This window comes from Lissotriton vulgaris, chromosome 2_1, assembly GCF_964263255.1.
Source record: "Lissotriton vulgaris chromosome 2_1, aLisVul1.2, whole genome shotgun sequence".
Taxonomy (NCBI): Eukaryota; Metazoa; Chordata; class Amphibia; order Caudata; family Salamandridae; genus Lissotriton; species Lissotriton vulgaris.
Genome location: NC_141687.1, coordinates 1,532,790,917 through 1,532,935,095, shown reverse-complemented (window position 1 = coordinate 1,532,935,095; position 144,179 = coordinate 1,532,790,917).

Here is a 144,179-nt window from a genome sequence, read left to right as displayed (position 1 = left end):
AAGCACCTTTTAATACTGCTCCCCCAAATTTTGACTGCCCCCTCCCAACAGAAATCAGAGAGTATAGGGGGGTGCAGTAAAAAAGTATTTGCAGTACCCCACAATAAGTCAGGATCCTCCTCCCCTTCCTCTGCTCTCTGAACCCACCCATTCTGCTCAGGCTCCGCCTATACTCCTCCTCTCTGACCCCTCCCACTCTGACAAGGCTCTACCTACACCCCTCCTCTCTGACCTGGCTCCTCCTATACTCCTCCTCTCTGACCCCTCCCACTCTGACTAGGCTCCTCCTATACCCCTCCTCTCTGACCCAGCTCCTCCTATACTCCTCCTCTCTAACCCCACCCACTCTGACTAGGCTTCACCTATACCCTTCCTCTCTGACCTGGCTCCTCCTCTCTGACCCCACCCACTCTGACTAGGCTCCTCCTCCTCCTGCACACAACACCTGTTACCTTTCTTTCACCTGTCTCTGTTCAGCCCACACCTATTTTACTTACCAACCAATCTGCAGTCCCTCATTCACTAGGCATGATTCCACTCGTACACAACACCCAGACACATTTTACTTACCAATTGGCCATTTAGGCCCACCTCCAACTTACCTCTGCTCTGCCACCATCAGTCACCTGGTGCCGAACCCGGGATTTGAACCCTGGTTGCCTGCATGGAAGGCAGGCACTTACCCACTGGACCACACTGGTTTCCATGTATGTAGCCTATCAAATTGTCCTTATGTCATGGTCATCCTTTTCATGTGCAATGGAAGCCGCCGGGAAGGACACCAAGGCCTGTATGTTGCTTATAGTTACTACTGCAATCCTCTAGACCACTAAGGAGCTATAGCTCAAAGGTAAGTCTTGTACCTTTGGTGCAGACAGCCCTCACAGGCCAGGGTTCGAATCCTGCCAATGCTGTAGAGGTATCCCAAGGTGGAAATTTTCAAAAAGTGAATGTTTTTTTTTTTGCTAAGATTTTTTTTTACTTGGTAACAGAGGAGAAAAGTGGACACTCTTTTTGGCATGTGTGTCCCAAAATTTCAAATGTTTTCCCTCATGACCTTCTACCAACCTCCCTATTTCTCAAGTAGGTGCAATAGGGACAAGGCCATGTCTTCCTTTATCAATGTCTTCATTCCTTTTCCTTTAAGTTTGGTGAATTGCAGAGTGCAATTGTGGTATTGGGGGTTATAACTGAGCACAAGAATGCGAGGAAGGTGCTACACTTATTGTAAAATAGGTTGGATGATGGTGATTTTTCATTTTGGTGTGAGTAACTCGCTCAAATCAGGGGTTTGGTGCCAGTGAGCTTGGATAGAAATAAAGGTCAAGTATGAGCTCTGGCTAATGAAATGATGGGTCAAGTTTGAGGCAAGCTAGAGTCCATTTATCAGGTGCAATAAGAAGCTAGAAAGATTGTTTTCTTTAAGAGACAGACAAGGGCAGAGTCAAGCCTTTGCTCTAGTAGGTCTGCATCATGCCTGCTGCAGGATGTGAAGGAATGGACCTCCACAGCAGTGCGCTGTGCCGGGCTGGGCTGCGCTGGGCTAGGCTGGGCTGGGCTGGGCTGGGCCTGCCCTGGCACTGTGAATTAATCACCCACCTCCTTCCTTTGAGGAACGCTCACGAACGCCCACGAACACCCTTGTTCTGTATACAGGCTGACAGCAGGCAATTTAGGACCCTGCTAAATGAGGGTGATGTCCCCATGTGCTTCCTTCGAGTTGCAAAATCCTTCGTCTAAGGCAGGTGGGCTTTTTTAAAATTTGGTTGAAGACCATTTGTTGGAGGCGGTATCACGGCATAAGCCGCCGACCGTCTCAGAAGAAAGTATGCATGGGAGGATATTATTTGCATAGGACAGCCCTCTTCTCAGTCCCATTCTTATGCTGCAGTTGCCATGAAGTGTTACTAGAGGGCAGCAGTATGAACAAAAGAGCACACTGAGGCTTTTCTTCTGCTTGCTGACATGATTCTTGTTCATGGTGGTCTTGCAGGGCCTAAGGAGCGAAGGACTGCTTTGACTGAGGGGATGAGGAATGGCAGGCCTTTATTTGTGGTTCAGGGGGAATATTTGGAAGGTAAACAGCAAGATGAAAACGTCAAAGCATATATGTTTGCTGAGTGATTGAGTCTGTGTGTCACTTGTCTCTTTGAAGGGACATGTGAGAAAGGAACAGCAGCACCATAGACTTCAGATGGGAGAGAGCAAGCAAGGATGAATATTTCCCTCAAATCCAAATACTTACAGTACCTCAAAGATGACAAGTGCGATATGATGTTCTGCAATTGTAAGGATTTGCCATGTGTGGTAGATAAATATGCATAGTTAGTGAGGTTTTTCCCAGAATGTGAGTATCGTTAGGCTGGCAAATGTCAGGCACTCCTTTGGGAGTATGAGGCCAAGAAAAAATTTGGGAAGTTTGCTACAGTCATCTGTAGGATCGAAAGACACTGGGGAATCGTTACAGAGGGAGCCAGGCTGCACAAAATGTGGTAACAGTTGGACAGAAATCTTTAGCATGGACTTTTGTCTACCCCCAATGTGGGACCAGGACCGCAGTACCTCTGTGTCTCTGAAACATATTTTGACCTCTGGACACCACCATCTCAATACCCCTCAAATGTTTCCCCCTGGTACCCCAGCTTTGGTAGTGCATCAACCAGGTTTCAATCATTTGAGTGACCACAAACACCCTTCCTATGTGCCTTCCATTTACATTCAGTCAGTAACCCAGCTGCTTCGTTCGCTGTTCAATCTCAAGTGACAGTTGGATGCACATTGCAGGGGTATACAGGCATTTACCGTACTGTACAGGCCCTCTCAGTACATCCAGACTACACTTCTTAAAATCATAAATACATGTTTTGCCCAACAGTAAGGCCAGGCCTTTCCTCTGTAGTTCAAGGAGGAAAACATCAACTGAAGAGCATGCCAAAATTCTCTACAGACACTGCCAATCCTCACACTTCTGCCTATTTGCATGCCGAGGTTATTCACTATGACCCACCAAACCAATTGCAACAGTAGCCTCTCCCTGCCTCATTCGTATGCTCCGATGCCACCTTTATTTAGCAAGTGTTAGTGCTCTCGGATTTTGTAGCGCGATTCGCTATAGCCTCTGTTTTCAACAGAAATGTCCTAAAGGTACCTATACCAATCTGCAGGGTGGCGAGGAAGGGGGCTGCTGCTGCTGCTGGCAGTAACATTTTGGGGCACCCCACCTGCAAAAATACAGCCAAATGCTCCTTGTTTTACCTTTCAATACCATAACTGCAGCAGAATCGTATGGTGACCCCTGTTGTTAATAGAAACTGTCAAACAGCTTCTTGCCCCCCCGTGGCCCCTAACCATTTGGGGTACACCCCATGAGGGAGGATCAGAGCAATAAAAACTAATGGTAGCCCCCCAAAAAGTACCTGGAAGCCAAGCCATTGTGTGCACCCCATCGCCTTCACGTTGCGCCTAAGCACCTTTTAATACTGCTCCCCCAAATTTTGACTGCCCCCTCCCAACAGAAATCAGAGAGTATAGGGGGGTGCAGTAAAAAAGTATTTGCAGTACCCCACAATAAGTCAGGATCCTCCTCCCCTTCCTCTGCTCTCTGAACCCACCCATTCTGCCCAGGCTCCGCCTATACTCCTCCTCTCTGACCCCTCCCACTCTGACAAGGCTCTACCTACACCCCTCCTCTCTGACCTGGCTCCTCCTATACTCCTCCTCTCTGACCCCTCCCACTCTGACTAGGCTCCTCCTATACCCCTCCTCTCTGACCCAGCTCCTCCCATACTCCTCCTCTCTAACCCCACCCACTCTGACTAGGCTTCACCTATACCCCTCCTCTCTGACCTGGCTCCTCCTCTCTGACCCCACCCACTCTGACTAGGCTCCTCCTATACTCCTCCTCTCTGACCCCTCCCACTCTGACTAGGCTCCTCCTATACCCCTCCTCTCTGACCCAGCTCCTCCTATACTCCTCCTCTCTAACCCCACCCACTCTGACTAGGCTTCACCTATACCCTTCCTCTCTGACCTGGCTCCTCCTTTCTGACCCCACCCACTCTGACTAGGCTCCTCCTCCTCCCGCACACAACACCTGTTACCTTTCTTTCACCTGTCTCTGTTCAGCCCACACCTATTTTACTTACCAACCAATCTGCAGTCCCTCATTCACTAGGCATGATTCCACTCGTACACAACACCCAGACACATTTTACTTACCAATTGGCCATTCAGGCCCACCTCCAACTTACCTCTGCTCTGCCACCATCAGTCACCTGGTGCCGAACCCGGGACTTGAACCCTGGTTGCCTGCATGGAAGGCAGGCACTTACCCACTGGACCACACTGGTTTCCATGTATGTAGCCTATCAAATTGTCCTTATGTCATGGTCATCCTTTTCATGTGCAATGGAAGCCGCCGGGAAGGACACCAAGGCCTGTATGTTGCTTATAGTTACTACTGCAATCCTCTAGACCACTAAGGAGCTATAGCTCAAAGGTAAGTCTTGTACCTTTGGTGCAGACAGCCCTCACAGGCCAGGGTTCGAATCCTGCCAATGCTGTAGAGGTATCCCAAGGTGGAAATTTTCAAAAAGTGAATGTTTTTTTTTTTGCTAAGATTTTTTTTTACTTGGTAACAGAGGAGAAAAGTGGACACTCTTTTTGGCATGTGTGTCCCAAAATTTCAAATGTTTTCCCTCCTGACCTTCTACCAACCTCCCTATTTCTCAAGTAGGTGCAATAGGGACAAGGCCATGTCTTCCTTTATCAATGTCTTCATTCCTTTTCCTTTAAGTTTGGTGAATTGCAGAGTGCAATTGTGGTATTGGGGGTTATAACTGAGCACAAGAATGCGAGGAAGGTGCTACACTTATTGTAAAATAGGTTGGATGATGGTGATTTTTCATTTTGGTGTGAGTAACTCGCTCAAATCAGGGGTTTGGTGCCAGTGAGCTTGGATAGAAATAAAGGTCAAGTATGAGCTCTGGCTAATGAAATGATGGGTCAAGTTTGAGGCAAGCTAGAGTCCATTTATCAGGTGCAATAAGAAGCTAGAAAGATTGTTTTCTTTAAGAGACAGACAAGGGCAGAGTCAAGCCTTTGCTCTAGTAGGTCTGCATCATGCCTGCTGCAGGATGTGAAGGAATGGACCTCCACAGCAGTGCGCTGTGCCGGGCTGGGCTGCGCTGGGCTAGGCTGGGCTGGGCTGGGCTGGGCCTGCCCTGGCACTGTGAATTAATCACCCACCTCCTTCCTTTGAGGAACGCTCACGAACGCCCACGAACGCCCTTGTTCTGTATACAGGCTGACAGCAGGCAATTTAGGACCCTGCTAAATGAGGGTGATGTCCCCATGTGCTTCCTTCGAGTTGCAAAATCCTTCGTCTAAGGCAGGTGGGCTTTTTTAAAATTTGGTTGAAGACCATTTGTTGGAAGCGGTATCACGGCATAAGCCGCCGACCGTCTCAGAAGAAAGTATGCATGGGAGGATATTATTTGCATAGGACAGCCCTCTTCTCAGTCCCATTCTTATGCTGCAGTTGCCATGAAGTGTTACTAGAGGGCAGCAGTATGAACAAAAGAGCACACTGAGGCTTTTCTTCTGCTTGCTGACATGATTTTTGTTCATGGTGGTCTTGCAGGGCCTAAGGAGCGAAGGACTGCTTTGACTGAGGGGATGAGGAATGGCAGGCCTTTATTTGTGGTTCAGGGGGAATATTTGGAAGGTAAACAGCAAGATGAAAACGTCAAAGCATATATGTTTGCTGAGTGATTGAGTCTGTGTGTCACTTGTCTCTTTGAAGGGACATGTGAGAAAGGAACAGCAGCACCATAGACTTCAGATGGGAGAGAGCAAGCAAGGATGAATATTTCCCTCAAATCCAAATACTTACAGTACCTCAAAGATGACAAGTGCGATATGATGTTCTGCAATTGTAAGGATTTGCCATGTGTGGTAGATAAATATGCATAGTTAGTGAGGTTTTTCCCAGAATGTGAGTATCGTTAGGCTGGCAAATGTCAGGCACTCCTTTGGGAGTATGAGGCCAAGAAAAAATTTGGGAAGTTTGCTACAGTCATCTGTAGGATCGAAAGACACTGGGGAATCGTTACAGAGGGAGCCAGGCTGCACAAAATGTGGTAACAGTTGGACAGAAATCTTTAGCATGGACTTTTGTCTACCCCCAATGTGGGACCAGGACCGCAGTACCTCTGTGTCTCTGAAACATATTTTGACCTCTGGACACCACCATCTCAATACCCCTCAAATGTTTCCCCCTGGTACCCCAGCTTTGGTAGTGCATCAACCAGGTTTCAATCATTTGAGTGACCACAAACACCCTTCCTATGTGCCTTCCATTTACATTCAGTCAGTAACCCAGCTGCTTCGTTCGCTGTTCAATCTCAAGTGACAGTTGGATGCACATTGCAGGGGTATACAGGCATTTACCGTACTGTACAGGCCCTCTCAGTACATCCAGACTACACTTCTTAAAATCATAAATACATGTTTTGCCCAACAGTAAGGCCAGGCCTTTCCTCTGTAGTTCAAGGAGGAAAACATCAACTGAAGAGCATGCCAAAATTCTCTACAGACACTGCCAATCCTCACACTTCTGCCTATTTGCATGCCGAGGTTATTCACTATGACCCACCAAACCAATTGCAACAGTAGCCTCTCCCTGCCTCATTCGTATGCTCCGATGCCACCTTTATTTAGCAAGTGTTAGTGCTCTCGGATTTTGTAGCGCGATTCGCTATAGCCTCTGTTTTCAACAGAAATGTCCTAAAGGTACCTATACCAATCTGCAGGGTGGCGAGGAAGGGGGCTGCTGCTGCTGCTGGCAGTAACATTTTGGGGCACCCCACCTGCAAAAATACAGCCAAATGCTCCTTGTTTTACCTTTCAATACCATAACTGCAGCAGAATCGTATGGTGACCCCTGTTGTTAATAGAAACTGTCAAACAGCTTCTTGCCCCCCCGTGGCCCCTAACCATTTGGGGTACACCCCATGAGGGAGGATCAGAGCAATAAAAACTAATGGTAGCCCCCCAAAAAGTACCTGGAAGCCAAGCCATTGTGTGCACCCCATCGCCTTCACGTTGCGCCTAAGCACCTTTTAATACTGCTCCCCCAAATTTTGACTGCCCCCTCCCAACAGAAATCAGAGAGTATAGGGGGGTGCAGTAAAAAAGTATTTGCAGTACCCCACAATAAGTCAGGATCCTCCTCCCCTTCCTCTGCTCTCTGAACCCACCCATTCTGCCCAGGCTCCGCCTATACTCCTCCTCTCTGACCCCTCCCACTCTGACAAGGCTCTACCTACACCCCTCCTCTCTGACCCCTCCCACTCTGACTAGGCTCCTCCTATACCCCTCCTCTCTGACCCAGCTCCTCCCATACTCCTCCTCTCTAACCCCACCCACTCTGACTAGGCTTCACCTATACCCCTCCTCTCTGACCTGGCTCCTCCTCTCTGACCCCACCCACTCTGACTAGGCTCCTCCTATACTCCTCCTCTCTGACCCCTCCCACTCTGACTAGGCTCCTCCTATACCCCTCCTCTCTGACCCAGCTCCTCCTATACTCCTCCTCTCTAACCCCACCCACTCTGACTAGGCTTCACCTATACCCTTCCTCTCTGACCTGGCTCCTCCTTTCTGACCCCACCCACTCTGACTAGGCTCCTCCTCCTCCCGCACACAACACCTGTTACCTTTCTTTCACCTGTCTCTGTTCAGGCCACACCTATTTTACTTACCAACCAATCTGCAATCGCTCATTCACTAGGCATGATTCCACTCGTACACAACACCCAGACACATTTTACTTACCAATTGGCCATTTAGGCCCACCTCCAACTTACCTCTGCTCTGCCACCATCAGTCACCTGGTGCCGAACCCGGGATTTGAACCCTGGTTGCCTGCATGGAAGGCAGGCACTTACCCACTGGACCACACTGGTTTCCATGTATGTAGCCTATCAAATTGTCCTTATGTCATGGTCATCCTTTTCATGTGCAATGGAAGCCGCCCGGAAGGACACCAAGGCCTGTATGTTGCTTATAGTTACTACTGCAATCCTCTAGACCACTAAGGAGCTATAGCTCAAAGGTAAGTCTTGTACCTTTGGTGCAGACAGCCCTCACAGGCCTGGGTTAGAATCCTGCCAATGCTGTAGAGGTATCCCAAGGTGGAACATTTCAAAAAGTGAATGTTTTTTTTTTTGCTAAGATTTTTTTTTACTTGGTAACAGAGGAGAAAAGTGGACACTCTTTTTGGCATGTGTGTCCCAAAATTTCAAATGTTTTCCCTCATGACCTTCTACCAACCTCCCTATTTCTCAAGTAGGTGCAATAGGGACAAGGCCATGTCTTCCTTTATCAATGTCTTCATTCCTTTTCCTTTAAGTTTGGTGAATTGCAGAGTGCAATTGTGGTATTGGGGGTTATAACTGAGCACAAGAATGCGAGGAAGGTGCTACACTTATTGTAAAATAGGTTGGATGATGGTGATTTTTCATTTTGGTGTGAGTAACTCGCTCAAATCAGGGGTTTGGTGCCAGTGAGCTTGGATAGAAATAAAGGTCAAGTATGAGCTCTGGCTAATGAAATGATGGGTCAAGTTTGAGGCAAGCTAGAGTCCATTTATCAGGTGCAATAAGAAGCTAGAAAGATTGTTTTCTTTAAGAGACAGACAAGGGCAGAGTCAAGCCTTTGCTCTAGTAGGTCTGCATCATGCCTGCTGCAGGATGTGAAGGAATGGACCTCCACAGCAGTGCGCTGTGCCGGGCTGGGCTGCGCTGGGCTGGGCTGGGCTGGGCTGGGCTGGGCTGGGCTGGGCTGGGCTGGGCTGGGCCTGCCCTGGCACTGTGAATTAATCACCCACCTCCTTCCTTTGAGGAACGCTCACGAACGCCCACGAACGCCCTTGTTCTGTATACAGGCTGACAGCAGGCAATTTAGGACCCTGCTAAATGAGGGTGATGTCCCCATGTGCTTCCTTCGAGTTGCAAAATCCTTCGTCTAAGGCAGGTGGGCTTTTTTAAAATTTGGTTGAAGACCATTTGTTGGAGGCGGTATCACGGCACAAGCCGCCGACCGTCTCAGAAGAAAGTATGCATGGGAGGATATTATTTGCATAGGACAGCCCTCTTCTCAGTCCCATTCTTATGCTGCAGTTGCCATGAAGTGTTACTAGAGGGCAGCAGTATGAACAAAAGAGCACACTGAGGCTTTTCTTCTGCTTGCTGACATGATTTTTGTTCATGGTGGTCTTGCAGGGCCTAAGGAGCGAAGGACTGCTTTGACTGAGGGGATGAGGAATGGCAGGCCTTTATTTGTGGTTCAGGGGGAATATTTGGAAGGTAAACAGCAAGATGAAAACGTCAAAGCATATATGTTTGCTGAGTGATTGAGTCTGTGTGTCACTTGTCTCTTTGAAGGGACATGTGAGAAAGGAACAGCAGCACCATAGACTTCAGATGGGAGAGAGCAAGCAAGGATGAATATTTCCCTCAAATCCAAATACTTACAGTACCTCAAAGATGACAAGTGCGATATGATGTTCTGCAATTGTAAGGATTTGCCATGTGTGGTAGATAAATATGCATAGTTAGTGAGGTTTTTCCCAGAATGTGAGTATCGTTAGGCTGGCAAATGTCAGGCACTCCTTTGGGAGTATGAGGCCAAGAAAAAATTTGGGAAGTTTGCTACAGTCATCTGTAGGATCGAAAGACACTGGGGAATCGTTACAGAGGGAGCCAGGCTGCACAAAATGTGGTAACAGTTGGACAGAAATCTTTAGCATGGACTTTTGTCTACCCCCAATGTGGGACCAGGACCGCAGTACCTCTGTGTCTCTGAAACATATTTTGACCTCTGGACACCACCATCTCAATACCCCTCAAATGTTTCCCCCTGGTACCCCAGCTTTGGTAGTGCATCAACCAGGTTTCAATCATTTGAGTGACCACAAACACCCTTCCTATGTGCCTTCCATTTACATTCAGTCAGTAACCCAGCTGCTTCGTTCGCTGTTCAATCTCAAGTGACAGTTGGATGCACATTGCAGGGGTATACAGGCATTTACCGTACTGTACAGGCCCTCTCAGTACATCCAGACTACACTTCTTAAAATCATAAATACATGTTTTGCCCAACAGTAAGGCCAGGCCTTTCCTCTGTAGTTCAAGGAGGAAAACATCAACTGAAGAGCATGCCAAAATTCTCTACAGACACTGCCAATCCTCACACTTCTGCCTATTTGCATGCCGAGGTTATTCACTATGACCCACCAAACCAATTGCAACAGTAGCCTCTCCCTGCCTCATTCGTATGCTCCGATGCCACCTTTATTTAGCAAGTGTTAGTGCTCTCGGATTTTGTAGCGCGATTCGCTATAGCCTCTGTTTTCAACAGAAATGTCCTAAAGGTACCTATACCAATCTGCAGGGTGGCGAGGAAGGGGGCTGCTGCTGCTGCTGGCAGTAACATTTTGGGGCACCCCACCTGCAAAAATACAGCCAAATGCTCCTTGTTTTACCTTTCAATACCATAACTGCAGCAGAATCATATGGTGACCCCTGTTGTTAATAGAAACTGTCAAACAGCTTCTTGCCCCCCCGTGGCCCCTAACCATTTGGGGTACACCCCATGAGGGAGGATCAGAGCAATAAAAACTAATGGTAGCCCCCCAAAAAGTACCTGGAAGCCAAGCCATTGTGTGCACCCCATCGCCTTCACGTTGCGCCTAAGCACCTTTTAATACTGCTCCCCCAAATTTTGACTGCCCCCTCCCAACAGAAATCAGAGAGTATAGGGGGGTGCAGTAAAAAAGTATTTGCAGTACCCCACAATAAGTCAGGATCCTCCTCCCCTTCCTCTGCTCTCTGAACCCACCCATTCTGCCCAGGCTCCGCCTATACTCCTCCTCTCTGACCCCTCCCACTCTGACAAGGCTCTACCTACACCCCTCCTCTCTGACCCCTCCCACTCTGACTAGGCTCCTCCTATACCCCTCCTCTCTGACCCAGCTCCTCCCATACTCCTCCTCTCTAACCCCACCCACTCTGACTAGGCTTCACCTATACCCCTCCTCTCTGACCTGGCTCCTCCTCTCTGACCCCACCCACTCTGACTAGGCTCCTCCTATACTCCTCCTCTCTGACCCCTCCCACTCTGACTAGGCTCCTCCTATACCCCTCCTCTCTGACCCAGCTCCTCCTATACTCCTCCTCTCTAACCCCACCCACTCTGACTAGGCTTCACCTATACCCTTCCTCTCTGACCTGGCTCCTCCTTTCTGACCCCACCCACTCTGACTAGGCTCCTCCTCCTCCCGCACACAACACCTGTTACCTTTCTTTCACCTGTCTCTGTTCAGCCCACACCTATTTTACTTACCAACCAATCTGCAGTCCCTCATTCACTAGGCATGATTCCACTCGTACACAACACCCAGACACATTTTACTTACCAATTGGCCATTCAGGCCCACCTCCAACTTACCTCTGCTCTGCCACCATCAGTCACCTGGTGCCGAACCCGGGATTTGAACCCTGGTTGCCTGCATGGAAGGCAGGCACTTACCCACTGGACCACACTGGTTTCCATGTATGTAGCCTATCAAATTGTCCTTATGTCATGGTCATCCTTTTCATGTGCAATGGAAGCCGCCGGGAAGGACACCAAGGCCTGTATGTTGCTTATAGTTACTACTGCAATCCTCTAGACCACTAAGGAGCTATAGCTCAAAGGTAAGTCTTGTACCTTTGGTGCAGACAGCCCTCACAGGCCAGGGTTCGAATCCTGCCAATGCTGTAGAGGTATCCCAAGGTGGAAATTTTCAAAAAGTGAATGTTTTTTTTTTTGCTAAGATTTTTTTTTACTTGGTAACAGAGGAGAAAAGTGGACACTCTTTTTGGCATGTGTGTCCCAAAATTTCAAATGTTTTCCCTCCTGACCTTCTACCAACCTCCCTATTTCTCAAGTAGGTGCAATAGGGACAAGGCCATGTCTTCCTTTATCAATGTCTTCATTCCTTTTCCTTTAAGTTTGGTGAATTGCAGAGTGCAATTGTGGTATTGGGGGTTATAACTGAGCACAAGAATGCGAGGAAGGTGCTACACTTATTGTAAAATAGGTTGGATGATGGTGATTTTTCATTTTGGTGTGAGTAACTCGCTCAAATCAGGGGTTTGGTGCCAGTGAGCTTGGATAGAAATAAAGGTCAAGTATGAGCTCTGGCTAATGAAATGATGGGTCAAGTTTGAGGCAAGCTAGAGTCCATTTATCAGGTGCAATAAGAAGCTAGAAAGATTGTTTTCTTTAAGAGACAGACAAGGGCAGAGTCAAGCCTTTGCTCTAGTAGGTCTGCATCATGCCTGCTGCAGGATGTGAAGGAATGGACCTCCACAGCAGTGCGCTGTGCCGGGCTGGGCTGCGCTGGGCTAGGCTGGGCTGGGCTGGGCTGGGCCTGCCCTGGCACTGTGAATTAATCACCCACCTCCTTCCTTTGAGGAACGCTCACGAACGCCCACGAACGCCCTTGTTCTGTATACAGGCTGACAGCAGGCAATTTAGGACCCTGCTAAATGAGGGTGATGTCCCCATGTGCTTCCTTCGAGTTGCAAAATCCTTCGTCTAAGGCAGGTGGGCTTTTTTAAAATTTGGTTGAAGACCATTTGTTGGAGGCGGTATCACGGCATAAGCCGCCGACCGTCTCAGAAGAAAGTATGCATGGGAGGATATTATTTGCATAGGACAGCCCTCTTCTCAGTCCCATTCTTATGCTGCAGTTGCCATGAAGTGTTACTAGAGGGCAGCAGTATGAACAAAAGAGCACACTGAGGCTTTTCTTCTGCTTGCTGACATGATTTTTGTTCATGGTGGTCTTGCAGGGCCTAAGGAGCGAAGGACTGCTTTGACTGAGGGGATGAGGAATGGCAGGCCTTTATTTGTGGTTCAGGGGGAATATTTGGAAGGTAAACAGCAAGATGAAAACGTCAAAGCATATATGTTTGCTGAGTGATTGAGTCTGTGTGTCACTTGTCTCTTTGAAGGGACATGTGAGAAAGGAACAGCAGCACCATAGACTTCAGATGGGAGAGAGCAAGCAAGGATGAATATTTCCCTCAAATCCAAATACTTACAGTACCTCAAAGATGACAAGTGCGATATGATGTTCTGCAATTGTAAGGATTTGCCATGTGTGGTAGATAAATATGCATAGTTAGTGAGGTTTTTCCCAGAATGTGAGTATCGTTAGGCTGGCAAATGTCAGGCACTCCTTTGGGAGTATGAGGCCAAGAAAAAATTTGGGAAGTTTGCTACAGTCATCTGTAGGATCGAAAGACACTGGGGAATCGTTACAGAGGGAGCCAGGCTGCACAAAATGTGGTAACAGTTGGACAGAAATCTTTAGCATGGACTTTTGTCTACCCCCAATGTGGGACCAGGACCGCAGTACCTCTGTGTCTCTGAAACATATTTTGACCTCTGTACACCACCATCTCAATACCCCATAAATGTTCCCCCCTGGTACCCCAGCTTTGGTAGTGCATCAACCAGGTTTCAATCATTTGAGTGACCACAAACACCCTTCCTATGTGCCTTCCATTTACATTCAGTCAGTAACCCAGCTGCTTCGTTCGCTGTTCAATCTCAAGTGACAGTTGGATGCACATTGCAGGGGTATACAGGCATTTACCGTACTGTACAGGCCCTCTCAGTACATCCAGACTACACTTCTTAAAATCATAAATACATTTTTGCCCAACAGTAAGGCCAGGCCTTTCCTCTGTAGTTCAAGGAGGAAAACATCAACTGAAGAGCATGCCAAAATTCTCTACAGACACTGCCAATCCTCACACTTCTGCCTATTTGCATGCCGAGGTTATTCACTATGACCCACCAAACCAATTGCAACAGTAGCCTCTCCCTGCCTCATTCGTATGCTCCGATGCCACCTTTATTTAGCAAGTGTTAGTGCTCTCGGATTTTGTAGCGCGATTCGCTATAGCCTCTGTTTTCAACAGAAATGTCCTAAAGGTACCTATACCAATCTGCAGGGTGGCGAGGAAGGGGGCTGCTGCTGCTGGCAGTAACATTTTGGGGCACCCCACCTGCAAAAATACAGCCAAATGCTCCTTGTTTTACCTTTCAATACCATAACTGCAGCAGAATCGTATGGTGACCCCTGTTGTTAATAGAAACTGTCAAACAGCTTCTTGCCCCCCCGTGGCCCCTAACCATTTGGGGTACACCCCATGAGGGAGGATCAGAGCAATAAAAACTAATGGTAGCCCCCCAAAAAGTACCTGGAAGCCAAGCCATTGTGTGCACCCCATCGCCTTCACGTTGCGCCTAAGCACCTTTTAAAACTGCTCCCCCAAATTTTGACTGCCCCCTCCCAACAGAAATCAGAGAGTATAGGGGGGTGCAGTAAAAAAGTATTTGCAGTACCCCACAATAAGTCAGGATCCTCCTCCCCTTCCTCTCTGAACCCACCCATTCTGCCCAGGCTCTGCCTATACTCCTCCTCTCTGACCCCTCCCACTCTGACTAGGCTTCACCTATACCCCTCCTCTCTGACCCAGCTCCTCCTATACTCCTCCTCTCTAACCCCACCCACTCTGACTAGGCTTCACCTATACCCCTCTGACCTGGCTCCTCCTCTCTGACCCCACCCACTCTGACTAGGCTCCTCCTATACTCCTCCTCTCTGACCCCTCCCACTCTGACTAGGCTCCTCCTATACCCCTCCTCTCTGACCCAGCTCCTCCTATACTCCTCCTCTCTGACCCCACCCACTCTGACTAGGCTTCACCTATACCCTTCCTCTCTGACCTGGCTCCTCCTCTCTGACCCCACCCACTCTGACTAGGCTCCTCCTTCTCACAACACCTGTTACCTTTCTTTCACCTGTCTCTGTTCAGGCCACACCTATTTTACTTACCAACCAATCTGCAATCGCTCATTCACTAGGCATGATTCCACTCGTACACAACACCCAGACACATTTTACTTACCAATTGGCCATTTAGGCCCACCTCCAACTTACCTCTGCTCTGCCACCATCAGTCACCTGGTGCCGAACCCGGGATTTGAACCCTGGTTGCCTGCATGGAAGGCAGGCACTTACCCACTGGACCACACTGGTTTCCATGTATGTAGCCTATCAAATTGTCCTTATGTCATGGTCATCCTTTTCATGTGCAATGGAAGCCGCCCGGAAGGACACCAAGGCCTGTATGTTGCTTATAGTTACTACTGCAATCCTCTAGACCACTAAGGAGCTATAGCTCAAAGGTAAGTCTTGTACCTTTGGTGCAGACAGCCCTCACAGGCCAGGGTTAGAATCCTGCCAATGCTGTAGAGGTATCCCAAGGTGGAAAATTTCAAAAAGTGAATGTTTTTTTTTTTGCTAAGATTTTTTTTTACTTGGTAACAGAGGAGAAAAGTGGACACTCTTTTTGGCATGTGTGTCCCAAAATTTCAAATGTTTTCCCTCATGACCTTCTACCAACCTCCCTATTTCTCAAGTAGGTGCAATAGGGACAAGGCCATGTCTTCCTTTATCAATGTCTTCATTCCTTTTCCTTTAAGTTTGGTGAATTGCAGAGTGCAATTGTGGTATTGGGGGTTATAACTGAGCACAAGAATGCGAGGAAGGTGCTACACTTATTGTAAAATAGGTTGGATGATGGTGATTTTTCATTTTGGTGTGAGTAACTCGCTCAAATCAGGGGTTTGGTGCCAGTGAGCTTGGATAGAAATAAAGGTCAAGTATGAGCTCTGGCTAATGAAATGATGGGTCAAGTTTGAGGCAAGCTAGAGTCCATTTATCAGGTGCAATAAGAAGCTAGAAAGATTGTTTTCTTTAAGAGACAGACAAGGGCAGAGTCAAGCCTTTGCTCTAGTAGGTCTGCATCATGCCTGCTGCAGGATGTGAAGGAATGGACCTCCACAGCAGTGCGCTGTGCCGGGCTGGGCTGCGCTGGGCTGGGCTGGGCTGGGCTGGGCTGGGCTGGGCTGGGCTGGGCTGGGCTGGGCTGGGCCTGCCCTGGCACTGTGAATTAATCACCCACCTCCTTCCTTTGAGGAACGCTCACGAACGCCCACGAACGCCCTTGTTCTGTATACAGGCTGACAGCAGGCAATTTAGGACCCTGCTAAATGAGGGTGATGTCCCCATGTGCTTCCTTCGAGTTGCAAAATCCTTCGTCTAAGGCAGGTGGGCTTTTTTAAAATTTGGTTGAAGACCATTTGTTGGAGGCGGTATCACGGCACAAGCCGCCGACCGTCTCAGAAGAAAGTATGCATGGGAGGATATTATTTGCATAGGACAGCCCTCTTCTCAGTCCCATTCTTATGCTGCAGTTGCCATGAAGTGTTACTAGAGGGCAGCAGTATGAACAAAAGAGCACACTGAGGCTTTTCTTCTGCTTGCTGACATGATTCTTGTTCATGGTGGTCTTGCAGGGCCTAAGGAGCGAAGGACTGCTTTGACTGAGGGGATGAGGAATGGCAGGCCTTTATTTGTGGTTCAGGGGGAATATTTGGAAGGTAAACAGCAAGATGAAAACGTCAAAGCATATATGTTTGCTGAGTGATTGAGTCTGTGTGTCACTTGTCTCTTTGAAGGGACATGTGAGAAAGGAACAGCAGCACCATAGACTTCAGATGGGAGAGAGCAAGCAAGGATGAATATTTCCCTCAAATCCAAATACTTACAGTACCTCAAAGATGACAAGTGCGATATGATGTTCTGCAATTGTAAGGATTTGCCATGTGTGGTAGATAAATATGCATAGTTAGTGAGGTTTTTCCCAGAATGTGAGTATCGTTAGGCTGGCAAATGTCAGGCACTCCTTTGGGAGTATGAGGCCAAGAAAAAATTTGGGAAGTTTGCTACAGTCATCTGTAGGATCGAAAGACACTGGGGAATCGTTACAGAGGGAGCCAGGCTGCACAAAATGTGGTAACAGTTGGACAGAAATCTTTAGCATGGACTTTTGTCTACCCCCAATGTGGGACCAGGACCGCAGTACCTCTGTGTCTCTGAAACATATTTTGACCTCTGGACACCACCATCTCAATACCCCTCAAATGTTTCCCCCTGGTACCCCAGCTTTGGTAGTGCATCAACCAGGTTTCAATCATTTGAGTGACCACAAACACCCTTCCTATGTGCCTTCCATTTACATTCAGTCAGTAACCCAGCTGCTTCGTTCGCTGTTCAATCTCAAGTGACAGTTGGATGCACATTGCAGGGGTATACAGGCATTTACCGTACTGTACAGGCCCTCTCAGTACATCCAGACTACACTTCTTAAAATCATAAATACATGTTTTGCCCAACAGTAAGGCCAGGCCTTTCCTCTGTAGTTCAAGGAGGAAAACATCAACTGAAGAGCATGCCAAAATTCTCTACAGACACTGCCAATCCTCACACTTCTGCCTATTTGCATGCCGAGGTTATTCACTATGACCCACCAAACCAATTGCAACAGTAGCCTCTCCCTGCCTCATTCGTATGCTCCGATGCCACCTTTATTTAGCAAGTGTTAGTGCTCTCGGATTTTGTAGCGCGATTCGCTATAGCCTCTGTTTTCAACAGAAATGTCCTAAAGGTACCTATACCAATCTGCAGGGTGGCGAGGAAGGGGGCTGCTGCTGCTGCTGGCAGTAACATTTTGGGGCACCCCACCTGCAAAAATACAGCCAAATGCTCCTTGTTTTACCTTTCAATACCATAACTGCAGCAGAATCGTATGGTGACCCCTGTTGTTAATAGAAACTGTCAAACAGCTTCTTGCCCCCCCGTGGCCCCTAACCATTTGGGGTACACCCCATGAGGGAGGATCAGAGCAATAAAAACTAATGGTAGCCCCCCAAAAAGTACCTGGAAGCCAAGCCATTGTGTGCACCCCATCGCCTTCACGTTGCGCCTAAGCACCTTTTAATACTGCTCCCCCAAATTTTGACTGCCCCCTCCCAACAGAAATCAGAGAGTATAGGGGGGTGCAGTAAAAAAGTATTTGCAGTACCCCACAATAAGTCAGGATCCTCCTCCCCTTCCTCTGCTCTCTGAACCCACCCATTCTGCCCAGGCTCCGCCTATACTCCTCCCCTCTGACCCCTCCCACTCTGACAAGGCTCTACCTACACCCCTCCTCTCTGACCTGGCTCCTCCTATACTCCTCCTCTCTGACCCCTCCCACTCTGACTAGGCTCCTCCTATACTCCTCCTCTCTGACCCCTCCCACTCTGACTAGGCTCCTCCTATACCCCTCCTCTCTGACCCAGCTCCTCCTATACTCCTCCTCTCTAACCCCACCCACTCTGACTAGGCTTCACCTATACCCTTCCTCTCTGACCTGGCTCCTCCTTTCTGACCCCACCCACTCTGACTAGGCTCCTCCTCCTCCTGCACACAACACCTGTTACCTTTCTTTCAGCTGTCTCTGTTCAGCCCACACCTATTTTACTTACCAACCAATCTGCAGTCCCTCATTCACTAGGCATGATTCCACTCGTACACAACACCCAGACACATTTTACTTACCAATTGGCCATTTAGGCCCACCTCCAACTTACCTCTGCTCTGCCACCATCAGTCACCTGGTGCCGAACCCGGGATTTGAACCCTGGTTGCCTGCATGGAAGGCAGGCACTTACCCACTGGACCACACTGGTTTCCATGTATGTAGCCTATCAAATTGTCCTTATGTCATGGTCATCCTTTTCATGTGCAATGGAAGCCGCTGGGAAGGACACCAAGGCCTGTATGTTGCTTATAGTTACTACTGCAATCCTCTAGACCACTAAGGAGCTATAGCTCAAAGGTAAGTCTTGTACCTTTGGTGCAGACAGCCCTCACAGGCCAGGGTTCGAATCCTGCCAATGCTGTAGAGGTATCCCAAGGTGGAAATTTTCAAAAAGTGAATGTTTTTTTTTTTGCTAAGATTTTTTTTTACTTGGTAACAGAGGAGAAAAGTGGACACTCTTTTTGGCATGTGTGTCCCAAAATTTCAAATGTTTTCCCTCATGACCTTCTACCAACCTCCCTATTTCTCAAGTAGGTGCAATAGGGACAAGGCCATGTCTTCCTTTATCAATGTCTTCATTCCTTTTCCTTTAAGTTTGGTGAATTGCAGAGTGCAATTGTGGTATTGGGGGTTATAACTGAGCACAAGAATGCGAGGAAGGTGCTACACTTATTGTAAAATAGGTTGGATGATGGTGATTTTTCATTTTGGTGTGAGTAACTCGCTCAAATCAGGGGTTTGGTGCCAGTGAGCTTGGATAGAAATAAAGGTCAAGTATGAGCTCTGGCTAATGAAATGATGGGTCAAGTTTGAGGCAAGCTAGAGTCCATTTATCAGGTGCAATAAGAAGCTAGAAAGATTGTTTTCTTTAAGAGACAGACAAGGGCAGAGTCAAGCCTTTGCTCTAGTAGGTCTGCATCATGCCTGCTGCAGGATGTGAAGGAATGGACCTCCACAGCAGTGCGCTGTGCCGGGCTGGGCTGCGCTGGGCTGGGCTGGGCTGGGCTGGGCTGGGCCTGCCCTGGCACTGTGAATTAATCACCCACCTCCTTCCTTTGAGGAACGCTCACGAACGCCCACGAACACCCTTGTTCTGTATACAGGCTGACAGCAGGCAATTTAGGACCCTGCTAAATGAGGGTGATGTCCCCATGTGCTTCCTTCGAGTTGCAAAATCCTTCGTCTAAGGCAGGTGGGCTTTTTTAAAATTTGGTTGAAGACCATTTGTTGGAGGCGGTATCACGGCATAAGCCGCCGACCGTCTCAGAAGAAAGTATGCATGGGAGGATATTATTTGCATAGGACAGCCCTCTTCTCAGTCCCATTCTTATGCTGCAGTTGCCATGAAGTGTTACTAGAGGGCAGCAGTATGAACAAAAGAGCACACTGAGGCTTTTCTTCTGCTTGCTGACATGATTCTTGTTCATGGTGGTCTTGCAGGGCCTAAGGAGCGAAGGACTGCTTTGACTGAGGGGATGAGGAATGGCAGGCCTTTATTTGTGGTTCAGGGGGAATATTTGGAAGGTAAACAGCAAGATGAAAACGTCAAAGCATATATGTTTGCTGAGTGATTGAGTCTGTGTGTCACTTGTCTCTTTGAAGGGACATGTGAGAAAGGAACAGCAGCACCATAGACTTCAGATGGGAGAGAGCAAGCAAGGATGAATATTTCCCTCAAATCGAAATACTTACAGTACCTCAAAGATGACAAGTGCGATATGATGTTCTGCAATTGTAAGGATTTGCCATGTGTGGTAGATAAATATGCATAGTTAGTGAGGTTTTTCCCAGAATGTGAGTATCGTTAGGCTGGCAAATGTCAGGCACTCCTTTGGGAGTATGAGGCCAAGAAAAAATTTGGGAAGTTTGCTACAGTCATCTGTAGGATCGAAAGACACTGGGGAATCGTTACAGAGGGAGCCAGGCTGCACAAAATGTGGTAACAGTTGGACAGAAATCTTTAGCATGGACTTTTGTCTACCCCCAATGTGGGACCAGGACCGCAGTACCTCTGTGTCTCTGAAACATATTTTGACCTCTGGACACCACCATCTCAATACCCCTCAAATGTTTCCCCCTGGTACCCCAGCTTTGGTAGTGCATCAACCAGGTTTCAATCATTTGAGTGACCACAAACACCCTTCCTATGTGCCTTCCATTTACATTCAGTCAGTAACCCAGCTGCTTCGTTCGCTGTTCAATCTCGAGTGACAGTTGGATGCACATTGCAGGGGTATACAGGCATTTACCGTACTGTACAGGCCCTCTCAGTACATCCAGACTACACTTCTTAAAATCATAAATACATGTTTTGCCCAACAGTAAGGCCAGGCCTTTCCTCTGTAGTTCAAGGAGGAAAACATCAACGGAAGAGCATGCCAAAATTCTCTACAGACACTGCCAATCCTCACACTTCTGCCTATTTGCATGCCGAGGTTATTCACTATGACCCACCAAACCAATTGCAACAGTAGCCTCTCCCTGCCTCATTCGTATGCTCCGATGCCACCTTTATTTAGCAAGTGTTAGTGCTCTCGGATTTTGTAGCGCGATTCGCTATAGCCTCTGTTTTCAACAGAAATGTCCTAAAGGTACCTATACCAATCTGCAGGGTGGCGAGGAAGGGGGCTGCTGCTGCTGCTGGCAGTAACATTTTGGGGCACCCCACCTGCAAAAATACAGCCAAATGCTCCTTGTTTTACCTTTCAATACCATAACTGCAGCAGAATCGTATGGTGACCCCTGTTGTTAATAGAAACTGTCAAACAGCTTCTTGCCCCCCCGTGGCCCCTAACCATTTGGGGTACACCCCATGAGGGAGGATCAGAGCAATAAAAACTAATGGTAGCCCCCCAAAAAGTACCTGGAAGCCAAGCCATTGTGTGCACCCCATCGCCTTCACGTTGCGCCTAAGCACCTTTTAATACTGCTCCCCCAAATTTTGACTGCCCCCTCCCAACAGAAATCAGAGAGTATAGGGGGGTGCAGTAAAAAAGTATTTGCAGTACCCCACAATAAGTCAGGATCCTCCTCCCCTTCCTCTGCTCTCTGAACCCACCCATTCTGCCCAGGCTCCGCCTATACTCCTCCTCTCTGACCCCTCCCACTCTGACAAGGCTCCACCTACACCCCTCCTCTCTGACCTGGCTCCTCCTATACTCCTCCTCTCTGACCCCTCCCACTCTGACTAGGCTCCTCCTATACCCCTCCTCTCTGACCCAGCTCCTCCTATACTCCTCCTCTCTAACCCCACCCACTCTGACTAGGCTTCACCTATACCCCTCCTCTCTGACCTGGCTCCTCCTATACTCCTCCTCTCTGACCCCTCCCACTCTGACTAGGTTCCTCCTATACCCCTCCTCTCTGACCCAGCTCCTCCTATACTCCTCCTCTCTAACCCCACCCACTTTGACTAGGCTTCACCTATACCCCTCTGACCTGGCTCCTCCTCTCTGACCCCACCCACTCTGACTAGGCTCCTCCTATACTCCTCCTCTCTGACCCCTCCCACTCTGACTAGGCTCCTCCTATACCCCTCCTCTCTGACCCAGCTCCTCCTATACTCCTCCTCTCTAACCCCACCCACTCTGACTAGGCTTCACCTATACCCCTCCTCTCTGACCTGGCTCCTCCTATACTCCTCCTCTCTGACCCCTCCCACTCTGACTAGGCTCCTCCTATACTCCTCCTCTCTGACCCCTCCCACTCTGACTAGGCTCCTCCTATACCCCTCCTCTCTGACCCAGCTCCTCCTATACTCCTCCTCTCTAACCCCACCCACTCTGACTAGGCTTCACCTATACCCTTCCTCTCTGACCTGGCTCCTCCTTTCTGACCCCACCCACTCTGACTAGGCTCCTCCTCCTCCTGCACACAACACCTGTTACCTTTCTTTCACCTGTCTCTGTTCAGCCCACACCTATTTTACTTACCAACCAATCTGCAGTCCCTCATTCACTAGGCATGATTCCACTCGTACACAACACCCAGACACATTTTACTTACCAATTGGCCATTTAGGCCCACCTCCAACTTACCTCTGCTCTGCCACCATCAGTCACCTGGTGCCGAACCCGGGATTTGAACCCTGGTTGCCTGCATGGAAGGCAGGCACTTACCCACTGGACCACACTGGTTTCCATGTATGTAGCCTATCAAATTGTCCTTATGTCATGGTCATCCTTTTCATGTGCAATGGAAGCCGCCGGGAAGGACACCAAGGCCTGTATGTTGCTTATAGTTACTACTGCAATCCTCTAGACCACTAAGGAGCTATAGCTCAAAGGTAAGTCTTGTACCTTTGGTGCAGACAGCCCTCACAGGCCAGGGTTCGAATCCTGCCAATGCTGTAGAGGTATCCCAAGGTGGAAATTTTCAAAAAGTGAATGTTTTTTTTTTTGCTAAGATTTTTTTTTACTTGGTAACAGAGGAGAAAAGTGGACACTCTTTTTGGCATGTGTGTCCCAAAATTTCAAATGTTTTCCCTCATGACCTTCTACCAACCTCCCTATTTCTCAAGTAGGTGCAATAGGGACAAGGCCATGTCTTCCTTTATCAATGTCTTCATTCCTTTTCCTTTAAGTTTGGTGAATTGCAGAGTGCAATTGTGGTATTGGGGGTTATAACTGAGCACAAGAATGCGAGGAAGGTGCTACACTTATTGTAAAATAGGTTGGATGATGGTGATTTTTCATTTTGGTGTGAGTAACTCGCTCAAATCAGGGGTTTGGTGCCAGTGAGCTTGGATAGAAATAAAGGTCAAGTATGAGCTCTGGCTAATGAAATGATGGGTCAAGTTTGAGGCAAGCTAGAGTCCATTTATCAGGTGCAATAAGAAGCTAGAAAGATTGTTTTCTTTAAGAGACAGACAAGGGCAGAGTCAAGCCTTTGCTCTAGTAGGTCTGCATCATGCCTGCTGCAGGATGTGAAGGAATGGACCTCCACAGCAGTGCGCTGTGCCGGGCTGGGCTGCGCTGGGCTGGGCTGGGCTGGGCTGGGCTGGGCCTGCCCTGGCACTGTGAATTAATCACCCACCTCCTTCCTTTGAGGAACGCTCACGAACGCCCACGAACGCCCTTGTTCTGTATACAGGCTGACAGCAGGCAATTTAGGACCCTGCTAAATGAGGGTGATGTCCCCATGTGCTTCCTTCGAGTTGCAAAATCCTTCGTCTAAGGCAGGTGGGCTTTTTTAAAATTTGGTTGAAGACCATTTGTTGGAGGCGGTATCACGGCACAAGCCGCCGACCGTCTCAGAAGAAAGTATGCATGGGAGGATATTATTTGCATAGGACAGCCCTCTTCTCAGTCCCATTCTTATGCTGCAGTTGCCATGAAGTGTTACTAGAGGGCAGCAGTATGAACAAAAGAGCACACTGAGGCTTTTCTTCTGCTTGCTGACATGATTTTTGTTCATGGTGGTCTTGCAGGGCCTAAGGAGCGAAGGACTGCTTTGACTGAGGGGATGAGGAATGGCAGGCCTTTATTTGTGGTTCAGGGGGAATATTTGGAAGGTAAACAGCAAGATGAAAACGTCAAAGCATATATGTTTGCTGAGTGATTGAGTCTGTGTGTCACTTGTCTCTTTGAAGGGACATGTGAGAAAGGAACAGCAGCACCATAGACTTCAGATGGGAGAGAGCAAGCAAGGATGAATATTTCCCTCAAATCCAAATACTTACAGTACCTCAAAGATGACAAGTGCGATATGATGTTCTGCAATTGTAAGGATTTGCCATGTGTGGTAGATAAATATGCATAGTTAGTGAGGTTTTTCCCAGAATGTGAGTATCGTTAGGCTGGCAAATGTCAGGCACTCCTTTGGGAGTATGAGGCCAAGAAAAAATTTGGGAAGTTTGCTACAGTCATCTGTAGGATCGAAAGACACTGGGGAATCGTTACAGAGGGAGCCAGGCTGCACAAAATGTGGTAACAGTTGGACAGAAATCTTTAGCATGGACTTTTGTCTACCCCCAATGTGGGACCAGGACCGCAGTACCTCTGTGTCTCTGAAACATATTTTGACCTCTGGACACCACCATCTCAATACCCCTCAAATGTTTCCCCCTGGTACCCCAGCTTTGGTAGTGCATCAACCAGGTTTCAATCATTTGAGTGACCACAAACACCCTTCCTATGTGCCTTCCATTTACATTCAGTCAGTAACCCAGCTGCTTCGTTCGCTGTTCAATCTCAAGTGACAGTTGGATGCACATTGCAGGGGTATACAGGCATTTACCGTACTGTACAGGCCCTCTCAGTACATCCAGACTACACTTCTTAAAATCATAAATACATGTTTTGCCCAACAGTAAGGCCAGGCCTTTCCTCTGTAGTTCAAGGAGGAAAACATCAACTGAAGAGCATGCCAAAATTCTCTACAGACACTGCCAATCCTCACACTTCTGCCTATTTGCATGCCGAGGTTATTCACTATGACCCACCAAACCAATTGCAACAGTAGCCTCTCCCTGCCTCATTCGTATGCTCCGATGCCACCTTTATTTAGCAAGTGTTAGTGCTCTCGGATTTTGTAGCGCGATTCGCTATAGCCTCTGTTTTCAACAGAAATGTCCTAAAGGTACCTATACCAATCTGCAGGGTGGCGAGGAAGGGGGCTGCTGCTGCTGCTGGCAGTAACATTTTGGGGCACCCCACCTGCAAAAATACAGCCAAATGCTCCTTGTTTTACCTTTCAATACCATAACTGCAGCAGAATCATATGGTGACCCCTGTTGTTAATAGAAACTGTCAAACAGCTTCTTGCCCCCCCGTGGCCCCTAACCATTTGGGGTACACCCCATGAGGGAGGATCAGAGCAATAAAAACTAATGGTAGCCCCCCAAAAAGTACCTGGAAGCCAAGCCATTGTGTGCACCCCATCGCCTTCACGTTGCGCCTAAGCACCTTTTAATACTGCTCCCCCAAATTTTGACTGCCCCCTCCCAACAGAAATCAGAGAGTATAGGGGGGTGCAGTAAAAAAGTATTTGCAGTACCCCACAATAAGTCAGGATCCTCCTCCCCTTCCTCTGCTCTCTGAACCCACCCATTCTGCCCAGGCTCCGCCTATACTCCTCCTCTCTGACCCCTCCCACTCTGACAAGGCTCTACCTACACCCCTCCTCTCTGACCCCTCCCACTCTGACTAGGCTCCTCCTATACCCCTCCTCTCTGACCCAGCTCCTCCCATACTCCTCCTCTCTAACCCCACCCACTCTGACTAGGCTTCACCTATACCCCTCCTCTCTGACCTGGCTCCTCCTCTCTGACCCCACCCACTCTGACTAGGCTCCTCCTATACTCCTCCTCTCTGACCCCTCCCACTCTGACTAGGCTCCTCCTATACCCCTCCTCTCTGACCCAGCTCCTCCTATACTCCTCCTCTCTAACCCCACCCACTCTGACTAGGCTTCACCTATACCCTTCCTCTCTGACCTGGCTCCTCCTTTCTGACCCCACCCACTCTGACTAGGCTCCTCCTCCTCCCGCACACAACACCTGTTACCTTTCTTTCACCTGTCTCTGTTCAGCCCACACCTATTTTACTTACCAACCAATCTGCAGTCCCTCATTCACTAGGCATGATTCCACTCGTACACAACACCCAGACACATTTTACTTACCAATTGGCCATTCAGGCCCACCTCCAACTTACCTCTGCTCTGCCACCATCAGTCACCTGGTGCCGAACCCGGGATTTGAACCCTGGTTGCCTGCATGGAAGGCAGGCACTTACCCACTGGACCACACTGGTTTCCATGTATGTAGCCTATCAAATTGTCCTTATGTCATGGTCATCCTTTTCATGTGCAATGGAAGCCGCCGGGAAGGACACCAAGGCCTGTATGTTGCTTATAGTTACTACTGCAATCCTCTAGACCACTAAGGAGCTATAGCTCAAAGGTAAGTCTTGTACCTTTGGTGCAGACAGCCCTCACAGGCCAGGGTTCGAATCCTGCCAATGCTGTAGAGGTATCCCAAGGTGGAAATTTTCAAAAAGTGAATGTTTTTTTTTTTGCTAAGATTTTTTTTTACTTGGTAACAGAGGAGAAAAGTGGACACTCTTTTTGGCATGTGTGTCCCAAAATTTCAAATGTTTTCCCTCCTGACCTTCTACCAACCTCCCTATTTCTCAAGTAGGTGCAATAGGGACAAGGCCATGTCTTCCTTTATCAATGTCTTCATTCCTTTTCCTTTAAGTTTGGTGAATTGCAGAGTGCAATTGTGGTATTGGGGGTTATAACTGAGCACAAGAATGCGAGGAAGGTGCTACACTTATTGTAAAATAGGTTGGATGATGGTGATTTTTCATTTTGGTGTGAGTAACTCGCTCAAATCAGGGGTTTGGTGCCAGTGAGCTTGGATAGAAATAAAGGTCAAGTATGAGCTCTGGCTAATGAAATGATGGGTCAAGTTTGAGGCAAGCTAGAGTCCATTTATCAGGTGCAATAAGAAGCTAGAAAGATTGTTTTCTTTAAGAGACAGACAAGGGCAGAGTCAAGCCTTTGCTCTAGTAGGTCTGCATCATGCCTGCTGCAGGATGTGAAGGAATGGACCTCCACAGCAGTGCGCTGTGCCGGGCTGGGCTGCGCTGGGCTAGGCTGGGCTGGGCTGGGCTGGGCCTGCCCTGGCACTGTGAATTAATCACCCACCTCCTTCCTTTGAGGAACGCTCACGAACGCCCACGAACGCCCTTGTTCTGTATACAGGCTGACAGCAGGCAATTTAGGACCCTGCTAAATGAGGGTGATGTCCCCATGTGCTTCCTTCGAGTTGCAAAATCCTTCGTCTAAGGCAGGTGGGCTTTTTTAAAATTTGGTTGAAGACCATTTGTTGGAGGCGGTATCACGGCATAAGCCGCCGACCGTCTCAGAAGAAAGTATGCATGGGAGGATATTATTTGCATAGGACAGCCCTCTTCTCAGTCCCATTCTTATGCTGCAGTTGCCATGAAGTGTTACTAGAGGGCAGCAGTATGAACAAAAGAGCACACTGAGGCTTTTCTTCTGCTTGCTGACATGATTTTTGTTCATGGTGGTCTTGCAGGGCCTAAGGAGCGAAGGACTGCTTTGACTGAGGGGATGAGGAATGGCAGGCCTTTATTTGTGGTTCAGGGGGAATATTTGGAAGGTAAACAGCAAGATGAAAACGTCAAAGCATATATGTTTGCTGAGTGATTGAGTCTGTGTGTCACTTGTCTCTTTGAAGGGACATGTGAGAAAGGAACAGCAGCACCATAGACTTCAGATGGGAGAGAGCAAGCAAGGATGAATATTTCCCTCAAATCCAAATACTTACAGTACCTCAAAGATGACAAGTGCGATATGATGTTCTGCAATTGTAAGGATTTGCCATGTGTGGTAGATAAATATGCATAGTTAGTGAGGTTTTTCCCAGAATGTGAGTATCGTTAGGCTGGCAAATGTCAGGCACTCCTTTGGGAGTATGAGGCCAAGAAAAAATTTGGGAAGTTTGCTACAGTCATCTGTAGGATCGAAAGACACTGGGGAATCGTTACAGAGGGAGCCAGGCTGCACAAAATGTGGTAACAGTTGGACAGAAATCTTTAGCATGGACTTTTGTCTACCCCCAATGTGGGACCAGGACCGCAGTACCTCTGTGTCTCTGAAACATATTTTGACCTCTGTACACCACCATCTCAATACCCCATAAATGTTCCCCCCTGGTACCCCAGCTTTGGTAGTGCATCAACCAGGTTTCAATCATTTGAGTGACCACAAACACCCTTCCTATGTGCCTTCCATTTACATTCAGTCAGTAACCCAGCTGCTTCGTTCGCTGTTCAATCTCAAGTGACAGTTGGATGCACATTGCAGGGGTATACAGGCATTTACCGTACTGTACAGGCCCTCTCAGTACATCCAGACTACACTTCTTAAAATCATAAATACATTTTTGCCCAACAGTAAGGCCAGGCCTTTCCTCTGTAGTTCAAGGAGGAAAACATCAACTGAAGAGCATGCCAAAATTCTCTACAGACACTGCCAATCCTCACACTTCTGCCTATTTGCATGCCGAGGTTATTCACTATGACCCACCAAACCAATTGCAACAGTAGCCTCTCCCTGCCTCATTCGTATGCTCCGATGCCACCTTTATTTAGCAAGTGTTAGTGCTCTCGGATTTTGTAGCGCGATTCGCTATAGCCTCTGTTTTCAACAGAAATGTCCTAAAGGTACCTATACCAATCTGCAGGGTGGCGAGGAAGGGGGCTGCTGCTGCTGGCAGTAACATTTTGGGGCACCCCACCTGCAAAAATACAGCCAAATGCTCCTTGTTTTACCTTTCAATACCATAACTGCAGCAGAATCGTATGGTGACCCCTGTTGTTAATAGAAACTGTCAAACAGCTTCTTGCCCCCCCGTGGCCCCTAACCATTTGGGGTACACCCCATGAGGGAGGATCAGAGCAATAAAAACTAATGGTAGCCCCCCAAAAAGTACCTGGAAGCCAAGCCATTGTGTGCACCCCATCGCCTTCACGTTGCGCCTAAGCACCTTTTAAAACTGCTCCCCCAAATTTTGACTGCCCCCTCCCAACAGAAATCAGAGAGTATAGGGGGGTGCAGTAAAAAAGTATTTGCAGTACCCCACAATAAGTCAGGATCCTCCTCCCCTTCCTCTCTGAACCCACCCATTCTGCCCAGGCTCTGCCTATACTCCTCCTCTCTGACCCCTCCCACTCTGACTAGGCTTCACCTATACCCCTCCTCTCTGACCCAGCTCCTCCTATACTCCTCCTCTCTAACCCCACCCACTCTGACTAGGCTTCACCTATACCCCTCTGACCTGGCTCCTCCTCTCTGACCCCACCCACTCTGACTAGGCTCCTCCTATACTCCTCCTCTCTGACCCCTCCCACTCTGACTAGGCTCCTCCTATACCCCTCCTCTCTGACCCAGCTCCTCCTATACTCCTCCTCTCTGACCCCACCCACTCTGACTAGGCTTCACCTATACCCTTCCTCTCTGACCTGGCTCCTCCTCTCTGACCCCACCCACTCTGACTAGGCTCCTCCTTCTCACAACACCTGTTACCTTTCTTTCACCTGTCTCTGTTCAGGCCACACCTATTTTACTTACCAACCAATCTGCAATCGCTCATTCACTAGGCATGATTCCACTCGTACACAACACCCAGACACATTTTACTTACCAATTGGCCATTTAGGCCCACCTCCAACTTACCTCTGCTCTGCCACCATCAGTCACCTGGTGCCGAACCCGGGATTTGAACCCTGGTTGCCTGCATGGAAGGCAGGCACTTACCCACTGGACCACACTGGTTTCCATGTATGTAGCCTATCAAATTGTCCTTATGTCATGGTCATCCTTTTCATGTGCAATGGAAGCCGCCCGGAAGGACACCAAGGCCTGTATGTTGCTTATAGTTACTACTGCAATCCTCTAGACCACTAAGGAGCTATAGCTCAAAGGTAAGTCTTGTACCTTTGGTGCAGACAGCCCTCACAGGCCAGGGTTAGAATCCTGCCAATGCTGTAGAGGTATCCCAAGGTGGAAAATTTCAAAAAGTGAATGTTTTTTTTTTTGCTAAGATTTTTTTTTACTTGGTAACAGAGGAGAAAAGTGGACACTCTTTTTGGCATGTGTGTCCCAAAATTTCAAATGTTTTCCCTCATGACCTTCTACCAACCTCCCTATTTCTCAAGTAGGTGCAATAGGGACAAGGCCATGTCTTCCTTTATCAATGTCTTCATTCCTTTTCCTTTAAGTTTGGTGAATTGCAGAGTGCAATTGTGGTATTGGGGGTTATAACTGAGCACAAGAATGCGAGGAAGGTGCTACACTTATTGTAAAATAGGTTGGATGATGGTGATTTTTCATTTTGGTGTGAGTAACTCGCTCAAATCAGGGGTTTGGTGCCAGTGAGCTTGGATAGAAATAAAGGTCAAGTATGAGCTCTGGCTAATGAAATGATGGGTCAAGTTTGAGGCAAGCTAGAGTCCATTTATCAGGTGCAATAAGAAGCTAGAAAGATTGTTTTCTTTAAGAGACAGACAAGGGCAGAGTCAAGCCTTTGCTCTAGTAGGTCTGCATCATGCCTGCTGCAGGATGTGAAGGAATGGACCTCCACAGCAGTGCGCTGTGCCGGGCTGGGCTGCGCTGGGCTGGGCTGGGCTGGGCTGGGCTGGGCTGGGCTGGGCTGGGCTGGGCTGGGCTGGGCCTGCCCTGGCACTGTGAATTAATCACCCACCTCCTTCCTTTGAGGAACGCTCACGAACGCCCACGAACGCCCTTGTTCTGTATACAGGCTGACAGCAGGCAATTTAGGACCCTGCTAAATGAGGGTGATGTCCCCATGTGCTTCCTTCGAGTTGCAAAATCCTTCGTCTAAGGCAGGTGGGCTTTTTTAAAATTTGGTTGAAGACCATTTGTTGGAGGCGGTATCACGGCACAAGCCGCCGACCGTCTCAGAAGAAAGTATGCATGGGAGGATATTATTTGCATAGGACAGCCCTCTTCTCAGTCCCATTCTTATGCTGCAGTTGCCATGAAGTGTTACTAGAGGGCAGCAGTATGAACAAAAGAGCACACTGAGGCTTTTCTTCTGCTTGCTGACATGATTCTTGTTCATGGTGGTCTTGCAGGGCCTAAGGAGCGAAGGACTGCTTTGACTGAGGGGATGAGGAATGGCAGGCCTTTATTTGTGGTTCAGGGGGAATATTTGGAAGGTAAACAGCAAGATGAAAACGTCAAAGCATATATGTTTGCTGAGTGATTGAGTCTGTGTGTCACTTGTCTCTTTGAAGGGACATGTGAGAAAGGAACAGCAGCACCATAGACTTCAGATGGGAGAGAGCAAGCAAGGATGAATATTTCCCTCAAATCCAAATACTTACAGTACCTCAAAGATGACAAGTGCGATATGATGTTCTGCAATTGTAAGGATTTGCCATGTGTGGTAGATAAATATGCATAGTTAGTGAGGTTTTTCCCAGAATGTGAGTATCGTTAGGCTGGCAAATGTCAGGCACTCCTTTGGGAGTATGAGGCCAAGAAAAAATTTGGGAAGTTTGCTACAGTCATCTGTAGGATCGAAAGACACTGGGGAATCGTTACAGAGGGAGCCAGGCTGCACAAAATGTGGTAACAGTTGGACAGAAATCTTTAGCATGGACTTTTGTCTACCCCCAATGTGGGACCAGGACCGCAGTACCTCTGTGTCTCTGAAACATATTTTGACCTCTGGACACCACCATCTCAATACCCCTCAAATGTTTCCCCCTGGTACCCCAGCTTTGGTAGTGCATCAACCAGGTTTCAATCATTTGAGTGACCACAAACACCCTTCCTATGTGCCTTCCATTTACATTCAGTCAGTAACCCAGCTGCTTCGTTCGCTGTTCAATCTCAAGTGACAGTTGGATGCACATTGCAGGGGTATACAGGCATTTACCGTACTGTACAGGCCCTCTCAGTACATCCAGACTACACTTCTTAAAATCATAAATACATGTTTTGCCCAACAGTAAGGCCAGGCCTTTCCTCTGTAGTTCAAGGAGGAAAACATCAACTGAAGAGCATGCCAAAATTCTCTACAGACACTGCCAATCCTCACACTTCTGCCTATTTGCATGCCGAGGTTATTCACTATGACCCACCAAACCAATTGCAACAGTAGCCTCTCCCTGCCTCATTCGTATGCTCCGATGCCACCTTTATTTAGCAAGTGTTAGTGCTCTCGGATTTTGTAGCGCGATTCGCTATAGCCTCTGTTTTCAACAGAAATGTCCTAAAGGTACCTATACCAATCTGCAGGGTGGCGAGGAAGGGGGCTGCTGCTGCTGCTGGCAGTAACATTTTGGGGCACCCCACCTGCAAAAATACAGCCAAATGCTCCTTGTTTTACCTTTCAATACCATAACTGCAGCAGAATCGTATGGTGACCCCTGTTGTTAATAGAAACTGTCAAACAGCTTCTTGCCCCCCCGTGGCCCCTAACCATTTGGGGTACACCCCATGAGGGAGGATCAGAGCAATAAAAACTAATGGTAGCCCCCCAAAAAGTACCTGGAAGCCAAGCCATTGTGTGCACCCCATCGCCTTCACGTTGCGCCTAAGCACCTTTTAATACTGCTCCCCCAAATTTTGACTGCCCCCTCCCAACAGAAATCAGAGAGTATAGGGGGGTGCAGTAAAAAAGTATTTGCAGTACCCCACAATAAGTCAGGATCCTCCTCCCCTTCCTCTGCTCTCTGAACCCACCCATTCTGCCCAGGCTCCGCCTATACTCCTCCCCTCTGACCCCTCCCACTCTGACAAGGCTCTACCTACACCCCTCCTCTCTGACCTGGCTCCTCCTATACTCCTCCTCTCTGACCCCTCCCACTCTGACTAGGCTCCTCCTATACTCCTCCTCTCTGACCCCTCCCACTCTGACTAGGCTCCTCCTATACCCCTCCTCTCTGACCCAGCTCCTCCTATACTCCTCCTCTCTAACCCCACCCACTCTGACTAGGCTTCACCTATACCCTTCCTCTCTGACCTGGCTCCTCCTTTCTGACCCCACCCACTCTGACTAGGCTCCTCCTCCTCCTGCACACAACACCTGTTACCTTTCTTTCAGCTGTCTCTGTTCAGCCCACACCTATTTTACTTACCAACCAATCTGCAGTCCCTCATTCACTAGGCATGATTCCACTCGTACACAACACCCAGACACATTTTACTTACCAATTGGCCATTTAGGCCCACCTCCAACTTACCTCTGCTCTGCCACCATCAGTCACCTGGTGCCGAACCCGGGATTTGAACCCTGGTTGCCTGCATGGAAGGCAGGCACTTACCCACTGGACCACACTGGTTTCCATGTATGTAGCCTATCAAATTGTCCTTATGTCATGGTCATCCTTTTCATGTGCAATGGAAGCCGCTGGGAAGGACACCAAGGCCTGTATGTTGCTTATAGTTACTACTGCAATCCTCTAGACCACTAAGGAGCTATAGCTCAAAGGTAAGTCTTGTACCTTTGGTGCAGACAGCCCTCACAGGCCAGGGTTCGAATCCTGCCAATGCTGTAGAGGTATCCCAAGGTGGAAATTTTCAAAAAGTGAATGTTTTTTTTTTTGCTAAGATTTTTTTTTACTTGGTAACAGAGGAGAAAAGTGGACACTCTTTTTGGCATGTGTGTCCCAAAATTTCAAATGTTTTCCCTCATGACCTTCTACCAACCTCCCTATTTCTCAAGTAGGTGCAATAGGGACAAGGCCATGTCTTCCTTTATCAATGTCTTCATTCCTTTTCCTTTAAGTTTGGTGAATTGCAGAGTGCAATTGTGGTATTGGGGGTTATAACTGAGCACAAGAATGCGAGGAAGGTGCTACACTTATTGTAAAATAGGTTGGATGATGGTGATTTTTCATTTTGGTGTGAGTAACTCGCTCAAATCAGGGGTTTGGTGCCAGTGAGCTTGGATAGAAATTAAGGTCAAGTATGAGCTCTGGCTAATGAAATGATGGGTCAAGTTTGAGGCAAGCTAGAGTCCATTTATCAGGTGCAATAAGAAGCTAGAAAGATTGTTTTCTTTAAGAGACAGACAAGGGCAGAGTCAAGCCTTTGCTCTAGTAGGTCTGCATCATGCCTGCTGCAGGATGTGAAGGAATGGACCTCCACAGCAGTGCGCTGTGCCGGGCTGGGCTGCGCTGGGCTGGGCTGGGCTGGGCTGGGCTGGGCCTGCCCTGGCACTGTGAATTAATCACCCACCTCCTTCCTTTGAGGAACGCTCACGAACGCCCACGAACACCCTTGTTCTGTATACAGGCTGACAGCAGGCAATTTAGGACCCTGCTAAATGAGGGTGATGTCCCCATGTGCTTCCTTCGAGTTGCAAAATCCTTCGTCTAAGGCAGGTGGGCTTTTTTAAAATTTGGTTGAAGACCATTTGTTGGAGGCGGTATCACGGCATAAGCCGCCGACCGTCTCAGAAGAAAGTATGCATGGGAGGATATTATTTGCATAGGACAGCCCTCTTCTCAGTCCCATTCTTATGCTGCAGTTGCCATGAAGTGTTACTAGAGGGCAGCAGTATGAACAAAAGAGCACACTGAGGCTTTTCTTCTGCTTGCTGACATGATTCTTGTTCATGGTGGTCTTGCAGGGCCTAAGGAGCGAAGGACTGCTTTGACTGAGGGGATGAGGAATGGCAGGCCTTTATTTGTGGTTCAGGGGGAATATTTGGAAGGTAAACAGCAAGATGAAAACGTCAAAGCATATATGTTTGCTGAGTGATTGAGTCTGTGTGTCACTTGTCTCTTTGAAGGGACATGTGAGAAAGGAACAGCAGCACCATAGACTTCAGATGGGAGAGAGCAAGCAAGGATGAATATTTCCCTCAAATCGAAATACTTACAGTACCTCAAAGATGACAAGTGCGATATGATGTTCTGCAATTGTAAGGATTTGCCATGTGTGGTAGATAAATATGCATAGTTAGTGAGGTTTTTCCCAGAATGTGAGTATCGTTAGGCTGGCAAATGTCAGGCACTCCTTTGGGAGTATGAGGCCAAGAAAAAATTTGGGAAGTTTGCTACAGTCATCTGTAGGATCGAAAGACACTGGGGAATCGTTACAGAGGGAGCCAGGCTGCACAAAATGTGGTAACAGTTGGACAGAAATCTTTAGCATGGACTTTTGTCTACCCCCAATGTGGGACCAGGACCGCAGTACCTCTGTGTCTCTGAAACATATTTTGACCTCTGGACACCACCATCTCAATACCCCTCAAATGTTTCCCCCTGGTACCCCAGCTTTGGTAGTGCATCAACCAGGTTTCAATCATTTGAGTGACCACAAACACCCTTCCTATGTGCCTTCCATTTACATTCAGTCAGTAACCCAGCTGCTTCGTTCGCTGTTCAATCTCGAGTGACAGTTGGATGCACATTGCAGGGGTATACAGGCATTTACCGTACTGTACAGGCCCTCTCAGTACATCCAGACTACACTTCTTAAAATCATAAATACATGTTTTGCCCAACAGTAAGGCCAGGCCTTTCCTCTGTAGTTCAAGGAGGAAAACATCAACGGAAGAGCATGCCAAAATTCTCTACAGACACTGCCAATCCTCACACTTCTGCCTATTTGCATGCCGAGGTTATTCACTATGACCCACCAAACCAATTGCAACAGTAGCCTCTCCCTGCCTCATTCGTATGCTCCGATGCCACCTTTATTTAGCAAGTGTTAGTGCTCTCGGATTTTGTAGCGCGATTCGCTATAGCCTCTGTTTTCAACAGAAATGTCCTAAAGGTACCTATACCAATCTGCAGGGTGGCGAGGAAGGGGGCTGCTGCTGCTGCTGGCAGTAACATTTTGGGGCACCCCACCTGCAAAAATACAGCCAAATGCTCCTTGTTTTACCTTTCAATACCATAACTGCAGCAGAATCGTATGGTGACCCCTGTTGTTAATAGAAACTGTCAAACAGCTTCTTGCCCCCCCGTGGCCCCTAACCATTTGGGGTACACCCCATGAGGGAGGATCAGAGCAATAAAAACTAATGGTAGCCCCCCAAAAAGTACCTGGAAGCCAAGCCATTGTGTGCACCCCATCGCCTTCACGTTGCGCCTAAGCACCTTTTAATACTGCTCCCCCAAATTTTGACTGCCCCCTCCCAACAGAAATCAGAGAGTATAGGGGGGTGCAGTAAAAAAGTATTTGCAGTACCCCACAATAAGTCAGGATCCTCCTCCCCTTCCTCTGCTCTCTGAACCCACCCATTCTGCCCAGGCTCCGCCTATACTCCTCCTCTCTGACCCCTCCCACTCTGACAAGGCTCCACCTACACCCCTCCTCTCTGACCTGGCTCCTCCTATACTCCTCCTCTCTGACCCCTCCCACTCTGACTAGGCTCCTCCTATACCCCTCCTCTCTGACCCAGCTCCTCCTATACTCCTCCTCTCTAACCCCACCCACTCTGACTAGGCTTCACCTATACCCCTCCTCTCTGACCTGGCTCCTCCTATACTCCTCCTCTCTGACCCCTCCCACTCTGACTAGGTTCCTCCTATACCCCTCCTCTCTGACCCAGCTCCTCCTATACTCCTCCTCTCTAACCCCACCCACTTTGACTAGGCTTCACCTATACCCCTCTGACCTGGCTCCTCCTCTCTGACCCCACCCACTCTGACTAGGCTCCTCCTATACTCCTCCTCTCTGACCCCTCCCACTCTGACTAGGCTCCTCCTATACCCCTCCTCTCTGACCCAGCTCCTCCTATACTCCTCCTCTCTAACCCCACCCACTCTGACTAGGCTTCACCTATACCCCTCCTCTCTGACCTGGCTCCTCCTATACTCCTCCTCTCTGACCCCTCCCACTCTGACTAGGCTCCTCCTATACTCCTCCTCTCTGACCCCTCCCACTCTGACTAGGCTCCTCCTATACCCCTCCTCTCTGACCCAGCTCCTCCTATACTCCTCCTCTCTAACCCCACCCACTCTGACTAGGCTTCACCTATACCCTTCCTCTCTGACCTGGCTCCTCCTTTCTGACCCCACCCACTCTGACTAGGCTCCTCCTCCTCCTGCACACAACACCTGTTACCTTTCTTTCACCTGTCTCTGTTCAGCCCACACCTATTTTACTTACCAACCAATCTGCAGTCCCTCATTCACTAGGCATGATTCCACTCGTACACAACACCCAGACACATTTTACTTACCAATTGGCCATTTAGGCCCACCTCCAACTTACCTCTGCTCTGCCACCATCAGTCACCTGGTGCCGAACCCGGGATTTGAACCCTGGTTGCCTGCATGGAAGGCAGGCACTTACCCACTGGACCACACTGGTTTCCATGTATGTAGCCTATCAAATTGTCCTTATGTCATGGTCATCCTTTTCATGTGCAATGGAAGCCGCCGGGAAGGACACCAAGGCCTGTATGTTGCTTATAGTTACTACTGCAATCCTCTAGACCACTAAGGAGCTATAGCTCAAAGGTAAGTCTTGTACCTTTGGTGCAGACAGCCCTCACAGGCCAGGGTTCGAATCCTGCCAATGCTGTAGAGGTATCCCAAGGTGGAAATTTTCAAAAAGTGAATGTTTTTTTTTTTGCTAAGATTTTTTTTTACTTGGTAACAGAGGAGAAAAGTGGACACTCTTTTTGGCATGTGTGTCCCAAAATTTCAAATGTTTTCCCTCATGACCTTCTACCAACCTCCCTATTTCTCAAGTAGGTGCAATAGGGACAAGGCCATGTCTTCCTTTATCAATGTCTTCATTCCTTTTCCTTTAAGTTTGGTGAATTGCAGAGTGCAATTGTGGTATTGGGGGTTATAACTGAGCACAAGAATGCGAGGAAGGTGCTACACTTATTGTAAAATAGGTTGGATGATGGTGATTTTTCATTTTGGTGTGAGTAACTCGCTCAAATCAGGGGTTTGGTGCCAGTGAGCTTGGATAGAAATAAAGGTCAAGTATGAGCTCTGGCTAATGAAATGATGGGTCAAGTTTGAGGCAAGCTAGAGTCCATTTATCAGGTGCAATAAGAAGCTAGAAAGATTGTTTTCTTTAAGAGACAGACAAGGGCAGAGTCAAGCCTTTGCTCTAGTAGGTCTGCATCATGCCTGCTGCAGGATGTGAAGGAATGGACCTCCACAGCAGTGCGCTGTGCCGGGCTGGGCTGCGCTGGGCTGGGCTGGGCTGGGCTGGGCTGGGCCTGCCCTGGCACTGTGAATTAATCACCCACCTCCTTCCTTTGAGGAACGCTCACGAACGCCCACGAACGCCCTTGTTCTGTATACAGGCTGACAGCAGGCAATTTAGGACCCTGCTAAATGAGGGTGATGTCCCCATGTGCTTCCTTCGAGTTGCAAAATCCTTCGTCTAAGGCAGGTGGGCTTTTTTAAAATTTGGTTGAAGACCATTTGTTGGAGGCGGTATCACGGCATAAGCCGCCGACCGTCTCAGAAGAAAGTATGCATGGGAGGATATTATTTGCATAGGACAGCCCTCTTCTCAGTCCCATTCTTATGCTGCAGTTGCCATGAAGTGTTACTAGAGGGCAGCAGTATGAACAAAAGAGCACACTGAGGCTTTTCTTCTGCTTGCTGACATGATTCTTGTTCATGGTGGTCTTGCAGGGCCTAAGGAGCGAAGGACTGCTTTGACTGAGGGGATGAGGAATGGCAGGCCTTTATTTGTGGTTCAGGGGGAATATTTGGAAGGTAAACAGCAAGATGAAAACGTCAAAGCATATATGTTTGCTGAGTGATTGAGTCTGTGTGTCACTTGTCTCTTTGAAGGGACATGTGAGAAAGGAACAGCAGCACCATAGACTTCAGATGGGAGAGAGCAAGCAAGGATGAATATTTCCCTCAAATCGAAATACTTACAGTACCTCAAAGATGACAAGTGCGATATGATGTTCTGCAATTGTAAGGATTTGCCATGTGTGGTAGATAAATATGCATAGTTAGTGAGGTTTTTCCCAGAATGTGAGTATCGTTAGGCTGGCAAATGTCAGGCACTCCTTTGGGAGTATGAGGCCAAGAAAAAATTTGGGAAGTTTGCTACAGTCATCTGTAGGATCGAAAGACACTGGGGAATCGTTACAGAGGGAGCCAGGCTGCACAAAATGTGGTAACAGTTGGACAGAAATCTTTAGCATGGACTTTTGTCTACCCCCAATGTGGGACCAGGACCGCAGTACCTCTGTGTCTCTGAAACATATTTTGACCTCTGGACACCACCATCTCAATACCCCTCAAATGTTTCCCCCTGGTACCCCAGCTTTGGTAGTGCATCAACCAGGTTTCAATCATTTGAGTGACCACAAACACCCTTCCTATGTGCCTTCCATTTACATTCAGTCAGTAACCCAGCTGCTTCGTTCGCTGTTCAATCTCAAGTGACAGTTGGATGCACATTGCAGGGGTATACAGGCATTTACCGTACTGTACAGGCCCTCTCAGTACATCCAGACTACACTTCTTAAAATCATAAATACATGTTTTGCCCAACAGTAAGGCCAGGCCTTTCCTCTGTAGTTCAAGGAGGAAAACATCAACTGAAGAGCATGCCAAAATTCTCTACAGACACTGCCAATCCTCACACTTCTGCCTATTTGCATGCCGAGGTTATTCACTATGACCCACCAAACCAATTGCAACAGTAGCCTCTCCCTGCCTCATTCGTATGCTCCGATGCCACCTTTATTTAGCAAGTGTTAGTGCTCTCGGATTTTGTAGCGCGATTCGCTATAGCCTCTGTTTTCAACAGAAATGTCCTAAAGGTACCTATACCAATCTGCAGGGTGGCGAGGAAGGGGGCTGCTGCTGCTGCTGGCAGTAACATTTTGGGGCACCCCACCTGCAAAAATACAGCCAAATGCTCCTTGTTTTACCTTTCAATACCATAACTGCAGCAGAATCGTATGGTGACCCCTGTTGTTAATAGAAACTGTCAAACAGCTTCTTGCCCCCCCGTGGCCCCTAACCATTTGGGGTACACCCCATGAGGGAGGATCAGAGCAATAAAAACTAATGGTAGCCCCCCAAAAAGTACCTGGAAGCCAAGCCATTGTGTGCACCCCATCGCCTTCACGTTGCGCCTAAGCACCTTTTAATACTGCTCCCCCAAATTTTGACTGCCCCCTCCCAACAGAAATCAGAGAGTATAGGGGGGTGCAGTAAAAAAGTGTTTGCAGTACCCCACAATAAGTCAGGATCCTCCTCCCCTTCCTCTGCTCTCTGAACCCACCCATTCTGCCCAGGCTCCGCCTATACTCCTCCTCTCTGACCCCTCCCACTCTGACAAGGCTCCACCTACACCCCTCCTCTCTGACCTGGCTCCTCCTATACTCCTCCTCTCTGACCCCTCCCACTCTGACTAGGCTCCTCCTATACCCCTCCTCTCTGACCCAGCTCCTCCTATACTCCTCCTCTCTAACCCCACCCACTTTGACTAGGCTTCACCTATACCCCTCTGACCTGGCTCCTCCTCTCTGACCCCACCCACTCTGACTAGGCTCCTCCTATACTCCTCCTCTCTGACCCCTCCCACTCTGACTAGGCTCCTCCTATACCCCTCCTCTCTGACCCAGCTACTCCTATACTCCTCCTCTCTAACCCCACCCACTCTGACTAGGCTTCACCTATACCCCTCCTCTCTGACCTGGCTCCTCCTATACTCCTCCTCTCTGACCCCTCCCACTCTGACTAGGCTCCTCCTATACTCCTCCTCTCTGACCCCTCCCACTCTGACTAGGCTCCTCCTATACCCCTCCTCTCTGACCCAGCTCCTCCTATACTCCTCCTCTCTAACCCCACCCACTCTGACTAGGCTTCACCTATACCCTTCCTCTCTGACCTGGCTCCTCCTTTCTGACCCCACCCACTCTGACTAGGCTCCTCCTCCTCCTGCACACAACACCTGTTACCTTTCTTTCACCTGTCTCTGTTCAGCCCACACCTATTTTACTTACCAACCAATCTGCAGTCCCTCATTCACTAGGCATGATTCCACTCGTACACAACACCCAGACACATTTTACTTACCAATTGGCCATTTAGGCCCACCTCCAACTTACCTCTGCTCTGCCACCATCAGTCACCTGGTGCCGAACCCGGGATTTGAACCCTGGTTGCCTGCATGGAAGGCAGGCACTTACCCACTGGACCACACTGGTTTCCATGTATGTAGCCTATCAAATTGTCCTTATGTCATGGTCATCCTTTTCATGTGCAATGGAAGCCGCCGGGAAGGACACCAAGGCCTGTATGTTGCTTATAGTTACTACTGCAATCCTCTAGACCACTAAGGAGCTATAGCTCAAAGGTAAGTCTTGTACCTTTGGTGCAGACAGCCCTCACAGGCCAGGGTTCGAATCCTGCCAATGCTGTAGAGGTATCCCAAGGTGGAAATTTTCAAAAAGTGAATGTTTTTTTTTTTGCTAAGATTTTTTTTTACTTGGTAACAGAGGAGAAAAGTGGACACTCTTTTTGGCATGTGTGTCCCAAAATTTCAAATGTTTTCCCTCATGACCTTCTACCAACCTCCCTATTTCTCAAGTAGGTGCAATAGGGACAAGGCCATGTCTTCCTTTATCAATGTCTTCATTCCTTTTCCTTTAAGTTTGGTGAATTGCAGAGTGCAATTGTGGTATTGGGGGTTATAACTGAGCACAAGAATGCGAGGAAGGTGCTACACTTATTGTAAAATAGGTTGGATGATGGTGATTTTTCATTTTGGTGTGAGTAACTCGCTCAAATCAGGGGTTTGGTGCCAGTGAGCTTGGATAGAAATAAAGGTCAAGTATGAGCTCTGGCTAATGAAATGATGGGTCAAGTTTGAGGCAAGCTAGAGTCCATTTATCAGGTGCAATAAGAAGCTAGAAAGATTGTTTTCTTTAAGAGACAGACAAGGGCAGAGTCAAGCCTTTGCTCTAGTAGGTCTGCATCATGCCTGCTGCAGGATGTGAAGGAATGGACCTCCACAGCAGTGCGCTGTGCCGGGCTGGGCTGCGCTGGGCTGGGCTGGGCTGGGCTGGGCTGGGCTGGGCTGGGCCTGCCCTGGCACTGTGAATTAATCACCCACCTCCTTCCTTTGAGGAACGCTCACGAACGCCCACGAACACCCTTGTTCTGTATACAGGCTGACAGCAGGCAATTTAGGACCCTGCTAAATGAGGGTGATGTCCCCATGTGCTTCCTTCGAGTTGCAAAATCCTTCGTCTAAGGCAGGTGGGCTTTTTTAAAATTTGGTTGAAGACCATTTGTTGGAGGCGGTATCACGGCATAAGCCGCCGACCGTCTCAGAAGAAAGTATGCATGGGAGGATATTATTTGCATAGGACAGCCCTCTTCTCAGTCCCATTCTTATGCTGCAGTTGCCATGAAGTGTTACTAGAGGGCAGCAGTATGAACAAAAGAGCACACTGAGGCTTTTCTTCTGCTTGCTGACATGATTCTTGTTCATGGTGGTCTTGCAGGGCCTAAGGAGCGAAGGACTGCTTTGACTGAGGGGATGAGGAATGGCAGGCCTTTATTTGTGGTTCAGGGGGAATATTTGGAAGGTAAACAGCAAGATGAAAACGTCAAAGCATATATGTTTGCTGAGTAGTTTCCTCTGTAGTTTCAGAGACACAGAGGTACTGCGGTCCTGGTCCCACATTGGGGGTAGACAAAAGTCCATGCTAAAGATTTCTGTCCAACTGTTACCACATTTTGTGCAGCCTGGCTCCCTCTGTAACGATTCCCCAGTGTCTTTCGATCCTACAGATGACTGTAGCAAACTTCCCAAATTTTTTCTTGGCCTCATACTCCCTAAGGAGTGCCTGACATTTGCCAGCCTAACGATACTCACATTCTGGGAAAAACATCACTAACTATGCATATTTATCTACCACACATGGCAAATCCTTACAATTGCAGAACATCATATCGCACTTGTCATCTTTGAGGTACTGTAAGTATTTGGATTTGAGGGAAATATTCATCCTTGCTTGCTCTCTCCCATCTGAAGTCTATGGTGCTGCTGTTCCTTTCTCACATGTCCCTTCAAAGAGACAAGTGACACACAGACTCAATCACTCAGAAAACATATATGCTTTGACGTTTTCATCTTGCTGTTTACCTTCCAAATATTCCCCCTGAACCACAAATAAAGGCCTGCCATTCCTCATCCCCTCAGTCAAAGCAGTCCTTCGCTCCTTAGGCCCTGCAAGACCACCATGAACAAGAATCATGTCAGCAAGCAGAAGAAAAGCCTCAGTGTGCTCTTTTGTTCATACTGCTGCCCTCTAGTAACACTTCATGGCAACTGCAGCATAAGAATGGGACTGAGAAGAGGGCTGTCCTATGCAAATAATATCCTCCCATGCATACTTTCTTCTGAGACGGTCGGCGGCTTGTGCCGTGATACCGCCTCCAACAAATGGTCTTCAACCAAATTTTAAAAAAGCCCACCTGCCTTAGACGAAGGATTTTGCAACTCGAAGGAAGCACATGGGGACATCACCCTCATTTAGCAGGGTCCTAAATTGCCTGCTGTCAGCCTGTATACAGAACAAGGGCGTTCGTGGGCGTTTGTGAGCGTTCCTCAAAGGAAGGAGGTGGGTGATTAATTCACAGTGCCAGGGCAGGCGCAGCCCAGCCCAGCCCAGCCCAGCCCAGCGCAGCCCAGCCCGGCCCGGCACAGCGCACTGCTGTGGAGGTCCATTCCTTCACATCCTGCAGCAGGCATGATGCAGACCTACTAGAGCAAAGGCTTGACTCTGCCCTTGTCTGTCTCTTAAAGAAAACAATCTTTCTAGCTTCTTATTGCACCTGATAAATGGACTCTAGCTTGCCTCAAACTTGACCCATCATTTCATTAGCCAGAGCTCATACTTGACCTTTATTTCTATCCAAGCTCACTGGCACCAAACCCCTGATTTGAGCGAGTTACTCACACCAAAATGAAAAATCACCATCATCCAACCTATTTTACAATAAGTGTAGCACTTTCCTCGCATTCTTGTGCTCAGTTATAACCCCCAATACCACAATTGCACTCTGCAATTCACCAAACTTAAAGGAAAAGGAATGAAGACATTGATAAAGGAAGACAAGGCCTTGTCCCTATTGCACCTACTTGAGAAATAGGGAGGTTGGTAGAAGGTCATGAGGGAAAACATTTGAAATTTTGGGACACACATGCCAAAAAGAGTGTCCACTTTTCTCCTCTGTTACCAAGTAAAAAAAAATCTTAGCAAAAAAAAAAACATTCACTTTTTGAAAATTTCCACCTTGGGATACCTCTACAGCATTGGCAGGATTCGAACCCTGGCCTGTGAGGGCTGTCTGCACCAAAGGTACAAGACTTACCTTTGAGCTATAGCTCCTTAGTGGTCTAGAGGATTGCAGTAGTAACTATAAGCAACATGAAGGCCTTGGTGTCCTTCCCGGCGGCTTCCATTGCACATGAAAAGGATGACCATGACATAAGGACAATTTGATAGGCTACATACATGGAAACCAGTGTGGTCCAGTGGGTAAGTGCCTGCCTTCCATGCAGGCAACCAGGGTTCAAATCCCGGGTTCGGCACCAGGTGACTGATGGTGGCAGAGCAGAGGTAAGTTGGAGGTGGGCCTAAATGGCCAATTGGTAAGTAAAATGTGTCTGGGTGTTGTGTACGAGTGGAATCATGCCTAGTGAATGAGGGATTGCAGATTGGTTGGTAAGTAAAATAGGTGTGGCCTGAACAGAGACAGGTGAAAGAAAGGTAACAGGTGTTGTGTGCAGGAGGAGGAGCCTAGTCAGAGTGGGAGGGGACAGAGAGGAGGAGTATAGGAGGAGCCAGGTCAGAGAGGAGGGGTGTAGGTGGAGCCTTGTCAGAGTGGGAGGGGTCAGAGAGGAGGAGTATAGGCGGAGCCTGGGCAGAATGGGTGGGTTCAGAGAGCAGAGGAAGGGGAGGAGGATCCTGACTTATTGTGGGGTACTGCAAATACTTTTTTACTGCACCCCCCTATACTCTCTGATTTCTGTTGGGAGGGGGCAGTCAAAATTTGGGGGAGCAGTATTAAAAGGTGCTTAGGCGCAACGTGAAGGCGATGGGGTGCACACAATGGCTTGGCTTCCAGGTACTTTTTGGGGGGCTACCATTAGTTTTTATTGCTCTGATCCTCCCTCATGGGGTGTACCCCAAATGGTTAGGGGCCACGGGGGGGGCAAGAAGCTGTTTGACAGTTTCTATTAACAACAGGGGTCACCATACGATTCTGCTGCAGTTATGGTATTGAAAGGTAAAACAAGGAGCATTTGGCTGTATTTTTGCAGGTGGGGTGCCCCAAAATGTTACTGCCAGCAGCAGCAGCCCCCTTCCTCGCCACCCTGCAGATTGGTATAGGTACCTTTAGGACATTTCTGTTGAAAACAGAGGCTATAGCGAATCGCGCTACAAAATCCGAGAGCACTAACACTTGCTAAATAAAGGTGGCATCGGAGCATACGAATGAGGCAGGGAGAGGCTACTGTTGCAATTGGTTTGGTGGGTCATAGTGAATAACCTCGGCATGCAAATAGGCAGAAGTGTGAGGATTGGCAGTGTCTGTAGAGAATTTTGGCATGCTCTTCAGTTGATGTTTTCCTCCTTGAACTACAGAGGAAAGGCCTGGCCTTACTGTTGGGCAAAACATGTATTTATGATTTTAAGAAGTGTAGTCTGGATGTAATGAGAGGGCCTGTACAGTACGGCAAATGCCTGTATACCCCTGCAATGTGCATCCAACTGTCACTTGAGATTGAACAGCGAACGAAGCAGCTGGGTTACTGACTGAATGTAAATGGAAGGCACATAGGAAGGGTGTTTGTGGTCACTCAAATGATTGAAACCTGGTTGATGCACTATCAAAGCTGGGGTACCAGGGGGGAACATTTATGGGGTATTGAGATGGTGGTGTCCAGAGGTCAAAATATGTTTCAGAGACACAGAGGTACTGCGGTCCTGGTCCCACATTGGGGGTAGACAAAAGTCCATACTAAAGATTTCTGTCCAACTGTTACCACATTTTGTGCAGCCTGGCTCCCTCTGTAACGATTCCCCAGTGTCTTTCGATCCTACAGATGACTGTAGCAAACTTCCCAAATTTTTTCTTGGCCTCATACTCCCAAAGGAGTGCCTGACATTTGCCAGCCTAACGATACTCACATTCTGGGAAAAACCTCACTAACTATGCATATTTATCTACCACACATGGCAAATCCTTACAATTGCAGAACATCATATCGCACTTGTCATCTTTGAGGTACTGTAAGTATTTGGATTTGAGGGAAATATTCATCCTTGCTTGCTCTCTCCCATCTGAAGTCTATGGTGCTGCTGTTCCTTTCTCACATGTCCCTTCAAAGAGACAAGTGACACACAGACTCAATCACTCAGCAAACATATATGCTTTGATGTTTTCATCTTGCTGTTTACCTTCCAAATATTCCCCCTGAACCACAAATAAAGGCCTGCCATTCCTCATCCCCTCAGTCAAAGCAGTCCTTCGCTCCTTAGGCCCTGCAAGACCACCATGAACAAAAATCATGTCAGCAAGCAGAAGAAAAGCCTCAGTGTGCTCTTTTGTTCATACTGCTGCCCTCTAGTAACACTTCATGGCAACTGCAGCATAAGAATGGGACTGAGAAGAGGGCTGTCCTATGCAAATAATATCCTCCCATGCATACTTTCTTCTGAGACGGTCGGCGGCTTATGCCGTGATACCGCCTCCAACAAATGGTCTTCAACCAAATTTAAAAAAAGCCCACCTGCCTTAGACGAAGGATTTTGCAACTCGAAGGAAGCACATGGGGACATCACCCTCATTTAGCAGGGTCCTAAATTGCCTGCTGTCAGCCTGTATACAGAACAAGGGTGTTCGTGGGCGTTCGTGAGCGTTCCTCAAAGGAAGGAGGTGGGTGATTAATTCACAGTGCCAGGGCAGGCCCAGCCCAGCCCAGCCCAGCCCAGCCCAGCCCAGCCCAGCCCAGCCCAGCGCAGCCCAGCCCGGCACAGCGCACTGCTGTGGAGGTCCATTCCTTCACATCCTGCAGCAGGCATGATGCAGACCTACTAGAGCAAAGGCTTGACTCTGCCCTTGTCTGTCTCTTAAAGAAAACAATCTTTCTAGCTTCTTATTGCACCTGATAAATGGACTCTAGCTTGCCTCAAACTTGACCCATCATTTCATTAGCCAGAGCTCATACTTGACCTTTATTTCTATCCAAGCTCACTGGCACCAAACCCCTGATTTGAGCGAGTTACTCACACCAAAATGAAAAATCACCATCATCCAACCTATTTTACAATAAGTGTAGCACCTTCCTCGCATTCTTGTGCTCAGTTATAACCCCCAATACCACAATTGCACTCTGCAATTCACCAAACTTAAAGGAAAAGGAATGAAGACATTGATAAAGGAAGACAAGGCATTGTCCCTATTGCACCTACTTGAGAAATAGGGAGGTTGGTAGAAGGTCATGAGGGAAAACATTTGAAATTTTGGGACACACATGCCAAAAAGAGTGTCCACTTTTCTCCTCTGTTACCAAGTAAAAAAAAATCTTAGCAAAAAAAAAAACATTCACTTTTTGAAAATTTCCACCTTGGGATACCTCTACAGCTTTGGCAGGATTCGAACCCTGGCCTGTGAGGGCTGTCTGCACCAAAGGTACAAGACTTACCTTTGAGCTATAGCTCCTTAGTGGTCTAGAGGATTGCAGTAGTAACTATAAGCAACATGAAGGCCTTGGTGTCCTTCCCGGCGGCTTCCATTGCACATGAAAAGGATGACCATGACATAAGGACAATTTGATAGGCTACATACATGGAAACCAGTGTGGTCCAGTGGGTAAGTGCCTGCCTTCCATGCAGGCAACCAGGGTTCAAATCCCGGGTTCGGCACCAGGTGACTGATGGTGGCAGAGCAGAGGTAAGTTGGAGGTGGGCCTAAATGGCCAATTGGTAAGTAAAATGTGTCTGGGTGTTGTGTACGAGTGGAATCATGCCTAGTGAATGAGGGATTGCAGATTGGTTGGTAAGTAAAATAGGTGTGGCCTGAACAGAGACAGGTGAAAGAAAGGTAACAGGTGTTGTGTGCAGGAGGAGGAGGAGCCTAGTCAGAGTGGGTGGGGTCAGAGAGGAGGAGTATAGGAGGAGCCGGGTCAGAGAGGAGGGGTATAGGAGGAGCCTAGTCAGAGTGGGAGGGGTCAGAGAGGAGGAGTATAGGAGGAGCCTTGTCAGAGTGGGAGGGGTCAGAGAGGAGGAGTATAGGCGGAGCCTGGGCAGAATGGGTGGGTTCAGAGAGCAGAGGAAGGGGAGGAGGATCCTGACTTATTGTGGGGTACTGCAAATACTTTTTTACTGCACCCCCCTATACTCTCTGATTTCTGTTGGGAGGGGGCAGTCAAAATTTGGGGGAGCAGTATTAAAAGGTGCTTAGGCGCAACGTGAAGGCGATGGGGTGCACACAATGGCTTGGCTTCCAGGTACTTTTTGGGGGGCTACCATTAGTTTTTATTGCTCTGATCCTCCCTCATGGGGTGTACCCCAAATGGTTAGGGGCCACGGGGGGGGGCAAGAAGCTGTTTGACAGTTTCTCTTAACAACAGGGGTCACCATACGATTCTGCTGCAGTTATGGTATTGAAAGGTAAAACAAGGAGCATTTGGCTGTATTTTTGCAGGTGGGGTGCCCCAAAATGTTACTGCCAGCAGCAGCAGCCCCCTTCCTCGCCACCCTGCAGATTGGTATAGGTACCTTTAGGACATTTCTGTTGAAAACAGAGGCTATAGCGAATCGCGCTACAAAATCCGAGAGCACTAACACTTGCTAAATAAAGGTGGCATCGGAGCATACGAATGAGGCAGGGAGAGGCTACTGTTGCAATTGGTTTGGTGGGTCATAGTGAATAACCTCGGCATGCAAATAGGCAGAAGTGTGAGGATTGGCAGTGTCTGTAGAGAATTTTGGCATGCTCTTCAGTTGATGTTTTCCTCCTTGAACTACAGAGGAAAGGCCTGGCCTTACTGTTGGGCAAAACATGTATTTATGATTTTAAGAAGTGTAGTCTGGATGTACTGAGAGGGCCTGTACAGTACGGTAAATGCCTGTATACCCCTGCAATGTGCATCCAACTGTCACTTGAGATTGAACAGCGAACGAAGCAGCTGGGTTACTGACTGAATGTAAATGGAAGGCACATAGGAAGGGTGTTTGTGGTCACTCAAATGATTGAAACCTGGTTGATGCACTACCAAAGCTGGGGTACCAGGCGGAAACATTTGAGGGGTATTGAGATGGTGGTGTCCAGAGGTCAAAATATGTTTCAGAGACACAGAGGTACTGCGGTCCTGGTCCCACATTGGGGGTAGACAAAAGTCCATGCTAAAGATTTCTGTCCAACTGTTACCACATTTTGTGCAGCCTGGCTCCCTCTGTAACGATTCCCCAGTGTCTTTCGATCCTACAGATGACTGTAGCAAACTCCCCAAATTTTTTCTTGGCCTCATACTCCCAAAGGAGTGCCTGACATTTGCCAGCCTAACGATACTCACATTCTGGGAAAAACCTCACTAACTATGCATATTTATCTACCACACATGGCAAATCCTTACAATTGCAGAACATCATATCGCACTTGTCATCTTTGAGGTACTGTAAGTATTTGGATTTGAGGGAAATATTCATCCTTGCTTGCTCTCTCCCATCTGAAGTCTATGGTGCTGCTGTTCCTTTCTCACATGTCCCTTCAAAGAGACAAGTGACACACAGACTCAATCACTCAGCAAACATATATGCTTTGACGTTTTCATCTTGCTGTTTACCTTCCAAATATTCCCCCTGAACCACAAATAAAGGCCTGCCATTCCTCATCCCCTCAGTCAAAGCAGTCCTTCGCTCCTTAGGCCCTGCAAGACCACCATGAACAAGAATCATGTCAGCAAGCAGAAGAAAAGCCTCAGTGTGCTCTTTTGTTCATACTGCTGCCCTCTAGTAACACTTCATGGCAACTGCAGCATAAGAATGGGACTGAGAAGAGGGCTGTCCTATGCAAATAATATCCTCCCATGCATACTTTCTTCTGAGACGGTCGGCGGCTTGTGCCGTGATACCGCTTCCAACAAATGGTCTTCAACCAAATTTTAAAAAAGCCCACCTGCCTTAGACGAAGGATTTTGCAACTCGAAGGAAGCACATGGGGACATCACCCTCATTTAGCAGGGTCCTAAATTGCCTGCTGTCAGCCTGTATACAGAACAAGGGCGTTCGTGGGCGTTCGTGAGCGTTCCTCAAAGGAAGGAGGTGGGTGATTAATTCACAGTGCCAGGGCAGGCCCAGCCCAGCCCAGCCCAGCCCAGCCCAGCCCAGCCCAGCCCAGCCCAGCCCAGCCCAGCGCAGCCCAGCCCGGCACAGCGCACTGCTGTGGAGGTCCATTCCTTCACATCCTGCAGCAGGCATGATGCAGACCTACTAGAGCAAAGGCTTGACTCTGCCCTTGTCTGTCTCTTAAAGAAAACAATCTTTCTAGCTTCTTATTGCACCTGATAAATGGACTCTAGCTTGCCTCAAACTTGACCCATCATTTCATTAGCCAGAGCTCATACTTGACCTTTATTTCTATCCAAGCTCACTGGCACCAAACCCCTGATTTGAGCGAGTTACTCACACCAAAATGAAAAATCACCATCATCCAACCTATTTTACAATAAGTGTAGCACCTTCCTCGCATTCTTGTGCTCAGTTATAACCCCCAATACCACAATTGCACTCTGCAATTCACCAAACTTAAAGGAAAAGGAATGAAGACATTGATAAAGGAAGACAAGGCCTTGTCCCTATTGCACCTACTTGAGAAATAGGGAGGTTGGTAGAAGGTCATGAGGGAAAACATTTGAAATTTTGGGACACACATGCCAAAAAGAGTGTCCACTTTTCTCCTCTGTTACCAAGTAAAAAAAAATCTTAGCAAAAAAAAAAACATTCACTTTTTGAAAATTTCCACCTTGGGATACCTCTACAGCTTTGGCAGGATTCGAACCCTGGCCTGTGAGGGCTGTCTGCACCAAAGGTACAAGACTTACCTTTGAGCTATAGCTCCTTAGTGGTCTAGAGGATTGCAGTAGTAACTATAAGCAACATGAAGGCCTTGGTGTCCTTCCCGGCGGCTTCCATTGCACATGAAAAGGATGACCATGACATAAGGACAATTTGATAGGCTACATACATGGAAACCAGTGTGGTCCAGTGGGTAAGTGCCTGCCTTCCATGCAGGCAACCAGGGTTCAAATCCCGGGTTCGGCACCAGGTGACTGATGGTGGCAGAGCAGAGGTAAGTTGGAGGTGGGCCTAAATGGCCAATTGGTAAGTAAAATGTGTCTGGGTGTTGTGTACGAGTGGAATCATGCCTAGTGAATGAGGGATTGCAGATTGGTTGGTAAGTAAAATAGGTGTGGCCTGAACAGAGACAGGTGAAAGAAAGGTAACAGGTGTTGTGTGCAGGAGGAGGAGGAGCCTAGTCAGAGTGTGTGGGGTCAGAGAGGAGGAGTATAGGAGGAGCTGGGTCAGAGAGGAGGGGTATAGGAGGAGCCTAGTCAGAGTGGGAGGGGTCAGAGAGGAGGAGTATAGGAGGAGCTGGGTCAGAGAGGAGGGGTATAGGAGGAGCCTAGTCAGAGTGGGAGGGGTCAGAGAGGAGGAGTATAGGAGGAGCCTTGTCAGAGTGGGAGGGGTCAGAGAGGAGGAGTATAGGCGGAGCCTGGGCAGAATGGGTGGGTTCAGAGAGCAGAGGAAGGGGAGGAGGATCCTGACTTATTGTGGGGTACTGCAAATACTTTTTTACTGCACCCCCCTATACTCTCTGATTTCTGTTGGGAGGGGGCAGTCAAAATTTGGGGGAGCAGTATTAAAAGGTGCTTAGGCGCAACGTGAAGGCGATGGGGTGCACACAATGGCTTGGCTTCCAGGTACTTTTTGGGGGGCTACCATTAGTTTTTATTGCTCTGATCCTCCCTCATGGGGTGTACCCCAAATGGTTAGGGGCCACGGGGGGGGCAAGAAGCTGTTTGACAGTTTCTCTTAACAACAGGGGTCACCATACGATTCTGCTGCAGTTATGGTATTGAAAGGTAAAACAAGGAGCATTTGGCTGTATTTTTGCAGGTGGGGTGCCCCAAAATGTTACTGCCAGCAGCAGCAGCCCCCTTCCTCGCCACCCTGCAGATTGGTATAGGTACCTTTAGGACATTTCTGTTGAAAACAGAGGCTATAGCGAATCGCGCTACAAAATCCGAGAGCACTAACACTTGCTAAATAAAGGTGGCATCGGAGTATACGAATGAGGCAGGGAGAGGCTACTGTTGCAATTGGTTTGGTGGGTCATAGTGAATAACCTCGGCATGCAAATAGGCAGAAGTGTGAGGATTGGCAGTGTCTGTAGAGAATTTTGGCATGCTCTTCAGTTGATGTTTTCCTCCTTGAACTACAGAGGAAAGGCCTGGCCTTACTGTTGGGCAAAACATGTATTTATGATTTTAAGAAGTGTAGTCTGGATGTACTGAGAGGGCCTGTACAGTACGGTAAATGCCTGTATACCCCTGCAATGTGCATCCAACTGTCACTTGAGATTGAACAGCGAACGAAGCAGCTGGGTTACTGACTGAATGTAAATGGAAGGCACATAGGAAGGGTGTTTGTGGTCACTCAAATGATTGAAACCTGGTTGATGCACTACCAAAGCTGGGGTACCAGGCGGAAACATTTGAGGGGTATTGAGATGGTGGTGTCCAGAGGTCAAAATATGTTTCAGAGACACAGAGGTACTGCGGTCCTGGTCCCACATTGGGGGTAGACAAAAGTCCATGCTAAAGATTTCTGTCCAACTGTTACCACATTTTGTGCAGCCTGGCTCCCTCTGTAACGATTCCCCAGTGTCTTTCGATCCTACAGATGACTGTAGCAAACTCCCCAAATTTTTTCTTGGCCTCATACTCCCAAAGGAGTGCCTGACATTTGCCAGCCTAACGATACTCACATTCTGGGAAAAACCTCACTAACTATGCATATTTATCTACCACACATGGCAAATCCTTACAATTGCAGAACATCATATCGCACTTGTCATCTTTGAGGTACTGTAAGTATTTGGATTTGAGGGAAATATTCATCCTTGCTTGCTCTCTCCCATCTGAAGTCTATGGTGCTGCTGTTCCTTTCTCACATGTCCCTTCAAAGAGACAAGTGACACACAGACTCAATCACTCAGCAAACATATATGCTTTGACGTTTTCATCTTGCTGTTTACCTTCCAAATATTCCCCCTGAACCACAAATAAAGGCCTGCCATTCCTCATCCCCTCAGTCAAAGCAGTCCTTCGCTCCTTAGGCCCTGCAAGACCACCATGAACAAGAATCATGTCAGCAAGCAGAAGAAAAGCCTCAGTGTGCTCTTTTGTTCATACTGCTGCCCTCTAGTAACACTTCATGGCAACTGCAGCATAAGAATGGGACTGAGAAGAGGGCTGTCCTATGCAAATAATATCCTCCCATGCATACTTTCTTCTGAGACGGTCGGCGGCTTGTGCCGTGATACCGCTTCCAACAAATGGTCTTCAACCAAATTTTAAAAAAGCCCACCTGCCTTAGACGAAGGATTTTGCAACTCGAAGGAAGCACATGGGGACATCACCCTCATTTAGCAGGGTCCTAAATTGCCTGCTGTCAGCCTGTATACAGAACAAGGGTGTTCGTGGGCGTTCGTGAGCGTTCCTCAAAGGAAGGAGGTGGGTGATTAATTCACAGTGCCAGGGCAGGCCCAGCCCAGCCCAGCCCAGCGCAGCCCAGCCCAGCCCGGCACAGCGCACTGCTGTGGAGGTCCATTCCTTCACATCCTGCAGCAGGCATGATGCAGACCTACTAGAGCAAAGGCTTGACTCTGCCCTTGTCTGTCTCTTAAAGAAAACAATCTTTCTAGCTTCTTATTGCACCTGATAAATGGACTCTAGCTTGCCTCAAACTTGACCCATCATTTCATTAGCCAGAGCTCATACTTGACCTTTATTTCTATCCAAGCTCACTGGCACCAAACCCCTGATTTGAGCGAGTTACTCACACTAAAATGAAAAATCACCATCATCCAACCTATTTTACAATAAGTGTAGCACCTTCCTCGCATTCTTGTGCTCAGTTATAACCCCCAATACCACAATTGCACTCTGCAATTCACCAAACTTAAAGGAAAAGGAATGAAGACATTGATAAAGGAAGACAAGGCCTTGTCCCTATTGCACCTACTTGAGAAATAGGGAGGTTGGTAGAAGGTCATGAGGGAAAACAATTGAAATTTTGGGACACACATGCCAAAAAGAGTGTCCACTTTTCTCCTCTGTTACCAAGTAAAAAAAAATCTTAGCAAAAAAAAAAACATTCACTTTTTGAAAATTTCCACCTTGGGATACCTCTACAGCATTGGCAGGATTCGAACCCTGGCCTGTGAGGGCTGTCTGCACCAAAGGTACAAGACTTACCTTTGAGCTATAGCTCCTTAGTGGTCTAGAGGATTGCAGTAGTAACTATAAGCAACATGAAGGCCTTGGTGTCCTTCCCGGCGGCTTCCATTGCACATGAAAAGGATGACCATGACATAAGGACAATTTGATAGGCTACATACATGGAAACCAGTGTGGTCCAGTGGGTAAGTGCCTGCCTTCCATGCAGGCAACCAGGGTTCAAATCCCGGGTTCGGCACCAGGTGACTGATGGTGGCAGAGCAGAGGTAAGTTGGAGGTGGGCCTAAATGGCCAATTGGTAAGTAAAATGTGTCTGGGTGTTGTGTACGAGTGAAATCATGCCTAGTGAATGAGGGATTGCAGATTTGTTGGTAAGTAAAATAGGTGTGGCCTGAACAGAGACAGGTGAAGGAAAGGTAACAGGTGTTGTGTGCAGGAGGAGGAGGAGCCTAGTCAGAGTGGGTGGGGTCAGAGAGGAGGAGTATAGGAGGAGCTCGGTCAGAGAGGAGGGGTATAGGAGGAGCCTAGTCAGAGTGGGAGGGGTCAGAGAGGAGGAGTATAGGCGGAGCCTGGGCAGAATGGGTGGGTTCAGAGAGCAGAGGAAGGGGAGGAGGATCCTGACTTATTGTGGGGTACTGCAAAAACTTTTTTACTGCACCCCCCTATACTCTCTGATTTCTGTTGGGAGGGGGCAGTCAAAATTTGGGGGAGCAGTATTAAAAGGTGCTTAGGCGCAACGTGAAGGCGATGGGGTGCACACAATGGCTTGGCTTCCAGGTACTTTTTGGGGGGCTACCATTAGTTTTTATTGCTCTGATCCTCCCTCATGGGGTGTACCCCAAATGGTTAGGGGCCACGGGGGGGGCAAGAAGCTGTTTGACAGTTTCTCTTAACAACAGGGGTCACCATACGATTCTGCTGCAGTTATGGTATTGAAAGGTAAAACAAGGAGCATTTGGCTGTATTTTTGCAGGTGGGGTGCCCCAAAATGTTACTGCCAGCAGCAGCAGCCCCCTTCCTCGCCACCCTGCAGATTGGTATAGGTACCTTTAGGACATTTCTGTTGAAAACAGAGGCTATAGCGAATCGCGCTACAAAATCCGAGAGCACTAACACTTGCTAAATAAAGGTGGCATCGGAGCATACGAATGAGGCAGGGAGAGGCTACTGTTGCAATTGGTTTGGTGGGTCATAGTGAATAACCTCGGCATGCAAATAGGCAGAAGTGTGAGGATTGGCAGTGTCTGTAGAGAATTTTGGCATGCTCTTCAGTTGATGTTTTCCTCCTTGAACTACAGAGGAAAGGCCTGGCCTTACTGTTGGGCAAAACATGTATTTATGATTTTAAGAAGTGTAGTCTGGATGTACTGAGAGGGCCTGTACAGTACGGTAAATGCCTGTATACCCCTGCAATGTGCATCCAACTGTCACTTGAGATTGAACAGCGAACGAAGCAGCTGGGTTACTGACTGAATGTAAATGGAAGGCACATAGGAAGGGTGTTTGTGGTCACTCAAATGATTGAAACCTGGTTGATGCACTACCAAAGCTGGGGTACCAGGCGGAAACATTTGAGGGGTATTGAGATGGTGGTGTCCAGAGGTCAAAATATGTTTCAGAGACACAGAGGTACTGCGGTCCTGGTCCCACATTGGGGGTAGACAAAAGTCCATGCTAAAGATTTCTGTCCAACTGTTACCACATTTTGTGCAGCCTGGCTCCCTCTGTAACGATTCCCCAGTGTCTTTCGATCCTACAGATGACTGTAGCAAACTCCCCAAATTTTTTCTTGGCCTCATACTCCCAAAGGAGTGCCTGACATTTGCCAGCCTAACGATACTCACATTCTGGGAAAAACCTCACTAACTATGCATATTTATCTACCACACATGGCAAATCCTTACAATTGCAGAACATCATATCGCACTTGTCATCTTTGAGGTACTGTAAGTATTTGGATTTGAGGGAAATATTCATCCTTGCTTGCTCTCTCCCATCTGAAGTCTATGGTGCTGCTGTTCCTTTCTCACATGTCCCTTCAAAGAGACAAGTGACACACAGACTCAATCACTCAGCAAACATATATGCTTTGACGTTTTCATCTTGCTGTTTACCTTCCAAATATTCCCCCTGAACCACAAATAAAGGCCTGCCATTCCTCATCCCCTCAGTCAAAGCAGTCCTTCGCTCCTTAGGCCCTGCAAGACCACCATGAACAAGAATCATGTCAGCAAGCAGAAGAAAAGCCTCAGTGTGCTCTTTTGTTCATACTGCTGCCCTCTAGTAACACTTCATGGCAACTGCAGCATAAGAATGGGACTGAGAAGAGGGCTGTCCTATGCAAATAATATCCTCCCATGCATACTTTCTTCTGAGACGGTCGGCGGCTTGTGCCGTGATACCGCTTCCAACAAATGGTCTTCAACCAAATTTTAAAAAAGCCCACCTGCCTTAGACGAAGGATTTTGCAACTCGAAGGAAGCACATGGGGACATCACCCTCATTTAGCAGGGTCCTAAATTGCCTGCTGTCAGCCTGTATACAGAACAAGGGCGTTCGTGGGCGTTCGTGAGCGTTCCTCAAAGGAAGGAGGTGGGTGATTAATTCACAGTGCCAGGGCAGGCCCAGCCCAGCCCAGCGCAGCCCAGCCCAGCCCGGCGCAGCGCACTGCTGTGGAGGTCCATTCCTTCACATCCTGCAGCAGGCATGATGCAGACCTACTAGAGCAAAGGCTTGACTCTGCCCTTGTCTGTCTCTTAAAGAAAACAATCTTTCTAGCTTCTTATTGCACCTGATAAATGGACTCTAGCTTGCCTCAAACTTGACCCATCATTTCATTAGCCAGAGCTCATACTTGACCTTTATTTCTATCCAAGCTCACTGGCACCAAACCCCTGATTTGAGCGAGTTACTCACACTAAAATGAAAAATCACCATCATCCAACCTATTTTACAATAAGTGTAGCACCTTCCTCGCATTCTTGTGCTCAGTTATAACCCCCAATACCACAATTGCACTCTGCAATTCACCAAACTTAAAGGAAAAGGAATGAAGACATTGATAAAGGAAGACAAGGCCTTGTCCCTATTGCACCTACTTGAGAAATAGGGAGGTTGGTAGAAGGTCATGAGGGAAAACATTTGAAATTTTGGGACACACATGCCAAAAAGAGTGTCCACTTTTCTCCTCTGTTACCAAGTAAAAAAAAATCTTAGCAAAAAAAAAAACATTCACTTTTTGAAAATTTCCACCTTGGGATACCTCTACAGCATTGGCAGGATTCGAACCCTGGCCTGTGAGGGCTGTCTGCACCAAAGGTACAAGACTTACCTTTGAGCTATAGCTCCTTAGTGGTCTAGAGGATTGCAGTAGTAACTATAAGCAACATGAAGGCCTTGGTGTCCTTCCCGGCGGCTTCCATTGCACATGAAAAGGATGACCATGACATAAGGACAATTTGATAGGCTACATACATGGAAACCAGTGTGGTCCAGTGGGTAAGTGCCTGCCTTCCATGCAGGCAACCAGGGTTCAAATCCTGGGTTCGGCACCAGGTGACTGATGGTGGCAGAGCAGAGGTAAGTTGGAGGTGGGCCTAAATGGCCAATTGGTAAGTAAAATGTGTCTGGGTGTTGTGTACGAGTGGAATCATGCCTAGTGAATGAGGGATTGCAGATTTGTTGGTAAGTAAAATAGGTGTGGCCTGAACAGAGACAGGTGAAGGAAAGGTAACAGGTGTTGTGTGCAGGAGGAGGAGGAGCCTAGTCAGAGTGGGTGGGGTCAGAGAGGAGGAGTATAGGAGGAGCTGGGTCAGAGAGGAGGGGTATAGGAGGAGCCTAGTCAGAGTGGGAGGGGTCAGAGAGGAGGAGTATAGGCGGAGCCTGGGCAGAATGGGTGGGTTCAGAGAGCAGAGGAAGGGGAGGAGGATCCTGACTTATTGTGGGGTACTGCAAATACTTTTTTACTGCACCCCCCTATACTCTCTGATTTCTGTTGGGAGGGGGCAGTCAAAATTTGGGGGAGCAGTATTAAAAGGTGCTTAGGCGCAACGTGAAGGCGATGGGGTGCACACAATGGCTTGGCTTCCAGGTACTTTTTGGGGGGCTACCATTAGTTTTTATTGCTCTGATCCTCCCTCATGGGGTGTACCCCAAATGGTTAGGGGCCACGGGGGGGGCAAGAAGCTGTTTGACAGTTTCTATTAACAACAGGGGTCACCATACGATTCTGCTGCAGTTATGGTATTGAAAGGTAAAACAAGGAGCATTTGGCTGTATTTTTGCAGGTGGGGTGCCCCAAAATGTTACTGCCAGCAGCAGCAGCCCCCTTCCTCGCCACCCTGCAGATTGGTATAGGTACCTTTAGGACATTTCTGTTGAAAACAGAGGCTATAGCGAATCGCGCTACAAAATCCGAGAGCACTAACACTTGCTAAATAAAGGTGGCATCGGAGCATACGAATGAGGCAGGGAGAGGCTACTGTTGCAATTGGTTTGGTGGGTCATAGTGAATAACCTCGGCATGCAAATAGGCAGAAGTGTGAGGATTGGCAGTGTCTGTAGAGAATTTTGGCATGCTCTTCAGTTGATGTTTTCCTCCTTGAACTACAGAGGAAAGGCCTGGCCTTACTGTTGGGCAAAACATGTATTTATGATTTTAAGAAGTGTAGTCTGGATGTACTGAGAGGGCCTGTACAGTACGGCAAATGCCTGTATACCCCTGCAATGTGCATCCAACTGTCACTTGAGATTGAACAGCGAACGAAGCAGCTGGGTTACTGACTGAATGTAAATGGAAGGCACATAGGAAGGGTGTTTGTGGTCACTCAAATGATTGAAACCTGGTTGATGCACTACCAAAGCTGGGGTACCAGGGGGGAACATTTATGGGGTATTGAGATGGTGGTGTCCAGAGGTCAAAATATGTTTCAGAGACACAGAGGTACTGCGGTCCTGGTCCCACATTGGGGGTAGACAAAAGTCCATGCTAAAGATTTCTGTCCAACTGTTACCACATTTTGTGCAGCCTGGCTCCCTCTGTAACGATTCCCCAGTGTCTTTCGATCCTACAGATGACTGTAGCAAACTTCCCAAATTTTTTCTTGGCCTCATACTCCCAAAGGAGTGCCTGACATTTGCCAGCCTAACGATACTCACATTCTGGGAAAAACCTCACTAACTATGCATATTTATCTACCACACATGGCAAATCCTTACAATTGCAGAACATCATATCGCACTTGTCATCTTTGAGGTACTGTAAGTATTTGGATTTGAGGGAAATATTCATCCTTGCTTGCTCTCTCCCATCTGAAGTCTATGGTGCTGCTGTTCCTTTCTCACATGTCCCTTCAAAGAGACAAGTGACACACAGACTCAATCACTCAGCAAACATATATGCTTTGACGTTTTCATCTTGCTGTTTACCTTCCAAATATTCCCCCTGAACCACAAATAAAGGCCTGCCATTCCTCATCCCCTCAGTCAAAGCAGTCCTTCGCTCCTTAGGCCCTGCAAGACCACCATGAACAAGAATCATGTCAGCAAGCAGAAGAAAAGCCTCAGTGTGCTCTTTTGTTCATACTGCTGCCCTCTAGTAACACTTCATGGCAACTGCAGCATAAGAATGGGACTGAGAAGAGGGCTGTCCTATGCAAATAATATCCTCCCATGCATACTTTCTTCTGAGACGGTCGTCGGCTTGTGCCGTGATACCGCCTCCAACAAATGGTCTTCAACCAAATTTTAAAAAAGCCCACCTGCCTTAGACGAAGGATTTTGCAACTCGAAGGAAGCACATGGGGACATCACCCTCATTTAGCAGGGTCCTAAATTGCCTGCTGTCAGCCTGTATACAGAACAAGGGCGTTCGTGGGCGTTCGTGAGCGTTCCTCAAAGGAAGGAGGTGGGTGATTAATTCACAGTGCCAGGGCAGGCCCAGCCCAGCCCAGCCCAGCGCAGCCCAGCCCAGCCCGGCGCAGCGCACTGCTGTGGAGGTCCATTCCTTCACATCCTGCAGCAGGCATGATGCAGACCTACTAGAGCAAAGGCTTGACTCTGCCCTTGTCTGTCTCTTAAAGAAAACAATCTTTCTAGCTTCTTATTGCACCTGATAAATGGACTCTAGCTTGCCTCAAACTTGACCCATCATTTCATTAGCCAGAGCTCATACTTGACCTTTATTTCTATCCAAGCTCACTGGCACCAAACCCCTGATTTGAGCGAGTTACTCACACTAAAATGAAAAATCACCATCATCCAACCTATTTTACAATAAGTGTAGCACCTTCCTCGCATTCTTGTGCTCAGTTATAACCCCCAATACCACAATTGCACTCTGCAATTCACCAAACTTAAAGGAAAAGGAATGAAGACATTGATAAAGGAAGACAAGGCCTTGTCCCTATTGCACCTACTTGAGAAATAGGGAGGTTGGTAGAAGGTCATGAGGGAAAACATTTGAAATTTTGGGACACACATGCCAAAAAGAGTGTCCACTTTTCTCCTCTGTTACCAAGTAAAAAAAAATCTTAGCAAAAAAAAAAACATTCACTTTTTGAAAATTTCCACCTTGGGATACCTCTACAGCATTGGCAGGATTCGAACCCTGGCCTGTGAGGGCTGTCTGCACCAAAGGTACAAGACTTACCTTTGAGCTATAGCTCCTTAGTGGTCTAGAGGATTGCAGTAGTAACTATAAGCAACATGAAGGCCTTGGTGTCCTTCCCGGCGGCTTCCATTGCACATGAAAAGGATGACCATGACATAAGGACAATTTGATAGGCTACATACATGGAAACCAGTGTGGTCCAGTGGGTAAGTGCCTGCCTTCCATGCAGGCAACCAGGGTTCAAATCCTGGGTTCGGCACCAGGTGACTGATGGTGGCAGAGCAGAGGTAAGTTGGAGGTGGGCCTAAATGGCCAATTGGTAAGTAAAATGTGTCTGGGTGTTGTGTACGAGTGGAATCATGCCTAGTGAATGAGGGATTGCAGATTTGTTGGTAAGTAAAATAGGTGTGGCCTGAACAGAGACAGGTGAAGGAAAGGTAACAGGTGTTGTGTGCAGGAGGAGGAGGAGCCTAGTCAGAGTGGGTGGGGTCAGAGAGGAGGAGTATAGGAGGAGCTGGGTCAGAGAGGAGGGGTATAGGAGGAGCCTAGTCAGAGTGGGAGGGGTCAGAGAGGAGGAGTATAGGCGGAGCCTGGGCAGAATGGGTGGGTTCAGAGAGCAGAGGAAGGGGAGGAGGATCCTGACTTATTGTGGGGTACTGCAAATACTTTTTTACTGCACCCCCCTATACTCTCTGATTTCTGTTGGGAGGGGGCAGTCAAAATTTGGGGGAGCAGTATTAAAAGGTGCTTAGGCGCAACGTGAAGGCGATGGGGTGCACACAATGGCTTGGCTTCCAGGTACTTTTTGGGGGGCTACCATTAGTTTTTATTGCTCTGATCCTCCCTCATGGGGTGTACCCCAAATGGTTAGGGGCCACGGGGGGGGCAAGAAGCTGTTTGACAGTTTCTATTAACAACAGGGGTCACCATACGATTCTGCTGCAGTTATGGTATTGAAAGGTAAAACAAGGAGCATTTGGCTGTATTTTTGCAGGTGGGGTGCCCCAAAATGTTACTGCCAGCAGCAGCAGCCCCCTTCCTCGCCACCCTGCAGATTGGTATAGGTACCTTTAGGACATTTCTGTTGAAAACAGAGGCTATAGCGAATCGCGCTACAAAATCCGAGAGCACTAACACTTGCTAAATAAAGGTGGCATCGGAGCATACGAATGAGGCAGGGAGAGGCTACTGTTGCAATTGGTTTGGTGGGTCATAGTGAATAACCTCGGCATGCAAATAGGCAGAAGTGTGAGGATTGGCAGTGTCTGTAGAGAATTTTGGCATGCTCTTCAGTTGATGTTTTCCTCCTTGAACTACAGAGGAAAGGCCTGGCCTTACTGTTGGGCAAAACATGTATTTATGATTTTAAGAAGTGTAGTCTGGATGTACTGAGAGGGCCTGTACAGTACGGCAAATGCCTGTATACCCCTGCAATGTGCATCCAACTGTCACTTGAGATTGAACAGCGAACGAAGCAGCTGGGTTACTGACTGAATGTAAATGGAAGGCACATAGGAAGGGTGTTTGTGGTCACTCAAATGATTGAAACCTGGTTGATGCACTACCAAAGCTGGGGTACCAGGGGGGAACATTTATGGGGTATTGAGATGGTGGTGTCCAGAGGTCAAAATATGTTTCAGAGACACAGAGGTACTGCGGTCCTGGTCCCACATTGGGGGTAGACAAAAGTCCATGCTAAAGATTTCTGTCCAACTGTTACCACATTTTGTGCAGCCTGGCTCCCTCTGTAACGATTCCCCAGTGTCTTTCGATCCTACAGATGACTGTAGCAAACTTCCCAAATTTTTTCTTGGCCTCATACTCCCAAAGGAGTGCCTGACATTTGCCAGCCTAACGATACTCACATTCTGGGAAAAACCTCACTAACTATGCATATTTATCTACCACACATGGCAAATCCTTACAATTGCAGAACATCATATCGCACTTGTCATCTTTGAGGTACTGTAAGTATTTGGATTTGAGGGAAATATTCATCCTTGCTTGCTCTCTCCCATCTGAAGTCTATGGTGCTGCTGTTCCTTTCTCACATGTCCCTTCAAAGAGACAAGTGACACACAGACTCAATCACTCAGCAAACATATATGCTTTGACGTTTTCATCTTGCTGTTTACCTTCCAAATATTCCCCCTGAACCACAAATAAAGGCCTGCCATTCCTCATCCCCTCAGTCAAAGCAGTCCTTCGCTCCTTAGGCCCTGCAAGACCACCATGAACAAGAATCATGTCAGCAAGCAGAAGAAAAGCCTCAGTGTGCTCTTTTGTTCATACTGCTGCCCTCTAGTAACACTTCATGGCAACTGCAGCATAAGAATGGGACTGAGAAGAGGGCTGTCCTATGCAAATAATATCCTCCCATGCATACTTTCTTCTGAGACGGTCGTCGGCTTGTGCCGTGATACCGCCTCCAACAAATGGTCTTCAACCAAATTTTAAAAAAGCCCACCTGCCTTAGACGAAGGATTTTGCAACTCGAAGGAAGCACATGGGGACATCACCCTCATTTAGCAGGGTCCTAAATTGCCTGCTGTCAGCCTGTATACAGAACAAGGGCGTTCGTGGGCGTTCGTGAGCGTTCCTCAAAGGAAGGAGGTGGGTGATTAATTCACAGTGCCAGGGCAGGCCCAGCCCAGCCCAGCCCAGCCCAGCGCAGCCCAGCCCGGCACAGCGCACTGCTGTGGAGGTCCATTCCTTCACATCCTGCAGCAGGCATGATGCAGACCTACTAGAGCAAAGGCTTGACTCTGCCCTTGTCTGTCTCTTAAAGAAAACAATCTTTCTAGCTTCTTATTGCACCTGATAAATGGACTCTAGCTTGCCTCAAACTTGACCCATCATTTCATTAGCCAGAGCTCATACTTGACCTTTATTTCTATCCAAGCTCACTGGCACCAAACCCCTGATTTGAGCGAGTTACTCACACCAAAATGAAAAATCACCATCATCCAACCTATTTTACAATAAGTGTAGCACCTTCCTCGCATTCTTGTGCTCAGTTATAACCCCCAATACCACAATTGCACTCTGCAATTCACCAAACTTAAAGGAAAAGGAATGAAGACATTGATAAAGGAAGACAAGGCCTTGTCCCTATTGCACCTACTTGAGAAATAGGGAGGTTGGTAGAAGGTCATGAGGGAAAACATTTGAAATTTTGGGACACACATGCCAAAAAGAGTGTCCACTTTTCTCCTCTGTTACCAAGTAAAAAAAAATCTTAGCAAAAAAAAAAACATTCACTTTTTGAAAATTTCCACCTTGGGATACCTCTACAGCATTGGCAGGATTCGAACCCTGGCCTGTGAGGGCTGTCTGCACCAAAGGTACAAGACTTACCTTTGAGCTATAGCTCCTTAGTGGTCTAGAGGATTGCAGTAGTAACTATAAGCAACATGAAGGCCTTGGTGTCCTTCCCGGCGGCTTCCATTGCACATGAAAAGGATGACCATGACATAAGGACAATTTGATAGGCTACATACATGGAAACCAGTGTGGTCCAGTGGGTAAGTGCCTGCCTTCCATGCAGGCAACCAGGGTTCAAATCCCGGGTTCGGCACCAGGTGACTGATGGTGGCAGAGCAGAGGTAAGTTGGAGGTGGGCCTAAATGGCCAATTGGTAAGTAAAATGTGTCTGGGTGTTGTGTACGAGTGGACTCATGCCTAGTGAATGAGGGATTGCAGATTGGTTGGTAAGTAAAATAGGTGTGGCCTGAACAGAGACAGGTGAAAGAAAGGTAACAGGTGTTGTGTGCAGGAGGAGGAGGAGCCTAGTCAGAGTGGGTGGGGTCAGAGAGGAGGAGTATAGGAGGAGCTGGGTCAGAGAGGAGGGGTATAGAAGGAGCCTAGTCAGAGTGGGTGGGGTCAGAGAGGAGGAGCCAGGTCAGAGAGGAGGGGTATAGGTGAAGCCTAGTCAGAGTGGGTGGGGTTAGAGAGGAGGAGTATAGGAGGAGCTGGGTCAGCGAGGAGGGGTATAGAAGGAGCCTAGTCAGAGTGGGTGGGGTCAGAGAGGAGGAGCCAGGTCAGAGAGGAGGGGTATAGGTGAAGCCTAGTCAGAGTGGGTGGGGTTAGAGAGGAGGAGTAAAGGAGGAGCTGGGTCAGAGAGGAGGGGTATAGAAGGAGCCTAGTCAGGGTGGGAGGGGTCAGAGAGGAGGAGTATAGTAGGAGCCTAGTCAGAGTGGGTGGGGTCAGAGAGGAGGAGCCAGGTCAGAGAGGAGGGGTATAGGTGAAGCCTAGTCTGGGTGGGGTTAGAGAGGTGGAGTATAGGAGGAGCCAGGTCAGAGAGGAGGGGTGTAGGTGGAGCCTTGTCAGAGTGGGAGGGGTCAGAGAGCAGAGGAAGGGGAGGAGGATCCTGACTTATTGTGGGGTACTGTAAATACTTTTTTACTGCACCTCCCTATACTCTCTGATTTCTGTTGGGAGGGGGCAGTCAAAATTTGGGGGAGCAGTATTAAAAGGTGCTTAGGCGCAACGTGAAGGCGATGGGGTGCACACAATGGCTTGGCTTCCAGGTACTTTTTGGGGGGCTACCATTAGTTTTTATTGCTCTGATCCTCCCTCATGGGGTGTACCCCAAATGGTTAGGGGCCACGGGGGGGGCAAGAAGCTGTTTGACAGTTTCTATTAACAACAGGGGTCACCATACGATTCTGCTGCAGTTATGGTATTGAAAGGTAAAACAAGGAGCATTTGGCTGTATTTTTGCAGGTGGGGTGCCCCAAAATGTTACTGCCAGCAGCAGCAGCAGCCCCCTTCCTCGCCACCCTGCAGATTGGTATAGGTACCTTTAGGACATTTCTGTTGAAAACAGAGGCTATAGCGAATCGCGCTACAAAATCCGAGAGCACTAACACTTGCTAAATAAAGGTGGCATCGGAGCATACGAATGAGGCAGGGAGAGGCTACTGTTGCAATTGGTTTGGTGGGTCATAGTGAATAACCTCGGCATGCAAATAGGCAGAAGTGTGAGGATTGGCAGTGTCTGTAGAGAATTTTGGCATGCTCTTCAGTTGATGTTTTCCTCCTTGAACTACAGAGGAAAGGCCTGGCCTTACTGTTGGGCAAAACATGTATTTATGATTTTAAGAAGTGTAGTCTGGATGTACTGAGAGGGCCTGTACAGTACGGCAAATGCCTGTATACCCCTGCAATGTGCATCCAACTGTCACTTGAGATTGAACAGCGAACGAAGCAGCTGGGTTACTGACTGAATGTAAATGGAAGGCACATAGGAAGGGTGTTTGTGGTCACTCAAATGATTGAAACCTGGTTGATGCACTACCAAAGCTGGGGTACCAGGGGGGAACATTTATGGGGTATTGAGATGGTGGTGTCCAGAGGTCAAAATATGTTTCAGAGACACAGAGGTACTGCGGTCCTGGTCCCACATTGGGGGTAGACAAAAGTCCATACTAAAGATTTCTGTCCAACTGTTACCACATTTTGTGCAGCCTGGCTCCCTCTGTAACGATTCCCCAGTGTCTTTCGATCCTACAGATGACTGTAGCAAACTTCCCAAATTTTTTCTTGGCCTCATACTCCCAAAGGAGTGCCTGACATTTGCCAGCCTAACGATACTCACATTCTGGGAAAAACCTCACTAACTATGCATATTTATCTACCACACATGGCAAATCCTTACAATTGCAGAACATCATATCGCACTTGTCATCTTTGAGGTACTGTAAGTATTTGGATTTGAGGGAAATATTCATCCTTGCTTGCTCTCTCCCATCTGAAGTCTATGGTGCTGCTGTTCCTTTCTCACATGTCCCTTCAAAGAGACAAGTGACACACAGACTCAATCACTCAGCAAACATATATGCTTTGATGTTTTCATCTTGCTGTTTACCTTCCAAATATTCCCCCTGAACCACAAATAAAGGCCTGCCATTCCTCATCCCCTCAGTCAAAGCAGTCCTTCGCTCCTTAGGCCCTGCAAGACCACCATGAACAAAAATCATGTCAGCAAGCAGAAGAAAAGCCTCAGTGTGCTCTTTTGTTCATACTGCTGCCCTCTAGTAACACTTCATGGCAACTGCAGCATAAGAATGGGACTGAGAAGAGGGCTGTCCTATGCAAATAATATCCTCCCATGCATACTTTCTTCTGAGACGGTCGGCGGCTTATGCCGTGATACCGCCTCCAACAAATGGTCTTCAACCAAATTTTAAAAAAGCCCACCTGCCTTAGACGAAGGATTTTGCAACTCGAAGGAAGCACATGGGGACATCACCCTCATTTAGCAGGGTCCTAAATTGCCTGCTGTCAGCCTGTATACAGAACAAGGGCGTTCGTGGGCGTTCGTGAGCGTTCCTCAAAGGAAGGAGGTGGGTGATTAATTCACAGTGCCAGGGCAGGCCCAGCCCAGCCCAGCCCAGCCCAGCCCAGCGCAGCCCAGCCCGGCACAGCGCACTGCTGTGGAGGTCCATTCCTTCACATCCTGCAGCAGGCATGATGCAGACCTACTAGAGCAAAGGCTTGACTCTGCCCTTGTCTGTCTCTTAAAGAAAACAATCTTTCTAGCTTCTTATTGCACCTGATAAATGGACTCTAGCTTGCCTCAAACTTGACCCATCATTTCATTAGCCAGAGCTCATACTTGACCTTTATTTCTATCCAAGCTCACTGGCACCAAACCCCTGATTTGAGCGAGTTACTCACACCAAAATGAAAAATCACCATCATCCAACCTATTTTACAATAAGTGTAGCACCTTCCTCGCATTCTTGTGCTCAGTTATAACCCCCAATACCACAATTGCACTCTGCAATTCACCAAACTTAAAGGAAAAGGAATGAAGACATTGATAAAGGAAGACAAGGCCTTGTCCCTATTGCACCTACTTGAGAAATAGGGAGGTTGGTAGAAGGTCATGAGGGAAAACATTTGAAATTTTGGGACACACATGCCAAAAAGAGTGTCCACTTTTCTCCTCTGTTACCAAGTAAAAAAAAATCTTAGCAAAAAAAAAAACATTCACTTTTTGAAAATTTCCACCTTGGGATACCTCTACAGCATTGGCAGGATTCGAACCCTGGCCTGTGAGGGCTGTCTGCACCAAAGGTACAAGACTTACCTTTGAGCTATAGCTCCTTAGTGGTCTAGAGGATTGCAGTAGTAACTATAAGCAACATGAAGGCCTTGGTGTCCTTCCCGGCGGCTTCCATTGCACATGAAAAGGATGACCATGACATAAGGACAATTTGATAGGCTACATACATGGAAACCAGTGTGGTCCAGTGGGTAAGTGCCTGCCTTCCATGCAGGCAACCAGGGTTCAAATCCCGGGTTCGGCACCAGGTGACTGATGGTGGCAGAGCAGAGGTAAGTTGGAGGTGGGCCTAAATGGCCAATTGGTAAGTAAAATGTGTCTGGGTGTTGTGTACGAGTGGAATCATGCCTAGTGAATGAGGGATTGCAGATTGGTTGGTAAGTAAAATAGGTGTGGCCTGAACAGAGACAGGTGAAAGAAAGGTAACAGGTGTTGTGTGCAGGAGGAGGAGGAGCCTAGTCAGAGTGGGTGGGGTCAGAGAGGAGGAGTATAGGAGGAGCTGGGTCAGAGAGGAGGGGTATAGGAGGAGCCTAGTCAGAGTGGGAGGGGTCAGAGAGGAGGAGTATAGGAGGAGCCAGGTCAGAGAGGAGGGGTGTAGGTGGAGCCTTGTCAGAGTGGGAGGGGTCAGAGAGGAGGAGTATAGGCGGAGCCTGGGCAGAATGGGTGGGTTCAGAGAGCAGAGGAAGGGGAGGAGGATCCTGACTTATTGTGGGGTACTGCAAATACTTTTTTACTGCACCCCCCTATACTCTCTGATTTCTGTTGGGAGGGGGCAGTCAAAATTTGGGGGAGCAGTATTAAAAGGTGCTTAGGCGCAACGTGAAGGCGATGGGGTGCACACAATGGCTTGGCTTCCAGGTACTTTTTGGGGGGCTACCATTAGTTTTTATTGCTCTGATCCTCCCTCATGGGGTGTACCCCAAATGGTTAGGGGCCACGGGGGGGGCAAGAAGCTGTTTGACAGTTTCTATTAACAACAGGGGTCACCATACGATTCTGCTGCAGTTATGGTATTGAAAGGTAAAACAAGGAGCATTTGGCTGTATTTTTGCAGGTGGGGTGCCCCAAAATGTTACTGCCAGCAGCAGCAGCAGCCCCCTTCCTCGCCACCCTGCAGATTGGTATAGGTACCTTTAGGACATTTCTGTTGAAAACAGAGGCTATAGCGAATCGCGCTACAAAATCCGAGAGCACTAACACTTGCTAAATAAAGGTGGCATCGGAGCATACGAATGAGGCAGGGAGAGGCTACTGTTGCAATTGGTTTGGTGGGTCATAGTGAATAACCTCGGCATGCAAATAGGCAGAAGTGTGAGGATTGGCAGTGTCTGTAGAGAATTTTGGCATGCTCTTCAGTTGATGTTTTCCTCCTTGAACTACAGAGGAAAGGCCTGGCCTTACTGTTGGGCAAAACATGTATTTATGATTTTAAGAAGTGTAGTCTGGATGTACTGAGAGGGCCTGTACAGTACGGTAAATGCCTGTATACCCCTGCAATGTGCATCCAACTGTCACTTGAGATTGAACAGCGAACGAAGCAGCTGGGTTACTGACTGAATGTAAATGGAAGGCACATAGGAAGGGTGTTTGTGGTCACTCAAATGATTGAAACCTGGTTGATGCACTACCAAAGCTGGGGTACCAGGGGGGAACATTTATGGGGTATTGAGATGGTGGTGTCCAGAGGTCAAAATATGTTTCAGAGACACAGAGGTACTGCGGTCCTGGTCCCACATTGGGGGTAGACAAAAGTCCATACTAAAGATTTCTGTCCAACTGTTACCACATTTTGTGCAGCCTGGCTCCCTCTGTAACGATTCCCCAGTGTCTTTCGATCCTACAGATGACTGTAGCAAACTTCCCAAATTTTTTCTTGGCCTCATACTCCCAAAGGAGTGCCTGACATTTGCCAGCCTAACGATACTCACATTCTGGGAAAAACCTCACTAACTATGCATATTTATCTACCACACATGGCAAATCCTTACAATTGCAGAACATCATATCGCACTTGTCATCTTTGAGGTACTGTAAGTATTTGGATTTGAGGGAAATATTCATCCTTGCTTGCTCTCTCCCATCTGAAGTCTATGGTGCTGCTGTTCCTTTCTCACATGTCCCTTCAAAGAGACAAGTGACACACAGACTCAATCACTCAGCAAACATATATGCTTTGATGTTTTCATCTTGCTGTTTACCTTCCAAATATTCCCCCTGAACCACAAATAAAGGCCTGCCATTCCTCATCCCCTCAGTCAAAGCAGTCCTTCGCTCCTTAGGCCCTGCAAGACCACCATGAACAAAAATCATGTCAGCAAGCAGAAGAAAAGCCTCAGTGTGCTCTTTTGTTCATACTGCTGCCCTCTAGTAACACTTCATGGCAACTGCAGCATAAGAATGGGACTGAGAATAGGGCTGTCCTATGCAAATAATATCCTCCCATGCATACTTTCTTCTGAGACGGTCGGTGGCTTATGCCGTGATACCGCCTCCAACAAATGGTCTTCAACCAAATTTTAAAAAAGCCCACCTGCCTTAGACGAAGGATTTTGCAACTCGAAGGAAGCACATGGGGACATCACCCTCATTTAGCAGGGTCCTAAATTGCCTGCTGTCAGCCTGTATACAGAACAAGGGCGTTTGTGGGCGTTCATGAGCGTTCCTCAAAGGAAGGAGGTGGGTGATTAATTCACAGTGCCAGGGCAGGCCCAGCCCAGCCCAGCCCAGCCCAGCCCAGCGCAGCCCAGCCCGGCACAGCGCACTGCTGTGGAATTCCATTCCTTCACATCCTGCAGCATGCATGATGCAGACCTACTAGAGCAAAGGCTTGACTCTGCCCTTGTCTGTCTCTTAAAGAAAACAATCTTTCTAGCTTCTTATTGCACCTGATAAATGGACTCTAGCTTGCCTCAAACTTGACCCATCATTTCATTAGCCAGAGCTCATACTTGACCTTTATTTCTATCCAAGCTCACTGGCACCAAACCCCTGATTTGAGCGAGTTACTCACACCAAAATGAAAAATCACCATCATCCAACCTATTTTACAATAAGTGTAGCACCTTCCTCGCATTCTTGTGCTCAGTTATAACCCCCAATACCACAATTGCACTCTGCAATTCACCAAACTTAAAGGAAAAGGAATGAAGACATTGATAAAGGAAGACAAGGCCTTGTCCCTATTGCACCTACTTGAGAAATAGGGAGGTTGGTAGAAGGTCATGAGGGAAAACATTTGAAATTTTGGGACACACATGCCAAAAAGAGTGTCCACTTTTCTCCTCTGTTACCAAGTAAAAAAAAATCTTAGCAAAAAAAAAAACATTCACTTTTTGAAAATTTCCACCTTGGGATACCTCTACAGCATTGGCAGGATTCGAACCCTGGCCTGTGAGGGCTGTCTGCACCAAAGGTACAAGACTTACCTTTGAGCTATAGCTCTTTAGTGGTCTAGAGGATTGCAGTAGTAACTATAAGCAACATGAAGGCCTTGGTGTCCTTCCCGGCGGCTTCCATTGCACATGACAAGGATGACCATGACATAAGGACAATTTGATAGGCTACATACATGGAAACCAGTGTGGTCCAGTGGGTAAGTGCCTGCCTTCCATGCAGGCAACCAGGGTTCAAATCCCGGGTTCGGCACCAGGTGACTGATGGTGGCAGAGCAGAGGTAAGTTGGAGGTGGGCCTAAATGGCCAATTGGTAAGTAAAATGTGTCTGGGTGTTGTGTACGAGTGGAATCATGCCTAGTGAATGAGGGATTGCAGATTGGTTGGTAAGTAAAATAGGTGTGGCCTGAACAGAGACAGGTGAAAGAAAGGTAACAGGTGTTGTGTGCAGGAGGAGGAGGAGCCTAGTCAGAGTGGGTGGGGTCAGAGAGGAGGAGTATAGGAGGAGCTGGGTCAGAGAGGAGGGGTATAGAAGGAGCCTAGTCAGAGTGGGTGGGGTCAGAGAGGAGGAGCCAGGTCAGAGAGAAGGGGTATAGGTGAAGCCTAGTCAGAGTGGGTGGGGTTAGAGAGGAGGAGTATAGGAGGAGCTGGGTCAGAGAGGAGGGGTATAGAAGGAGCCTAGTCAGAGTGGGTGGGGTCAGAGAGGAGGAGCCAGGTCAGAGAGGAGGGGTATAGAAGGAGCCTAGTCAGAGTGGGAGGGGTCAGAGAGGAGGAGTATAGTAGGAGCCTAGTCAGAGTGGGTGGGGTCAGAGAGGAGGAGCCAGGTCAGAGAGGAGGGGTATAGGAGGAGCCAGGTCAGAGAGGAGGGGTGTAGGTGGAGCCTTGTCAGAGTGGGAGGGGTCAGAGAGCAGAGGAAGGGGAGGAGGATCCTGACTTATTGTGGGGTACTGCAAATACTTTTTTACTGCACCTCCCTATACTCTCTGATTTCTGTTGGGAGGGGGCAGTCAAAATTTGGGGGAGCAGTATTAAAAGGTGCTTAGGCGCAACGTGAAGGCGATGGGGTGCACACAATGGCTTGGCTTCCAGGTACTTTTTGGGGGGCTACCATTAGTTTTTATTGCTCTGATCCTCCCTCATGGGGTGTACCCCAAATGGTTAGGGGCCACGGGGGGGGGCAAGAAGCTGTTTGACAGTTTCTATTAACAACAGGGGTCACCATACGATTCTGCTGCAGTTATGGTATTGAAAGGTAAAACAAGGAGCATTTGGCTGTATTTTTGCAGGTGGGGTGCCCCAAAATGTTACTGCCAGCAGCAGCAGCAGCCCCCTTCCTCGCCACCCTGCAGATTGGTATAGGTACCTTTAGGACATTTCTGTTGAAAACAGAGGCTATAGCGAATCGCGCTACAAAATCCGAGAGCACTAACACTTGCTAAATAAAGGTGGCATCGGAGCATACGAATGAGGCAGGGAGAGGCTACTGTTGCAATTGGTTTGGTGGGTCATAGTGAATAACCTCGGCATGCAAATAGGCAGAAGTGTGAGGATTGGCAGTGTCTGTAGAGAATTTTGGCATGCTCTTCAGTTGATGTTTTCCTCCTTGAACTACAGAGGAAAGGCCTGGCCTTACTGTTGGGCAAAACATGTATTTATGATTTTAAGAAGTGTAGTCTGGATGTACTGAGAGGGCCTGTACAGTACGGCAAATGCCTGTATACCCCTGCAATGTGCATCCAACTGTCACTTGAGATTGAACAGCGAACGAAGCAGCTGGGTTACTGACTGAATGTAAATGGAAGGCACATAGGAAGGGTGTTTGTGGTCACTCAAATGATTGAAACCTGGTTGATGCACTACCAAAGCTGGGGTACCAGGGGGGAACATTTATGGGGTATTGAGATGGTGGTGTCCAGAGGTCAAAATATGTTTCAGAGACACAGAGGTACTGCGGTCCTGGTCCCACATTGGGGGTAGACAAAAGTCCATACTAAAGATTTCTGTCCAACTGTTACCACATTTTGTGCAGCCTGGCTCCCTCTGTAACGATTCCCCAGTGTCTTTCGATCCTACAGATGACTGTAGCAAACTTCCCAAATTTTTTCTTGGCCTCATACTCCCAAAGGAGTGCCTGACATTTGCCAGCCTAACGATACTCACATTCTGGGAAAAACCTCACTAACTATGCATATTTATCTACCACACATGGCAAATCCTTACAATTGCAGAACATCATATCGCACTTGTCATCTTTGAGGTACTGTAAGTATTTGGATTTGAGGGAAATATTCATCCTTGCTTGCTCTCTCCCATCTGAAGTCTATGGTGCTGCTGTTCCTTTCTCACATGTCCCTTCAAAGAGACAAGTGACACACAGACTCAATCACTCAGCAAACATATATGCTTTGATGTTTTCATCTTGCTGTTTACCTTCCAAATATTCCCCCTGAACCACAAATAAAGGCCTGCCATTCCTCATCCCCTCAGTCAAAGCAGTCCTTCGCTCCTTAGGCCCTGCAAGACCACCATGAACAAAAATCATGTCAGCAAGCAGAAGAAAAGCCTCAGTGTGCTCTTTTGTTCATACTGCTGCCCTCTAGTAACACTTCATGGCAACTGCAGCATAAGAATGGGACTGAGAAGAGGGCTGTCCTATGCAAATAATATCCTCCCATGCATACTTTCTTCTGAGACGGTCGGCGGCTTATGCCGTGATACCGCCTCCAACAAATGGTCTTCAACCAAATTTTAAAAAAGCCCACCTGCCTTAGACGAAGGATTTCGCAACTCGAAGGAAGCACATGGGGACATCACCCTCATTTAGCAGGGTCCTAAATTGCCTGCTGTCAGCCTGTATACAGAACAAGGGCGTTCGTGGGTGTTCGTGAGCGTTCCTCAAAGGAAGGAGGTGGGTGATTAATTCACAGTGCCAGGGCAGGCCCAGCCCAGCCCAGCCCAGCCCAGCCCAGCCCAGCCCAGCCCAGCGCAGCCCAGCCCAGCCCGGCACAGCGCACTGCTGTGGAGGTCCATTCCTTCACATCCTGCAGCAGGCATGATGCAGACCTACTAGAGCAAAGGCTTGACTCTGCCCTTGTCTGTCTCTTAAAGAAAACAATCTTTCTAGCTTCTTATTGCACCTGATAAATGGACTCTAGCTTGCCTCAAACTTGACCCATCATTTCATTAGCCAGAGCTCATACTTGACCTTTATTTCTATCCAAGCTCACTGGCACCAAACCCCTGATTTGAGCGAGTTACTCACACCAAAATGAAAAATCACCATCATCCAACCTATTTTACAATAAGTGTAGCACCTTCCTCGCATTCTTGTGCTCAGTTATAACCCCCAATACCACAATTGCACTCTGCAATTCACCAAACTTAAAGGAAAAGGAATGAAGACATTGATAAAGGAAGACAAGGCCTTGTCCCTATTGCACCTACTTGAGAAATAGGGAGGTTGGTAGAAGGTCATGAGGGAAAACATTTGAAATTTTGGGACACACATGCCAAAAAGAGTGTCCACTTTTCTCCTCTGTTACCAAGTAAAAAAAAATCTTAGCAAAAAAAAAAACATTCACTTTTTGAAAATTTCCACCTTGGGATACCTCTACAGCATTGGCAGGATTCGAACCCTGGCCTGTGAGGGCTGTCTGCACCAAAGGTACAAGACTTACCTTTGAGCTATAGCTCCTTAGTGGTCTAGAGGATTGCAGTAGTAACTATAAGCAACATGAAGGCCTTGGTGTCCTTCCCGGCGGCTTCCATTGCACATGAAAAGGATGACCATGACATAAGGACAATTTGATAGGCTACATACATGGAAACCAGTGTGGTCCAGTGGGTAAGTGCCTGCCTTCCATGCAGGCAACCAGGGTTCAAATCCCGGGTTCGGCACCAGGTGACTGATGGTGGCAGAGCAGAGGTAAGTTGGAGGTGGGCCTAAATGGCCAATTGGTAAGTAAAATGTGTCTGGGTGTTGTGTACGAGTGGACTCATGCCTAGTGAATGAGGGATTGCAGATTGGTTGGTAAGTAAAATAGGTGTGGCCTGAACAGAGACAGGTGAAAGAAAGGTAACAGGTGTTGTGTGCAGGAGGAGGAGGAGCCTAGTCAGAGTGGGTGGGGTCAGAGAGGAGGAGTATAGGAGGAGCTGGGTCAGAGAGGAGGGGTATAGAAGGAGCCTAGTCAGAGTGGGTGGGGTCAGAGAGGAGGAGCCAGGTCAGAGAGGAGGGGTATAGGTGAAGCCTAGTCAGAGTGGGTGGGGTTAGAGAGGAGGAGTATAGGAGGAGCTGGGTCAGCGAGGAGGGGTATAGAAGGAGCCTAGTCAGAGTGGGTGGGGTCAGAGAGGAGGAGCCAGGTCAGAGAGGAGGGGTATAGGTGAAGCCTAGTCAGAGTGGGTGGGGTTAGAGAGGAGGAGTAAAGGAGGAGCTGGGTCAGAGAGGAGGGGTATAGAAGGAGCCTAGTCAGGGTGGGAGGGGTCAGAGAGGAGGAGTATAGTAGGAGCCTAGTCAGAGTGGGTGGGGTCAGAGAGGAGGAGCCAGGTCAGAGAGGAGGGGTATAGGTGAAGCCTAGTCTGGGTGGGGTTAGAGAGGTGGAGTATAGGAGGAGCCAGGTCAGAGAGGAGGGGTGTAGGTGGAGCCTTGTCAGAGTGGGAGGGGTCAGAGAGCAGAGGAAGGGGAGGAGGATCCTGACTTATTGTGGGGTACTGTAAATACTTTTTTACTGCACCTCCCTATACTCTCTGATTTCTGTTGGGAGGGGGCAGTCAAAATTTGGGGGAGCAGTATTAAAAGGTGCTTAGGCGCAACGTGAAGGCGATGGGGTGCACACAATGGCTTGGCTTCCAGGTACTTTTTGGGGGGCTACCATTAGTTTTTATTGCTCTGATCCTCCCTCATGGGGTGTACCCCAAATGGTTAGGGGCCACGGGGGGGGCAAGAAGCTGTTTGACAGTTTCTATTAACAACAGGGGTCACCATACGATTCTGCTGCAGTTATGGTATTGAAAGGTAAAACAAGGAGCATTTGGCTGTATTTTTGCAGGTGGGGTGCCCCAAAATGTTACTGCCAGCAGCAGCAGCAGCCCCCTTCCTCGCCACCCTGCAGATTGGTATAGGTACCTTTAGGACATTTCTGTTGAAAACAGAGGCTATAGCGAATCGCGCTACAAAATCCGAGAGCACTAACACTTGCTAAATAAAGGTGGCATCGGAGCATACGAATGAGGCAGGGAGAGGCTACTGTTGCAATTGGTTTGGTGGGTCATAGTGAATAACCTCGGCATGCAAATAGGCAGAAGTGTGAGGATTGGCAGTGTCTGTAGAGAATTTTGGCATGCTCTTCAGTTGATGTTTTCCTCCTTGAACTACAGAGGAAAGGCCTGGCCTTACTGTTGGGCAAAACATGTATTTATGATTTTAAGAAGTGTAGTCTGGATGTACTGAGAGGGCCTGTACAGTACGGCAAATGCCTGTATACCCCTGCAATGTGCATCCAACTGTCACTTGAGATTGAACAGCGAACGAAGCAGCTGGGTTACTGACTGAATGTAAATGGAAGGCACATAGGAAGGGTGTTTGTGGTCACTCAAATGATTGAAACCTGGTTGATGCACTACCAAAGCTGGGGTACCAGGGGGGAACATTTATGGGGTATTGAGATGGTGGTGTCCAGAGGTCAAAATATGTTTCAGAGACACAGAGGTACTGCGGTCCTGGTCCCACATTGGGGGTAGACAAAAGTCCATACTAAAGATTTCTGTCCAACTGTTACCACATTTTGTGCAGCCTGGCTCCCTCTGTAACGATTCCCCAGTGTCTTTCGATCCTACAGATGACTGTAGCAAACTTCCCAAATTTTTTCTTGGCCTCATACTCCCAAAGGAGTGCCTGACATTTGCCAGCCTAACGATACTCACATTCTGGGAAAAACCTCACTAACTATGCATATTTATCTACCACACATGGCAAATCCTTACAATTGCAGAACATCATATCGCACTTGTCATCTTTGAGGTACTGTAAGTATTTGGATTTGAGGGAAATATTCATCCTTGCTTGCTCTCTCCCATCTGAAGTCTATGGTGCTGCTGTTCCTTTCTCACATGTCCCTTCAAAGAGACAAGTGACACACAGACTCAATCACTCAGCAAACATATATGCTTTGATGTTTTCATCTTGCTGTTTACCTTCCAAATATTCCCCCTGAACCACAAATAAAGGCCTGCCATTCCTCATCCCCTCAGTCAAAGCAGTCCTTCGCTCCTTAGGCCCTGCAAGACCACCATGAACAAAAATCATGTCAGCAAGCAGAAGAAAAGCCTCAGTGTGCTCTTTTGTTCATACTGCTGCCCTCTAGTAACACTTCATGGCAACTGCAGCATAAGAATGGGACTGAGAAGAGGGCTGTCCTATGCAAATAATATCCTCCCATGCATACTTTCTTCTGAGACGGTCGGCGGCTTATGCCGTGATACCGCCTCCAACAAATGGTCTTCAACCAAATTTTAAAAAAGCCCACCTGCCTTAGACGAAGGATTTTGCAACTCGAAGGAAGCACATGGGGACATCACCCTCATTTAGCAGGGTCCTAAATTGCCTGCTGTCAGCCTGTATACAGAACAAGGGCGTTCGTGGGCGTTCGTGAGCGTTCCTCAAAGGAAGGAGGTGGGTGATTAATTCACAGTGCCAGGGCAGGCCCAGCCCAGCCCAGCCCAGCCCAGCCCAGCGCAGCCCAGCCCGGCACAGCGCACTGCTGTGGAGGTCCATTCCTTCACATCCTGCAGCAGGCATGATGCAGACCTACTAGAGCAAAGGCTTGACTCTGCCCTTGTCTGTCTCTTAAAGAAAACAATCTTTCTAGCTTCTTATTGCACCTGATAAATGGACTCTAGCTTGCCTCAAACTTGACCCATCATTTCATTAGCCAGAGCTCATACTTGACCTTTATTTCTATCCAAGCTCACTGGCACCAAACCCCTGATTTGAGCGAGTTACTCACACCAAAATGAAAAATCACCATCATCCAACCTATTTTACAATAAGTGTAGCACCTTCCTCGCATTCTTGTGCTCAGTTATAACCCCCAATACCACAATTGCACTCTGCAATTCACCAAACTTAAAGGAAAAGGAATGAAGACATTGATAAAGGAAGACAAGGCCTTGTCCCTATTGCACCTACTTGAGAAATAGGGAGGTTGGTAGAAGGTCATGAGGGAAAACATTTGAAATTTTGGGACACACATGCCAAAAAGAGTGTCCACTTTTCTCCTCTGTTACCAAGTAAAAAAAAATCTTAGCAAAAAAAAAAACATTCACTTTTTGAAAATTTCCACCTTGGGATACCTCTACAGCATTGGCAGGATTCGAACCCTGGCCTGTGAGGGCTGTCTGCACCAAAGGTACAAGACTTACCTTTGAGCTATAGCTCCTTAGTGGTCTAGAGGATTGCAGTAGTAACTATAAGCAACATGAAGGCCTTGGTGTCCTTCCCGGCGGCTTCCATTGCACATGAAAAGGATGACCATGACATAAGGACAATTTGATAGGCTACATACATGGAAACCAGTGTGGTCCAGTGGGTAAGTGCCTGCCTTCCATGCAGGCAACCAGGGTTCAAATCCCGGGTTCGGCACCAGGTGACTGATGGTGGCAGAGCAGAGGTAAGTTGGAGGTGGGCCTAAATGGCCAATTGGTAAGTAAAATGTGTCTGGGTGTTGTGTACGAGTGGAATCATGCCTAGTGAATGAGGGATTGCAGATTGGTTGGTAAGTAAAATAGGTGTGGCCTGAACAGAGACAGGTGAAAGAAAGGTAACAGGTGTTGTGTGCAGGAGGAGGAGGAGCCTAGTCAGAGTGGGTGGGGTCAGAGAGGAGGAGTATAGGAGGAGCTGGGTCAGAGAGGAGGGGTATAGGAGGAGCCTAGTCAGAGTGGGAGGGGTCAGAGAGGAGGAGTATAGGAGGAGCCAGGTCAGAGAGGAGGGGTGTAGGTGGAGCCTTGTCAGAGTGGGAGGGGTCAGAGAGGAGGAGTATAGGCGGAGCCTGGGCAGAATGGGTGGGTTCAGAGAGCAGAGGAAGGGGAGGAGGATCCTGACTTATTGTGGGGTACTGCAAATACTTTTTTACTGCACCCCCCTATACTCTCTGATTTCTGTTGGGAGGGGGCAGTCAAAATTTGGGGGAGCAGTATTAAAAGGTGCTTAGGCGCAACGTGAAGGCGATGGGGTGCACACAATGGCTTGGCTTCCAGGTACTTTTTGGGGGGCTACCATTAGTTTTTATTGCTCTGATCCTCCCTCATGGGGTGTACCCCAAATGGTTAGGGGCCACGGGGGGGGCAAGAAGCTGTTTGACAGTTTCTATTAACAACAGGGGTCACCATACGATTCTGCTGCAGTTATGGTATTGAAAGGTAAAACAAGGAGCATTTGGCTGTATTTTTGCAGGTGGGGTGCCCCAAAATGTTACTGCCAGCAGCAGCAGCAGCCCCCTTCCTCGCCACCCTGCAGATTGGTATAGGTACCTTTAGGACATTTCTGTTGAAAACAGAGGCTATAGCGAATCGCGCTACAAAATCCGAGAGCACTAACACTTGCTAAATAAAGGTGGCATCGGAGCATACGAATGAGGCAGGGAGAGGCTACTGTTGCAATTGGTTTGGTGGGTCATAGTGAATAACCTCGGCATGCAAATAGGCAGAAGTGTGAGGATTGGCAGTGTCTGTAGAGAATTTTGGCATGCTCTTCAGTTGATGTTTTCCTCCTTGAACTACAGAGGAAAGGCCTGGCCTTACTGTTGGGCAAAACATGTATTTATGATTTTAAGAAGTGTAGTCTGGATGTACTGAGAGGGCCTGTACAGTACGGTAAATGCCTGTATACCCCTGCAATGTGCATCCAACTGTCACTTGAGATTGAACAGCGAACGAAGCAGCTGGGTTACTGACTGAATGTAAATGGAAGGCACATAGGAAGGGTGTTTGTGGTCACTCAAATGATTGAAACCTGGTTGATGCACTACCAAAGCTGGGGTACCAGGGGGGAACATTTATGGGGTATTGAGATGGTGGTGTCCAGAGGTCAAAATATGTTTCAGAGACACAGAGGTACTGCGGTCCTGGTCCCACATTGGGGGTAGACAAAAGTCCATACTAAAGATTTCTGTCCAACTGTTACCACATTTTGTGCAGCCTGGCTCCCTCTGTAACGATTCCCCAGTGTCTTTCGATCCTACAGATGACTGTAGCAAACTTCCCAAATTTTTTCTTGGCCTCATACTCCCAAAGGAGTGCCTGACATTTGCCAGCCTAACGATACTCACATTCTGGGAAAAACCTCACTAACTATGCATATTTATCTACCACACATGGCAAATCCTTACAATTGCAGAACATCATATCGCACTTGTCATCTTTGAGGTACTGTAAGTATTTGGATTTGAGGGAAATATTCATCCTTGCTTGCTCTCTCCCATCTGAAGTCTATGGTGCTGCTGTTCCTTTCTCACATGTCCCTTCAAAGAGACAAGTGACACACAGACTCAATCACTCAGCAAACATATATGCTTTGATGTTTTCATCTTGCTGTTTACCTTCCAAATATTCCCCCTGAACCACAAATAAAGGCCTGCCATTCCTCATCCCCTCAGTCAAAGCAGTCCTTCGCTCCTTAGGCCCTGCAAGACCACCATGAACAAAAATCATGTCAGCAAGCAGAAGAAAAGCCTCAGTGTGCTCTTTTGTTCATACTGCTGCCCTCTAGTAACACTTCATGGCAACTGCAGCATAAGAATGGGACTGAGAATAGGGCTGTCCTATGCAAATAATATCCTCCCATGCATACTTTCTTCTGAGACGGTCGGTGGCTTATGCCGTGATACCGCCTCCAACAAATGGTCTTCAACCAAATTTTAAAAAAGCCCACCTGCCTTAGACGAAGGATTTTGCAACTCGAAGGAAGCACATGGGGACATCACCCTCATTTAGCAGGGTCCTAAATTGCCTGCTGTCAGCCTGTATACAGAACAAGGGCGTTTGTGGGCGTTCATGAGCGTTCCTCAAAGGAAGGAGGTGGGTGATTAATTCACAGTGCCAGGGCAGGCCCAGCCCAGCCCAGCCCAGCCCAGCCCAGCGCAGCCCAGCCCGGCACAGCGCACTGCTGTGGAATTCCATTCCTTCACATCCTGCAGCATGCATGATGCAGACCTACTAGAGCAAAGGCTTGACTCTGCCCTTGTCTGTCTCTTAAAGAAAACAATCTTTCTAGCTTCTTATTGCACCTGATAAATGGACTCTAGCTTGCCTCAAACTTGACCCATCATTTCATTAGCCAGAGCTCATACTTGACCTTTATTTCTATCCAAGCTCACTGGCACCAAACCCCTGATTTGAGCGAGTTACTCACACCAAAATGAAAAATCACCATCATCCAACCTATTTTACAATAAGTGTAGCACCTTCCTCGCATTCTTGTGCTCAGTTATAACCCCCAATACCACAATTGCACTCTGCAATTCACCAAACTTAAAGGAAAAGGAATGAAGACATTGATAAAGGAAGACAAGGCCTTGTCCCTATTGCACCTACTTGAGAAATAGGGAGGTTGGTAGAAGGTCATGAGGGAAAACATTTGAAATTTTGGGACACACATGCCAAAAAGAGTGTCCACTTTTCTCCTCTGTTACCAAGTAAAAAAAAATCTTAGCAAAAAAAAAAACATTCACTTTTTGAAAATTTCCACCTTGGGATACCTCTACAGCATTGGCAGGATTCGAACCCTGGCCTGTGAGGGCTGTCTGCACCAAAGGTACAAGACTTACCTTTGAGCTATAGCTCTTTAGTGGTCTAGAGGATTGCAGTAGTAACTATAAGCAACATGAAGGCCTTGGTGTCCTTCCCGGCGGCTTCCATTGCACATGACAAGGATGACCATGACATAAGGACAATTTGATAGGCTACATACATGGAAACCAGTGTGGTCCAGTGGGTAAGTGCCTGCCTTCCATGCAGGCAACCAGGGTTCAAATCCCGGGTTCGGCACCAGGTGACTGATGGTGGCAGAGCAGAGGTAAGTTGGAGGTGGGCCTAAATGGCCAATTGGTAAGTAAAATGTGTCTGGGTGTTGTGTACGAGTGGAATCATGCCTAGTGAATGAGGGATTGCAGATTGGTTGGTAAGTAAAATAGGTGTGGCCTGAACAGAGACAGGTGAAAGAAAGGTAACAGGTGTTGTGTGCAGGAGGAGGAGGAGCCTAGTCAGAGTGGGTGGGGTCAGAGAGGAGGAGTATAGGAGGAGCTGGGTCAGAGAGGAGGGGTATAGAAGGAGCCTAGTCAGAGTGGGTGGGGTCAGAGAGGAGGAGCCAGGTCAGAGAGAAGGGGTATAGGTGAAGCCTAGTCAGAGTGGGTGGGGTTAGAGAGGAGGAGTATAGGAGGAGCTGGGTCAGAGAGGAGGGGTATAGAAGGAGCCTAGTCAGAGTGGGTGGGGTCAGAGAGGAGGAGCCAGGTCAGAGAGGAGGGGTATAGAAGGAGCCTAGTCAGAGTGGGAGGGGTCAGAGAGGAGGAGTATAGTAGGAGCCTAGTCAGAGTGGGTGGGGTCAGAGAGGAGGAGCCAGGTCAGAGAGGAGGGGTATAGGAGGAGCCAGGTCAGAGAGGAGGGGTGTAGGTGGAGCCTTGTCAGAGTGGGAGGGGTCAGAGAGCAGAGGAAGGGGAGGAGGATCCTGACTTATTGTGGGGTACTGCAAATACTTTTTTACTGCACCTCCCTATACTCTCTGATTTCTGTTGGGAGGGGGCAGTCAAAATTTGGGGGAGCAGTATTAAAAGGTGCTTAGGCGCAACGTGAAGGCGATGGGGTGCACACAATGGCTTGGCTTCCAGGTACTTTTTGGGGGGCTACCATTAGTTTTTATTGCTCTGATCCTCCCTCATGGGGTGTACCCCAAATGGTTAGGGGCCACGGGGGGGGGCAAGAAGCTGTTTGACAGTTTCTATTAACAACAGGGGTCACCATACGATTCTGCTGCAGTTATGGTATTGAAAGGTAAAACAAGGAGCATTTGGCTGTATTTTTGCAGGTGGGGTGCCCCAAAATGTTACTGCCAGCAGCAGCAGCAGCCCCCTTCCTCGCCACCCTGCAGATTGGTATAGGTACCTTTAGGACATTTCTGTTGAAAACAGAGGCTATAGCGAATCGCGCTACAAAATCCGAGAGCACTAACACTTGCTAAATAAAGGTGGCATCGGAGCATACGAATGAGGCAGGGAGAGGCTACTGTTGCAATTGGTTTGGTGGGTCATAGTGAATAACCTCGGCATGCAAATAGGCAGAAGTGTGAGGATTGGCAATGTCTGTAGAGAATTTTGGCATGCTCTTCAGTTGATGTTTTCCTCCTTGAACTACAGAGGAAAGGCCTGGCCTTACTGTTGGGCAAAACATGTATTTATGATTTTAAGAAGTGTAGTCTGGATGTACTGAGAGGGCCTGTACAGTACGGCAAATGCCTGTATACCCCTGCAATGTGCATCCAACTGTCACTTGAGATTGAACAGCGAACGAAGCAGCTGGGTTACTGACTGAATGTAAATGGAAGGCACATAGGAAGGGTGTTTGTGGTCACTCAAATGATTGAAACCTGGTTGATGCACTACCAAAGCTGGGGTACCAGGGGGGAACATTTATGGGGTATTGAGATGGTGGTGTCCAGAGGTCAAAATATGTTTCAGAGACACAGAGGTACTGCGGTCCTGGTCCCACATTGGGGGTAGACAAAAGTCCATACTAAAGATTTCTGTCCAACTGTTACCACATTTTGTGCAGCCTGGCTCCCTCTGTAACGATTCCCCAGTGTCTTTCGATCCTACAGATGACTGTAGCAAACTTCCCAAATTTTTTCTTGGCCTCATACTCCCAAAGGAGTGCCTGACATTTGCCAGCCTAACGATACTCACATTCTGGGAAAAACCTCACTAACTATGCATATTTATCTACCACACATGGCAAATCCTTACAATTGCAGAACATCATATCGCACTTGTCATCTTTGAGGTACTGTAAGTATTTGGATTTGAGGGAAATATTCATCCTTGCTTGCTCTCTCCCATCTGAAGTCTATGGTGCTGCTGTTCCTTTCTCACATGTCCCTTCAAAGAGACAAGTGACACACAGACTCAATCACTCAGCAAACATATATGCTTTGATGTTTTCATCTTGCTGTTTACCTTCCAAATATTCCCCCTGAACCACAAATAAAGGCCTGCCATTCCTCATCCCCTCAGTCAAAGCAGTCCTTCGCTCCTTAGGCCCTGCAAGACCACCATGAACAAAAATCATGTCAGCAAGCAGAAGAAAAGCCTCAGTGTGCTCTTTTGTTCATACTGCTGCCCTCTAGTAACACTTCATGGCAACTGCAGCATAAGAATGGGACTGAGAAGAGGGCTGTCCTATGCAAATAATATCCTCCCATGCATACTTTCTTCTGAGACGGTCGGCGGCTTATGCCGTGATACCGCCTCCAACAAATGGTCTTCAACCAAATTTTAAAAAAGCCCACCTGCCTTAGACGAAGGATTTCGCAACTCGAAGGAAGCACATGGGGACATCACCCTCATTTAGCAGGGTCCTAAATTGCCTGCTGTCAGCCTGTATACAGAACAAGGGCGTTCGTGGGTGTTCGTGAGCGTTCCTCAAAGGAAGGAGGTGGGTGATTAATTCACAGTGCCAGGGCAGGCCCAGCCCAGCCCAGCCCAGCCCAGCCCAGCCCAGCCCAGCCCAGCCCAGCCCAGCGCAGCCCAGCCCAGCCCGGCACAGCGCACTGCTGTGGAGGTCCATTCCTTCACATCCTGCAGCAGGCATGATGCAGACCTACTAGAGCAAAGGCTTGACTCTGCCCTTGTCTGTCTCTTAAAGAAAACAATCTTTCTAGCTTCTTATTGCACCTGATAAATGGACTCTAGCTTGCCTCAAACTTGACCCATCATTTCATTAGCCAGAGCTCATACTTGACCTTTATTTCTATCCAAGCTCACTGGCACCAAACCCCTGATTTGAGCGAGTTACTCACACCAAAATGAAAAATCACCATCATCCAACCTATTTTACAATAAGTGTAGCACCTTCCTCGCATTCTTGTGCTCAGTTATAACCCCCAATACCACAATTGCACTCTGCAATTCACCAAACTTAAAGGAAAAGGAATGAAGACATTGATAAAGGAAGACAAGGCCTTGTCCCTATTGCACCTACTTGAGAAATAGGGAGGTTGGTAGAAGGTCATGAGGGAAAACATTTGAAATTTTGGGACACACATGCCAAAAAGAGTGTCCACTTTTCTCCTCTGTTACCAAGTAAAAAAAAATCTTAGCAAAAAAAAAAACATTCACTTTTTGAAAATTTCCACCTTGGGATACCTCTACAGCATTGGCAGGATTCGAACCCTGGCCTGTGAGGGCTGTCTGCACCAAAGGTACAAGACTTACCTTTGAGCTATAGCTCCTTAGTGGTCTAGAGGATTGCAGTAGTAACTATAAGCAACATGAAGGCCTTGGTGTCCTTCCCGGCGGCTTCCATTGCACATGAAAAGGATGACCATGACATAAGGACAATTTGATAGGCTACATACATGGAAACCAGTGTGGTCCAGTGGGTAAGTGCCTGCCTTCCATGCAGGCAACCAGGGTTCAAATCCCGCGTTCGGCACCAGGTGACTGATGGTGGCAGAGCAGAGGTAAGTTGGAGGTGGGCCTAAATGGCCAATTGGTAAGTAAAACGTGTCTGGGTGTTGTGTACGAGTGGAATCATGCCTAGTGAATGAGGGATTGCAGATTGGTTGGTAAGTAAAATAGGTGTGGCCTGAACAGAGACAGGTGAAAGAAAGGTAACAGGTGTTGTGTGCAGGAGGAGGAGGAGCCTAGTCAGAGTGGGTGGGGTCAGAGAGGAGGAGACAGGTCAGAGAGGAAGGGTATAGGTGAAGCCTAGTCAGAGTGGGTGGGGTTAGAGAGGAGGAGTATAGGAGGATCTGGGTCAGAGAGGAGGGGTATAGAAGGAGCCTAGTCAGAGTGGGTGGGGTCAGAGAGGAGGAGCCAGGTCAGAGAGGAGGGGTATAGGTGAAGCCTACTCAGAGTGGGTGGGGTTAGAGAGGAGGAGTATAGGAGGAGCTGGGTCAGAGAGGAGGGGTATAGAAGGAGCCTCGTCAGAGTGGGAGGGGTCAGAGAGGAGGAGTATAGTAGGAGCCTAGTCAGAATGGGTGGGGTCAGAGAGGAGGAGCCAGGTCAGAGAGGAGGGGTATAGGTGAAGCCTAGTCTGGGTGGGGTTAGAGAGGAGGAGTATAGGAGGAGCTGGGTCAGAGAGGAGGGGTATAGGAGGAGCCTAGTCAGAGTGGGAGGGGTCAGAGAGGAGGAGTATAGGAGGAGCCAGGTCAGAGAGGAGGGGTCAGAGAGCAGAGGAAGGGGAGGAGGATCCTGACTTATTGTGGGGTACTGCAAATACTTTTTTACTGCACCCCCCTATACTCTCTGATTTCTGTTGGGAGGGGGCAGTCAAAATTTGGGGGAGCAGTATTAAAAGGTGCTTAGGCGCAACGTGAAGGCGATGGGGTGCACACAATGGCTTGGCTTCCAGGTACTTTTTGGGGGGCTACCATTAGTTTTTATTGCTCTGATCCTCCCTCATGGGGTGTACTCCAAATGGTTAGGGGCCACGGGGGGGGCAAGAAGCTGTTTGACAGTTTCTATTAACAACAGGGGTCACCATACGATTCTGCTGCAGTTATGGTATTGAAAGGTAAAACAAGGAGCATTTGGCTGTATTTTTGCAGGTGGGGTGCCCCAAAATGTTACTGCCAGCAGCAGCAGCAGCCCCCTTCCTCGCCACCCTGCAGATTGGTATAGGTACCTTTAGGACATTTCTGTTGAAAACAGAGGCTATAGCGAATCGCGCTACAAAATCCGAGAGCACTAACACTTGCTAAATAAAGGTGGCATCGGAGCATACGAATGAGGCAGGGAGAGGCTACTGTTGCAATTGGTTTGGTGGGTCATAGTGAATAACCTCGGCATGCAAATAGGCAGAAGTGTGAGGATTGGCAGTGTCTGTAGAGAATTTTGGCATGCTCTTCAGTTGATGTTTTCCTCCTTGAACTACAGAGGAAAGGCCTGGCCTTACTGTTGGGCAAAACATGTATTTATGATTTTAAGAAGTGTAGTCTGGATGTACTGAGAGGGCCTGTACAGTACGGTAAATGCCTGTATACCCCTGCAATGTGCATCCAACTGTCACTTGAGATTGAACAGCGAACGAAGCAGCTGGGTTACTGACTGAATGTAAATGGAAGGCACATAGGAAGGGTGTTTGTGGTCACTCAAATGATTGAAACCTGGTTGATGCACTACCAAAGCTGGGGTACCAGGGGGGAACATTTATGGGGTATTGAGATGGTGGTGTCCAGAGGTCAAAATATGTTTCAGAGACACAGAGGTACTGCGGTCCTGGTCCCACATTGGGGGTAGACAAAAGTCCATACTAAAGATTTCTGTCCAACTGTTACCACATTTTGTGCAGCCTGGCTCCCTCTGTAACGATTCCCCAGTGTCTTTCGATCCTACAGATGACTGTAGCAAACTTCCCAAATTTTTTCTTGGCCTCATACTCCCAAAGGAGTGCCTGACATTTGCCAGCCTAACGATACTCACATTCTGGGAAAAACCTCACTAACTATGCATATTTATCTACCACACATGGCAAATCCTTACAATTGCAGAACATCATATCGCACTTGTCATCTTTGAGGTACTGTAAGTATTTGGATTTGAGGGAAATATTCATCCTTGCTTGCTCTCTCCCATCTGAAGTCTATGGTGCTGCTGTTCCTTTCTCACATGTCCCTTCAAAGAGACAAGTGACACACAGACTCAATCACTCAGCAAACATATATGCTTTGATGTTTTCATCTTGCTGTTTACCTTCCAAATATTCCCCCTGAACCACAAATAAAGGCCTGCCATTCCTCATCCCCTCAGTCAAAGCAGTCCTTCGCTCCTTAGGCCCTGCAAGACCACCATGAACAAAAATCATGTCAGCAAGCAGAAGAAAAGCCTCAGTGTGCTCTTTTGTTCATACTGCTGCCCTCTAGTAACACTTCATGGCAACTGCAGCATAAGAATGGGACTGAGAAGAGGGCTGTCCTATGCAAATAATATCCTCCCATGCATACTTTCTTCTGAGACGGTCGGCGGCTTATGCCGTGATACCGCCTCCAACAAATGGTCTTCAACCAAATTTTAAAAAAGCCCACCTGCCTTAGACGAAGGATTTTGCAACTCGAAGGAAGCACATGGGGACATCACCCTCATTTAGCAGGGTCCTAAATTGCCTGCTGTCAGCCTGTATACAGAACAAGGGCGTTCGTGGGCGTTCGTGAGCGTTCCTCAAAGGAAGGAGGTGGGTGATTAATTCACAGTGCCAGGGCAGGCCCAGCCCAGCCCAGCCCAGCCCAGCCCAGCCCAGCCCAGCGCAGCCCAGCCCGGCACAGCGCACTGCTGTGGAGGTCCATTCCTTCACATCCTGCAGCAGGCATGATGCAGACCTACTAGAGCAAAGGCTTGACTCTGCCCTTGTCTGTCTCTTAAAGAAAACAATCTTTCTAGCTTCTTATTGCACCTGATAAATGGACTCTAGCTTGCCTCAAACTTGACCCATCATTTCATTAGCCAGAGCTCATACTTGACCTTTATTTCTATCCAAGCTCACTGGCACCAAACCCCTGATTTGAGCGAGTTACTCACACCAAAATGAAAAATCACCATCATCCAACCTATTTTACAATAAGTGTAGCACCTTCCTCGCATTCTTGTGCTCAGTTATAACCCCCAATACCACAATTGCACTCTGCAATTCACCAAACTTAAAGGAAAAGGAATGAAGACATTGATAAAGGAAGACAAGGCCTTGTCCCTATTGCACCTACTTGAGAAATAGGGAGGTTGGTAGAAGGTCATGAGGGAAAACATTTGAAATTTTGGGACACACATGCCAAAAAGAGTGTCCACTTTTCTCCTCTGTTACCAAGTAAAAAAAAATCTTAGCAAAAAAAAAAACATTCACTTTTTGAAAATTTCCACCTTGGGATACCTCTACAGCATTGGCAGGATTCGAACCCTGGCCTGTGAGGGCTGTCTGCACCAAAGGTACAAGACTTACTTTTGAGCTATAGCTCCTTAGTGGTCTAGAGGATTGCAGTAGTAACTATAAGCAACATGAAGGTCTTGGTGTCCTTCCCGGCGGCTTCCATTGCACATGAAAAGGATGACCATGACATAAGGACAATTTGATAGGCTACATACATGGAAACCAGTGTGGTCCAGTGGGTAAGTGCCTGCCTTCCATGCAGGCAACCAGGGTTCAAATCCCGGGTTCGGCACCAGGTGACTGATGGTGGCAGAGCAGAGGTAAGTTGGAGGTGGGCCTAAATGGCCAATTGGTAAGTAAAACGTGTCTGGGTGTTGTGTACGAGTGGAATCATGCCTAGTGAATGAGGGATTGCAGATTGGTTGGTAAGTAAAATAGGTGTGGCCTGAACAGAGACAGGTGAAAGAAAGGTAACAGGTGTTGTGTGCATGAGGAGGAGGAGCCTAGTCAGAGTGGGTGGGGTCAGAGAGGAGGAGACAGGTCAGAGAGGAAGGGTATAGGTGAAGCCTAGTCAGAGTGGGTGGGGTTAGAGAGGAGGAGTATAGGAGGAGCTGGGTCAGAGAGGAGGGGTATAGAAGGAGCCTAGTCAGAGTGGGAGGGGTCAGAGAGGAGGAGTATAGTAGGAGCCTAGTCAGAGTGGGTGGGGTCAGAGAGGAGGAGCCAGGTCAGAGAGGAGGGGTATAGGTGAAGCCTAGTCTGGGTGGGGTTAGAGAGGAGGAGTATAGGAGGAGCTGGGTCAGAGAGGAGGGGTATAGGAGGAGCCTAGTCAGAGTGGGAGGGGTCAGAGAGGAGGAGTATAGGAGGAGCCAGGTCAGAGAGGAGGGGTGTAGGTGGAGCCTTGTCAGAGTGGGAGGGGTCAGAGAGCAGAGGAAGGGGAGGAGGATCCTGACTTATTGTGGGGTACTGCAAATACTTTTTTACTGCACCTCCCTATACTCTCTGATTTCTGTTGGGAGGGGGCAGTCAAAATTTGGGGGAGCAGTATTAAAAGGTGCTTAGGCGCAACGTGAAGGCGATGGGGTGCACACAATGGCTTGGCTTCCAGGTACTTTTTGGGGGGCTACCATTAGTTTTTATTGCTCTGATCCTCCCTCATGGGGTGTACCCCAAATGGTTAGGGGCCACGGGGGGGGCAAGAAGCTGTTTGACAGTTTCTATTAACAACAGGGGTCACCATACGATTCTGCTGCAGTTATGGTATTGAAAGGTAAAACAAGGAGCATTTGGCTGTATTTTTGCAGGTGGGGTGCCCCAAAATGTTACTGCCAGCAGCAGCAGCAGCCCCCTTCCTCGCCACCCTGCAGATTGGTATAGGTACCTTTAGGACATTTCTGTTGAAAACAGAGGCTATAGCGAATCGCGCTACAAAATCCGAGAGCACTAACACTTGCTAAATAAAGGTGGCATCGGAGCATACGAATGAGGCAGGGAGAGGCTACTGTTGCAATTGGTTTGGTGGGTCATAGTGAATAACCTCGGCATGCAAATAGGCAGAAGTGTGAGGATTGGCAGTGTCTGTAGAGAATTTTGGCATGCTCTTCAGTTGATGTTTTCCTCCTTGAACTACAGAGGAAAGGCCTGGCCTTACTGTTGGGCAAAACATGTATTTATGATTTTAAGAAGTGTAGTCTGGATGTACTGAGAGGGCCTGTACAGTACGGCAAATGCCTGTATACCCCTGCAATGTGCATCCAACTGTCACTTGAGATTGAACAGCGAACGAAGCAGCTGGGTTACTGACTGAATGTAAATGGAAGGCACATAGGAAGGGTGTTTGTGGTCACTCAAATGATTGAAACCTGGTTGATGCACTACCAAAGCTGGGGTACCAGGGGGGAACATTTATGGGGTATTGAGATGGTGGTGTCCAGAGGTCAAAATATGTTTCAGAGACACAGAGGTACTGCGGTCCTGGTCCCACATTGGGGGTAGACAAAAGTCCATACTAAAGATTTCTGTCCAACTGTTACCTCATTTTGTGCAGCCTGGCTCCCTCTGTAACGATTCCCCAGTGTCTTTCGATCCTACAGATGACTGTAGCAAACTTCCCAAATTTTTTCTTGGCCTCATACTCCCAAAGGAGTGCCTGACATTTGCCAGCCTAACGATACTCACATTCTGGGAAAAACCTCACTAACTATGCATATTTATCTACCACACATGGCAAATCCTTACAATTGCAGAACATCATATCGCACTTGTCATCTTTGAGGTACTGTAAGTATTTGGATTTGAGGGAAATATTCATCCTTGCTTGCTCTCTCCCATCTGAAGTCTATGGTGCTGCTGTTCCTTTCTCACATGTCCCTTCAAAGAGACAAGTGACACACAGACTCAATCACTCAGCAAACATATATGCTTTGATGTTTTCATCTTGCTGTTTACCTTCCAAATATTCCCCCTGAACCACAAATAAAGGCCTGCCATTCCTCATCCCCTCAGTCAAAGCAGTCCTTCGCTCCTTAGGCCCTGCAAGACCACCATGAACAAAAATCATGTCAGCAAGCAGAAGAAAAGCCTCAGTGTGCTCTTTTGTTCATACTGCTGCCCTCTAGTAACACTTCATGGCAACTGCAGCATAAGAATGGGACTGAGAAGAGGGCTGTCCTATGCAAATAATATCCTCCCATGCATACTTTCTTCTGAGACGGTCGGCGGCTTATGCCGTGATACCGCCTCCAACAAATGGTCTTCAACCAAATTTTAAAAAAGCCCACCTGCCTTAGACGAAGGATTTTGCAACTCGAAGGAAGCACATGGGGACATCACCCTCATTTAGCAGGGTCCTAAATTGCCTGCTGTCAGCCTGTATACAGAACAAGGGCGTTCGTGGGTGTTCGTGAGCGTTCCTCAAAGGAAGGAGGTGGGTGATTAATTCACAGTGCCAGGGCAGGCCCAGCCCAGCCCAGCCCAGCCCAGCCCAGCCCAGCCCAGCCCAGCCCAGCCCAGCGCAGCCCAGCCCGGCACAGCGCACTGCTGTGGAGGTCCATTCCTTCACATCCTGCAGCAGGCATGATGCAGACCTACTAGAGCAAAGGCTTGACTCTGCCCTTGTCTGTCTCTTAAAGAAAACAATCTTTCTAGCTTCTTATTGCACCTGATAAATGGACTCTAGCTTGCCTCAAACTTGACCCATCATTTCATTAGCCAGAGCTCATACTTGACCTTTATTTCTATCCAAGCTCACTGGCACCAAACCCCTGATTTGAGCGAGTTACTCACACCAAAATGAAAAATCACCATCATCCAACCTATTTTACAATAAGTGTAGCACCTTCCTCGCATTCTTGTGCTCAGTTATAACCCCCAATACCACAATTGCACTCTGCAATTCACCAAACTTAAAGGAAAAGGAATGAAGACATTGATAAAGGAAGACAAGGCCTTGTCCCTATTGCACCTACTTGAGAAATAGGGAGGTTGGTAGAAGGTCATGAGGGAAAACATTTGAAATTTTGGGACACACATGCCAAAAAGAGTGTCCACTTTTCTCCTCTGTTACCAAGTAAAAAAAAATCTTAGCAAAAAAAAAAACATTCACTTTTTGAAAATTTCCACCTTGGGATACCTCTACAGCATTGGCAGGATTCGAACCCTGGCCTGTGAGGGCTGTCTGCACCAAAGGTACAAGACTTACCTTTGAGCTATAGCTCCTTAGTGGTCTAGAGGATTGCAGTAGTAACTATAAGCAACATGAAGGCCTTGGTGTCCTTCCCGGCGGCTTCCATTGCACATGAAAAGGATGACCATGACATAAGGACAATTTGATAGGCTACATACATGGAAACCAGTGTGGTCCAGTGGGTAAGTGCCTGCCTTCCATGCAGGCAACCAGGGTTCAAATCCCGGGTTCGGCACCAGGTGACTGATGGTGGCAGAGCAGAGGTAAGTTGGAGGTGGGCCTAAATGGCCAATTGGTAAGTAAAACGTGTCTGGGTGTTGTGTACGAGTGGAATCATGCCTAGTGAATGAGGGATTGCAGATTGGTTGGTAAGTAAAATAGGTGTGGCCTGAACAGAGTCAGGTGAAAGAAAGGTAACAGGTTTTGTGTGCAGGAGGAGGAGGAGCCTAGTCAGAGTGGGTGGGGTCAGAGAGGAGGAGACAGGTCAGAGAGGAAGGGTATAGGTGAAGCCTAGTCAGAGTGGGTGGGGTTAGAGAGGAGGAGTATAGGAGGAGCTGGGTCAGAGAGGAGGGGTATAGAAGGAGCCTAGTCAGAGTGGGAGGGGTCAGAGAGGAGGAGTATAGTAGGAGCCTAGTCAGAGTGGGTGGGGTCAGAGAGGAGGAGCCAGGTCAGAGAGGAGGGGTATAGGTGAAGCCTAGTCTGGGTGGGGTTAGAGAGGAGGAGTATAGGAGGAGCTGGGTCAGAGAGGAGGGGTATAGGAGGAGCCTAGTCAGAGTGGGAGGGGTCAGAGAGGAGGAGTATAGGAGGAGCCAGGTCAGAGAGGAGGGGTGTAGGTGGAGCCTTGTCAGAGTGGGAGGGGTCAGAGAGGAGGAGTATAGGCGGAGCCTGGGCAGAATGGGTGGGTTCAGAGAGCAGAGGAAGGGGAGGAGGATCCTGACTTATTGTGGGGTACTGCAAATACTTTTTTACTGCACCCCCCTATACTCTCTGATTTCTGTTGGGAGGGGGCAGTCAAAATTTGGGGGAGCAGTATTAAAAGGTGCTTAGGCGCAACGTGAAGGCGATGGGGTGCACACAATGGCTTGGCTTCCAGGTACTTTTTGGGGGGCTACCATTAGTTTTTATTGCTCTGATCCTCCCTCATGGGGTGTACCCCAAATGGTTAGGGGCCACGGGGGGGGCAAGAAGCTGTTTGACAGTTTCTCTTAACAACAGGGGTCACCATACGATTCTGCTGCAGTTATGGTATTGAAAGGTAAAACAAGGAGCATTTGGCTGTATTTTTGCAGGTGGGGTGCCCCAAAATGTTACTGCCAGCAGCAGCAGCCCCCTTCCTCGCCACCCTGCAGATTGGTATAGGTACCTTTAGGACATTTCTGTTGAAAACAGAGGCTATAGCGAATCGCGCTACAAAATCCGAGAGCACTAACACTTGCTAAATAAAGGTGGCATCGGAGCATACGAATGAGGCAGGGAGAGGCTACTGTTGCAATTGGTTTGGTGGGTCATAGTGAATAACCTCGGCATGCAAATAGGCAGAAGTGTGAGGATTGGCAGTGTCTGTAGAGAATTTTGGCATGCTCTTCAGTTGATGTTTTCCTCCTTGAACTACAGAGGAAAGGCCTGGCCTTACTGTTGGGCAAAACATGTATTTATGATTTTAAGAAGTGTAGTCTGGATGTACTGAGAGGGCCTGTACAGTACGGTAAATGCCTGTATACCCCTGCAATGTGCATCCAACTGTCACTTGAGATTGAACAGCGAACGAAGCAGCTGGGTTACTGACTGAATGTAAATGGAAGGCACATAGGAAGGGTGTTTGTGGTCACTCAAATGATTGAAACCTGGTTGATGCACTACCAAAGCTGGGGTACCAGGCGGAAACATTTGAGGGGTATTGAGATGGTGGTGTCCAGAGGTCAAAATATGTTTCAGAGACACAGAGGTACTGCGGTCCTGGTCCCACATTGGGGGTAGACAAAAGTCCATGCTAAAGATTTCTGTCCAACTGTTACCACATTTTGTGCAGCCTGGCTCCCTCTGTAACGATTCCCCAGTGTCTTTCGATCCTACAGATGACTGTAGCAAACTCCCCAAATTTTTTCTTGGCCTCATACTCCCAAAGGAGTGCCTGACATTTGCCAGCCTAACGATACTCACATTCTGGGAAAAACCTCACTAACTATGCATATTTATCTACCACACATGGCAAATCCTTACAATTGCAGAACATCATATCGCACTTGTCATCTTTGAGGTACTGTAAGTATTTGGATTTGAGGGAAATATTCATCCTTGCTTGCTCTCTCCCATCTGAAGTCTATGGTGCTGCTGTTCCTTTCTCACATGTCCCTTCAAAGAGACAAGTGACACACAGACTCAATCACTCAGCAAACATATATGCTTTGACGTTTTCATCTTGCTGTTTACCTTCCAAATATTCCCCCTGAACCACAAATAAAGGCCTGCCATTCCTCATCCCCTCAGTCAAAGCAGTCCTTCGCTCCTTAGGCCCTGCAAGACCACCATGAACAAGAATCATGTCAGCAAGCAGAAGAAAAGCCTCAGTGTGCTCTTTTGTTCATACTGCTGCCCTCTAGTAACACTTCATGGCAACTGCAGCATAAGAATGGGACTGAGAAGAGGGCTGTCCTATGCAAATAATATCCTCCCATGCATACTTTCTTCTGAGACGGTCGGCGGCTTGTGCCGTGATACCGCTTCCAACCAATGGTCTTCAACCAAATTTTAAAAAAGCCCACCTGCCTTAGATGAAGGATTTTGCAACTCGAAGGAAGCACATGGGGACATCACCCTCATTTAGCAGGGTCCTAAATTGCCTGCTGTCAGCCTGTATACAGAACAAGGGCGTTCGTGGGCGTTCGTGAGCGTTCCTCAAAGGAAGGAGGTGGGTGAATAATTCACAGTGCCAGGGCAGGCCCAGCCCAGCCCAGCCCAGCGCAGCCCAGCCCAGCCCAGCCCGGCACAGCGCACTGCTGTGGAGGTCCATTCCTTCACATCCTGCAGCAGGCATGATGCAGACCTACTAGAGCAAAGGCTTGACTCTGCCCTTGTCTGTCTCTTAAAGAAAACAATCTTTCTAGCTTCTTATTGCACCTGATAAATGGACTCTAGCTTGCCTCAAACTTGACCCATCATTTCATTAGCCAGAGCTCATACTTGACCTTTATTTCTATCCAAGCTCACTGGCACCAAACCCCTGATTTGAGCGAGTTACTCACACCAAAATGAAAAATCACCATCATCCAACCTATTTTACAATAAGTGTAGCACCTTCCTCGCATTCTTGTGCTCAGTTATAACCCCCAATACCACAATTGCACTCTGCAATTCACCAAACTTAAAGGAAAAGGAATGAAGACATTGATAAAGGAAGACAAGGCCTTGTCCCTATTGCACCTACTTGAGAAATAGGGAGGTTGGTAGAAGGTCATGAGGGAAAACATTTGAAATTTTGGGACACACATGCCAAAAAGAGTGTCCACTTTTCTCCTCTGTTACCAAGTAAAAAAAAATCTTAGCAAAAAAAAATACATTCACTTTTTGAAAATTTCCACCTTGGGATACCTCTACAGCATTGGCAGGATTCGAACCCTGGCCTGTGAGGGCTGTCTGCACCAAAGGTACAAGACTTACCTTTGAGCTATAGCTCCTTAGTGGTCTAGAGGATTGCAGTAGTAACTATAAGCAACATGAAGGCCTTGGTGTCCTTCCCGGCGGCTTCCATTGCACATGAAAAGGATGACCATGACATAAGGACAATTTGATAGACTACATACATGGAAACCAGTGTGGTCCAGTGGGTAAGTGCCTGCCTTCCATGCAGGCAACCAGGGTTCAAATCCCGGGTTCGGCACCAGGTGACTGATGGTGGCAGAGCAGAGGTAAGTTGGAGGTGGGCCTAAATGGCCAATTGGTAAGTAAAATGTGTCTGGGTGTTGTGTACGAGTGGAATCATGCCTAGTGAATGAGGGATTGCAGATTTGTTGGTAAGTAAAATAGGTGTGGCCTGAACAGAGACAGGTGAAGGAAAGGTAACAGGTGTTGTGTGCAGGAGGAGGAGGAGCCTAGTCAGAGTGGGTGGGGTCAGAGAGGAGGAGTATAGGAGGAGCTGGGTCAGAGAGGAGGGGTATAGGAGGAGCCTAGTCAGAGTGGGAGGGGTCAGAGAGGAGGAGTATAGGCGGAGCCTGGGCAGAATGGGTGGGTTCAGAGAGCAGAGGAAGGGGAGGAGGATCCTGACTTATTGTGGGGTACTGCAAATACTTTTTTACTGCACCCCCCTATACTCTCTGATTTCTGTTGGGAGGGGGCAGTCAAAATTTGGGGGAGCAGTATTAAAAGGTGCTTAGGCGCAACGTGAAGGCGATGGGGTGCACACAATGGCTTGGCTTCCAGGTACTTTTTGGGGGGCTACCATTAGTTTTTATTGCTCTGATCCTCCCTCATGGGGTGTACCCCAAATGGTTAGGGGCCACGGGGGGGGCAAGAAGCTGTTTGACAGTTTCTCTTAACAACAGGGGTCACCATACGATTCTGCTGCAGTTATGGTATTGAAAGGTAAAACAAGGAGCATTTGGCTGTATTTTTGCAGGTGGGGTGCCCCAAAATGTTACTGCCAGCAGCAGCAGCCCCCTTCCTCGCCACCCTGCAGATTGGTATAGGTACCTTTAGGACATTTCTGTTGAAAACAGAGGCTATAGCGAATCGCGCTACAAAATCCGAGAGCACTAACACTTGCTAAATAAAGGTGGCATCGGAGCATACGAATGAGGCAGGGAGAGGCTACTGTTGCAATTGGTTTGGTGGGTCATAGTGAATAACCTCGGCATGCAAATAGGCAGAAGTGTGAGGATTGGCAGTGTCTGTAGAGAATTTTGGCATGCTCTTCAGTTGATGTTTTCCTCCTTGAACTACAGAGGAAAGGCCTGGCCTTACTGTTGGGCAAAACATGTATTTATGATTTTAAGAAGTGTAGTCTGGATGTACTGAGAGGGCCTGTACAGTACGGTAAATGCCTGTATACCCCTGCAATGTGCATCCAACTGTCACTTGAGATTGAACAGCGAACGAAGCAGCTGGGTTACTGACTGAATGTAAATGGAAGGCACATAGGAAGGGTGTTTGTGGTCACTCAAATGATTGAAACCTGGTTGATGCACTACCAAAGCTGGGGTACCAGGCGGAAACATTTGAGGGGTATTGAGATGGTGGTGTCCAGAGGTCAAAATATGTTTCAGAGACACAGAGGTACTGCGGTCCTGGTCCCACATTGGGGGTAGACAAAAGTCCATGCTAAAGATTTCTGTCCAACTGTTACCACATTTTCTGCAGCCTGGCTCCCTCTGTAACGATTCCCCAGTGTCTTTCGATCCTACAGATGACTGTAGCAAACTTCCCAAATTTTTTCTTGGCCTCATACTCCCAAAGGAGTGCCTGACATTTGCCAGCCTAACGATACTCACATTCTGGGAAAAACCTCACTAACTATGCATATTTATCTACCACACATGGCAAATCCTTACAATTGCAGAACATCATATCGCACTTGTCATCTTTGAGGTACTGTAAGTATTTGGATTTGAGGGAAATATTCATCCTTGCTTGCTCTCTCCCATCTGAAGTCTATGGTGCTGCTGTTCCTTTCTCACATGTCCCTTCAAAGAGACAAGTGACACACAGACTCAATCACTCAGCAAACATATATGCTTTGACATTTTCATCTTGCTGTTTACCTTCCAAATATTCCCCCTGAACTACAAATAAAGGCCTGCCATTCCTCATCCCCTCAGTCAAAGCAGTCCTTCGCTCCTTAGGCCCTGCAAGACCACCATGAACAAGAATCATGTCAGCAAGCAGAAGAAAAGCCTCAGTGTGCTCTTTTGTTCATACTGCTGCCCTCTAGTAACACTTCATGGCAACTGCAGCATAAGAATGGGACTGAGAAGAGGGCTGTCCTATGCAAATAATATCCTCCCATGCATACTTTCTTCTGAGACGGTCGGCGGCTTGTGCCGTGATACCGCTTCCAACAAATGGTCTTCAACCAAATTTTAAAAAAGCCCACCTGCCTTAGACGAAGGATTTTGCAACTCGAAGGAAGCACATGGGGACATCACCCTCATTTAGCAGGGTCCTAAATTGCCTGCTGTCAGCCTGTATACAGAACAAGGGCGTTCGTGGGCGTTCGTGAGCGTTCCTCAAAGGAAGGAGGTGGGTGATTAATTCACAGTGCCAGGGCAGGCCCAGCCCAGCCCAGCCCAGCCCAGCCCAGCCCAGCAGCGCAGCCCAGCCCGGCACAGCGCACTGCTGTGGAGGTCCATTCCTTCACATCCTGCAGCAGGCATGATGCAGACCTACTAGAGCAAAGGCTTGACTCTGCCCTTGTCTGTCTCTTAAAGAAAACAATCTTTCTAGCTTCTTATTGCACCTGATAAATGGACTCTAGCTTGCCTCAAACTTGACCCATCATTTCATTAGCCAGAGCTCATACTTGACCTTTATTTCTATCCAAGCTCACTGGCACCAAACCCCTGATTTGAGCGAGTTACTCACACCAAAATGAAAAATCACCATCATCCAACCTATTTTACAATAAGTGTAGCACCTTCCTCGCATTCTTGTGCTCAGTTATAACCCCCAATACCACAATTGCACTCTGCAATTCACCAAACTTAAAGGAAAAGGAATGAAGACATTGATAAAGGAAGACAAGGCCTTGTCCCTATTGCACCTACTTGAGAAATAGGGAGGTTGGTAGAAGGTCATGAGGGAAAACATTTGAAATTTTGGGACACACATGCCAAAAAGAGGTCCACTTTTCTCCTCTGTTACCAAGTAAAAAAAAATCTTAGCAAAAAAAAAACATTCACTTTTTGAAAATTTCCACCTTGGGATACCTCTACAGCATTGGCAGGATTCGAACCCTGGCCTGTGAGGGCTGTCTGCACCAAAGGTACAAGACTTACCTTTGAGCTATAGCTCCTTAGTGGTCTAGAGGATTGCAGTAGTAACTATAAGCAACATGAAGGCCTTGGTGTCCTTCCCGGCGGCTTCCATTGCACATGAAAAGGATGACCATGACATAAGGACAATTTGATAGGCTACATACATGGAAACCAGTGTGGTCCAGTGGGTAAGTGCCTGCCTTCCATGCAGGCAACCAGGGTTCAAATCCCGGGTTCGGCACCAGGTGACTGATGGTGGCAGAGCAGAGGTAAGTTGGAGGTGGGCCTAAATGGCCAATTGGTAAGTAAAATGTGTCTGGGTGTTGTGTACGAGTGGAATCATGCCTAGTGAATGAGGGATTGCAGATTGGTTGGTAAGTAAAATAGGTGTGGCCTGAACAGAGACAGGTGAAAGAAAGGTAACAGGTGTTGTGTGCAGGAGGAGGAGGAGCCTAGTCAGAGTGGGTGGGGTCAGAGAGGAGGAGTATAGGAGGAGCTGGGTCAGAGAGGAGGGGTATAGGAGGAGCCTAGTCAGAGTGGGAGGGGTCAGAGAGGAGGAGTATAGGAGGAGCCAGGTCAGAGAGGAGGGGTGTAGGTGGAGCCTTGTCAGAGTGGGAGGGGTCAGAGAGGAGGAGTATAGGCGGAGCCTGGGCAGAATGGGTGGGTTCAGAGAGCAGAGGAAGGGGAGGAGGATCCTGACTTATTGTGGGGTACTGCAAATACTTTTTTACTGCACCCCCCTATACTCTCTGATTTCTGTTGGGAGGGGGCAGTCAAAATTTGGGGGAGCAGTATTAAAAGGTGCTTAGGCGCAACGTGAAGGCGATGGGGTGCACACAATGGCTTGGCTTCCAGGTACTTTTTGGGGGGCTACCATTAGTTTTTATTGCTCTGATCCTCCCTCATGGGGTGTACCCCAAATGGTTAGGGGCCACGGGGGGGGGGGCAAGAAGCTGTTTGACAGTTTCTCTTAACAACAGGGGTCACCATACGATTCTGCTGCAGTTATGGTATTGAAAGGTAAAACAAGGAGCATTTGGCTGTATTTTTGCAGGTGGGGTGCCCCAAAATGTTACTGCCAGCAGCAGCAGCCCCCTTCCTCGCCACCCTGCAGATTGGTATAGGTACCTTTAGGACATTTCTGTTGAAAACAGAGGCTATAGCGAATCGCGCTACAAAATCCGAGAGCACTAACACTTGCTAAATAAAGGTGGCATCGGAGCATACGAATGAGGCAGGGAGAGGCTACTGTTGCAATTGGTTTGGTGGGTCATAGTGAATAACCTCGGCATGCAAATAGGCAGAAGTGTGAGGATTGGCAGTGTCTGTAGAGAATTTTGGCATGCTCTTCAGTTGATGTTTTCCTCCTTGAACTACAGAGGAAAGGCCTGGCCTTACTGTTGGGCAAAACATGTATTTATGATTTTAAGAAGTGTAGTCTGGATGTACTGAGAGGGCCTGTACAGTACGGTAAATGCCTGTATACCCCTGCAATGTGCATCCAACTGTCACTTGAGATTGAACAGCGAACGAAGCAGCTGGGTTACTGACTGAATGTAAATGGAAGGCACATAGGAAGGGTGTTTGTGGTCACTCAAATGATTGAAACCTGGTTGATGCACTACCAAAGCTGGGGTACCAGGCGGAAACATTTGAGGGGTATTGAGATGGTGGTGTCCAGAGGTCAAAATATGTTTCAGAGACACAGAGGTACTGCGGTCCTGGTCCCACATTGGGGGTAGACAAAAGTCCATGCTAAAGATTTCTGTCCAACTGTTACCACATTTTGTGCAGCCTGGCTCCCTCTGTAACGATTCCCCAGTGTCTTTCGATCCTACAGATGACTGTAGCAAACTCCCCAAATTTTTTCTTGGCCTCATACTCCCAAAGGAGTGCCTGACATTTGCCAGCCTAACGATACTCACATTCTGGGAAAAACCTCACTAACTATGCATATTTATCTACCACACATGGCAAATCCTTACAATTGCAGAACATCATATCGCACTTGTCATCTTTGAGGTACTGTAAGTATTTGGATTTGAGGGAAATATTCATCCTTGCTTGCTCTCTCCCATCTGAAGTCTATGGTGCTGCTGTTCCTTTCTCACATGTCCCTTCAAAGAGACAAGTGACACACAGACTCAATCACTCAGCAAACATATATGCTTTGACGTTTTCATCTTGCTGTTTACCTTCCAAATATTCCCCCTGAACCACAAATAAAGGCCTGCCATTCCTCATCCCCTCAGTCAAAGCAGTCCTTCGCTCCTTAGGCCCTGCAAGACCACCATGAACAAGAATCATGTCAGCAAGCAGAAGAAAAGCCTCAGTGTGCTCTTTTGTTCATACTGCTGCCCTCTAGTAACACTTCATGGCAACTGCAGCATAAGAATGGGACTGAGAAGAGGGCTGTCCTATGCAAATAATATCCTCCCATGCATACTTTCTTCTGAGACGGTCGGCGGCTTGTGCCGTGATACCGCTTCCAACAAATGGTCTTCAACCAAATTTTAAAAAAGCCCACCTGCCTTAGATGAAGGATTTTGCAACTCGAAGGAAGCACATGGGGACATCACCCTCATTTAGCAGGGTCCTAAATTGCCTGCTGTCAGCCTGTATACAGAACAAGGGCGTTCGTGGGCGTTCGTGAGCGTTCCTCAAAGGAAGGAGGTGGGTGATTAATTCACAGTGCCAGGGCAGGCCCAGCCCAGCCCAGCCCAGCGCAGCCCAGTCCAGCCCGGCACAGCGCACTGCTGTGGAGGTCCATTCCTTCACATCCTGCAGCAGGCATGATGCAGACCTACTAGAGCAAAGGCTTGACTCTGCCCTTGTCTGTCTCTTAAAGAAAACAATCTTTCTAGCTTCTTATTGCACCTGATAAATGGACTCTAGCTTGCCTCAAACTTGACCCATCATTTCATTAGCCAGAGCTCATACTTGACCTTTATTTCTATCCAAGCTCACTGGCACCAAACCCCTGATTTGAGCGAGTTACTCACACCAAAATGAAAAATCACCATCATCCAACCTATTTTACAATAAGTGTAGCACCTTCCTCGCATTCTTGTGCTCAGTTATAACCCCCAATACCACAATTGCACTCTGCAATTCACCAAACTTAAAGGAAAAGGAATGAAGACATTGATGAAGGAAGACAAGGCCTTGTCCCTATTGCACCTACTTGAGAAATAGGGAGGTTGGTAGAAGGTCATGAGGGAAAACATTTGAAATTTTGGGACACACATGCCAAAAAGAGTGTCCACTTTTCTCCTCTGTTACCAAGTAAAAAAAAATCTTAGCAAAAAAAAAAACATTCACTTTTTGAAAATTTCCACCTTGGGATACCTCTACAGCATTGGCAGGATTCGAACCCTGGCCTGTGAGGGCTGTCTGCACCAAAGGTACAAGACTTACCTTTGAGCTATAGCTCCTTAGTGGTCTAGAGGATTGCAGTAGTAACTATAAGCAACATGAAGGCCTTGGTGTCCTTCCCGGCGGCTTCCATTGCACATGAAAAGGATGACCATGACATAAGGACAATTTGATAGACTACATACATGGAAACCAGTGTGGTCCAGTGGGTAAGTGCCTGCCTTCCATGCAGGCAACCAGGGTTCAAATCCCGGGTTCGGCACCAGGTGACTGATGGTGGCAGAGCAGAGGTAAGTTGGAGGTGGGCCTAAATGGCCAATTGGTAAGTAAAATGTGTCTGGGTGTTGTGTACGAGTGGAATCATGCCTAGTGAATGAGGGATTACAGATTTGTTGGTAAGTAAAATAGGTGTGGCCTGAACAGAGACAGGTGAAAGAAAGGTAACAGGTGTTGTGTGCAGGAGGAGGAGGAGCCTAGTCAGAGTGGGTGGGGTCAGAGAGGAGGAGTATAGGAGGAGCTGGGTCAGAGAGGAGGGGTATAGGCGGAGCCTGGGCAGAATGGGTGGGTTCAGAGAGCAGAGGAAGGGGAGGAGGATCCTGACTTATTGTGGGGTACTGCAAATACTTTTTTACTGCACCCCCCTATACTCTCTGATTTCTGTTGGGAGGGGGCAGTCAAAATTTGGGGGAGCAGTATTAAAAGGTGCTTAGGCGCAACGTGAAGGCGATGGGGTGCACACAATGGCTTGGCTTCCAGGTACTTTTTGGGGGGCTACCATTAGTTTTTATTGCTCTGATCCTCCCTCATGGGGTGTACCCCAAATGGTTAGGGGCCACGGGGGGGGCAAGAAGCTGTTTGACAGTTTCTCTTAACAACAGGGGTCACCATACGATTCTGCTGCAGTTATGGTATTGAAAGGTAAAACAAGGAGCATTTGGCTGTATTTTTGCAGGTGGGGTGCCCCAAAATGTTACTGCCAGCAGCAGCAGCCCCCTTCCTCGCCACCCTGCAGATTGGTATAGGTACCTTTAGGACATTTCTGTTGAAAACAGAGGCTATAGCGAATCGCGCTACAAAATCCGAGAGCACTAACACTTGCTAAATAAAGGTGGCATCGGAGCATACGAATGAGGCAGGGAGAGGCTACTGTTGCAATTGGTTTGGTGGGTCATAGTGAATAACCTCGGCATGCAAATAGGCAGAAGTGTGAGGATTGGCAGTGTCTGTAGAGAATTTTGGCATGCTCTTCAGTTGATGTTTTCCTCCTTGAACTACAGAGGAAAGGCCTGGCCTTACTGTTGGGCAAAACATGTATTTATGATTTTAAGAAGTGTAGTCTGGATGTACTGAGAGGGCCTGTACAGTACGGTAAATGCCTGTATACCCCTGCAATGTGCATCCAACTGTCACTTGAGATTGAACAGCGAACGAAGCAGCTGGGTTACTGACTGAATGTAAATGGAAGGCACATAGGAAGGGTGTTTTTGGTCACTCAAATGATTGAAACCTGGTTGATGCACTACCAAAGCTGGGGTACCAGGCGGAAACATTTGAGGGGTATTGAGATGGTGGTGTCCAGAGGTCAAAATATGTTTCAGAGACACAGAGGTACTGCGGTCCTGGTCCCACATTGGGGGTAGACAAAAGTCCATACTAAAGATTTCTGTCCAACTGTTACCACATTTTGTGCAGCCTGGCTCCCTCTGTAACGATTCCCCAGTGTCTTTCGATCCTACAGATGACTGTAGCAAACTTCCCAAATTTTTTCTTGGCCTCATACTCCCAAAGGAGTGCCTGACATTTGCCAGCCTAACGATACTCACATTCTGGGAAAAACCTCACTAACTATGCATATTTATCTACCACACATGGCAAATCCTTACAATTGCAGAACATCATATCGCACTTGTCATCTTTGAGGTACTGTAAGTATTTGGATTTGAGGGAAATATTCATCCTTGCTTGCTCTCTCCCATCTGAAGTCTATGGTGCTGCTGTTCCTTTCTCACATGTCCCTTCAAAGAGACAAGTGACACACAGACTCAATCACTCAGCAAACATATATGCTTTGATGTTTTCATCTTGCTGTTTACCTTCCAAATATTCCCCCTGAACCACAAATAAAGGCCTGCCATTCCTCATCCCCTCAGTCAAAGCAGTCCTTCGCTCCTTAGGCCCTGCAAGACCACCATGAACAAAAATCATGTCAGCAAGCAGAAGAAAAGCCTCAGTGTGCTCTTTTGTTCATACTGCTGCCCTCTAGTAACACTTCATGGCAACTGCAGCATAAGAATGGGACTGAGAATAGGGCTGTCCTATGCAAATAATATCCTCCCATGCATACTTTCTTCTGAGACGGTCGGTGGCTTATGCCGTGATACCGCCTCCAACAAATGGTCTTCAACCAAATTTTAAAAAAGCCCACCTGCCTTAGACGAAGGATTTTGCAACTCGAAGGAAGCACATGGGGACATCACCCTCATTTAGCAGGGTCCTAAATTGCCTGCTGTCAGCCTGTATACAGAACAAGGGCGTTTGTGGGCGTTCATGAGCGTTCCTCAAAGGAAGGAGGTGGGTGATTAATTCACAGTGCCAGGGCAGGCCCAGCCCAGCCCAGCCCAGCCCAGCCCAGCGCAGCCCAGCCCGGCACAGCGCACTGCTGTGGAATTCCATTCCTTCACATCCTGCAGCATGCATGATGCAGACCTACTAGAGCAAAGGCTTGACTCTGCCCTTGTCTGTCTCTTAAAGAAAACAATCTTTCTAGCTTCTTATTGCACCTGATAAATGGACTCTAGCTTGCCTCAAACTTGACCCATCATTTCATTAGCCAGAGCTCATACTTGACCTTTATTTCTATCCAAGCTCACTGGCACCAAACCCCTGATTTGAGCGAGTTACTCACACCAAAATGAAAAATCACCATCATCCAACCTATTTTACAATAAGTGTAGCACCTTCCTCGCATTCTTGTGCTCAGTTATAACCCCCAATACCACAATTGCACTCTGCAATTCACCAAACTTAAAGGAAAAGGAATGAAGACATTGATAAAGGAAGACAAGGCCTTGTCCCTATTGCACCTACTTGAGAAATAGGGAGGTTGGTAGAAGGTCATGAGGGAAAACATTTGAAATTTTGGGACACACATGCCAAAAAGAGTGTCCACTTTTCTCCTCTGTTACCAAGTAAAAAAAAATCTTAGCAAAAAAAAAAACATTCACTTTTTGAAAATTTCCACCTTGGGATACCTCTACAGCATTGGCAGGATTCGAACCCTGGCCTGTGAGGGCTGTCTGCACCAAAGGTACAAGACTTACCTTTGAGCTATAGCTCTTTAGTGGTCTAGAGGATTGCAGTAGTAACTATAAGCAACATGAAGGCCTTGGTGTCCTTCCCGGCGGCTTCCATTGCACATGACAAGGATGACCATGACATAAGGACAATTTGATAGGCTACATACATGGAAACCAGTGTGGTCCAGTGGGTAAGTGCCTGCCTTCCATGCAGGCAACCAGGGTTCAAATCCCGGGTTCGGCACCAGGTGACTGATGGTGGCAGAGCAGAGGTAAGTTGGAGGTGGGCCTAAATGGCCAATTGGTAAGTAAAATGTGTCTGGGTGTTGTGTACGAGTGGAATCATGCCTAGTGAATGAGGGATTGCAGATTGGTTGGTAAGTAAAATAGGTGTGGCCTGAACAGAGACAGGTGAAAGAAAGGTAACAGGTGTTGTGTGCAGGAGGAGGAGGAGCCTAGTCAGAGTGGGTGGGGTCAGAGAGGAGGAGTATAGGAGGAGCTGGGTCAGAGAGGAGGGGTATAGAAGGAGCCTAGTCAGAGTGGGTGGGGTCAGAGAGGAGGAGCCAGGTCAGAGAGAAGGGGTATAGGTGAAGCCTAGTCAGAGTGGGTGGGGTTAGAGAGGAGGAGTATAGGAGGAGCTGGGTCAGAGAGGAGGGGTATAGAAGGAGCCTAGTCAGAGTGGGTGGGGTCAGAGAGGAGGAGCCAGGTCAGAGAGGAGGGGTATAGAAGGAGCCTAGTCAGAGTGGGAGGGGTCAGAGAGGAGGAGTATAGTAGGAGCCTAGTCAGAGTGGGTGGGGTCAGAGAGGAGGAGCCAGGTCAGAGAGGAGGGGTATAGGAGGAGCCAGGTCAGAGAGGAGGGGTGTAGGTGGAGCCTTGTCAGAGTGGGAGGGGTCAGAGAGCAGAGGAAGGGGAGGAGGATCCTGACTTATTGTGGGGTACTGCAAATACTTTTTTACTGCACCTCCCTATACTCTCTGATTTCTGTTGGGAGGGGGCAGTCAAAATTTGGGGGAGCAGTATTAAAAGGTGCTTAGGCGCAACGTGAAGGCGATGGGGTGCACACAATGGCTTGGCTTCCAGGTACTTTTTGGGGGGCTACCATTAGTTTTTATTGCTCTGATCCTCCCTCATGGGGTGTACCCCAAATGGTTAGGGGCCACGGGGGGGGGCAAGAAGCTGTTTGACAGTTTCTATTAACAACAGGGGTCACCATACGATTCTGCTGCAGTTATGGTATTGAAAGGTAAAACAAGGAGCATTTGGCTGTATTTTTGCAGGTGGGGTGCCCCAAAATGTTACTGCCAGCAGCAGCAGCAGCCCCCTTCCTCGCCACCCTGCAGATTGGTATAGGTACCTTTAGGACATTTCTGTTGAAAACAGAGGCTATAGCGAATCGCGCTACAAAATCCGAGAGCACTAACACTTGCTAAATAAAGGTGGCATCGGAGCATACGAATGAGGCAGGGAGAGGCTACTGTTGCAATTGGTTTGGTGGGTCATAGTGAATAACCTCGGCATGCAAATAGGCAGAAGTGTGAGGATTGGCAGTGTCTGTAGAGAATTTTGGCATGCTCTTCAGTTGATGTTTTCCTCCTTGAACTACAGAGGAAAGGCCTGGCCTTACTGTTGGGCAAAACATGTATTTATGATTTTAAGAAGTGTAGTCTGGATGTACTGAGAGGGCCTGTACAGTACGGCAAATGCCTGTATACCCCTGCAATGTGCATCCAACTGTCACTTGAGATTGAACAGCGAACGAAGCAGCTGGGTTACTGACTGAATGTAAATGGAAGGCACATAGGAAGGGTGTTTGTGGTCACTCAAATGATTGAAACCTGGTTGATGCACTACCAAAGCTGGGGTACCAGGGGGGAACATTTATGGGGTATTGAGATGGTGGTGTCCAGAGGTCAAAATATGTTTCAGAGACACAGAGGTACTGCGGTCCTGGTCCCACATTGGGGGTAGACAAAAGTCCATACTAAAGATTTCTGTCCAACTGTTACCACATTTTGTGCAGCCTGGCTCCCTCTGTAACGATTCCCCAGTGTCTTTCGATCCTACAGATGACTGTAGCAAACTTCCCAAATTTTTTCTTGGCCTCATACTCCCAAAGGAGTGCCTGACATTTGCCAGCCTAACGATACTCACATTCTGGGAAAAACCTCACTAACTATGCATATTTATCTACCACACATGGCAAATCCTTACAATTGCAGAACATCATATCGCACTTGTCATCTTTGAGGTACTGTAAGTATTTGGATTTGAGGGAAATATTCATCCTTGCTTGCTCTCTCCCATCTGAAGTCTATGGTGCTGCTGTTCCTTTCTCACATGTCCCTTCAAAGAGACAAGTGACACACAGACTCAATCACTCAGCAAACATATATGCTTTGATGTTTTCATCTTGCTGTTTACCTTCCAAATATTCCCCCTGAACCACAAATAAAGGCCTGCCATTCCTCATCCCCTCAGTCAAAGCAGTCCTTCGCTCCTTAGGCCCTGCAAGACCACCATGAACAAAAATCATGTCAGCAAGCAGAAGAAAAGCCTCAGTGTGCTCTTTTGTTCATACTGCTGCCCTCTAGTAACACTTCATGGCAACTGCAGCATAAGAATGGGACTGAGAAGAGGGCTGTCCTATGCAAATAATATCCTCCCATGCATACTTTCTTCTGAGACGGTCGGCGGCTTATGCCGTGATACCGCCTCCAACAAATGGTCTTCAACCAAATTTTAAAAAAGCCCACCTGCCTTAGACGAAGGATTTCGCAACTCGAAGGAAGCACATGGGGACATCACCCTCATTTAGCAGGGTCCTAAATTGCCTGCTGTCAGCCTGTATACAGAACAAGGGCGTTCGTGGGTGTTCGTGAGCGTTCCTCAAAGGAAGGAGGTGGGTGATTAATTCACAGTGCCAGGGCAGGCCCAGCCCAGCCCAGCCCAGCCCAGCCCAGCCCAGCCCAGCCCAGCCCAGCCCAGCGCAGCCCAGCCCAGCCCGGCACAGCGCACTGCTGTGGAGGTCCATTCCTTCACATCCTGCAGCAGGCATGATGCAGACCTACTAGAGCAAAGGCTTGACTCTGCCCTTGTCTGTCTCTTAAAGAAAACAATCTTTCTAGCTTCTTATTGCACCTGATAAATGGACTCTAGCTTGCCTCAAACTTGACCCATCATTTCATTAGCCAGAGCTCATACTTGACCTTTATTTCTATCCAAGCTCACTGGCACCAAACCCCTGATTTGAGCGAGTTACTCACACCAAAATGAAAAATCACCATCATCCAACCTATTTTACAATAAGTGTAGCACCTTCCTCGCATTCTTGTGCTCAGTTATAACCCCCAATACCACAATTGCACTCTGCAATTCACCAAACTTAAAGGAAAAGGAATGAAGACATTGATAAAGGAAGACAAGGCCTTGTCCCTATTGCACCTACTTGAGAAATAGGGAGGTTGGTAGAAGGTCATGAGGGAAAACATTTGAAATTTTGGGACACACATGCCAAAAAGAGTGTCCACTTTTCTCCTCTGTTACCAAGTAAAAAAAAATCTTAGCAAAAAAAAAAACATTCACTTTTTGAAAATTTCCACCTTGGGATACCTCTACAGCATTGGCAGGATTCGAACCCTGGCCTGTGAGGGCTGTCTGCACCAAAGGTACAAGACTTACCTTTGAGCTATAGCTCCTTAGTGGTCTAGAGGATTGCAGTAGTAACTATAAGCAACATGAAGGCCTTGGTGTCCTTCCCGGCGGCTTCCATTGCACATGAAAAGGATGACCATGACATAAGGACAATTTGATAGGCTACATACATGGAAACCAGTGTGGTCCAGTGGGTAAGTGCCTGCCTTCCATGCAGGCAACCAGGGTTCAAATCCCGCGTTCGGCACCAGGTGACTGATGGTGGCAGAGCAGAGGTAAGTTGGAGGTGGGCCTAAATGGCCAATTGGTAAGTAAAACGTGTCTGGGTGTTGTGTACGAGTGGAATCATGCCTAGTGAATGAGGGATTGCAGATTGGTTGGTAAGTAAAATAGGTGTGGCCTGAACAGAGACAGGTGAAAGAAAGGTAACAGGTGTTGTGTGCAGGAGGAGGAGGAGCCTAGTCAGAGTGGGTGGGGTCAGAGAGGAGGAGACAGGTCAGAGAGGAAGGGTATAGGTGAAGCCTAGTCAGAGTGGGTGGGGTTAGAGAGGAGGAGTATAGGAGGATCTGGGTCAGAGAGGAGGGGTATAGAAGGAGCCTAGTCAGAGTGGGTGGGGTCAGAGAGGAGGAGCCAGGTCAGAGAGGAGGGGTATAGGTGAAGCCTACTCAGAGTGGGTGGGGTTAGAGAGGAGGAGTATAGGAGGAGCTGGGTCAGAGAGGAGGGGTATAGAAGGAGCCTCGTCAGAGTGGGAGGGGTCAGAGAGGAGGAGTATAGTAGGAGCCTAGTCAGAATGGGTGGGGTCAGAGAGGAGGAGCCAGGTCAGAGAGGAGGGGTATAGGTGAAGCCTAGTCTGGGTGGGGTTAGAGAGGAGGAGTATAGGAGGAGCTGGGTCAGAGAGGAGGGGTATAGGAGGAGCCTAGTCAGAGTGGGAGGGGTCAGAGAGGAGGAGTATAGGAGGAGCCAGGTCAGAGAGGAGGGGTCAGAGAGCAGAGGAAGGGGAGGAGGATCCTGACTTATTGTGGGGTACTGCAAATACTTTTTTACTGCACCCCCCTATACTCTCTGATTTCTGTTGGGAGGGGGCAGTCAAAATTTGGGGGAGCAGTATTAAAAGGTGCTTAGGCGCAACGTGAAGGCGATGGGGTGCACACAATGGCTTGGCTTCCAGGTACTTTTTGGGGGGCTACCATTAGTTTTTATTGCTCTGATCCTCCCTCATGGGGTGTACTCCAAATGGTTAGGGGCCACGGGGGGGGCAAGAAGCTGTTTGACAGTTTCTATTAACAACAGGGGTCACCATACGATTCTGCTGCAGTTATGGTATTGAAAGGTAAAACAAGGAGCATTTGGCTGTATTTTTGCAGGTGGGGTGCCCCAAAATGTTACTGCCAGCAGCAGCAGCAGCCCCCTTCCTCGCCACCCTGCAGATTGGTATAGGTACCTTTAGGACATTTCTGTTGAAAACAGAGGCTATAGCGAATCGCGCTACAAAATCCGAGAGCACTAACACTTGCTAAATAAAGGTGGCATCGGAGCATACGAATGAGGCAGGGAGAGGCTACTGTTGCAATTGGTTTGGTGGGTCATAGTGAATAACCTCGGCATGCAAATAGGCAGAAGTGTGAGGATTGGCAGTGTCTGTAGAGAATTTTGGCATGCTCTTCAGTTGATGTTTTCCTCCTTGAACTACAGAGGAAAGGCCTGGCCTTACTGTTGGGCAAAACATGTATTTATGATTTTAAGAAGTGTAGTCTGGATGTACTGAGAGGGCCTGTACAGTACGGTAAATGCCTGTATACCCCTGCAATGTGCATCCAACTGTCACTTGAGATTGAACAGCGAACGAAGCAGCTGGGTTACTGACTGAATGTAAATGGAAGGCACATAGGAAGGGTGTTTGTGGTCACTCAAATGATTGAAACCTGGTTGATGCACTACCAAAGCTGGGGTACCAGGGGGGAACATTTATGGGGTATTGAGATGGTGGTGTCCAGAGGTCAAAATATGTTTCAGAGACACAGAGGTACTGCGGTCCTGGTCCCACATTGGGGGTAGACAAAAGTCCATACTAAAGATTTCTGTCCAACTGTTACCACATTTTGTGCAGCCTGGCTCCCTCTGTAACGATTCCCCAGTGTCTTTCGATCCTACAGATGACTGTAGCAAACTTCCCAAATTTTTTCTTGGCCTCATACTCCCAAAGGAGTGCCTGACATTTGCCAGCCTAACGATACTCACATTCTGGGAAAAACCTCACTAACTATGCATATTTATCTACCACACATGGCAAATCCTTACAATTGCAGAACATCATATCGCACTTGTCATCTTTGAGGTACTGTAAGTATTTGGATTTGAGGGAAATATTCATCCTTGCTTGCTCTCTCCCATCTGAAGTCTATGGTGCTGCTGTTCCTTTCTCACATGTCCCTTCAAAGAGACAAGTGACACACAGACTCAATCACTCAGCAAACATATATGCTTTGATGTTTTCATCTTGCTGTTTACCTTCCAAATATTCCCCCTGAACCACAAATAAAGGCCTGCCATTCCTCATCCCCTCAGTCAAAGCAGTCCTTCGCTCCTTAGGCCCTGCAAGACCACCATGAACAAAAATCATGTCAGCAAGCAGAAGAAAAGCCTCAGTGTGCTCTTTTGTTCATACTGCTGCCCTCTAGTAACACTTCATGGCAACTGCAGCATAAGAATGGGACTGAGAAGAGGGCTGTCCTATGCAAATAATATCCTCCCATGCATACTTTCTTCTGAGACGGTCGGCGGCTTATGCCGTGATACCGCCTCCAACAAATGGTCTTCAACCAAATTTTAAAAAAGCCCACCTGCCTTAGACGAAGGATTTTGCAACTCGAAGGAAGCACATGGGGACATCACCCTCATTTAGCAGGGTCCTAAATTGCCTGCTGTCAGCCTGTATACAGAACAAGGGCGTTCGTGGGCGTTCGTGAGCGTTCCTCAAAGGAAGGAGGTGGGTGATTAATTCACAGTGCCAGGGCAGGCCCAGCCCAGCCCAGCCCAGCCCAGCCCAGCCCAGCCCAGCGCAGCCCAGCCCGGCACAGCGCACTGCTGTGGAGGTCCATTCCTTCACATCCTGCAGCAGGCATGATGCAGACCTACTAGAGCAAAGGCTTGACTCTGCCCTTGTCTGTCTCTTAAAGAAAACAATCTTTCTAGCTTCTTATTGCACCTGATAAATGGACTCTAGCTTGCCTCAAACTTGACCCATCATTTCATTAGCCAGAGCTCATACTTGACCTTTATTTCTATCCAAGCTCACTGGCACCAAACCCCTGATTTGAGCGAGTTACTCACACCAAAATGAAAAATCACCATCATCCAACCTATTTTACAATAAGTGTAGCACCTTCCTCGCATTCTTGTGCTCAGTTATAACCCCCAATACCACAATTGCACTCTGCAATTCACCAAACTTAAAGGAAAAGGAATGAAGACATTGATAAAGGAAGACAAGGCCTTGTCCCTATTGCACCTACTTGAGAAATAGGGAGGTTGGTAGAAGGTCATGAGGGAAAACATTTGAAATTTTGGGACACACATGCCAAAAAGAGTGTCCACTTTTCTCCTCTGTTACCAAGTAAAAAAAAATCTTAGCAAAAAAAAAAACATTCACTTTTTGAAAATTTCCACCTTGGGATACCTCTACAGCATTGGCAGGATTCGAACCCTGGCCTGTGAGGGCTGTCTGCACCAAAGGTACAAGACTTACTTTTGAGCTATAGCTCCTTAGTGGTCTAGAGGATTGCAGTAGTAACTATAAGCAACATGAAGGTCTTGGTGTCCTTCCCGGCGGCTTCCATTGCACATGAAAAGGATGACCATGACATAAGGACAATTTGATAGGCTACATACATGGAAACCAGTGTGGTCCAGTGGGTAAGTGCCTGCCTTCCATGCAGGCAACCAGGGTTCAAATCCCGGGTTCGGCACCAGGTGACTGATGGTGGCAGAGCAGAGGTAAGTTGGAGGTGGGCCTAAATGGCCAATTGGTAAGTAAAACGTGTCTGGGTGTTGTGTACGAGTGGAATCATGCCTAGTGAATGAGGGATTGCAGATTGGTTGGTAAGTAAAATAGGTGTGGCCTGAACAGAGACAGGTGAAAGAAAGGTAACAGGTGTTGTGTGCATGAGGAGGAGGAGCCTAGTCAGAGTGGGTGGGGTCAGAGAGGAGGAGACAGGTCAGAGAGGAAGGGTATAGGTGAAGCCTAGTCAGAGTGGGTGGGGTTAGAGAGGAGGAGTATAGGAGGAGCTGGGTCAGAGAGGAGGGGTATAGAAGGAGCCTAGTCAGAGTGGGAGGGGTCAGAGAGGAGGAGTATAGTAGGAGCCTAGTCAGAGTGGGTGGGGTCAGAGAGGAGGAGCCAGGTCAGAGAGGAGGGGTATAGGTGAAGCCTAGTCTGGGTGGGGTTAGAGAGGAGGAGTATAGGAGGAGCTGGGTCAGAGAGGAGGGGTATAGGAGGAGCCTAGTCAGAGTGGGAGGGGTCAGAGAGGAGGAGTATAGGAGGAGCCAGGTCAGAGAGGAGGGGTGTAGGTGGAGCCTTGTCAGAGTGGGAGGGGTCAGAGAGCAGAGGAAGGGGAGGAGGATCCTGACTTATTGTGGGGTACTGCAAATACTTTTTTACTGCACCTCCCTATACTCTCTGATTTCTGTTGGGAGGGGGCAGTCAAAATTTGGGGGAGCAGTATTAAAAGGTGCTTAGGCGCAACGTGAAGGCGATGGGGTGCACACAATGGCTTGGCTTCCAGGTACTTTTTGGGGGGCTACCATTAGTTTTTATTGCTCTGATCCTCCCTCATGGGGTGTACCCCAAATGGTTAGGGGCCACGGGGGGGGCAAGAAGCTGTTTGACAGTTTCTATTAACAACAGGGGTCACCATACGATTCTGCTGCAGTTATGGTATTGAAAGGTAAAACAAGGAGCATTTGGCTGTATTTTTGCAGGTGGGGTGCCCCAAAATGTTACTGCCAGCAGCAGCAGCAGCCCCCTTCCTCGCCACCCTGCAGATTGGTATAGGTACCTTTAGGACATTTCTGTTGAAAACAGAGGCTATAGCGAATCGCGCTACAAAATCCGAGAGCACTAACACTTGCTAAATAAAGGTGGCATCGGAGCATACGAATGAGGCAGGGAGAGGCTACTGTTGCAATTGGTTTGGTGGGTCATAGTGAATAACCTCGGCATGCAAATAGGCAGAAGTGTGAGGATTGGCAGTGTCTGTAGAGAATTTTGGCATGCTCTTCAGTTGATGTTTTCCTCCTTGAACTACAGAGGAAAGGCCTGGCCTTACTGTTGGGCAAAACATGTATTTATGATTTTAAGAAGTGTAGTCTGGATGTACTGAGAGGGCCTGTACAGTACGGCAAATGCCTGTATACCCCTGCAATGTGCATCCAACTGTCACTTGAGATTGAACAGCGAACGAAGCAGCTGGGTTACTGACTGAATGTAAATGGAAGGCACATAGGAAGGGTGTTTGTGGTCACTCAAATGATTGAAACCTGGTTGATGCACTACCAAAGCTGGGGTACCAGGGGGGAACATTTATGGGGTATTGAGATGGTGGTGTCCAGAGGTCAAAATATGTTTCAGAGACACAGAGGTACTGCGGTCCTGGTCCCACATTGGGGGTAGACAAAAGTCCATACTAAAGATTTCTGTCCAACTGTTACCTCATTTTGTGCAGCCTGGCTCCCTCTGTAACGATTCCCCAGTGTCTTTCGATCCTACAGATGACTGTAGCAAACTTCCCAAATTTTTTCTTGGCCTCATACTCCCAAAGGAGTGCCTGACATTTGCCAGCCTAACGATACTCACATTCTGGGAAAAACCTCACTAACTATGCATATTTATCTACCACACATGGCAAATCCTTACAATTGCAGAACATCATATCGCACTTGTCATCTTTGAGGTACTGTAAGTATTTGGATTTGAGGGAAATATTCATCCTTGCTTGCTCTCTCCCATCTGAAGTCTATGGTGCTGCTGTTCCTTTCTCACATGTCCCTTCAAAGAGACAAGTGACACACAGACTCAATCACTCAGCAAACATATATGCTTTGATGTTTTCATCTTGCTGTTTACCTTCCAAATATTCCCCCTGAACCACAAATAAAGGCCTGCCATTCCTCATCCCCTCAGTCAAAGCAGTCCTTCGCTCCTTAGGCCCTGCAAGACCACCATGAACAAAAATCATGTCAGCAAGCAGAAGAAAAGCCTCAGTGTGCTCTTTTGTTCATACTGCTGCCCTCTAGTAACACTTCATGGCAACTGCAGCATAAGAATGGGACTGAGAAGAGGGCTGTCCTATGCAAATAATATCCTCCCATGCATACTTTCTTCTGAGACGGTCGGCGGCTTATGCCGTGATACCGCCTCCAACAAATGGTCTTCAACCAAATTTTAAAAAAGCCCACCTGCCTTAGACGAAGGATTTTGCAACTCGAAGGAAGCACATGGGGACATCACCCTCATTTAGCAGGGTCCTAAATTGCCTGCTGTCAGCCTGTATACAGAACAAGGGCGTTCGTGGGTGTTCGTGAGCGTTCCTCAAAGGAAGGAGGTGGGTGATTAATTCACAGTGCCAGGGCAGGCCCAGCCCAGCCCAGCCCAGCCCAGCCCAGCCCAGCCCAGCCCAGCCCAGCCCAGCGCAGCCCAGCCCGGCACAGCGCACTGCTGTGGAGGTCCATTCCTTCACATCCTGCAGCAGGCATGATGCAGACCTACTAGAGCAAAGGCTTGACTCTGCCCTTGTCTGTCTCTTAAAGAAAACAATCTTTCTAGCTTCTTATTGCACCTGATAAATGGACTCTAGCTTGCCTCAAACTTGACCCATCATTTCATTAGCCAGAGCTCATACTTGACCTTTATTTCTATCCAAGCTCACTGGCACCAAACCCCTGATTTGAGCGAGTTACTCACACCAAAATGAAAAATCACCATCATCCAACCTATTTTACAATAAGTGTAGCACCTTCCTCGCATTCTTGTGCTCAGTTATAACCCCCAATACCACAATTGCACTCTGCAATTCACCAAACTTAAAGGAAAAGGAATGAAGACATTGATAAAGGAAGACAAGGCCTTGTCCCTATTGCACCTACTTGAGAAATAGGGAGGTTGGTAGAAGGTCATGAGGGAAAACATTTGAAATTTTGGGACACACATGCCAAAAAGAGTGTCCACTTTTCTCCTCTGTTACCAAGTAAAAAAAAATCTTAGCAAAAAAAAAAACATTCACTTTTTGAAAATTTCCACCTTGGGATACCTCTACAGCATTGGCAGGATTCGAACCCTGGCCTGTGAGGGCTGTCTGCACCAAAGGTACAAGACTTACCTTTGAGCTATAGCTCCTTAGTGGTCTAGAGGATTGCAGTAGTAACTATAAGCAACATGAAGGCCTTGGTGTCCTTCCCGGCGGCTTCCATTGCACATGAAAAGGATGACCATGACATAAGGACAATTTGATAGGCTACATACATGGAAACCAGTGTGGTCCAGTGGGTAAGTGCCTGCCTTCCATGCAGGCAACCAGGGTTCAAATCCCGGGTTCGGCACCAGGTGACTGATGGTGGCAGAGCAGAGGTAAGTTGGAGGTGGGCCTAAATGGCCAATTGGTAAGTAAAACGTGTCTGGGTGTTGTGTACGAGTGGAATCATGCCTAGTGAATGAGGGATTGCAGATTGGTTGGTAAGTAAAATAGGTGTGGCCTGAACAGAGTCAGGTGAAAGAAAGGTAACAGGTTTTGTGTGCAGGAGGAGGAGGAGCCTAGTCAGAGTGGGTGGGGTCAGAGAGGAGGAGACAGGTCAGAGAGGAAGGGTATAGGTGAAGCCTAGTCAGAGTGGGTGGGGTTAGAGAGGAGGAGTATAGGAGGAGCTGGGTCAGAGAGGAGGGGTATAGAAGGAGCCTAGTCAGAGTGGGAGGGGTCAGAGAGGAGGAGTATAGTAGGAGCCTAGTCAGAGTGGGTGGGGTCAGAGAGGAGGAGCCAGGTCAGAGAGGAGGGGTATAGGTGAAGCCTAGTCTGGGTGGGGTTAGAGAGGAGGAGTATAGGAGGAGCTGGGTCAGAGAGGAGGGGTATAGGAGGAGCCTAGTCAGAGTGGGAGGGGTCAGAGAGGAGGAGTATAGGAGGAGCCAGGTCAGAGAGGAGGGGTGTAGGTGGAGCCTTGTCAGAGTGGGAGGGGTCAGAGAGGAGGAGTATAGGCGGAGCCTGGGCAGAATGGGTGGGTTCAGAGAGCAGAGGAAGGGGAGGAGGATCCTGACTTATTGTGGGGTACTGCAAATACTTTTTTACTGCACCCCCCTATACTCTCTGATTTCTGTTGGGAGGGGGCAGTCAAAATTTGGGGGAGCAGTATTAAAAGGTGCTTAGGCGCAACGTGAAGGCGATGGGGTGCACACAATGGCTTGGCTTCCAGGTACTTTTTGGGGGGCTACCATTAGTTTTTATTGCTCTGATCCTCCCTCATGGGGTGTACCCCAAATGGTTAGGGGCCACGGGGGGGGCAAGAAGCTGTTTGACAGTTTCTCTTAACAACAGGGGTCACCATACGATTCTGCTGCAGTTATGGTATTGAAAGGTAAAACAAGGAGCATTTGGCTGTATTTTTGCAGGTGGGGTGCCCCAAAATGTTACTGCCAGCAGCAGCAGCCCCCTTCCTCGCCACCCTGCAGATTGGTATAGGTACCTTTAGGACATTTCTGTTGAAAACAGAGGCTATAGCGAATCGCGCTACAAAATCCGAGAGCACTAACACTTGCTAAATAAAGGTGGCATCGGAGCATACGAATGAGGCAGGGAGAGGCTACTGTTGCAATTGGTTTGGTGGGTCATAGTGAATAACCTCGGCATGCAAATAGGCAGAAGTGTGAGGATTGGCAGTGTCTGTAGAGAATTTTGGCATGCTCTTCAGTTGATGTTTTCCTCCTTGAACTACAGAGGAAAGGCCTGGCCTTACTGTTGGGCAAAACATGTATTTATGATTTTAAGAAGTGTAGTCTGGATGTACTGAGAGGGCCTGTACAGTACGGTAAATGCCTGTATACCCCTGCAATGTGCATCCAACTGTCACTTGAGATTGAACAGCGAACGAAGCAGCTGGGTTACTGACTGAATGTAAATGGAAGGCACATAGGAAGGGTGTTTGTGGTCACTCAAATGATTGAAACCTGGTTGATGCACTACCAAAGCTGGGGTACCAGGCGGAAACATTTGAGGGGTATTGAGATGGTGGTGTCCAGAGGTCAAAATATGTTTCAGAGACACAGAGGTACTGCGGTCCTGGTCCCACATTGGGGGTAGACAAAAGTCCATGCTAAAGATTTCTGTCCAACTGTTACCACATTTTGTGCAGCCTGGCTCCCTCTGTAACGATTCCCCAGTGTCTTTCGATCCTACAGATGACTGTAGCAAACTCCCCAAATTTTTTCTTGGCCTCATACTCCCAAAGGAGTGCCTGACATTTGCCAGCCTAACGATACTCACATTCTGGGAAAAACCTCACTAACTATGCATATTTATCTACCACACATGGCAAATCCTTACAATTGCAGAACATCATATCGCACTTGTCATCTTTGAGGTACTGTAAGTATTTGGATTTGAGGGAAATATTCATCCTTGCTTGCTCTCTCCCATCTGAAGTCTATGGTGCTGCTGTTCCTTTCTCACATGTCCCTTCAAAGAGACAAGTGACACACAGACTCAATCACTCAGCAAACATATATGCTTTGACGTTTTCATCTTGCTGTTTACCTTCCAAATATTCCCCCTGAACCACAAATAAAGGCCTGCCATTCCTCATCCCCTCAGTCAAAGCAGTCCTTCGCTCCTTAGGCCCTGCAAGACCACCATGAACAAGAATCATGTCAGCAAGCAGAAGAAAAGCCTCAGTGTGCTCTTTTGTTCATACTGCTGCCCTCTAGTAACACTTCATGGCAACTGCAGCATAAGAATGGGACTGAGAAGAGGGCTGTCCTATGCAAATAATATCCTCCCATGCATACTTTCTTCTGAGACGGTCGGCGGCTTGTGCCGTGATACCGCTTCCAACCAATGGTCTTCAACCAAATTTTAAAAAAGCCCACCTGCCTTAGATGAAGGATTTTGCAACTCGAAGGAAGCACATGGGGACATCACCCTCATTTAGCAGGGTCCTAAATTGCCTGCTGTCAGCCTGTATACAGAACAAGGGCGTTCGTGGGCGTTCGTGAGCGTTCCTCAAAGGAAGGAGGTGGGTGAATAATTCACAGTGCCAGGGCAGGCCCAGCCCAGCCCAGCCCAGCGCAGCCCAGCCCAGCCCAGCCCGGCACAGCGCACTGCTGTGGAGGTCCATTCCTTCACATCCTGCAGCAGGCATGATGCAGACCTACTAGAGCAAAGGCTTGACTCTGCCCTTGTCTGTCTCTTAAAGAAAACAATCTTTCTAGCTTCTTATTGCACCTGATAAATGGACTCTAGCTTGCCTCAAACTTGACCCATCATTTCATTAGCCAGAGCTCATACTTGACCTTTATTTCTATCCAAGCTCACTGGCACCAAACCCCTGATTTGAGCGAGTTACTCACACCAAAATGAAAAATCACCATCATCCAACCTATTTTACAATAAGTGTAGCACCTTCCTCGCATTCTTGTGCTCAGTTATAACCCCCAATACCACAATTGCACTCTGCAATTCACCAAACTTAAAGGAAAAGGAATGAAGACATTGATAAAGGAAGACAAGGCCTTGTCCCTATTGCACCTACTTGAGAAATAGGGAGGTTGGTAGAAGGTCATGAGGGAAAACATTTGAAATTTTGGGACACACATGCCAAAAAGAGTGTCCACTTTTCTCCTCTGTTACCAAGTAAAAAAAAATCTTAGCAAAAAAAAATACATTCACTTTTTGAAAATTTCCACCTTGGGATACCTCTACAGCATTGGCAGGATTCGAACCCTGGCCTGTGAGGGCTGTCTGCACCAAAGGTACAAGACTTACCTTTGAGCTATAGCTCCTTAGTGGTCTAGAGGATTGCAGTAGTAACTATAAGCAACATGAAGGCCTTGGTGTCCTTCCCGGCGGCTTCCATTGCACATGAAAAGGATGACCATGACATAAGGACAATTTGATAGACTACATACATGGAAACCAGTGTGGTCCAGTGGGTAAGTGCCTGCCTTCCATGCAGGCAACCAGGGTTCAAATCCCGGGTTCGGCACCAGGTGACTGATGGTGGCAGAGCAGAGGTAAGTTGGAGGTGGGCCTAAATGGCCAATTGGTAAGTAAAATGTGTCTGGGTGTTGTGTACGAGTGGAATCATGCCTAGTGAATGAGGGATTGCAGATTTGTTGGTAAGTAAAATAGGTGTGGCCTGAACAGAGACAGGTGAAGGAAAGGTAACAGGTGTTGTGTGCAGGAGGAGGAGGAGCCTAGTCAGAGTGGGTGGGGTCAGAGAGGAGGAGTATAGGAGGAGCTGGGTCAGAGAGGAGGGGTATAGGAGGAGCCTAGTCAGAGTGGGAGGGGTCAGAGAGGAGGAGTATAGGCGGAGCCTGGGCAGAATGGGTGGGTTCAGAGAGCAGAGGAAGGGGAGGAGGATCCTGACTTATTGTGGGGTACTGCAAATACTTTTTTACTGCACCCCCCTATACTCTCTGATTTCTGTTGGGAGGGGGCAGTCAAAATTTGGGGGAGCAGTATTAAAAGGTGCTTAGGCGCAACGTGAAGGCGATGGGGTGCACACAATGGCTTGGCTTCCAGGTACTTTTTGGGGGGCTACCATTAGTTTTTATTGCTCTGATCCTCCCTCATGGGGTGTACCCCAAATGGTTAGGGGCCACGGGGGGGGCAAGAAGCTGTTTGACAGTTTCTCTTAACAACAGGGGTCACCATACGATTCTGCTGCAGTTATGGTATTGAAAGGTAAAACAAGGAGCATTTGGCTGTATTTTTGCAGGTGGGGTGCCCCAAAATGTTACTGCCAGCAGCAGCAGCCCCCTTCCTCGCCACCCTGCAGATTGGTATAGGTACCTTTAGGACATTTCTGTTGAAAACAGAGGCTATAGCGAATCGCGCTACAAAATCCGAGAGCACTAACACTTGCTAAATAAAGGTGGCATCGGAGCATACGAATGAGGCAGGGAGAGGCTACTGTTGCAATTGGTTTGGTGGGTCATAGTGAATAACCTCGGCATGCAAATAGGCAGAAGTGTGAGGATTGGCAGTGTCTGTAGAGAATTTTGGCATGCTCTTCAGTTGATGTTTTCCTCCTTGAACTACAGAGGAAAGGCCTGGCCTTACTGTTGGGCAAAACATGTATTTATGATTTTAAGAAGTGTAGTCTGGATGTACTGAGAGGGCCTGTACAGTACGGTAAATGCCTGTATACCCCTGCAATGTGCATCCAACTGTCACTTGAGATTGAACAGCGAACGAAGCAGCTGGGTTACTGACTGAATGTAAATGGAAGGCACATAGGAAGGGTGTTTGTGGTCACTCAAATGATTGAAACCTGGTTGATGCACTACCAAAGCTGGGGTACCAGGCGGAAACATTTGAGGGGTATTGAGATGGTGGTGTCCAGAGGTCAAAATATGTTTCAGAGACACAGAGGTACTGCGGTCCTGGTCCCACATTGGGGGTAGACAAAAGTCCATGCTAAAGATTTCTGTCCAACTGTTACCACATTTTCTGCAGCCTGGCTCCCTCTGTAACGATTCCCCAGTGTCTTTCGATCCTACAGATGACTGTAGCAAACTTCCCAAATTTTTTCTTGGCCTCATACTCCCAAAGGAGTGCCTGACATTTGCCAGCCTAACGATACTCACATTCTGGGAAAAACCTCACTAACTATGCATATTTATCTACCACACATGGCAAATCCTTACAATTGCAGAACATCATATCGCACTTGTCATCTTTGAGGTACTGTAAGTATTTGGATTTGAGGGAAATATTCATCCTTGCTTGCTCTCTCCCATCTGAAGTCTATGGTGCTGCTGTTCCTTTCTCAAATGTCCCTTCAAAGAGACAAGTGACACACAGACTCAATCACTCAGCAAACATATATGCTTTGACATTTTCATCTTGCTGTTTACCTTCCAAATATTCCCCCTGAACTACAAATAAAGGCCTGCCATTCCTCATCCCCTCAGTCAAAGCAGTCCTTCGCTCCTTAGGCCCTGCAAGACCACCATGAACAAGAATCATGTCAGCAAGCAGAAGAAAAGCCTCAGTGTGCTCTTTTGTTCATACTGCTGCCCTCTAGTAACACTTCATGGCAACTGCAGCATAAGAATGGGACTGAGAAGAGGGCTGTCCTATGCAAATAATATCCTCCCATGCATACTTTCTTCTGAGACGGTCGGCGGCTTGTGCCGTGATACCGCTTCCAACAAATGGTCTTCAACCAAATTTTAAAAAAGCCCACCTGCCTTAGACGAAGGATTTTGCAACTCGAAGGAAGCACATGGGGACATCACCCTCATTTAGCAGGGTCCTAAATTGCCTGCTGTCAGCCTGTATACAGAACAAGGGCGTTCGTGGGCGTTCGTGAGCGTTCCTCAAAGGAAGGAGGTGGGTGATTAATTCACAGTGCCAGGGCAGGCCCAGCCCAGCCCAGCCCAGCCCAGCCCAGCCCAGCCCAGCGCAGCCCAGCCCGGCACAGCGCACTGCTGTGGAGGTCCATTCCTTCACATCCTGCAGCAGGCATGATGCAGACCTACTAGAGCAAAGGCTTGACTCTGCCCTTGTCTGTCTCTTAAAGAAAACAATCTTTCTAGCTTCTTATTGCACCTGATAAATGGACTCTAGCTTGCCTCAAACTTGACCCATCATTTCATTAGCCAGAGCTCATACTTGACCTTTATTTCTATCCAAGCTCACTGGCACCAAACCCCTGATTTGAGCGAGTTACTCACACCAAAATGAAAAATCACCATCATCCAACCTATTTTACAATAAGTGTAGCACCTTCCTCGCATTCTTGTGCTCAGTTATAACCCCCAATACCACAATTGCACTCTGCAATTCACCAAACTTAAAGGAAAAGGAATGAAGACATTGATAAAGGAAGACAAGGCCTTGTCCCTATTGCACCTACTTGAGAAATAGGGAGGTTGGTAGAAGGTCATGAGGGAAAACATTTGAAATTTTGGGACACACATGCCAAAAAGAGGTCCACTTTTCTCCTCTGTTACCAAGTAAAAAAAAATCTTAGCAAAAAAAAAACATTCACTTTTTGAAAATTTCCACCTTGGGATACCTCTACAGCATTGGCAGGATTCGAACCCTGGCCTGTGAGGGCTGTCTGCACCAAAGGTACAAGACTTACCTTTGAGCTATAGCTCCTTAGTGGTCTAGAGGATTGCAGTAGTAACTATAAGCAACATGAAGGCCTTGGTGTCCTTCCCGGCGGCTTCCATTGCACATGAAAAGGATGACCATGACATAAGGACAATTTGATAGGCTACATACATGGAAACCAGTGTGGTCCAGTGGGTAAGTGCCTGCCTTCCATGCAGGCAACCAGGGTTCAAATCCCGGGTTCGGCACCAGGTGACTGATGGTGGCAGAGCAGAGGTAAGTTGGAGGTGGGCCTAAATGGCCAATTGGTAAGTAAAATGTGTCTGGGTGTTGTGTACGAGTGGAATCATGCCTAGTGAATGAGGGATTGCAGATTGGTTGGTAAGTAAAATAGGTGTGGCCTGAACAGAGACAGGTGAAAGAAAGGTAACAGGTGTTGTGTGCAGGAGGAGGAGGAGCCTAGTCAGAGTGGGTGGGGTCAGAGAGGAGGAGTATAGGAGGAGCTGGGTCAGAGAGGAGGGGTATAGGAGGAGCCTAGTCAGAGTGGGAGGGGTCAGAGAGGAGGAGTATAGGAGGAGCCAGGTCAGAGAGGAGGGGTGTAGGTGGAGCCTTGTCAGAGTGGGAGGGGTCAGAGAGGAGGAGTATAGGCGGAGCCTGGGCAGAATGGGTGGGTTCAGAGAGCAGAGGAAGGGGAGGAGGATCCTGACTTATTGTGGGGTACTGCAAATACTTTTTTACTGCACCCCCCTATACTCTCTGATTTCTGTTGGGAGGGGGCAGTCAAAATTTGGGGGAGCAGTATTAAAAGGTGCTTAGGCGCAACGTGAAGGCGATGGGGTGCACACAATGGCTTGGCTTCCAGGTACTTTTTGGGGGGCTACCATTAGTTTTTATTGCTCTGATCCTCCCTCATGGGGTGTACCCCAAATGGTTAGGGGCCACGGGGGGGGGGGCAAGAAGCTGTTTGACAGTTTCTCTTAACAACAGGGGTCACCATACGATTCTGCTGCAGTTATGGTATTGAAAGGTAAAACAAGGAGCATTTGGCTGTATTTTTGCAGGTGGGGTGCCCCAAAATGTTACTGCCAGCAGCAGCAGCCCCCTTCCTCGCCACCCTGCAGATTGGTATAGGTACCTTTAGGACATTTCTGTTGAAAACAGAGGCTATAGCGAATCGCGCTACAAAATCCGAGAGCACTAACACTTGCTAAATAAAGGTGGCATCGGAGCATACGAATGAGGCAGGGAGAGGCTACTGTTGCAATTGGTTTGGTGGGTCATAGTGAATAACCTCGGCATGCAAATAGGCAGAAGTGTGAGGATTGGCAGTGTCTGTAGAGAATTTTGGCATGCTCTTCAGTTGATGTTTTCCTCCTTGAACTACAGAGGAAAGGCCTGGCCTTACTGTTGGGCAAAACATGTATTTATGATTTTAAGAAGTGTAGTCTGGATGTACTGAGAGGGCCTGTACAGTACGGTAAATGCCTGTATACCCCTGCAATGTGCATCCAACTGTCACTTGAGATTGAACAGCGAACGAAGCAGCTGGGTTACTGACTGAATGTAAATGGAAGGCACATAGGAAGGGTGTTTGTGGTCACTCAAATGATTGAAACCTGGTTGATGCACTACCAAAGCTGGGGTACCAGGCGGAAACATTTGAGGGGTATTGAGATGGTGGTGTCCAGAGGTCAAAATATGTTTCAGAGACACAGAGGTACTGCGGTCCTGGTCCCACATTGGGGGTAGACAAAAGTCCATGCTAAAGATTTCTGTCCAACTGTTACCACATTTTGTGCAGCCTGGCTCCCTCTGTAACGATTCCCCAGTGTCTTTCGATCCTACAGATGACTGTAGCAAACTCCCCAAATTTTTTCTTGGCCTCATACTCCCAAAGGAGTGCCTGACATTTGCCAGCCTAACGATACTCACATTCTGGGAAAAACCTCACTAACTATGCATATTTATCTACCACACATGGCAAATCCTTACAATTGCAGAACATCATATCGCACTTGTCATCTTTGAGGTACTGTAAGTATTTGGATTTGAGGGAAATATTCATCCTTGCTTGCTCTCTCCCATCTGAAGTCTATGGTGCTGCTGTTCCTTTCTCACATGTCCCTTCAAAGAGACAAGTGACACACAGACTCAATCACTCAGCAAACATATATGCTTTGACGTTTTCATCTTGCTGTTTACCTTCCAAATATTCCCCCTGAACCACAAATAAAGGCCTGCCATTCCTCATCCCCTCAGTCAAAGCAGTCCTTCGCTCCTTAGGCCCTGCAAGACCACCATGAACAAGAATCATGTCAGCAAGCAGAAGAAAAGCCTCAGTGTGCTCTTTTGTTCATACTGCTGCCCTCTAGTAACACTTCATGGCAACTGCAGCATAAGAATGGGACTGAGAAGAGGGCTGTCCTATGCAAATAATATCCTCCCATGCATACTTTCTTCTGAGACGGTCGGCGGCTTGTGCCGTGATACCGCTTCCAACAAATGGTCTTCAACCAAATTTTAAAAAAGCCCACCTGCCTTAGATGAAGGATTTTGCAACTCGAAGGAAGCACATGGGGACATCACCCTCATTTAGCAGGGTCCTAAATTGCCTGCTGTCAGCCTGTATACAGAACAAGGGCGTTCGTGGGCGTTCGTGAGCGTTCCTCAAAGGAAGGAGGTGGGTGATTAATTCACAGTGCCAGGGCAGGCCCAGCCCAGCCCAGCCCAGCGCAGCCCAGTCCAGCCCGGCACAGCGCACTGCTGTGGAGGTCCATTCCTTCACATCCTGCAGCAGGCATGATGCAGACCTACTAGAGCAAAGGCTTGACTCTGCCCTTGTCTGTCTCTTAAAGAAAACAATCTTTCTAGCTTCTTATTGCACCTGATAAATGGACTCTAGCTTGCCTCAAACTTGACCCATCATTTCATTAGCCAGAGCTCATACTTGACCTTTATTTCTATCCAAGCTCACTGGCACCAAACCCCTGATTTGAGCGAGTTACTCACACCAAAATGAAAAATCACCATCATCCAACCTATTTTACAATAAGTGTAGCACCTTCCTCGCATTCTTGTGCTCAGTTATAACCCCCAATACCACAATTGCACTCTGCAATTCACCAAACTTAAAGGAAAAGGAATGAAGACATTGATAAAGGAAGACAAGGCCTTGTCCCTATTGCACCTACTTGAGAAATAGGGAGGTTGGTAGAAGGTCATGAGGGAAAACATTTGAAATTTTGGGACACACATGCCAAAAAGAGTGTCCACTTTTCTCCTCTGTTACCAAGTAAAAAAAAATCTTAGCAAAAAAAAAAACATTCACTTTTTGAAAATTTCCACCTTGGGATACCTCTACAGCATTGGCAGGATTCGAACCCTGGCCTGTGAGGGCTGTCTGCACCAAAGGTACAAGACTTACCTTTGAGCTATAGCTCCTTAGTGGTCTAGAGGATTGCAGTAGTAACTATAAGCAACATGAAGGCCTTGGTGTCCTTCCCGGCGGCTTCCATTGCACATGAAAAGGATGACCATGACATAAGGACAATTTGATAGACTACATACATGGAAACCAGTGTGGTCCAGTGGGTAAGTGCCTGCCTTCCATGCAGGCAACCAGGGTTCAAATCCCGGGTTCGGCACCAGGTGACTGATGGTGGCAGAGCAGAGGTAAGTTGGAGGTGGGCCTAAATGGCCAATTGGTAAGTAAAATGTGTCTGGGTGTTGTGTACGAGTGGAATCATGCCTAGTGAATGAGGGATTACAGATTTGTTGGTAAGTAAAATAGGTGTGGCCTGAACAGAGACAGGTGAAAGAAAGGTAACAGGTGTTGTGTGCAGGAGGAGGAGGAGCCTAGTCAGAGTGGGTGGGGTCAGAGAGGAGGAGTATAGGAGGAGCTGGGTCAGAGAGGAGGGGTATAGGCGGAGCCTGGGCAGAATGGGTGGGTTCAGAGAGCAGAGGAAGGGGAGGAGGATCCTGACTTATTGTGGGGTACTGCAAATACTTTTTTACTGCACCCCCCTATACTCTCTGATTTCTGTTGGGAGGGGGCAGTCAAAATTTGGGGGAGCAGTATTAAAAGGTGCTTAGGCGCAACGTGAAGGCGATGGGGTGCACACAATGGCTTGGCTTCCAGGTACTTTTTGGGGGGCTACCATTAGTTTTTATTGCTCTGATCCTCCCTCATGGGGTGTACCCCAAATGGTTAGGGGCCACGGGGGGGGCAAGAAGCTGTTTGACAGTTTCTCTTAACAACAGGGGTCACCATACGATTCTGCTGCAGTTATGGTATTGAAAGGTAAAACAAGGAGCATTTGGCTGTATTTTTGCAGGTGGGGTGCCCCAAAATGTTACTGCCAGCAGCAGCAGCCCCCTTCCTCGCCACCCTGCAGATTGGTATAGGTACCTTTAGGACATTTCTGTTGAAAACAGAGGCTATAGCGAATCGCGCTACAAAATCCGAGAGCACTAACACTTGCTAAATAAAGGTGGCATCGGAGCATACGAATGAGGCAGGGAGAGGCTACTGTTGCAATTGGTTTGGTGGGTCATAGTGAATAACCTCGGCATGCAAATAGGCAGAAGTGTGAGGATTGGCAGTGTCTGTAGAGAATTTTGGCATGCTCTTCAGTTGATGTTTTCCTCCTTGAACTACAGAGGAAAGGCCTGGCCTTACTGTTGGGCAAAACATGTATTTATGATTTTAAGAAGTGTAGTCTGGATGTACTGAGAGGGCCTGTACAGTACGGTAAATGCCTGTATACCCCTGCAATGTGCATCCAACTGTCACTTGAGATTGAACAGCGAACGAAGCAGCTGGGTTACTGACTGAATGTAAATGGAAGGCACATAGGAAGGGTGTTTTTGGTCACTCAAATGATTGAAACCTGGTTGATGCACTACCAAAGCTGGGGTACCAGGCGGAAACATTTGAGGGGTATTGAGATGGTGGTGTCCAGAGGTCAAAATATGTTTCAGAGACACAGAGGTACTGCGGTCCTGGTCCCACATTGGGGGTAGACAAAAGTCCATGCTAAAGATTTCTGTCCAACTGTTACCACATTTTGTGCAGCCTGGCTCCCTCTGTAACGATTCCCCAGTGTCTTTCGATCCTACAGATGACTGTAGCAAACTCCCCAAATTTTTTCTTGGCCTCATACTCCCAAAGGAGTGCCTGACATTTGCCAGCCTAACGATACTCACATTCTGGGAAAAACCTCACTAACTATGCATATTTATCTACCACACATGGCAAATCCTTACAATTGCAGAACATCATATCGCACTTGTCATCTTTGAGGTACTGTAAGTATTTGGATTTGAGGGAAATATTCATCCTTGCTTGCTCTCTCCCATCTGAAGTCTATGGTGCTGCTGTTCCTTTCTCACATGTCCCTTCAAAGAGACAAGTGACACACAGACTCAATCACTCAGCAAACATATATGCTTTGACGTTTTCATCTTGCTGTTTACCTTCCAAATATTCCCCCTGAACCACAAATAAAGGCCTGCCATTCCTCATCCCCTCAGTCAAAGCAGTCCTTCGCTCCTTAGGCCCTGCAAGACCACCATGAACAAGAATCATGTCAGCAAGCAGAAGAAAAGCCTCAGTGTGCTCTTTTGTTCATACTGCTGCCCTCTAGTAACACTTCATGGCAACTGCAGCATAAGAATGGGACTGAGAAGAGGGCTGTCCTATGCAAATAATATCCTCCCATGCATACTTTCTTCTGAGACGGTCGGCGGCTTGTGCCGTGATACCGCTTCCAACAAATGGTCTTCAACCAAATTTTAAAAAAGCCCACCTGCCTTAGATGAAGGATTTTGCAACTCGAAGGAAGCACATGGGGACATCACCCTCATTTAGCAGGGTCCTAAATTGCCTGCTGTCAGCCTGTATACAGAACAAGGGCGTTCGTGGGCGTTCGTGAGCGTTCCTCAAAGGAAGGAGGTGGGTGATTAATTCACAGTGCCAGGGCAGGCCCAGCCCAGCCCAGCCCAGCGCAGCCCAGCCCGGCACAGCGCACTGCTGTGGAGGTCCATTCCTTCACATCCTGCAGCAGGCATGATGCAGACCTACTAGAGCAAAGGCTTGACTCTGCCCTTGTCTGTCTCTTAAAGAAAACAATCTTTCTAGCTTCTTATTGCACCTGATAAATGGACTCTAGCTTGCCTCAAACTTGACCCATCATTTCATTAGCCAGAGCTCATACTTGACCTTTATTTCTATCCAAGCTCACTGGCACCAAACCCCTGATTTGAGCGAGTTACTCACACCAAAATGAAAAATCACCATCATCCAACCTATTTTACAATAAGTGTAGCACCTTCCTCGCATTCTTGTGCTCAGTTATAACCCCCAATACCACAATTGCACTCTGCAATTCACCAAACTTAAAGGAAAAGGAATGAAGACATTGATAAAGGAAGACAAGGCCTTGTCCCTATTGCACCTACTTGAGAAATAGGGAGGTTGGTAGAAGGTCATGAGGGAAAACATTTGAAATTTTGGGACACACATGCCAAAAAGAGTGTCCACTTTTCTCCTCTGTTACCAAGTAAAAAAAAATCTTAGCAAAAAAAAATACATTCACTTTTTGAAAATTTCCACCTTGGGATACCTCTACAGCATTGGCAGGATTCGAACCCTGGCCTGTGAGGGCTGTCTGCACCAAAGGTACAAGACTTACCTTTGAGCTATAGCTCCTTAGTGGTCTAGAGGATTGCAGTAGTAACTATAAGCAACATGAAGGCCTTGGTGTCCTTCCCGGCGGCTTCCATTGCACATGAAAAGGATGACCATGACATAAGGACAATTTGATAGACTACATACATGGAAACCAGTGTGGTCCAGTGGGTAAGTGCCTGCCTTCCATGCAGGCAACCAGGGTTCAAATCCCGGGTTCGGCACCAGGTGACTGATGGTGGCAGAGCAGAGGTAAGTTGGAGGTGGGCCTAAATGGCCAATTGGTAAGTAAAATGTGTCTGGGTGTTGTGTACGAGTGGAATCATGCCTAGTGAATGAGGGATTGCAGATTTGTTGGTAAGTAAAATAGGTGTGGCCTGAACAGAGACAGGTGAAGGAAAGGTAACAGGTGTTGTGTGCAGGAGGAGGAGGAGCCTAGTCAGAGTGGGTGGGGTCAGAGAGGAGGAGTATAGGAGGAGCTGGGTCAGAGAGGAGGGGTATAGGAGGAGCCTAGTCAGAGTGGGAGGGGTCAGAGAGGAGGAGTATAGGCGGAGCCTGGGCAGAATGGGTGGGTTCAGAGAGCAGAGGAAGGGGAGGAGGATCCTGACTTATTGTGGGGTACTGCAAATACTTTTTTACTGCACCCCCCTATACTCTCTGATTTCTGTTGGGAGGGGGCAGTCAAAATTTGGGGGAGCAGTATTAAAAGGTGCTTAGGCGCAACGTGAAGGCGATGGGGTGCACACAATGGCTTGGCTTCCAGGTACTTTTTGGGGGGCTACCATTAGTTTTTATTGCTCTGATCCTCCCTCATGGGGTGTACCCCAAATGGTTAGGGGCCACGGGGGGGGCAAGAAGCTGTTTGACAGTTTCTCTTAACAACAGGGGTCACCATACGATTCTGCTGCAGTTATGGTATTGAAAGGTAAAACAAGGAGCATTTGGCTGTATTTTTGCAGGTGGGGTGCCCCAAAATGTTACTGCCAGCAGCAGCAGCCCCCTTCCTCGCCACCCTGCAGATTGGTATAGGTACCTTTAGGACATTTCTGTTGAAAACAGAGGCTATAGCGAATCGCGCTACAAAATCCGAGAGCACTAACACTTGCTAAATAAAGGTGGCATCGGAGCATACGAATGAGGCAGGGAGAGGCTACTGTTGCAATTGGTTTGGTGGGTCATAGTGAATAACCTCGGCATGCAAATAGGCAGAAGTGTGAGGATTGGCAGTGTCTGTAGAGAATTTTGGCATGCTCTTCAGTTGATGTTTTCCTCCTTGAACTACAGAGGAAAGGCCTGGCCTTACTGTTGGGCAAAACATGTATTTATGATTTTAAGAAGTGTAGTCTGGATGTTCTGAGAGGGCCTGTACAGTACGGTAAATGCCTGTATACCCCTGCAATGTGCATCCAACTGTCACTTGAGATTGAACAGCGAACGAAGCAGCTGGGTTACTGACTGAATGTAAATGGAAGGCACATAGGAAGGGTGTTTGTGGTCACTCAAATGATTGAAACCTGGTTGATGCACTACCAAAGCTGGGGTACCAGGCGGAAACATTTGAGGGGTATTGAGATGGTGGTGTCCAGAGGTCAAAATATGTTTCAGAGACACAGAGGTACTGCGGTCCTGGTCCCACATTGGGGGTAGACAAAAGTCCATGCTAAAGATTTCTGTCCAACTGTTACCACATTTTCTGCAGCCTGGCTCCCTCTGTAACGATTCCCCAGTGTCTTTCGATCCTACAGATGACTGTAGCAAACTTCCCAAATTTTTTCTTGGCCTCATACTCCCAAAGGAGTGCCTGACATTTGCCAGCCTAACGATACTCACATTCTGGGAAAAACCTCACTAACTATGCATATTTATCTACCACACATGGCAAATCCTTACAATTGCAGAACATCATATCGCACTTGTCATCTTTGAGGTACTGTAAGTATTTGGATTTGAGGGAAATATTCATCCTTGCTTGCTCTCTCCCATCTGAAGTCTATGGTGCTGCTGTTCCTTTCTCACATGTCCCTTCAAAGAGACAAGTGACACACAGACTCAATCACTCAGCAAACATATATGCTTTGACATTTTCATCTTGCTGTTTACCTTCCAAATATTCCCCCTGAACTACAAATAAAGGCCTGCCATTCCTCATCCCCTCAGTCAAAGCAGTCCTTCGCTCCTTAGGCCCTGCAAGACCACCATGAACAAGAATCATGTCAGCAAGCAGAAGAAAAGCCTCAGTGTGCTCTTTTGTTCATACTGCTGCCCTCTAGTAACACTTCATGGCAACTGCAGCATAAGAATGGGACTGAGAAGAGGGCTGTCCTATGCAAATAATATCCTCCCATGCATACTTTCTTCTGAGACGGTCGGCGGCTTGTGCCGTGATACCGCTTCCAACAAATGGTCTTCAACCAAATTTTAAAAAAGCCCACCTGCCTTAGACGAAGGATTTTGCAACTCGAAGGAAGCACATGGGGACATCACCCTCATTTAGCAGGGTCCTAAATTGCCTGCTGTCAGCCTGTATACAGAACAAGGGCGTTCGTGGGCGTTCGTGAGCGTTCCTCAAAGGAAGGAGGTGGGTGATTAATTCACAGTGCCAGGGCAGGCCCAGCCCAGCCCAGCCCAGCCCAGCCCAGCCCAGCCCAGCGCAGCCCAGCCCGGCACAGCGCACTGCTGTGGAGGTCCATTCCTTCACATCCTGCAGCAGGCATGATGCAGACCTACTAGAGCAAAGGCTTGACTCTGCCCTTGTCTGTCTCTTAAAGAAAACAATCTTTCTAGCTTCTTATTGCACCTGATAAATGGACTCTAGCTTGCCTCAAACTTGACCCATCATTTCATTAGCCAGAGCTCATACTTGACCTTTATTTCTATCCAAGCTCACTGGCACCAAACCCCTGATTTGAGCGAGTTACTCACACCAAAATGAAAAATCACCATCATCCAACCTATTTTACAATAAGTGTAGCACCTTCCTCGCATTCTTGTGCTCAGTTATAACCCCCAATACCACAATTGCACTCTGCAATTCACCAAACTTAAAGGAAAAGGAATGAAGACATTGATAAAGGAAGACAAGGCCTTGTCCCTATTGCACCTACTTGAGAAATAGGGAGGTTGGTAGAAGGTCATGAGGGAAAACATTTGAAATTTTGGGACACACATGCCAAAAAGAGGTCCACTTTTCTCCTCTGTTACCAAGTAAAAAAAAATCTTAGCAAAAAAAAAACATTCACTTTTTGAAAATTTCCACCTTGGGATACCTCTACAGCATTGGCAGGATTCGAACCCTGGCCTGTGAGGGCTGTCTGCACCAAAGGTACAAGACTTACCTTTGAGCTATAGCTCCTTAGTGGTCTAGAGGATTGCAGTAGTAACTATAAGCAACATGAAGGCCTTGGTGTCCTTCCCGGCGGCTTCCATTGCACATGAAAAGGATGACCATGACATAAGGACAATTTGATAGGCTACATACATGGAAACCAGTGTGGTCCAGTGGGTAAGTGCCTGCCTTCCATGCAGGCAACCAGGGTTCAAATCCCGGGTTCGGCACCAGGTGACTGATGGTGGCAGAGCAGAGGTAAGTTGGAGGTGGGCCTAAATGGCCAATTGGTAAGTAAAATGTGTCTGGGTGTTGTGTACGAGTGGAATCATGCCTAGTGAATGAGGGATTGCAGATTGGTTGGTAAGTAAAATAGGTGTGGCCTGAACAGAGACAGGTGAAAGAAAGGTAACAGGTGTTGTGTGCAGGAGGAGGAGGAGCCTAGTCAGAGTGGGTGGGGTCAGAGAGGAGGAGTATAGGAGGAGCTGGGTCAGAGAGGAGGGGTATAGGAGGAGCCTAGTCAGAGTGGGAGGGGTCAGAGAGGAGGAGTATAGGAGGAGCCAGGTCAGAGAGGAGGGGTGTAGGTGGAGCCTTGTCAGAGTGGGAGGGGTCAGAGAGGAGGAGTATAGGCGGAGCCTGGGCAGAATGGGTGGGTTCAGAGAGCAGAGGAAGGGGAGGAGGATCCTGACTTATTGTGGGGTACTGCAAATACTTTTTTACTGCACCCCCCTATACTCTCTGATTTCTGTTGGGAGGGGGCAGTCAAAATTTGGGGGAGCAGTATTAAAAGGTGCTTAGGCGCAACGTGAAGGCGATGGGGTGCACACAATGGCTTGGCTTCCAGGTACTTTTTGGGGGGCTACCATTAGTTTTTATTGCTCTGATCCTCCCTCATGGGGTGTACCCCAAATGGTTAGGGGCCACGGGGGGGGGGCAAGAAGCTGTTTGACAGTTTCTCTTAACAACAGGGGTCACCATACGATTCTGCTGCAGTTATGGTATTGAAAGGTAAAACAAGGAGCATTTGGCTGTATTTTTGCAGGTGGGGTGCCCCAAAATGTTACTGCCAGCAGCAGCAGCCCCCTTCCTCGCCACCCTGCAGATTGGTATAGGTACCTTTAGGACATTTCTGTTGAAAACAGAGGCTATAGCGAATCGCGCTACAAAATCCGAGAGCACTAACACTTGCTAAATAAAGGTGGCATCGGAGCATACGAATGAGGCAGGGAGAGGCTACTGTTGCAATTGGTTTGGTGGGTCATAGTGAATAACCTCGGCATGCAAATAGGCAGAAGTGTGAGGATTGGCAGTGTCTGTAGAGAATTTTGGCATGCTCTTCAGTTGATGTTTTCCTCCTTGAACTACAGAGGAAAGGCCTGGCCTTACTGTTGGGCAAAACATGTATTTATGATTTTAAGAAGTGTAGTCTGGATGTACTGAGAGGGCCTGTACAGTACGGTAAATGCCTGTATACCCCTGCAATGTGCATCCAACTGTCACTTGAGATTGAACAGCGAACGAAGCAGCTGGGTTACTGACTGAATGTAAATGGAAGGCACATAGGAAGGGTGTTTGTGGTCACTCAAATGATTGAAACCTGGTTGATGCACTACCAAAGCTGGGGTACCAGGCGGAAACATTTGAGGGGTATTGAGATGGTGGTGTCCAGAGGTCAAAATATGTTTCAGAGACACAGAGGTACTGCGGTCCTGGTCCCACATTGGGGGTAGACAAAAGTCCATGCTAAAGATTTCTGTCCAACTGTTACCACATTTTGTGCAGCCTGGCTCCCTCTGTAACGATTCCCCAGTGTCTTTCGATCCTACAGATGACTGTAGCAAACTCCCCAAATTTTTTCTTGGCCTCATACTCCCAAAGGAGTGCCTGACATTTGCCAGCCTAACGATACTCACATTCTGGGAAAAACCTCACTAACTATGCATATTTATCTACCACACATGGCAAATCCTTACAATTGCAGAACATCATATCGCACTTGTCATCTTTGAGGTACTGTAAGTATTTGGATTTGAGGGAAATATTCATCCTTGCTTGCTCTCTCCCATCTGAAGTCTATGGTGCTGCTGTTCCTTTCTCACATGTCCCTTCAAAGAGACAAGTGACACACAGACTCAATCACTCAGCAAACATATATGCTTTGACGTTTTCATCTTGCTGTTTACCTTCCAAATATTCCCCCTGAACCACAAATAAAGGCCTGCCATTCCTCATCCCCTCAGTCAAAGCAGTCCTTCGCTCCTTAGGCCCTGCAAGACCACCATGAACAAGAATCATGTCAGCAAGCAGAAGAAAAGCCTCAGTGTGCTCTTTTGTTCATACTGCTGCCCTCTAGTAACACTTCATGGCAACTGCAGCATAAGAATGGGACTGAGAAGAGGGCTGTCCTATGCAAATAATATCCTCCCATGCATACTTTCTTCTGAGACGGTCGGCGGCTTGTGCCGTGATACCGCTTCCAACAAATGGTCTTCAACCAAATTTTAAAAAAGCCCACCTGCCTTAGATGAAGGATTTTGCAACTCGAAGGAAGCACATGGGGACATCACCCTCATTTAGCAGGGTCCTAAATTGCCTGCTGTCAGCCTGTATACAGAACAAGGGCGTTCGTGGGCGTTCGTGAGCGTTCCTCAAAGGAAGGAGGTGGGTGATTAATTCACAGTGCCAGGGCAGGCCCAGCCCAGCCCAGCCCAGCGCAGCCCAGTCCAGCCCGGCACAGCGCACTGCTGTGGAGGTCCATTCCTTCACATCCTGCAGCAGGCATGATGCAGACCTACTAGAGCAAAGGCTTGACTCTGCCCTTGTCTGTCTCTTAAAGAAAACAATCTTTCTAGCTTCTTATTGCACCTGATAAATGGACTCTAGCTTGCCTCAAACTTGACCCATCATTTCATTAGCCAGAGCTCATACTTGACCTTTATTTCTATCCAAGCTCACTGGCACCAAACCCCTGATTTGAGCGAGTTACTCACACCAAAATGAAAAATCACCATCATCCAACCTATTTTACAATAAGTGTAGCACCTTCCTCGCATTCTTGTGCTCAGTTATAACCCCCAATACCACAATTGCACTCTGCAATTCACCAAACTTAAAGGAAAAGGAATGAAGACATTGATAAAGGAAGACAAGGCCTTGTCCCTATTGCACCTACTTGAGAAATAGGGAGGTTGGTAGAAGGTCATGAGGGAAAACATTTGAAATTTTGGGACACACATGCCAAAAAGAGTGTCCACTTTTCTCCTCTGTTACCAAGTAAAAAAAAATCTTAGCAAAAAAAAAAACATTCACTTTTTGAAAATTTCCACCTTGGGATACCTCTACAGCATTGGCAGGATTCGAACCCTGGCCTGTGAGGGCTGTCTGCACCAAAGGTACAAGACTTACCTTTGAGCTATAGCTCCTTAGTGGTCTAGAGGATTGCAGTAGTAACTATAAGCAACATGAAGGCCTTGGTGTCCATCCCGGCGGCTTCCATTGCACATGAAAAGGATGACCATGACATAAGGACAATTTGATAGACTACATACATGGAAACCAGTGTGGTCCAGTGGGTAAGTGCCTGCCTTCCATGCAGGCAACCAGGGTTCAAATCCCGGGTTCGGCACCAGGTGACTGATGGTGGCAGAGCAGAGGTAAGTTGGAGGTGGGCCTAAATGGCCAATTGGTAAGTAAAATGTGTCTGGGTGTTGTGTACGAGTGGAATCATGCCTAGTGAATGAGGGATTACAGATTTGTTGGTAAGTAAAATAGGTGTGGCCTGAACAGAGACAGGTGAAAGAAAGGTAACAGGTGTTGTGTGCAGGAGGAGGAGGAGCCTAGTCAGAGTGGGTGGGGTCAGAGAGGAGGAGTATAGGAGGAGCTGGGTCAGAGAGGAGGGGTATAGGCGGAGCCTGGGCAGAATGGGTGGGTTCAGAGAGCAGAGGAAGGGGAGGAGGATCCTGACTTATTGTGGGGTACTGCAAATACTTTTTTACTGCACCCCCCTATACTCTCTGATTTCTGTTGGGAGGGGGCAGTCAAAATTTGGGGGAGCAGTATTAAAAGGTGCTTAGGCGCAACGTGAAGGCGATGGGGTGCACACAATGGCTTGGCTTCCAGGTACTTTTTGGGGGGCTACCATTAGTTTTTATTGCTCTGATCCTCCCTCATGGGGTGTACCCCAAATGGTTAGGGGCCACGGGGGGGGGGCAAGAAGCTGTTTGACAGTTTCTCTTAACAACAGGGGTCACCATACGATTCTGCTGCAGTTATGGTATTGAAAGGTAAAACAAGGAGCATTTGGCTGTATTTTTGCAGGTGGGGTGCCCCAAAATGTTACTGCCAGCAGCAGCAGCCCCCTTCCTCGCCACCCTGCAGATTGGTATAGGTACCTTTAGGACATTTCTGTTGAAAACAGAGGCTATAGCGAATCGCGCTACAAAATCCGAGAGCACTAACACTTGCTAAATAAAGGTGGCATCGGAGCATACGAATGAGGCAGGGAGAGGCTACTGTTGCAATTGGTTTGGTGGGTCATAGTGAATAACCTCGGCATGCAAATAGGCAGAAGTGTGAGGATTGGCAGTGTCTGTAGAGAATTTTGGCATGCTCTTCAGTTGATGTTTTCCTCCTTGAACTACAGAGGAAAGGCCTGGCCTTACTGTTGGGCAAAACATGTATTTATGATTTTAAGAAGTGTAGTCTGGATGTACTGAGAGGGCCTGTACAGTACGGTAAATGCCTGTATACCCCTGCAATGTGCATCCAACTGTCACTTGAGATTGAACAGCGAACGAAGCAGCTGGGTTACTGACTGAATGTAAATGGAAGGCACATAGGAAGGGTGTTTTTGGTCACTCAAATGATTGAAACCTGGTTGATGCACTACCAAAGCTGGGGTACCAGGCGGAAACATTTGAGGGGTATTGAGATGGTGGTGTCCAGAGGTCAAAATATGTTTCAGAGACACAGAGGTACTGCGGTCCTGGTCCCACATTGGGGGTAGACAAAAGTCCATGCTAAAGATTTCTGTCCAACTGTTACCACATTTCGTGCAGCCTGGCTCCCTCTGTAACGATTCCCCAGTGTCTTTCGATCCTACAGATGACTGTAGCAAACTCCCCAAATTTTTTCTTGGCCTCATACTCCCAAAGGAGTGCCTGACATTTGCCAGCCTAACGATACTCACATTCTGGGAAAAACCTCACTAACTATGCATATTTATCTACCACACATGGCAAATCCTTACAATTGCAGAACATCATATCGCACTTGTCATCTTTGAGGTACTGTAAGTATTTGGATTTGAGGGAAATATTCATCCTTGCTTGCTCTCTCCCATCTGAAGTCTATGGTGCTGCTGTTCCTTTCTCACATGTCCCTTCAAAGAGACAAGTGACACACAGACTCAATCACTCAGCAAACATATATGCTTTGACGTTTTCATCTTGCTGTTTACCTTCCAAATATTCCCCCTGAACCACAAATAAAGGCCTGCCATTCCTCATCCCCTCAGTCAAAGCAGTCCTTCGCTCCTTAGGCCCTGCAAGACCACCATGAACAAGAATCATGTCAGCAAGCAGAAGAAAAGCCTCAGTGTGCTCTTTTGTTCATACTGCTGCCCTCTAGTAACACTTCATGGCAACTGCAGCATAAGAATGGGACTGAGAAGAGGGCTGTCCTATGCAAATAATATCCTCCCATGCATACTTTCTTCTGAGACGGTCGGCGGCTTGTGCCGTGATACCGCTTCCAACAAATGGTCTTCAACCAAATTTTAAAAAAGCCCACCTGCCTTAGATGAAGGATTTTGCAACTCGAAGGAAGCACATGGGGACATCACCCTCATTTAGCAGGGTCCTAAATTGCCTGCTGTCAGCCTGTATACAGAACAAGGGCGTTCGTGGGCGTTCGTGAGCGTTCCTCAAAGGAAGGAGGTGGGTGATTAATTCACAGTGCCAGGGCAGGCCCAGCCCAGCCCAGCCCAGCCCAGCCCAGCCCAGCCCAGCCCAGCGCAGCCCAGCCCGGCACAGCGCACTGCTGTGGAGTGTGGAGGTCCATTTCTTCACATCCTGCAGCAGGCATGATGCAGACCTACTAGAGCAAAGGCTTGACTCTGCCCTTGTCTGTCTCTTAAAGAAAACAATCTTTCTAGCTTCTTATTGCACCTGATAAATGGACTCTAGCTTGCCTCAAACTTGACCCATCATTTCATTAGCCAGAGCTCATACTTGACCTTTATTTCTATCCAAGCTCACTGGCACCAAACCCCTGATTTGAGCGAGTTACTCACACCAAAATGAAAAATCACCATCATCCAACCTATTTTACAATAAGTGTAGCACCTTCCTCGCATTCTTGTGCTCAGTTATAACCCCCAATACCACAATTGCACTCTGCAATTCACCAAACTTAAAGGAAAAGGAATGAAGACATTGATAAAGGAAGACAAGGCCTTGTCCCTATTGCACCTACTTGAGAAATAGGGAGGTTGGTAGAAGGTCATGAGGGAAAACATTTGAAATTTTGGGACACACATGCCAAAAAGAGGTCCACTTTTCTCCTCTGTTACCAAGTAAAAAAAAATCTTAGCAAAAAAAAAACATTCACTTTTTGAAAATTTCCACCTTGGGATACCTCTACAGCATTGGCAGGATTCGAACCCTGGCCTGTGAGGGCTGTCTGCACCAAAGGTACAAGACTTACCTTTGAGCTATAGCTTCTTAGTGGTCTAGAGGATTGCAGTAGTAACTATAAGCAACATGAAGGCCTTGGTGTCCTTCCCGGCGGCTTCCATTGCACATGAAAAGGATGACCATGACATAAGGACAATTTGATAGGCTACATACATGGAAACCAGTGTGGTCCAGTGGGTAAGTGCCTGCCTTCCATGCAGGCAACCAGGGTTCAAATCCCGGGTTCGGCACCAGGTGACTGATGGTGGCAGAGCAGAGGTAAGTTGGAGGTGGGCCTAAATGGCCAATTGGTAAGTAAAATGTGTCTGGGTGTTGTGTACGAGTGGAATCATGCCTAGTGAATGAGGGATTGCAGATTGGTTGGTAAGTAAAATAGGTGTGGCCTGAACAGAGACAGGTGAAAGAAAGGTAACAGGTGTTGTGTGCAGGAGGAGGAGGAGCCTAGTCAGAGTGGGTGGGGTCAGAGAGGAGGAGTATAGGACGAGCTGGGTCAGAGAGGAGGGGTATAGGAGGAGCCTAGTCAGAGTGGGAGGGGTCAGAGAGGAGGAGTATAGGAGGAGCCAGGTCAGAGAGGAGGGGTGTAGGTGGAGCCTTGTCAGAGTGGGAGGGGTCAGAGAGGAGGAGTATAGGCGGAGCCTGGGCAGAATGGGTGGGTTCAGAGAGCAGAGGAAGGGGAGGAGGATCCTGACTTATTGTGGGGTACTGCAAATACTTTTTTACTGCACCCCCCTATACTCTCTGATTTCTGTTGGGAGGGGGCAGTCAAAATTTGGGGGAGCAGTATTAAAAGGTGCTTAGGCGCAACGTGAAGGCGATGGGGTGCACACAATGGCTTGGCTTCCAGGTACTTTTTGGGGGGCTACCATTAGTTTTTATTGCTCTGATCCTCCCTCATGGGGTGTACCCCAAATGGTTAGGGGCCACGGGGGGGGCAAGAAGCTGTTTGACAGTTTCTCTTAACAACAGGGGTCACCATACGATTCTGCTGCAGTTATGGTATTGAAAGGTAAAACAAGGAGCATTTGGCTGTATTTTTGCAGGTGGGGTGCCCCAAAATGTTACTGCCAGCAGCAGCAGCCCCCTTCCTCGCCACCCTGCAGATTGGTATAGGTACCTTTAGGACATTTCTGTTGAAAACAGAGGCTATAGCGAATCGCGCTACAAAATCCGAGAGCACTAACACTTGCTAAATAAAGGTGGCATCGGAGCATACGAATGAGGCAGGGAGAGGCTACTGTTGCAATTGGTTTGGTGGGTCATAGTGAATAACCTCGGCATGCAAATAGGCAGAAGTGTGAGGATTGGCAGTGTCTGTAGAGAATTTTGGCATGCTCTTCAGTTGATGTTTTCCTCCTTGAACTACAGAGGAAAGGCCTGGCCTTACTGTTGGGCAAAACATGTATTTATGATTTTAAGAAGTGTAGTCTGGATGTACTGAGAGGGCCTGTACAGTACGGTAAATGCCTGTATACCCCTGCAATGTGCATCCAACTGTCACTTGAGATTGAACAGCGAACGAAGCAGCTGGGTTACTGACTGAATGTAAATGGAAGGCACATAGGAAGGGTGTTTGTGGTCACTCAAATGATTGAAACCTGGTTGATGCACTACCAAAGCTGGGGTACCAGGCGGAAACATTTGAGGGGTATTGAGATGGTGGTGTCCAGAGGTCAAAATATGTTTCAGAGACACAGAGGTACTGCGGTCCTGGTCCCACATTGGGGGTAGACAAAAGTCCATGCTAAAGATTTCTGTCCAACTGTTACCACATTTTGTGCAGCCTGGCTCCCTCTGTAACGATTCCCCAGTGTCTTTCGATCCTACAGATGACTGTAGCAAACTCCCCAAATTTTTTCTTGGCCTCATACTCCCAAAGGAGTGCCTGACATTTGCCAGCCTAACGATACTCACATTCTGGGAAAAACCTCACTAACTATGCATATTTATCTACCACACATGGCAAATCCTTACAATTGCAGAACATCATATCGCACTTGTCATCTTTGAGGTACTGTAAGTATTTGGATTTGAGGGAAATATTCATCCTTGCTTGCTCTCTCCCATCTGAAGTCTATGGTGCTGCTGTTCCTTTCTCACATGTCCCTTCAAAGAGACAAGTGACACACAGACTCAATCACTCAGCAAACATATATGCTTTGACGTTTTCATCTTGCTGTTTACCTTCCAAATATTCCCCCTGAACCACAAATAAAGGCCTGCCATTCCTCATCCCCTCAGTCAAAGCAGTCCTTCGCTCCTTAGGCCCTGCAAGACCACCATGAACAAGAATCATGTCAGCAAGCAGAAGAAAAGCCTCAGTGTGCTCTTTTGTTCATACTGCTGCCCTCTAGTAACACTTCATGGCAACTGCAGCATAAGAATGGGACTGAGAAGAGGGCTGTCCTATGCAAATAATATCCTCCCATGCATACT